General features: G+C 43.4%; 12 protein-coding genes and 2 long non-coding RNA genes across 27 annotated transcripts; 6 read left to right on the forward strand and 8 right to left on the reverse strand.

Moving 5' to 3' along the window:
• Positions 1-5463: 5463 nt before the first annotated feature.
• On the reverse strand, positions 5464-9076 carry LOC130522055 (uncharacterized). The gene is made up of 2 exons (XR_008949535.1): positions 8223-9076; positions 5464-8184 (listed from the first exon to the last, which is right to left on the reverse strand). It is a non-coding gene; the product is annotated as an uncharacterized LOC130522055 (long non-coding RNA).
• Positions 9077-10113: 1037 nt separating this feature from the next.
• Positions 10114-12990, forward strand: LOC130522054 (ras-related protein Rab-9A-like). The gene is made up of 3 exons (XM_057025995.1): positions 10114-10259; positions 11425-11510; positions 12094-12990. Exon 3 carries the CDS (start codon positions 12161-12163, stop codon positions 12764-12766), a length of 606 nt encoding a protein of 201 aa, XP_056881975.1. The 5' UTR covers positions 10114-10259; positions 11425-11510; positions 12094-12160; the 3' UTR covers positions 12767-12990.
• Positions 12991-13712: 722 nt separating this feature from the next.
• Positions 13713-37112, reverse strand: LOC130522049 (neuronal membrane glycoprotein M6-b-like). 3 transcript variants are annotated; one of them, XM_057025981.1, is made up of 7 exons: positions 36686-37112; positions 18127-18313; positions 17890-18049; positions 17442-17610; positions 16449-16522; positions 16297-16362; positions 13713-15934 (listed from the first exon to the last, which is right to left on the reverse strand). In XM_057025981.1, exons 1-7 carry the CDS (start codon positions 36687-36689, stop codon positions 15785-15787), a joined length of 810 nt encoding a protein of 269 aa, XP_056881961.1. In that variant the 5' UTR covers positions 36690-37112; the 3' UTR covers positions 13713-15784. The 3 variants fall into 3 exon arrangements, with proteins under 3 accessions (XP_056881961.1, XP_056881959.1, XP_056881960.1); XM_057025979.1 differs by lacking the exon at positions 36686-37112 and adding an exon at positions 28421-28643; XM_057025980.1 differs by lacking the exon at positions 36686-37112 and adding an exon at positions 26671-26938.
• Positions 31454-45240, forward strand: LOC130522050 (OX-2 membrane glycoprotein-like). Of its 6 annotated transcripts, none has more exons than XM_057025982.1 (10): positions 40049-40066; positions 40151-40243; positions 40479-40546; positions 40658-41688; positions 42526-42618; positions 42803-42892; positions 43279-43530; positions 43887-44216; positions 44590-44683; positions 44763-45240. In XM_057025982.1, exons 5-10 carry the CDS (start codon positions 42576-42578, stop codon positions 44797-44799), a joined length of 846 nt encoding a protein of 281 aa, XP_056881962.1. In that variant the 5' UTR covers positions 40049-40066; positions 40151-40243; positions 40479-40546; positions 40658-41688; positions 42526-42575; the 3' UTR covers positions 44800-45240. The 6 variants fall into 6 exon arrangements, with proteins under 6 accessions (XP_056881965.1, XP_056881962.1, XP_056881963.1 ...); XM_057025983.1 differs by having other exon boundaries at positions 40052-40066; positions 40644-41688; XM_057025985.1 differs by lacking the exons at positions 40479-40546; positions 40658-41688; positions 42526-42618 and adding an exon at positions 31454-31824 and having other exon boundaries at positions 40028-40066.
• On the reverse strand, positions 37318-39490 carry gemin8 (gem (nuclear organelle) associated protein 8). 3 transcript variants are annotated; one of them, XM_057025989.1, is made up of 4 exons: positions 39434-39490; positions 38694-38762; positions 38119-38455; positions 37318-38047 (listed from the first exon to the last, which is right to left on the reverse strand). In XM_057025989.1, exons 1-4 carry the CDS (start codon positions 39473-39475, stop codon positions 37788-37790), a joined length of 708 nt encoding a protein of 235 aa, XP_056881969.1. In that variant the 5' UTR covers positions 39476-39490; the 3' UTR covers positions 37318-37787. The 3 variants fall into 3 exon arrangements, with proteins under 3 accessions (XP_056881969.1, XP_056881970.1, XP_056881971.1); XM_057025990.1 differs by lacking the exon at positions 39434-39490 and adding an exon at positions 39000-39090; XM_057025991.1 differs by lacking the exon at positions 39434-39490 and adding an exon at positions 38872-38894.
• A 559-nt stretch (positions 45241-45799) lies between the features above and the next one.
• On the reverse strand, positions 45800-46512 carry LOC130522056 (uncharacterized). The gene is made up of 2 exons (XR_008949536.1): positions 46245-46512; positions 45800-46084 (listed from the first exon to the last, which is right to left on the reverse strand). It is a non-coding gene; the product is annotated as an uncharacterized LOC130522056 (long non-coding RNA).
• A 190-nt stretch (positions 46513-46702) lies between these two features.
• Positions 46703-53328, forward strand: LOC130522048 (OX-2 membrane glycoprotein-like). 2 transcript variants are annotated; one of them, XM_057025978.1, is made up of 7 exons: positions 46703-46874; positions 47785-47874; positions 48106-48429; positions 48826-49155; positions 49778-50062; positions 50153-50254; positions 52111-53328. In XM_057025978.1, the coding sequence occupies exons 2-7, from the start codon at positions 47820-47822 to the stop codon at positions 52113-52115; spliced, it is 1101 nt and encodes a 366-aa protein (XP_056881958.1). In that variant the 5' UTR covers positions 46703-46874; positions 47785-47819; the 3' UTR covers positions 52116-53328. The 2 variants fall into 2 exon arrangements, with proteins under 2 accessions (XP_056881958.1, XP_056881957.1); XM_057025977.1 differs by having other exon boundaries at positions 46705-46874; positions 47672-47874.
• Positions 53329-54675: 1347 nt separating this feature from the next.
• Positions 54676-58711, forward strand: LOC130522053 (splicing factor U2AF 35 kDa subunit). Of its 3 annotated transcripts, none has more exons than XM_057025992.1 (8): positions 54676-54825; positions 55648-55735; positions 56206-56272; positions 56977-57038; positions 57200-57298; positions 57418-57551; positions 58262-58354; positions 58423-58711. In XM_057025992.1, the coding sequence occupies exons 1-8, from the start codon at positions 54782-54784 to the stop codon at positions 58529-58531; spliced, it is 696 nt and encodes a 231-aa protein (XP_056881972.1). In that variant the 5' UTR covers positions 54676-54781; the 3' UTR covers positions 58532-58711. The 3 variants fall into 3 exon arrangements, with proteins under 3 accessions (XP_056881972.1, XP_056881973.1, XP_056881974.1); XM_057025993.1 differs by having other exon boundaries at positions 54677-54825; positions 56989-57038; XM_057025994.1 differs by lacking the exon at positions 55648-55735 and having other exon boundaries at positions 54801-54825; positions 56989-57038.
• A 555-nt stretch (positions 58712-59266) lies between these two features.
• cbsa (cystathionine beta-synthase a) lies at positions 59267-66975 on the forward strand. Its single transcript, XM_057027527.1, has 15 exons — positions 59267-59425; positions 61422-61683; positions 61795-61901; positions 61985-62119; positions 62199-62278; positions 62678-62882; positions 62950-63041; positions 63135-63260; positions 63333-63417; positions 63971-64076; positions 64341-64418; positions 64910-65044; positions 65121-65229; positions 65914-65998; positions 66280-66975. The coding sequence occupies exons 2-15, from the start codon at positions 61430-61432 to the stop codon at positions 66411-66413; spliced, it is 1731 nt and encodes a 576-aa protein (XP_056883507.1). The 5' UTR covers positions 59267-59425; positions 61422-61429; the 3' UTR covers positions 66414-66975.
• A 452-nt stretch (positions 66976-67427) lies between these two features.
• LOC130522793 (uncharacterized) lies at positions 67428-78157 on the forward strand. The gene is made up of 10 exons (XM_057027515.1): positions 67428-67587; positions 69359-69504; positions 69615-69696; positions 69845-69980; positions 70163-70365; positions 70447-70583; positions 70990-71131; positions 71210-71491; positions 72117-76893; positions 77008-78157. The coding sequence occupies exons 1-10, from the start codon at positions 67462-67464 to the stop codon at positions 77016-77018; spliced, it is 6042 nt and encodes a 2013-aa protein (XP_056883495.1). The 5' UTR covers positions 67428-67461; the 3' UTR covers positions 77019-78157.
• Positions 78158-78459: 302 nt separating this feature from the next.
• On the reverse strand, positions 78460-89444 carry LOC130522799 (vascular endothelial growth factor C-like). 2 transcript variants are annotated; one of them, XM_057027529.1, is made up of 8 exons: positions 88358-89444; positions 87115-87358; positions 86446-86636; positions 86045-86175; positions 85863-85960; positions 83913-84004; positions 83542-83743; positions 78460-79632 (listed from the first exon to the last, which is right to left on the reverse strand). In XM_057027529.1, the coding sequence occupies exons 1-8, from the start codon at positions 88457-88459 to the stop codon at positions 79538-79540; spliced, it is 1155 nt and encodes a 384-aa protein (XP_056883509.1). In that variant the 5' UTR covers positions 88460-89444; the 3' UTR covers positions 78460-79537. The 2 variants fall into 2 exon arrangements, with proteins under 2 accessions (XP_056883509.1, XP_056883508.1); XM_057027528.1 differs by having other exon boundaries at positions 83913-84047; positions 88358-89434.
• Positions 89445-94021: 4577 nt separating this feature from the next.
• Positions 94022-95008, reverse strand: LOC130522801 (trace amine-associated receptor 13c-like). Its single transcript, XM_057027531.1, has one exon. The coding sequence runs from the start codon at positions 95006-95008 to the stop codon at positions 94022-94024; it is 987 nt and encodes a 328-aa protein (XP_056883511.1).
• A 7934-nt stretch (positions 95009-102942) lies between these two features.
• On the reverse strand, positions 102943-103972 carry LOC130522803 (trace amine-associated receptor 13c-like). The gene has a single exon (XM_057027534.1). The coding sequence runs from the start codon at positions 103970-103972 to the stop codon at positions 102986-102988; it is 987 nt and encodes a 328-aa protein (XP_056883514.1). The 3' UTR covers positions 102943-102985.
• A 3040-nt stretch (positions 103973-107012) lies between these two features.
• Positions 107013-107999, reverse strand: LOC130522802 (trace amine-associated receptor 13c-like). The gene has a single exon (XM_057027533.1). The coding sequence runs from the start codon at positions 107997-107999 to the stop codon at positions 107013-107015; it is 987 nt and encodes a 328-aa protein (XP_056883513.1).
• Between the last annotated feature and the right edge of the window lie 2993 nt (positions 108000-110992).

Below are 110992 nucleotides of genomic sequence, written 5' to 3' on the forward strand. Positions count from 1 at the left end.
AGTACAGTTGTGTATGTAGTCTCATGAAGGAAGTGGGAGAGCTGACTTCCTGCTCCCTGCAGAGGTGGGCAAGGGGAAGGGTCAGCGGAGGTGCCTGTTGTAGCTTTCATCCTTACCCACAATGCACTGCGCCCATTTGAACAGCAAAAAGACAGGAAGTGTGACCCAGGCTTGATAACAGTGGGGGCGGCTATTTCTGAAAACAGTGAGCTGCGAGCAGACAAGGAGGTGTCTGTTCAGTTTCCTGTTGGTTGTTTTGTCAGATGTGGATGCATGAATGTGTCTTTATGTGTCAAAAATGAACAGTTTGCGCTGTCAACTTGCCACATTGAATCGGTGACAAAGAAACCTCCACATGAGCTGCGAGATGACTTTGAAAGTGTCTTTTTACGGATTGAAAACTCATTTCCTAAGTGATAAACTATCTTGGTTTACTACAAGGACAGACTTTTTGCTAATCTGACGGCCTACGAAATGCGTCATTCTGTTTTGGCAGCAGAAATACAAGATTTTCAGGTTGCCAATGCTGACTTCACGTTGGTTTAGTTTCCCTCTTCCCATTGCCAGCTTTATTTTTGTGGCTGTTGCTCATCCTTTTGGCATTTTCAAAGAAAATAAATGCAGTGTTTGTATGTTATTGCTGCTGACCGGATCATCTGTTAACCGGATGACATCATCCAGCTTATTCCATCTGCCCCCTTTTTTCCCTTTATCCAACCCTTTGGTTTTTTTCCCCATCTTCTCATTTTTCACACTTGCTGTTATGTAACCAAGTTGAGGCAATCAGGGTGAAACCGTGAACCTTTGCTCCACACAGAGAGGAGGAAAAAAATGATTTCCCCTTTCCAAACGCCAGCCACAGCTGCCATGTTTCACTCTCAGTATCTGAGTACACACATTCAACCCAAGCCTCACTGCGCTTCTGACGCTGGAATCAAAATAACCTAAAATGGACATTTCCTAATTGGCCCCAGCTGAAGAAACCACTGGCTTTTAAAATGGTTAAACCACCTGTATGTTTTACTTTTGATGCTTGAATGTGTTTGTACATTAGAAATTTATTAACCACACTTACACTCTTAAAATACAAGAACCATATCAACTTCTTTTGTTTAGCATTCATATATAAATCTATTCAGTGTTTTTTTATATATTCAAGTAAATATTTGAAAATGGTTATTCTTCTTTCTTGACCAACAGAGGACAACCAAAATACTGTCACCCATCCCCTATGTCATCCATCTTTACAGTCCTGTAGTTTCACCCAAAACTGTGTACTCTCAGAACCCATGTGAGGGGTGGAACTGAAACCCTTGGATACATCAGTGGATTCTACGTGTCAGGTATGGACTTTATACCCATGCGAAGAATGGCAAAACCCTGTTTTATTCAATGGATTTATGTAGAAACCGCACAGTGTACAGTGTAAAACCAGCCTTTTTACTGAGGACTTAAAGGCTTTCATAGTCTTCCCCATAAAAACTTTATTTTGCATTAAGGTAGTTTTGCAATAAACCCTTAAGCGACAAGCAAATGGGTTTAAATGGAAACCTCGGCCTTCAATGAGAAACCGTCTGGCAAACCCATTATAAAAAATGTGTTCTGAGCATAACCGTCTGTTCTATTCTGTTCCTCACATCAAACAAGATATAGTTGGTGTTAATTAAACTGCCCATCAAGCACCAGTGATTTATCAATAATTTCTGAGTATCCTGTTTGCAACTTCCTCTCAGCTGTGGACCATATGATTTTAACTTCAACTTCCTTTTAGTAATGAGACAAGTTCTTAATGTAAAGGAAATGGGAAGCAGGACAGTGCTGGTTCACTCCAAGCAACAAAAGACCTGCTTACAGATGTTAGGGCCATGAGTATGAAAGAGCGTGTGTGTGTGTGTGTGTGTGTGTGTGTGTGTGTGTGTGTGTGTGTGTGTGTGTGTGTGTGTGTGTGTGTGTGTGTGTGTGTGTTTGTGTCATTGTAAGAGCAATAGAGTCATAGCTGAAAGTGTTGAGTTACTGACCACCACACCACAGATTCCACATGTTCAGCCGATCTGAAATGAGCTGTTTTCTGAAGTAATATGACTGGAGGGGTTTGCAGATAAGCAGCCATCAGGCGTTCTGGCATGCTGAACCATGCACTCCACTGCTGTGCTTTCTGATTCTCATAAGATCACTGCTGTATAGAAATCACCCTTTACCAGCACCATGATTTAGTTTAGCAGAGAGTTATCAGGACAACAAATTAATCATTAATCAGCTGACATCAGCTAACACAAGGTTTTGGTTGTATCGGGCCGTGTTAGCATTTAGCACAGAAATCCAGATGGGAAAGGGTGTGCCCTGGTGCTTAATAACGTTTATCATTAACATTTTATTCGTAAGATCAGCATAGTGCTTTCTTTTATTACTCTCTTTGCTTTATATTAGCTTTGCGTAGCTAATGTAAAGATTCTCCCTTTTAAGATGGATACTTAAGCTCTGTGCGTGCGTGTGTGCCCACACGTTTTCTGCCATGAAAGTATTCAACATCCTGCTTCAATCTAGGGTCACGGTTTGAACTGAGGACATGTTAACACTGTGGCAGGAAATGTTTTGGTTTGGCAGAGGCTGTATTGAGTGAAGGATTGTGTGTTTTTTATTGATCACTCAGAGGGCCAGACGCACAGATGTGCCAATTTTCACTCCCACTTAATAACTCTGCCACATGACCAAGCTGGGGTTAGTGGGAGCCTGTGGGAGCATGACATGAACACACGCTTACAGTAAACACTAGGTTTAGCTTCATCATGTGATGGTGCTCCTCACCCAATGCGCTTCGTATTTCCCTACCATTCTCATTCCTCCTTTCTTACACCGTCACCGTTAAACAATCCCAAATGCCTATGCTGTGAATAGTGCAGCAACCAGATGCTCAAAGCCAGGTGCTAAGGGGAAAAACGGAGGATGCAGAAAGGAAGGAAGGTATTTGTCAGGCGAAGCAGGGTTCGAGCAGGAAATAAAGTAGAAAGAGAGGATGTATTTAGGGACAAGAAGTGCAGAATAAAAGGTGGAAGGGGTTAAGAAGAGTCCTATCCGTACACACCACAGGCTCAGGAATCTTAAACTGTGGGATATCTGGAATTCAGACTCAATCGCCCAACGGAAATTACCAGGGAGGAGTGGGAGGGGGTCTACCAATGTTAGGTCAGGACAGAGTGCAACTCCACTGCAGAAAGGGCAGAGAAATAAATCCTCTTTACTTTACTTTTTGCATTAATGGATGGCAGAGGAGTCCTGATCTCCTGCAGGGACATTCTCAGGTTGATGTGGACTTGATTCGCAATTTGATTAAAAATGCCACTCTTATTTTAGAAATTTAAGAACATTTAAGAAAAGCTTAACTTTTTTCAAACAAGCAGCAACATGATTGTGGTGACAGCAATCTTGGGAGGATCTGGATTTCCACGATGGAAAAATGAAAAAAGAGGAAGAAAATGGCCAATAATTAATAGTTGCAGTCCCCAGACTTCCATAGCTTTATGACCCAAGTCTTTTTGTATATACAGACCCAAAAAGTAAATAATCATGCTTAGAAGAAAGTGTTGGAAATTGTGGGGATATCTGGTAAGTTATAGGCTACTACACGTACATGTACATGTAGAAAATTGCAAAACAGCCTAATTTACCATTTTAACTAGGTGACAGGCTGTGCCTGTATGCAGAGGGAGGGATGTTGTTTGTGTTTACATGTGATGAGTGTAGGAGGAGATGGGAGAAAATTCAGGAAAAGAAAAGAACACAACTGCCCCTCTGGTCTCTTCTGTTATTTTTCTCCTGATACTGAAAACTAGGGGATGAGGAGAAGGGATCAGGCTGTAACTACTGTCCAAATGTCCGATTCTGTCACCTGTTCATTCTACCCTGAGCAGAAGGCTTTACATTAGTAACACATTACACATTAGTTACGGCATCTGAATTAGACATGAGACGTTTCCTCCAGTACCTTGAACGGACCCTATGCCAACACAACTTCAGATGGGCTGAAACCATCATGGAACTGATTGGAGGCACACAAAATTTTACCTGTCTTGGTCGATGGTATTGGGCCGACACGGTCGACAATGACCCATTTAAAAGGTGTCCCAAAGGCAGGTATGGTATGCAGGGGAGCCGGAGGAACTGATTTGGTTTTCTTAAAGTTTGGCATATGCAACCCTTTGCACAGAATACAAAATTCACCTTAAAATTAGGCGGGAAGAAGTGTTTCAGAATTCTGTCATGGGGTTCCCAGATGGCCTGATCAGACATTGTCATGTGCATTCGCTAAGACTTGTGTAATTGCACAGTCAGGATAACGATCTGGACATTGGCACTCCAGTCTTCACTTTTATGTTGTTTGGAGACCGATTTGTGCATGAGAACACCCTGGTCAAGCAGATATGATTGGTTCTCACCACACCCACCACCAGCAGCTGCCATAAAACATTTCTCCACAAATGAGTCACCATTTTTGGTCATCGATAGAAAATACAGGTCGATGTTTAACTACATATTTCACAGCTCATCAAGTCCGCACTGTCTAAATGAATGCATGTACGTGTGTGTGTGTGTGTGTGTGTGTGTGTGTGTGTGTGTGTGTGCGTGTGGTTAAACTATTGAATGTCAAATTGAAACCAATCAATAGGGAATAAAGTTTTCTTTAGTTCTATGTTTAATCAGGGAAACTACTAAAGCAATGTTCTTTGTTTCATTCTCTGTTGCCTGAACTTAAAAAAGCCATTTTGTTGCCCAAAGTCGGAGCGATTACGCAGAATAGTCACAGCATTTTTCTCTCATTTCCTGCTTGTTTTGGACCAGTTCGAGGGACTCAAATCTGCAAATCCAAATATTTGTATGACACAGACAAGGCATATTTTTAGAATGACACATTTTTGTAGTGTTTAAACGTAGCTTAGCTCTGTTCAAACCACACTTGATTTAACATTTTACAGGCTTTTGTTATGCTGCACAACCCTTTGTGCTAGCATTCCTTTGCATCATTCAAACATGCACAGCTGACCCACACACCTGTGCAGCATCTGGTTTAAGCATCCTGTGACCACATTCTCAATGTTAGCTCTATACTGCACAAATGTGAGCAATACAGGAAGATGCGGTTATTTGTAACTCAAAGCATGCTGGTGTTTGATTTCCCATAAGCCCGAGCATGTGTCCCAATAGTGTGTTCGTTGGAAGAGGTACAGGGGGTAGAGGGAATTATGGGAGAGCAAATGCTGTGTCTGAAATGTGCGCTGAAGGGAACATATGGTCATAATCACAGAGGATCAGTGCAGCATGTCCTCCAGAGCAAAGTCATATATTAAAATCATTTTACAGACTGTTTTTGTTTTTGCTACATAACAGCAGTGTCCACCATTGTTTTATGTCAGGCTATAATACAACTTTACCTTAGTCTGGTACAAAGAGGTGCTTCGCAAGACCAGCGAGGTTAGGAAATTCACTATTTTAATATAGCATTTTTGAGAGTTTTGAATCACAATGGCACAGTATTTAAAGAGCATGACAGCCGTATGTGTGGAGAATCTCACTTGAGCATTAAACAGGCCAAACACAGTGACACTTTGTCTAATCTATCAGCCCTAAAATAGAAACTCAAACAAAACATGCAGAGTATCAGTGAGAACAGAAGGAGAGGCTAAAAACAAACCCACTAAAACAAGAAAAGGAATGCAGTTCCAATATCCAGTCATCTCCGATCACCATCAAGACCATAGTGGGTGGGTGTGAGCTGTGGGCTGCCCTCCTGTCGAAGGCATTAAATTCAAATGGAGGGTTGACTCAAGAAATCCACAGTCTCAGAAGTGTGCGTGATACTCGAGTCAAGATGTTGAAGGAGATGAAATCAGCACAATTCCCATCAGCTAACCTAGAAAAATTGATGGCATTCATGTTTTTTTCAGATGCGACTGCCTGATAATGCTGATGTCACTATGACAACAGTGCTGCTTGGGACTTTCAGGCGGCGCACCGTAATTTGATAGGACAATTAAGTGTCAAAGATGCTGAAGGACGTGGTAGGTTTACTTGACTTTGGACACATTCCACCTGTATTCATCCTGGATGTTGTCTGTTCAAAGATGGTTCCCTGTCATTGATAAAACCTTGTAAAAACTGTTATGTTTCATCAGTACTAACTGGGCAGGAGTCCCTCCCAATCTACACAACTGAACCCAGTTGTGCAGTTAAATGTGTGTCTGTGCAGGGTGGGGGCCATATCGAGCCCCCACCCTTGCCACATGCACATTTTACACATTCTACCTTTCTGCAATGTAAGTGCTGGAAATGTGTGTGGGGGAGTTTGAAGTCTTTGAGGGGTGGTGGCGGGGTATTAACTGACCGCATTAACCAGAAAGATTGCCTCCTGCACGGGGTGGAGTGGTGTGTGCGTGCGTGTGTGTGTACACGTGTGTGTGTCATGCAATACATTCTGTTCAGAGGCGGAGACAAATACAGGATGTGATACAACCAGACTTCCACTTCCCCAGACATGCCCCCGTGGCTTCAGCACAGTGCAAAGAGCGCCTTCTATTGGTCACCAGGTGTCACAGCAGCGGTGTGCTGGTAAAATTCCATTGCCTCAGATAAGGGAAAGACTGGCCAGTGAAATTATTTTGATAAGAATCTATGGAATCTTGCATCTTCAGGAATCACAGTCATGTGTGGTTGGAAAAAGAAAAAAAAAAAGTCTGATAGAAGATTATTCTGCTCCTTTTCGCTCTTCCATGTGCTCCCTGAAGGCCCGGCCAGACCCCACCCATCTTAATGCACAGAGACCACGCAAAGCTTGAGGTGAGGTGGTCGGGGAATCCAGAAAGGAAAACTGCAACACGAACCTGATCCCTGACATTACACATTACCACAATGAGAATAAAATCGCCCCGTGCTAGCGTTTCAAAGGGTTGTTAAAGATTAACGCTGTTAAAAGCTTCGGCGCTCCAGCCTCCATTTGGGGATTTGAAAGTGCCGGAGGCTTTTATACAGAGACAGCATCCGGCTCCAATCTGGACCACCGCTGCCTGACACCTGAAAGGCAGATTTTAATACAAGGACATGACGTCATAGCTCACGTTATGCAAGGTTTGTGTGAGTAATAGCATGTGTAATTCTAAGGTGCCTAAACCCACTGCATTAGGCAGATGGTTTATAAAAACACATGAGCAGCCATCTTTCAATAAAAAGATTGTGTAATCTTGTGTAATTAAAGTAAGAGGGACTGTATGGAAATGTTTATAGTTCGTGAAGAGGAGGCAAAGAGAATAGAGAGCCCCATTTGCACAAAGACTGGCAACGATGGTTGATATCTGAGGTGTTTGTGGACAGTGTTGTTTTCTGCAACTATAAAATAATTGACTTAAATACTTGTTTTTGGTGGATTTAAGAAACAAGAGAAAACGTGTCTAGACAAAGCTCTTTTCAAACTGGGTCTGAACTCTAGTCTTTGTTCAGTGACACAACTTTTTAGGATTCACATCATGCTGAATAAATCAGAGTGAGACTTTTGAACCACCCAGTGATTATAAATTTGCATACGCAGAGGTCAGTCTCAAGCATATCATTATCACGTCAGATCCGAGGATATAATGACCACGGGCTTGAACCTGGCCTGTCTCCAGGCCTGGAGTTATCCTAAACACTTGTTTGTCTTCTGCCTAAAGAGCATTAAACTGGTCAACAGCTGTGTGGGGCTCGTCTCCTCACGTCATAGGCTTGTAGTCTCCCCTGGAGACCCCGGGACTGTGTATACAATGATTCACATGAGTGCCTGCCAATGTCACAGACGCAACAGGCCAGTCAGCCCTGATCATACAGATTAATCCATGAGCACTCTTGAAATCATTCCTTTACTGAAAGCTTTAATCCCACCTCAGTGTCACTGAGTATACATTCATCCGCTGCTCTTGTATACACATAAGTCCTTATAGGAAGATCTATTTTGCATAAATATTGTGCATAATTCAACAAGTTTATTGCTAACTTGCTTCTACTGAACATATCCCCCCGCCATGGGGTTGGAATGAAAGGCGAACAAAAACTCACTTTACTTGTGCCTTGATTTTCGAATCATCATAGCCAGGGATTCTTTGATCTCCAAGCTACCAGGCTGCTACGACCACTGTTTCTTTTTACCACTATGTGCAACTGAAACTTAAGTTCACCAAGCCTAGACATACAGTATCTTCTACAGCTATAGCATATGCTCTCACCTGTATGTGCGCAACGCTAGATAGCAACTCCAGGTTCATCACCTCTGCAACCTGTAGCACTTTATGCTTCTTACCCAATCTCAACTTGTGAGTAAAACAAAAAAACACAGCCAGATCCATCTGAACCTTTCTCCTGAAACTCCTTGATTTTGTTACTGGAATTATGGTCCATAATATATCGGCTCATTCAGCGAACACTCGAGTCTTACTCTCGAATATTGTTGTCATAAAATGACTTAACAAGATGAGATAGAAGTTAAATAAGGAATAGAAAGAGCTACCTTTTGTTTCGAAGTAAATGTTGGGCCTACAGCACCACCTAGAGGCAAATTCGAGCATTTATTTGACTGCATACAGTAAGTATGGCGGCTCCCATGTAGGCGTGTTGTAAATTATTGCAACTACGCAGGACCGTTTATATTAGCATATAAATATTCAAAATATTGCCAAGTACTGAATTTATTGGCAATTTAAGTTCCACCTCTTTCCAGCTGCCATGGATATTGTCTATTCTGTGCTGCAGCGAAAGAGAGCCTGCACAGAGAGGAATTATGGAAATATTCTGACTCTCCTTGGTGATCTTGATAAGGTTGCCATTACAGGGGAACAGCTGGATACGACAGAAGTGGTGTCCCGTACGGGATCCTGAAAACCTGCCCTCCAAAGAGGGCAGCAAAGGCCTTGTTGTCCTGATGGAAGAAACAGTCCTGCAAAGATAACCCAGCTAACCCCTTGGAAAATAATCTAGAGTGTGGAAGATCGAAGGGACTATAAAGACAGCTCAACTTCAAGGGTCAAACATGGCCTCCAGCGAGACAACTTCCCCAGGGTGGACAACGCTGACAAACAGGATTCATTGTAACCGCCCTCTTTGTTGCACTCCTTACTACATCAGTCGGAAGATTTCATGATGCTTTTTGGATACTATCAATGTCAGCTGAAGGATTTTCCTTCCTCTCATTTGTGTGGAAACAAAGGACAGAGGGTCTCGGCCCATTTTGGACTCAGAGCTTTCCCAGTCATTCAAATCCGAGTAGATAAAGTCAGGCTGAAACTGCAACTTTTCAAGAAGTGTCTGTAATCCTCCTGTTGGCTTATTTCCTGTGACCTCAACCCCAACGTTCCCCTTTTCATTCATGGCAAACCTTGTGAAACCATGACCTTTTCCTACACACCATTACATTCAAGAGGAGCAAGTGGTCTGCAGGGCACAGACATGTGAGCGTAGAGGGCTGAGCATGTGAGTCAGTGATCCACCCTCCCTCAGCCTGAGGCGAGGGTATCCCATGGTGCTTCACTGTGTCAACGTGGCTCCACTTCACGACAACATTGCGTCTGTGGGCCTTTGAGTGATGCATCTGGTCTTTGGTTTTTCAGGATTTTTCTTATTATTGTATAGATGTTATCCAAAGAAAGGTCATATTTTTTACCTGAAAAGCCTTTGCTGTTCTGCTCAGCCTCCCTTCTGAGGGGACGTGGAGCTTGTATCTTATCACCGTGCTTCTCTGTTTAACATCCATTCACAGATGCCTGACATGTTCCACTTTTAAAGGCAATGCTCATTATTCAGTAATACAAACAAGCTGGTGCAAACCTCCACAAAGCAGGTAATCCTATAATCCCATCGCAAAATAGATTACAGTCGATGCAGAACCATATGTATGAATGTAGTGGTGTAAAATAACAATTTTTTCTTATACAAGTACAATTCTTGTCGTACAAAGGAAGGAAAATAAATCTTCAAAAACACAATAAATCACGCACAACCACGCGATGCGTAACTTTAAAGCGTAAAGCTTAAAGATGTAGCGGAACCGTGTCAGGCAGCGGTGTGAGGGGAGCGCATGACGGGAGGGGGCGTGTCCTTCCCGGGTCATGTGAGCGTCATCAGCCGCCGGGGGCCGGACAGCTGCGGGCATCCCCGGCGCCATGTCAGCGGCCGACTGCGGCGCGTTCCTGCTCATGGATGCGGGGAGAGCCGCCACAGGAGCCGCGCCGTGACCACCGCACCCACAGGTAACCCCGCGGAGTTTAAAAGTCAGCACCTTTCCAGTGTCTGACCTTTTCTTTTCTCTCTCTCTCTTTTTTTTTAGTCGTTTTAAAGTCGTTTGAAGTTTTGTTCGCGTGCTCAGAGCCCCGTTTCAATTATCGGACAAGAATATTACGGAGGTTTTTATTTTCTTGAAAACAGCTCGTAACTTTCCCTCACTGCGTCCAAAACATGGTTTACTAATCTGAAGGGGAAACTAATTTTCGACTTAATTCGTCATATAAAAAAGTTATTAGCTAGCATATTGAAACTTTTATGCCCATCGACTTGATTTCATAGTTTGTGTCATGTCACAACAAGGGGAACCTGCATGTCTGTCTGTCTGCGTGTCTGTCTGTCTGTCTGTCTGCATGACTATCTGTCAGTATGCATGTCTCTCTGTCTGTCTGCATGTCTGTCTGTATGCATGTCTATCTGTCTGCATGTCTGTCTGTCTGTATGCATGTCTGTCTGTAGTGCTATCAGATGACATGTAAAGCAGCGGAGAAACATCTTACATCCACACCTGACAGTAAAATACAAATTAGGCAGCTGTTAACCTGACAATTCTGTTATTAATGCGTTATTACCATAGAGTGATAAGACTCACTTGACCAGGACCTGACTTGGCACTTTCTTTTTTTTAAAAAAATGTTATTTTAACTTTAAATAATGTTGAGAGCACTGTTCAAAATCAGCGTTGCACATGTATTGACATCAATAACAATAAAACAGCCGTTATATTAACGACCGTGATGAGTTATTGCCAATGCAGCAGTGTTATTGATGAGATTTGTGGATAATCACACCCCTCCATTTTTTAATAAAGCTGGCGTAAAACTAGTTTGTGGTCAGTGTGCCTGGAACACATTTATGTTTGTGTTTGTCTTTTAACTGTGACAATACACAAAGCTCCTCTTGGTTCAAACCACCCCTTTGGTGAGATTTGCTGCTTTCCCCTCGCAGATTTGCTCTGGTATGTGGGTGGAATGACTGTCATTTAGTCTAACCCGGTATGCTAAGCATGCGAGTGTGTGGTACGTGATTAGATTTCTGCCTAAATCCTTGGGTTTTTTGCAGCTGAGTCTGGGAGGGCGGCCTCCCGTGGCCGCTGATGCAAAGTTTAATACTTGCTGTCTCTTTGTCCTGCAGATTTGACAAAAATGGCAGCTGTGTACGCAGAACAGTGAGCTTGAGCTCTGGTTTGTTGGCTCTCACCGAGTTGGATCCAGTCCGAGGTTAGTTGACTCACCAGTCCTGTGATCAGGGTCCTCATGACCCACAGCAGCGGGGGTTATTCCACACATAAAACATGTAGGAAGTTTATTAATGAGCAGATTATTTAATAGGATTAGTGCAGCTACTGACTTCAATCAGCTCTGCTTTTAGTCTGAGGAAACAACAATGGCGCGAAGAGCTTACAGGAAGTTTAGGTGAACGCTTATAGGGAAGACTTTTCTACTTATCTCAACACGAGTCCAACTTTATCTGTTCAACATGTAAATTGTTAAATTATAGTTTGCCTTTCGGGGCTGTTCTGGTGAGAACAACTTCTCACAGCTGACAACCACAGTTGCCTGCAGCTGCTTCAACACAATTTAAAGGATCCTAAATCAACACTATTGCAGTTTCTACTTGGTCAAAGACACGTTTAAGATCTAAAGAACTCCAGCTCAACGCACGGATATTTCCTAGATTAACCCAACTCCAGAGACCAAAAGTAGTCCTTGTTTCAGTCGTCCTACACCTGCTTCGTATCATTAAATGTTATCCTTATTCCCCTGTTTTGTAATGCTAAGCTGACATTTTTGTGCTGCTCAGGTGAATCCGCATCCTGAAACATCCCGTCTCAGTAGCAAATTTTCCCCCGGCCTCGTTGACCGCAGCCATGATGTCCAAGTCTGCTCTGGTGAAGGTCATCCTTCTGGGCGACGGCGGCGTGGGCAAATCCTCCCTCATGAACCGCTATGTAACCAACAAGTTTGACTCGCACCTCTTCCACACCATTGGCGTGGAGTTCCTCAACAAGGAGCTGGAGGTGGACGGCCAGCAGGCCACGCTGCAGATTTGGGACACGGCGGGTCAGGAACGCTTCCGCAGCCTCCGCACACCGTTTTACCGCGGCTCCGACTGCTGCCTGCTCACCTTCAGCCTGGATGACGGACAGAGTTTTCGCAACCTGGCTAACTGGAAGAAAGAGTTCACATATTACGCTGACATCAAAGACCCTGACAATTTCCCGTTTGTCTTGCTGGGCAACAAAGTGGACGTGCCCGAGAGGCAGGTGACGGGGGAGGACGTGCAGAAGTGGTGCCGTGAGAATGGCGGGTGTCCGTACTTTGAGACTAGCGCTAAAGATGCTACAAATGTAGCATCCGCTTTCGAGGAAGCGGTACGTCGCATTCTGGCTCTGGATGACAGAGCGGATCACCTTATCCAGACAAACATGGTGGATCTGAAGAAGAAGGCGCACCAGAATACGAGCTGCTGCTGAGCCTTCAGGGTGATTCCAGCTCACACGCTGCCTTCACATCGACAGTAGTTACCGTATTCTCGGTTTGGTCCGGTTTAACATTTCTAAACAAATACAATCTTTTTATTCAGACTGTTATGTACCAACTATTGCCCCTCACACCACACAATATAAAACTACATAAAATGGGTTCATAAAATTCAAAGAACACACAAAAAAAACAATAAAATTGCTGTTCTCTCTTATGCACCATGTATTTGTTTCTGTTTTCAACAGTATTGATTTTGCCACAGTTCGGAGCACAGTTGCATGTTTGGACATCACTTATGCAGCAATTTTTTTCTGAAGCCACAAACGGAGTCATGATGTTATGTTCTGCCCCAAAAAGCAGAAGTTGCATCAAGCCGATGCTCCACAACTACTATTCCGTATAAATGGGATTCTGAGTTTGCACAAACCTTCTGTGAAGGTTGAGGAAAATACTAAACAATTGACTATACATTTCATAGAAATATTGAAAGAGCTATTCCGATAGGGATTTGGTATTTTTGGTGTTTAATGGAGTCTTGTGCAAGAAGGCGTCCTATCGTTTTTGTCCGCACGGGGGCGCCCACGTGCAGAGCTTTTATGAGTTACAGGTTGCAATAGATTCTACAGCCCTCTGCAGGTGTTGTCGGTAAATGACGTTGAACAGGTTGAGTTTGGAAAGTTCAGCCATAATGACGTGATTTCATAGGTAGACGGGTGTGATTATTACTTGCTGTTATTTTCATTCTGTCCAGTGAGGTCAAAAGATCAAAGCATCAGTTCTGTTTGAGCTGATTGAAAGAGAATCTTGAGTGACATTATTGCTAGTCCCTGTGTTCCTGTTACAAAATTAATTAATCTGCAAGGTTTTCTAACACAAACAGGATAAATGTGCAATACAGAGACCCAAACAAAAAGGACGAGGCGGGATGCAACAGTGTCACGATCATAAAAAATATCGGTTTTACTAGAGAAGGTTACAAAAATCATCACTATATAGGAGCAGTAGAACTACTTCCAACTTAAAAAATAAAACCATAATGAAAACAACTACAGGGACTACAATGCCATCAAAGTACAATGAAATTTTCTTTAGAAAAGGGGGGTGGAGGAGGGGGCAAACACCGCCTACCATAACTGTCAGTACAATTGACTACACATCACCTGAAAAAACTGACATATTCATGTCTCCTTCATGCAAATAACGAGGAAACAACAACACCCTGACAAGTATCGCCTTATAAGAAAGTTTGCCTTTACAGCAGCCTGTAGGCAAAGCACGTATATCTATCAACATAACACACATGGCAATATAGTCCTTTTTTATACAGAATAGACAGCTGCACACATGGACGATACTGACATGCTTTGTTTGGTTACAATTCAAAAGGGTTTTTTTGTCTTCAGTGTTTTTCCTCGTTTTTTTTTCTCTTTTTTTTAAGGTTAAAATAACCAGTGGCGGTCGATATAGGATATAGCTCATGATTATTAAAGAAGATCTGATTATAAAATCAATGTATGAAAATTCCTGACTTGTTTTATCCAGAGTGTAAACAGTCTCTGAGGCTCATCATGAGGCATCACAAGTGAAACAAAAACAGTGAGCTTTTTTTTGTCCTCGTCTCAGATGTGGACGAGTCGTTTGGCTGAAAAAAAAAAATGCACAAATGGGTTCAATAAATTCATCATTACGGAATCACAAGAAGAAAGAACTAAACTTAGCTGCTTAAAAGTAAAGAAACCACAATTCCAGCTTATTTTCTTCCACGTTTTAAAATGTATAATGTCACAAGCACCTCAAGCCATCAAATCATACCATGACTGCACTGCATCCCTCTCACAACATTGCAATTATTATATCAAATGCAGAACTAGTAATTGAGTGCTAAACACATATCTCAAAGGGTATAAGTACATCTATCTGGGGGGGCAAAATAAAATCAAAGCATGGCAACACAATGAGTGTTTTCTCCCTTTTCGGACGTTTGGGTCAATTTGGCTGATTCAGCTATTTACAGGTGAAACGCCAGCCCATCAAATGTGAGCTGGGGCTTTGGAAGAGTAGCTAAAATCAAGTTTTCACCGTGATATCTGCAGTGTGTCACTTTTTAGCGAATAAGCATGCTAGGGGTAAAAGGAATAAACCAAAACTGCAACTGCCTCCGGTTACACTAATTAAATGCTAAGCTAACGCCAGCAGCCCATCAGCTTTCAGTGCAGCGCCACTAATCTTGAAATGGATAAATAAATTCTAATCGTGTGAAAGCACAGAATTCTATGAGATACCACATTATTTGAGTCATATTAAGAAAAACTGGGCACGAGGAATTTTCATTCTCCCAACTTTGCTGCAGTGCAACCATAAATTGAGTATCAACAACAGAAAGTTTCAAATGGAGAACAAAGTTAAGGGGGGCGGGGATCCATGAGAGAAAATATAAGGAAGAAGAAAGATCAAAAGAGTTCCTGGCATACTTAAAAAAACATTTGTACACATTCGCACAATATATTCATGTTCATATATATATGCATATAAAACACCAAAAAACAGGGAAGTTGAGTCACTGCGGTTGTGGCTGACAGTGACAATTTGTATGTTTTGGATTTGTGTGTGTGTGTGTGTGCAGTTGTGTCGACAGGCTGTACTGGCTCAGGGCGCGAAGCCATCACAGCCGGGCCACGTTTCATGGGTCACCGCCCAACAGCACGTAGGAGGAGACACTTCCGAACCGCTGGGTCGTACCTGAGCTCGACCTGCGCGGGACGATCTCTCAGGTTCTGAAGCATCTGCCTCCGTTCGGGCCTGCCGCTTCTCCTCATCCTCTATTCTCTTCCCCGCAGCTCTTTGTGGACAGGAAGAGGATGGAGAATGGGGAAGCTGTGGGACTATCAAACATGACCGAGGTGGGGGGTTTTAACAGCAGGTGGGGGGGTGGGGGGGTTGCTTGGTGTCGGAAGGGATGGCGGCTGACGTGCGGAGGTGATGGGTGGTTGCAGAGGGGCAGTTTGTCCTTATGAGTAGGAGGAGTTCTGGCCCTCCTTGGACCGCGCCTCAGCCTCCAAATCCTGGTCGTCCTTGGTCTTGATGTCCTGGTAATCGTGCGTGGAGGCGGCACTCTTCAGGTAGGCCCAGTTGGCTGACAAGATCATCAGATAGTGGATCTGGAGAATGGAGATGCGAACAAGTTCCATTTCAGTTTCACATCATTTGACACCGCTCGATGTCGGTTCCTCCTATCTGTAGTAGTTGGCTGGAAACTGTGCGGTCATGTGACCCGGCACTACTCCTGCAGAAATGCTGAGTGCTGTTTTTAGAATCTCTGTGGACACACTGCGAATCAGTCCACCTACACAGCTGAGTAAAACACTGACCCTGTTCTGCACATACGCAGCAGCCTGCAGGCCCGCTCTCCAACCTGCCCGATGTAAGACCATCAGAGACGGGGTTGCTACGGCAACTGAAATAGTGCCATAGCAACGTGCATATGAGTAACTCATCATCAGCGGGATCGCCAGAAACTTACCAGGGCGATGACGGTGGCGCCGGCGCCAGCGAGCGCAACGATGTAGAGATGGTAGGACAGGTAGAACTGCGGATGAGAAGGGGGGATGTAAGCGAGGAGGCGCAGGCGGAGATTAAAGCAGATAGAAAAGGGTCGGGGCGGCGGGCTCTCACCTCGCTGGTGTTACAGATGTCTCCCAGTGTGGCCCCGCAAGCTTTGCCCGGTGTGGCATTCCAGGGAATAATACCTACAGGATCAGAGAGATGAAACATTACAGGGCTGCCACCCCTTTCTCATCGGAGACAAGAAGCTTTTTCCTCCCCCGAGACTGTATGATTGAAGGCATTATGAATTAGGCTCGGATAAAGATTAAAGGAAACGGGGCTGCTGCTGCTGCTGCTGCCTCTCCTATTGAAAAATATGGGTCATTTAAATTCATTTTACTACAAGAATGATTGTTTAAAACCACGCTTGCAAGAGCATCTCCCAATCTTAATTAATAGTATCATTGTAAATATGATTAGCATTAGCGGTTACTTGTCCTGAAATTCTGAGGATAATTTGATATGTGCCAGTAATTGGGGTTAATATTTCTGTGCGGTATAGCACAGCTGCCAAATGAAGCATTATGCGGTCCTCATCCTGCTTTGCTATCGGGCCAGCTGTTCCTCAAATGTGGGTCACATACTGTACATTAGGCCATCAAACAGATAACCAGATAAGCAATCACAATCGAGTGTTACTGCACTCTAATACTGCAGGAAGGTGGATTTTCACTGAGATTCAATCAGGATTTCAAGAATTCTTTTTTTAGATCCGTTTGCTGACGTTTGAAGGTGGTGTTCATATTTGAACAGCTTCGCCCAGATGATGTCAAATGATGTCGCCATGAAAAATAGTTGTGTACCAATTTTAATCATGTCAAAGCAAAAAGAAATGTTTTTGGATCACACCCTTGATAACATGAAAGCACAGCGTGCAGTCTGACCATTTTTGGTTCAACTTTAAGTTAAATTACCCTGGAAAAGGGGCCGGGGTGGCACGCTAATGTGTGAGCCGATTTGAAAGAATCGCTTCATTAGCAAAGATTAAAAAAAACAACGTTTCTGATATTTTTCTGGGTTAGTATGACATCATTGTTGCGGGAATGGACAGTGACAACTCACCGTACTGCCTGACGTCCACACAGATGGAGTCAGGAGAGGTGATGTTGGCGTCAGGGGATCTCATGGCTGCACAGGTGGTCCACATGTTGAAGAAGAGGAAAACGGGTACCGCTGTGAAGACGAAGATGGCGATGAAGGTGAGAGCGAGGATGTAGGTCAGGAACATGAACTGCAGGAGAGGACAAAGGTGACGGGAAAATGTTGAGAGTTTAGTGCTTCAATTAATGTTACTGGACATCTGCAGGGTAATCAGGCTGGAAAGGATGAACTGTGCCAGAGTTCCCCTCCAGGCTTCAGGCGAGATTATGAGTGTGTGTGTGTGTGTTTATCATCTCTCTGTATGTGCCAGTGGATGCGGTCACGAGAACTTACACCACTGACTTGGAAAGTTAACATTTTCCCTTCATTTAACATGAATCGGAGACTTTAGCCAGTTCTGTTCACGTACGAAAGCAGTGATGCAGCGTCCACAGACGGTGGTCTTGAAGTCACTCTGCAGCTCCTTCTTGATGGCGCTGGTGGTGTAAAAGCCCTCAGCCAGAAGGATGATGGCGTATACAAAGAAGAAGGAGGCGATGCCGTAGATGATGTACTGAAAGATCTGGATCCTGGACACAAGCAAACAAATCTGAATTGTCGTTTTCTTGGAGCTGTGTGTTACTCAGACCGTGTCCCTTGAACTTACACCAGGGCGAGGGTGGCGTGGTCACTGGTGACCCTGGAGAAGTGGTTCTCCAGCATCGTGAGGGTGCCGGTCAATGCCACATGGCCACAGCCGCAGAAAAGGGCCACACCCGAGAAGCAGAGGATGGTCGCCACCAGGGAAGCGTAGGGCACCCCGCCCAGACACTTGATGCAACACTCGAAACATCCTGCAGAGGAAGAGGACGAAGGTCGTACAGTTGCAGTCACCTTCAGTTCAACTGTTGCCATATTGTTTTACTGCTGTGGAAACCAATGACTCGCTCAGAAAAGAGTTTGCATTGGCAGAAATCAGTGGCAAAAGTCTGAAGAATCAGCACAAATCTTTATAGGGAGATTTGTTGCCATCTAGTGGTGAGGACACGGGCTTCCACACCTGTCAGTGGTGACCCAGAATAAAGTAGACTATTCCGAGATTGCATCCAAAAGTATTCAGAAATATGAAGTGGAATTTAAAGTTCTGCTTCACATCAATATTTATAGGCCGCTAAATCAACAAAAACCACAACAAATAACAGATAGAGTTGACTGCATTCTATAAAAAGCAATCATATAAATATTAGATTTTATGTTCCTGGATGCTAACATGCCTGAAGGGGACGAAAGTGGCTGCCGAGTGAATGTGGACCACAATTTTCCTTCCTTGGATCAGCTCTGGTGAAACTTCCAGGGCTCCCAGCCGCCTTTTGTCCACTGCCGTTTAACAGCGGAGGCTCGTGCGGACACCCTTGTCTGTTCGCCTCTACAAGATACGCGCTGGCCTGTCAGGCGTGTCGTGCACCTAATCAGAGCATCTTCCACAGTTGGCGTTCCTTCACTTTGAGCTCAGCTGGCGAGTGCTGAATATTACATGGAAACTGCACTGCACACCCATCACCCGCTCAAAAATATATTCCATCTCCCTTTTGTCCATTCACAAGCCTTTCTACTGGTTCCAGATGGAATAAATAACTTATGTCTTCACCCAGGCACCACAGAAGTAATATTTAAGTGATATATCTTATAAAATACTGAGACGTCTCTGGTGCTAGATGGTGCTGTGCAGCTTGGTTTATGCCCAAGATAAGGGCGATAATAGGGTCGCAGAATGGTGATCAATGTGCGTTCGTGCTGGTGGAATCTTGATAAATTAGCAAAATTTGTTGTCCATTGAAGGCGGCAAGCGAGTGAAGAGTGATTTGGGATTCGTGCGCTGCGCGGGATTGATTGTTGGTGCATGCTTTCTGCTGCCATCATGGTCAGGAGGATAAAGAGCGATGAGAAAGCCGAGGAAATAACACATTGTGTTGCACACAAGAGTCCCATCTTATATAACAGCCGGTAAAAATAGCTCCTCCAGCAAAGGGGAAACTTACTGTTGAAAAAAGGGACGATCTAAATGAACTGTCTTGTGTGCCACTTTTCTGTTTCCATGACAACATGCTCCAATTGGCAGCTGGGAAGTAAATTTATGACAGGTTGCATCTGCCAATTGGAGCATGTTCAGAATGTGTTGAATCTACACATTTCTGTTTGTAAAGGCTGAGCACACATCAGACCTGCGCTAACGGACGTCCACGCTCATTCTAATCGATCTCCTTGGTCAGATGAGAGAACCAGACTGAGACCTCAGACTGACGGATGGGGAATCCAAGCTAACGTCGCCCTCGGGAGAAACTGTTTGGCACCACTTAGAACTTTCACGAGCATCAGGTTTCAGTTCACTGAGGGAAAAAAAAACCTGCGATAATTTTACCAGCATGATGGGGACTTTTCTGGTCACGATGAGGGGGAAATACGGCCCAGGTCTCTGCTGTAGCTGCAGGTTTAGCCTTCATGGGCTCATTGTATTTCTTCTGGGGAGCTTTCTTCAGGGCTCACTGCTGCAAAGAGTCCTCGAGTTCTGAGACGAGCAGCAGGGAGGTGGGTAGAACTATGGGTGGGAGGATATTTGCATATTCAGAGATGCTCACACGGCTGCAAGGAGGAAGGTGAAGGGACGTTTCTAAAATGGTCTCCCGGTTGTTGAGGTTCACCTCAGGCTCAAGTGATATGTGACCATTTAGATCCACCACATGGAGAGTAAATGAACACCCCGAGCTTCAAATGTGAGCACCACTTCTCCAAAAGTGTGCCACTGCTACTGTGGAAGAATCTGTGTTGTGTAACCAAGTGGAGTCTCGTTGCATAATAGATCCAAATCCTATTAATGTTAATGAAGGAATCACATTGATGGAGTGGTGGAGCTGATAAGGCTCTAAAATCCTGAGCTGAATGTGAGGGCTGCAAACGGACTCATGGGCAACGCAGCAGCCGCTGCCAGGCCGTTTGGCCGGAGTGGCTCAAGCTCAACAGGTAATTTGGTGTCACGATCCGCCGCAATTTCTGTGATTTGAGATGGGAGAAAAAACTGTCGCGGAATTCATTTTCAATAGAAAATCAGGAGTCAGCTTTAACTCTCTGGAAGCCTATTTTTACTTCACACCTTTGAACCACAAACCTGCCTTAAAGTCTCTTCCTCTCAGCCCACACAGTGTCATAGAAGAATTAGCAGTTCAAAAAGAGGAAAAACAGCAAACAAGAAGCTTTGAGCAGCCTCTGGATGTGGCTGTTAGTTTGAAAGCGCACTAATGGGACCCAGGCAGTCGGAGTGACCAGTTTAAGCCAATCCAAACAGTAATCGATAAGCTGTTCATTAGAGTAGAGTTTAGGTGACACACAGGCCGGCCCCTCTCTTCTATAGCTCAATGCATTTCCCTCAGCCTTGTGTTGCCAGTATAACTTTTCATTTCTTTGAAATATGACTGCACGGGCCACACTGCGCCGTCAATGGTCCAGCTGGAGTTAAAGCACAATAAGCAACGCTCCAGTTCTAAGGTTCTTATTGTTATCTTAAGGATCTCGGATGATGTCGCATCAGGTTGGAGAGACTTTTTCCAAGCGGTGTGACAGATGAAAGCTTGTAATTAAGGTTTTAGGTTCCCCACTGTCAAAGCTTTGTTTTCTGCAGCAGCTTGAAGGAAGAATTCATTTGGTTCCTTTCAATTAGCGTCTGAGGGTGACAATCAAGCAAGACTGTGATTACAGATTCCTGATCTCGCTTTTTTCTGCAGAAATGAGGAACGAAGACCGGATGCATGAGATCGATATAGAGCGAGCAGAGGAACAAAGGGAGAACGAGAGAAGAGGGTGAAGAACAAGCGAGGAGGAACGGAGAGAGCGCGATTGATAAAGTGTAAGCAACAAGCAGTTCCTGGCCCGAGGGCCAGCAAACAGCAGTTGCTATGGCAACACGTTACCCACGACCCAATTCAGCGTTGCGCACACGTTCGCGTAGCTGTAGATGGACGTGAAGGGCTAAATGGTGATAAAGGTTGGGAAACTAGAGAGATGGAAGGATCTATATCTAAGTCACACAGATATATTCCGTTTTTGTTAGTACATCTAAACATCAATCTGTGGTTTTTGCATTAATTCTAAAGTCAGTTTCATGTTTTAGGTCTCGGCCGTACATTTAACCAGCCATCGATGCCGGACCCACCTGACGGTCGTCTGCAGCTGGGCTGCAGGAGACGCCACACGCCACAGAGCAGAGCCAGGCCACATCCCAGCATAGGTTTCAGAGCTGCGCTGTGCAGCAGCATCAATTGACCAGCATGTTTCATACATTCTCCCTGAATATCAACGCTTGCACGTATCTATTAGGAGCCCAACAACAGTGGCGCAGCGAGCTTATGGCCAACTGTTCATACATTCAGTTCATCTGCCAGGAATAGCAGCATTAATAAAGCTTTGTGAATATTTCAGCGACCGGCCTGGTCCCTGCCTACGGCCGTACTCTAATTTAGAAGTGCCGTATTCATTATGGGGCGAATTCCTTCCAATGCATTGTGGGTAGGTTTTCACAAGAGCTGGGGGAGAGGGTGAGGAAGGATGTGGGGAAATGAAGGAGAGAGCAAGGAGGGGAGGGGGGGTTAAAAAAGCAGTCCCGTCTGTTTGATGGCAGCAGACGGAAAGTCGTAACTTCGGCTTCATCCTGGGACGGTTCCGTCGTTTTACTCAAGCCAGAGGATAAAACGCTCCGCTGCGCTTTAATAGAAGTCATTTAAAGAACATTGGACCCACACTGAGGATGAGATCAGAACCGAGCCGCAGCATTTCCTGAAAGCGTAGTTACAACTGTCGCTAAAGGCTTGTACCAGGGAAGACAAATATCAAATCACAACGGCAGCTTCTCAGGGTGTTTTGGTTTGTGAGGTTCAGCACGTTAGCGTATCAGATGTTTTCAGTAAACGCCTCGTGTCCTGTCATTGATCGAGGGGCCTTGTTGTTTGCTAGGTAAGAGGATGACGCCTCTGCTGGCACTGTCTTCGATTCAGGAGTATTTTTCGACATAACTGACCCTAATCTGTTTGTGACAGACCCTGGGCAGCATGTGCTACTTTATAAACGCCACATCTGGCCGAGCATAATGGACCGTGACAGAGGCTAGAATCAATTTCTGGTCGATACTTTTATCCCGCCGGTTGCGCCTCTGTTTATGTGGTCGGTTCTGGGTTAAATTCCAACAGCAGCTCAGCCCAGACGCACCAATCACACCCGGCAGTGTGAGGCACCGCTCAGTCAGGCCAGGTTACAACCAATTACACTCCATCAAGCAAATAAATGACAAAAAGTACTGAGAAACAACTGCTTTTTAAAGAAATTCTTAAACTTTGACTACTGTATCTGGAAATTTGTTTTTCATATTCTATTATTCAGTATTTTTCTCATGGGGCAGTGGTACAATGTTATCACCTGCTATTATATAATTAGGTTTTTGCCCTCAAGGCTGTTTCCCACAACGAGTAAACTACCATTAATGGTGTTTATTAGCTGTGCTGCAGGGTGTTCGGCTTAAGCTAAACTAAAATGGCAGGCAGACTGCTCATTTCTTTTGTAGTGTGGAAACTGGCTAATACTTGAGGTAGGATCACCTGTCCTGAGCTGCCATCCTAAAAGTCACCTAAACATGGCCCTAGGCCTGTTGGATTGTGTAATGCCCCTATCGAGCCGAATATGCAACCAATTTGGCTGGTGCTACTTATTCTCGAGCTGTTAAAGCAAGATTAACCTCCTCCCCTCATGTGATTATGAAGTTTCATATTCTGGTGGCTTCAGGGGCTGATGAACCCAGTGCACACAAGGACTGACTTAATGTGCAGTCACAAATAAATGCTACTGCACACTGATGTGATCCCCCCCCCTTTAAACTGGCAGATTTACTTAAGCCAGGTGGTACAGTCAGGGATACAGTTTGGGTTAAACATTGGAGATAAATGTAGCTGCAAAAGGCGGGTAGATTATAAATCCACACATGGATGCATGAAATAAGAATCACTGGCAAAACAAGCATGCAAACTTTAGCGTCTAACCCTGAAGTGGGCAGTGAAATCATCAGTCAAAAGGGTGAAAAACTGGCTGGGAGCCAGCAACAGCACCTAGGTGGGCAGTAGCGGTCCCGGGGTGACCCACTCCTCACCCAGGCCCTGTCTTTTATTCATGTCAGCCATGGCTAATGATGACGAGTGCTAATCACCATCAGGGCTTTATGGGCTGTGGATGAGAGGAGCAGCTTGGACATCAGTGGGTGATGGAGGACGGCCAGGGGAGGCTGGCATCAGTCAGGAACAGGGCCTGCTGTGCCATCCTGCCACTTGCTGCTATTCATATTCTGCAGACTCATCTGTACATGACGGAGGTGAAAATCTCAAACTTCGGTGATAAAAAAAGCCTTTCATCTGATTGAAGGTCCAGTCCTTCAGTAAAGATTCTAAACAGGTCAATTAAAATGATGAACTAATTTCTGTTTTTTTACGCACTACTTGTGTCCTTTACATCACTGTGATAGGTGGATTGGCTGCCCCCTCCAGTTGTGTTCCCTTTGACCTGCCTTTCCTATAAGACTGTGGGTTCATTTAAATACCTCAGACCCAGATTGTTCTGACTGCTGTCTCCGTCAACATCCTCTAAAGTTCTCCAATTCATTTAACATCATTAATGTCAGGAAGACAAGCCTCTTGTCTGTGGGTAGATGTGCACGCCCCCCAGAGTGCTGCCTTAAATAGAGCTTTGAAAAGATGTGCTAGAGAGTGAAGAGATTTTTAATATAACCTAACCTGGCTTTCAGTATGGACCTGCATTTATCAACAAAGACAAGAACATGTCTGAGAGACATCTCTATCCAGTCTTGCTACCAGTACAGATGCACCTTTTCTTTAAAAGTGACTTGGACTGTCCGTATGTAACAGGTTCATGAAAAAATATTAGCACCAGAGGTGTGCAGCACAATGGTCGTTACAACAAAACAACAAATAAACCACCAACAACACGTGAGTTCCTGCTATCATCCTGTTACCATATCTGATAACGACCAGTTTGCCAAAGATGAAGCTTTGCATCGGCCCTAAATAAAGAAGCACATTTGAATTATAAATGTGACAACAGTGTCAGGGTCTGCAACTGTGCTTGGGTAAAAATAGCCCACATGCCTTTGGTGCAAGGAAAGCACCACCACAGACGTTTCCCTGAACCTCTCCTGGTCACTGACACGTAAACAAATAGGTGAGCACGCACCGACAAACAAACACACATATACATCCAGATGGAGGCTGACAGTGCGCCCTGTGTGATGGCTTTCACATGCTTCCACTACCTCACACACCTCCGGGGTGAGAGCGGAATAGGCCAAGTGTGTGCGCATATGTGTGCGGCTGAGAGGCAGATAAGCAAACGGGGGGGAGGTATGACGAGATGGAGAGGAGAAAACAGTATAAACAAAAGGCTTTTTTTTCTATTAATGTTACAATTCATCCGGTTAGTGGAACATAAGTATGTATTGCTGAATACAATCAAGTGTTTTCATGAATACTGCAGGTTCAGCAGTTCGACCAGGTGTCTCATATTGCAAAGGCTGTAGGTTTGAGTCCCTCTGGACCTGTGTGTATTTGTCCTGTGTCCGTGTGGGTTTCCCCCAGACCTGTGCAGGGTGTGTTCCTGATTCTCTCCCAGTGACTGATGGCATAAATCCCCACCATACCGATCAGGAAAGATCTTTGATATAAAGAGAACCCATCAACAAAGCAAACAAAGGCCTTTGTTTTTAAGGCACCGTTGCTATTAGCAACGCTATTTAAAATGATGTGGCTATTCCTTAAAATCCATCCATTTTCTGCTCTGAGAAAGCTAAAATGGTGGCAAAGAATCTTTTTAGGATTTAAAATTGAGTGTGTGTAATTTGGGTTGTAAAGTGGATTAAGTACAATAACACCGACAAGTTAATTCAGAAGCGGTGCGTGCCAGCCTTTTCCTAATATTTACAGTACAACAGTGATCCGTGAAGGATTAATTTGTTTTTATCTAAAGTGTGGCATATTGCGCATGACCGAAATGTTCAGTGTTTATTATCAACACAAACTGAATATCACCTTGAGCACGGGTAACAGTCCACCATCCCAGGAAAGAATAGCTAAGGCTTAATAATGATCATTTCAATCATTTGACCAGCTGTTTGTGCATGAAGAGGACACTTCTTTAAATTTGTCCCTTAGCTGAAACCACATTGCATTACCCTTCTGTCAACATCCTACATTGCTTAAGTCAAACACCACAGCAAAGTGGTGAATGTTTTGGAATTTTTTTACGCTTCATGGGCAGGAACAGGTCAAAACAACCTGCACTCTTACAGTGTATCACCCAACAGTGATATGCAACCATGATTCTGACCTGAGCATCCTAAGGGAAGGGCATGAGCCACCAGCAATTAATGCAAGACAGGGCACACATATACGGAAGGTGTGTAACTAATATTAACAACAGTGTGGATACAAGCCACCTCCAACAGAGGTTAGTAGTAGGATAGTAGGTGTAACTGCTCCTCAGATCGTAGCTGACACGTCTTTATCTTCATCCACTGTGACTCATCAGAGATGAGACAATTATGGGACAAAATCCGATGATCTGCCAAAAACCCACAAACACCAGCGGCATCATCTATACTACAGATAATAAAGCCCAAATTTCCCTTTGCAAAAATGATGGAAGTCCAGGACAATTGGCTTGACAGACATATGATGTATTTGCTGCTATCTGACCTGTTCTTCAAAGTGACACCTAAACATTTGATGCACATTATAAGACTTATAATGTGTTGCAGGGCTAGCTGATACAGCTTTGGAACACCTGTTGTCATGGCATGATATAGAGGACTTGTTTCAATAAATCAAGTGTTGAACGCTGGATCATCGAGTTATTCCTGTATTGCTACTTTCCCCTCATGGATTTTCTCTAATTATTCATCTCAGGGCTGCTTATATGGCCGTTTATACGATTTGCTAGGTTTAATAAACACAGATGAATCACAGCTGGAACATTTTGCCACATGTGCGTCGTGATGCAGCAGGAAACTATAATATTTATCCTCAAACTTCTTGTGCTCTGAGTCAGAAACATGCCTGTTTTTAAAGGAAGGGGAAACGCTGGCACACAATCTCCACACCAATCTCCTTACTTGACATCCGTTGCGCTTCTTGCTCTGACAGTAAATCTTCAGCTGCTTAAATGATGCTATAAGCTTGTGGGTAAATTCCAGATGTCAACGCCAATGATTGCAGCATCAAATAAGCCGTCCTTCGGTCCGGTTATTTTCAACACAGCGGTGTGGGTGGAAATGAGTTGCACAGTATCACACCTGGAGAACAGCACCCCAAACTGCTGATGGTGACCCGCAAATGCACCATGATAAAAAGTTAAATTAAAAAACAGATGGGTAATTGCGGGGAGTATAAATATTCCTTACGCCCTCATGCAGCCCGCAGCCTCGGTATCCCGAGGGGCGTAGAATATAGTGAAGTTGGAGCTCAAAGGCTCTGATTGGACAGCAGCCTGTGTGTGGCAGCATGCCCCATGAGAGGATGATGTCATGTCTTTTGAAAATATCACCAGTGAGGGACACCCCACTCTTCTGCGTGTTTACGTCAGCGACGTTGTGACCCAGGACTGTCGCAGCTGCGGGGTGCAAAGAAGCGTCTGCCTTTAAATGCTAACATCCTTGCTATTGCAGAGGGAGCCACAGTTTCTGCACAGGTGTGCACTGGTCGACTGTAACCTCATTTCTTATAGAGAGCCTTATATCTAACCTCAATAGATTAGACATTAGTGAGAATTTGCTCATTTTGGAGCTGCTGATATTTGTTTAAAGCACACGGACGCCTCTGACACCTCCACAGGTGACGCTCCAGAAAACCTGAGAAGAGGCAATGATGCTGGGTGTTGGTGTGAGGTGAGTAAAGCCCCTCCAGCTACCTCCTCTCTCTCTTTACACACACACACACACACACACACACACACACACACACACACACACATAAAAATCACCCCAAATCCATCAATGTAAGGCTCATCGTCCTGCTGTCATCTAACTCGGGTCAATTTCACTGTCAAACCACAATGGAAATAGTGGCCATAGTGCATGGCCGTCTTCCAACGCACAGTGACACGCCTACACTGCCTACACACGCACATATTCAGCTCGGAATCAACAGCTGGACTGGATGCAAACGCACCCGATTGATTTGCGTGCGCGTATGAACGGCGGCAGTGTATTTTCACGCAGGCTGCGTGAATTCTTCTGCATGCCTGAGCGCAAAGGTAGGGACAGACAGCCACGTCCATCCGCGCACCGTCGACTGTGGGTTTCTGCAGCAGACACAGCATCCGCGCACAAAACAACCCCCGTGCGTTGACTAATCGCTGACAGACAAGAGAGCGACGCTCCGGTGGGAGGATCGACGATAATCGAAGCGGCTGCGGCGGAGTGACAATCATGGAGCCGCCGCACCTGAGCCTGCAACCGCGGAGCCCGTGCGCGGCTCACGATGGCAGCGATAATGCTTCCGATGTAGACGCCAATGCACAATTAAAAGAAAGAAAAAAAAGGAAGAAAATTGGCATTCATCTGGTGGACAAACCACACGCCCGCCAACGCTGTCGCCTGCCTACAAACCCGTCTGAAGGCGCACAATACTGAATAAGCTGCACGCGGGATTGGCGCGATAATCTCTGGAGTCTGGAGCAGAGAGACGGAATTTGATTTTGTGTTTAATTTTAAAAACATCTTCAAATACATGAATCCAATTAAAATATGTTTATTACGCCGCTACGATGTCGCAGACAAAAGCCAAGTGAGGCGCTCGGGCTGGCGCAGACGCGCATGTCTCCCGAGAGGCGCAGAAATATACAAAAACGCGGTCTGGGCGTACCTTTGCTCTCCTGTCCTTCGTCTTGGTTCTCCTCTGCGTTGGAGTCCATGTTAGGCTTTGTCCCATCCATTATTTTAGGATTATATAGTCTCCCTGTGGCACTGGTACCTTATGGTCTTGACGGTGGAGCCTGTTCTGGTGACTTGATGCTCTCTCTCTCTCTCTCTCTCTCTCTCTCTCTCTCTCTCTCTCTCTCTCTCTCTCTTTCTCTCTTCATCCCTCCCTCCCACCTTTCACCCTTACTGTTCATGCTGAGTTCCGTCACCATTAAAGATAAGTTTCAAAATAGGAAAGCGATTTCACAGTAAAAGAAGATCAATTGTGTTTTTCTCTTCTATATATTATGTTGTCATTGTTGCACCCATCTGCAAATCCCTCTTTTATATTCTTTGAACAGGAGGGAAATACATTGTGAAATGATGGTAAATATATAGAATATGCAAACTCATGGGTAACCAACCATGAACACACACAGGCGCTCAGACGCACACACAACCACACCGCCCCCTCTCCATCTGGTGAATTAAAATCAGCGAGGAAAGGAAGAGTGAAGGGACAGAAATAAGAGGGGAAATGACTGATGTCACTTTTCAGATTCTGTTTCAATCATAAAGCAGAAATGTACTGATGCATGTACGTGCGCCTACACACATGGTACAAAAGAAATATCAAATTAGCACCAACACAGAAAGAATTTCCACTTCTTCAAAGAGCTGTTTGAACTTGGGAAACAGTGGGACAGAGAAGCTAAAGGGACTGGTTATAGTGGGACAGAGAAGCTAAAGGGACTGGTTATAGTGGGACAGAGAAGCTAAAGGGACTGGTTATAGTGGGACAGAGAAGCTAAAGGGACTGGTTATAGTGGGACAGAGAAGCTAAAGGGACTGGTTATAGTGGGACAGAGAAGCTAAAGGGACTGGTTACAGTGGGACAGAGAAGCTAAAGGGACTGGTTACAGTGGGACAGAGAAGCTAAAGGGACTGGTTACAGTGGGACAGAGAAGCTAAATGGACTGGTTACAGTGGGACAGAGAAGCTAAAGGGACTGGTTACAGTGGACAGAGAAGCTAAAGGGACTGGTTACAGTGGGACAGAGAAGCTAAATGGACTGGTTACAGTGGGACAGAGAAGCTAAAGGGACCTTTAGGGGTCTTTGCACCTCTAATCACTCTAACTGTATTCAGCAGACTGGAATATCGATGGTGTTCTTGCTGCCTCGTTTGCTTGATGCAGTTTCCTGGTTCTCACCAAATCAGCATCAGGCAGCATCAAATGAGTCACACATAAAATACAGTCCCAGTACAATTAAAAACCCAACAGCCAAGCTCCGTGAATATTCTCCTTCTCATTCTCTCATGAGAAGTCAAGACAGGTTCAGGAATTGAGGAGGACTGGCTGGCATAAGGGTGCTGGTGGTCCCCTTTATTCAGAGAAGAGACCACCAGGAGGACTTCTGCTGTGGTTCTGTGGATCCACGTATGAATGATAGACACATCCTGTAACAATGGCGGGCCATCTGTTGTGAATCCTCTTAAATAAGGTTTTAAATCGAGCACGCGCAGCCCCGATTGAGACAAAAGATCAACACAACAGTCCTGGACCACCCCACCCCCACCTTCCTCATAGACACGGTGCAGGCTGAGGTGACCCCCCCCCCCCCCCATTGTGTCCTCCAACAACGCAGCTAATGTGACAAACGCGACAGTTGGTGGACCCTTTTAGCCCGAAGGCTGAAACACACACCCGCAACACACCAGACCAGGGAATCAAAGCGGGTCGGCTTCAGCTCTGGAATTTTGAAAAACTAACAGCGAGACACCAGAAGGTCTGATCAAACCGCACGTAAAAAATGTTTCTCACTGCGATATCGGCCAAAACTCTGAGTCGAGCTGCCTGACATGAACGTGGGAGGAATTTATCGTTTTCTCATTTGAATTTTTGTGATCCTGTTCGATAATTGTACAGATCAAATAGGAAGTATTTAACACAAAGCCCTCCATTGTTGATGAAAGAATCCAACAAAGTGTGTCAGGTTTGAAGGGTGCATTTAAAGTCCCACTTTCCTCCTCCCAGAACCCCATAATCCCTCGCTGGGTCACACAGATTAAAGACTTGTCCAGAAGATGAGATACAGCATCCGCTGGCACTCCTCGCTCTTCACCATCAACCTCTCACACACAAACACACACAATGTGCACGTAACGTTCAGGCGCTTGGACGAATGCCCAAACCACCCACTGTGGTCCATAAACGCCAACATGTCCAACTTCAAATACGGCCAAACGTCTCTTAAAGTTTGGATTCCGGGAAGTGTTTTTCAGCCCACAGTTCCCCGGATTTGGTGACAGTCATCGCGTCGCTAAGCCGACATATTTGCCGTATCCGTGTGTGAAAAGACACAATTGTGGGACAGAGTTTAACTTTAATAACACTTTTTAAACCGTGTCTGTGAGCAGGCCTGAGGAACTTATGATGTCGGACATATGTCAGGTGTCAACCCCCCCAGAAATGCCACTGGTTCTGCAGAAACAGAGACCCACAGAGAAATGGAGAGGAAAATGGTCATTGCTGCTCCAATCAAAGGATTACAAAGTGGGTGTTTTGGGGGTGGGAGTAAATATATAATCCCCTTCATCCTCAGGAGAAACGAGAAACAATAAGCAAGGTTTAAAGTGGGTAAAACTGGGATAAATCCACCCTCACGGTCTGACAGGCAAACCTGTATCAACAGTAAAAGTCACACTTTGACATCTGATCTTCTCCCTCTGATCTTGTTCAATCACGGATCATCTTCAAAGATTTTGTGGGCTCCTGAAAGCATTTAAAAAAAAAAAAAAAATCTGCTTCCTGGATCCGTGAGCCTCACTGAATGCTTGACTTGCCTCATTGCAGTTAGTCAAATGAAGGAAACGGGCCGACTCAGAGTAATGAGGGCAAAATGTTCCCCTTCTTGCCGTCAGAAACAGGAAAAAAAGAGGAAACGGCAATCTCTGGGCACCTCTCAAGGCAGTCCTAACTGCCATTAAAATTGATTTTGAACTTCAGTACAAACAAAGGGAGACTGCTGCGGTCGTACTGACAGACATCACAGTGATCTCGAAGAGATATCGATTGCGCTGTTGCCATGGAGACTTGTAACTCTGCTTCAGATCTTTTCGACGATGCTATCAGCTCCAAGAGAACTTGTCATACGGCCTCGTAACGGCTTGAATCCAGGAAGCGCCAGTCACCAAATTTATAAGGCAGCCATGAAAAGGGATTGTATCAGGGAAGGATCAGTACAGCGATTTCTACTCCCACTGCTGAGCTGGAGGCTGGAGTCGCTGCCAACGTGTTCTAAGCCTTCAGTGTGAAAGCAGCGGGAGGAGAAGCATCACTTGAACAGTTAAAGTGGCCTGTAAATAAGTAAGTTGTCCTTTCGTAAGAGTGCGTTGTTCACAAACCATGCCTCCTGCTGTCACGTTGGTTTCATCGTAATTCTAGTTTCGCTGCATTTGCTTGCGTTCGGCTATGAATCGAGAAGTTTTGTCCAACGTGAACAGGCACATGTCTGGTAAAACCTCCCCAAAATGACAGGAAATTTGTCTGAGAGGGAGTGAGTTTTGGCCTCGAACCCTCTCTGAAAAAATGAGGGGGGAGGGGTTTGTATCCTATGCTGCAGTCTACCAACAGGGGGAGACTGAGAGCTTTTTCCTCGTGTATTTAGTCTTTTTGATCTATGGACGAACGGTGGATATACGACACTGAAGCGAGTGCCTCAGTGCCGTATATCCACTGCTCCCACATGTTGACCCTTCGTGACCCACATGCTGCTGACCCACTCCTCTGTCGGGCCTGTGCACTGTCAGACAGACAGACTGTGGTTTTCGCTTTATCAGTGTTGAGTTGGACATGATAAAATCTGTTGTGGCACTGGGTAGAAAAATGAATGAATAGTGTGTGATCGAATAGGCACGGAAACATACACATGTAATGTCTCAGCGCCGGCTTCATGAGCCTCCCGCTGTTGCTTTAGTTTAATCCTTGTTATTTTAATGGGCTCCTGGCTTCCTGTAAGGAACAACTTTGGCAGAGAGTGAGACTGAAGCTTAGCGCCACGCTTCATTCCTCACCTGAAGCTCCCTGTCGTCCTATCGTCCCATTCATTTGAGCTATTATGTAGCAGTGTGTTCTTTGGTGAACTTCGCGATCTGCGCCCTTAATCTGTGGTGGTGATGATGACCCAGTTTTACCCCCTACCCCCTCCTGCCTCCCAACCCGCCCTCCATTGTCAGTTGCTGAGAAGCTGCTTCCTTCTCTTCACCGAAAAGAACCGTCAGATGCTCACAAGAGCTGGATCAAACGCACAAGTCAGCTTTTTCTCATTTTTAAATGGTGCTTCAGTTTCTTTTATTTTGCTTTTATGGGGTTGAAATTCGAATGGTCACTTATGTACTTGTGCATTTTGAACCACTCCTTTAAATTGCACGTCGTTAAACTTATTTCTAAGCTGAAATTGAAATTGCGTCTCTTTTTTTAGGAATAAATTATGCTTTTCATTGCAAGTGAGGAAACATTCAATCACCAAAACCTTTTTAGTGCTGTTGGACTGTGGAGATCTGCCTTATATGAGCACTCCTGGTCAGATTTTAAAGAAATTGGATGCTATGTAAGACTGCTTTGCTTTTCATTACTGGCTGCAGCTATCGTGTACATCACTGTTCCCTATATGCTGCCACACAGTGCTCATTTGTGTGTTCATAGACCTTCTCAATGGCTGGCTTTTATCTATGAATCTATTACTGGACTTCTGCCCACATAATTGTGTTTACACCGATGATGCCCATGTTCTCAGGACATCATACAGATTCAGGTCCCGAGAGGCAGAACTGAACTGGGCAAAAGGGCCTTTAAATTTTCTTCCTGGACTACCTGGAACCATGTAAAAAGGGATTTCAGATTGACATATCTTGTGGAGAAATTTAATGCCATTATAAGGAGCAGCAAATTAAGCTCAATTAGATCTTCATTTGTGTTTTGTGTTTGCTGCAACCCTTCTGTCTTTTTGTTTGTTTCTTTTTTTCTGCTGTCAGGTCAAATTTTTAGAACCCCGTTAAATAGCAGATATTATATTGTATTAAACTATTATTGCCTGACTCACGTTGCACCTTTCTGCAGTCAGCAGATGAAACAGAACCATCACCATGGCTACTTTGATGCAAATTCATGCAAACTAGTCCTATTGAACCACGATCTCCATCTCTGTGTGCTTCGGGGATTTGGGTCAGCATTTTACCTTACTGGCACAAAAGGCTCCAAACCATCAATATATCTCACCTTTTTTCCAAGATCTGACTTCTGCCATCAGATGGCTCAACCTACACACACCTCCACCCACAGACGTCTAAGCGCCGCCCCCCCATGCCCACCGCCTCTTTCAGCATCCAGCAATTTATCTGACGAGCTGCTAATCCTGCTGGCCCAGATTTGGCCCACAGTCTGCTTTGCACACATAAAGTTGTGTCGTCATTCCAATCCCCCCTTCCACCCCCCACCCCCCCACCACACACACACACACACACACACACACACACAATCTGAAACACCACAACCGCCGCTGTTGCTCCCGCCCCAACTTTGCCCTCATGTGCTGGAGTCATGTGACTCAGGAGCTGTAACACCTGTGACCTACTGTAATGCCGGCAGCCATCCATCCACCGTATCTAAGCACGCGCATGAGTCACCGCATGGAGGAAATGCAAATGAGAGCAGGCTTGACTTCACCATCCTCATCATCATTACGACAGACAAGCTGTCTCTCCTGTGAATAAATGCAGGGCTTAATTTGTCATTTCCATCTTTTTTTCTGTGTGGGCTTGTGTGTTTCAGCGCTTCGTACTTGGGATAGTGCCCACCTCGGAGCTTTGTGCATCTCCACATCACCATAGCAACAGGTCTTCTCAACGACAACCTACTCTGACAAATCAGGGTAGCTGTTGACCTGCTGCTGAGCTCGAATACGCTCACATGGATGGAGAAAGGACAAGCAGAATGTGGCCTAAATATTGAGGTGAAGGAATGAGTGGGATGTAGAAATGATGGTTTTTATTTATAGTCTAGTAGTGGATGCCCTGTATGGTAGAGGTGGTCACAGTTTTAGAGATCCAGAGAAACAGTCAGACCTGCTGAAGAAGAACGCTACAGTAACCCAGGATTCACTTCTCTATGACTGTCTGTCTGTCAGGGTTCGTGGCAAAGCTGAGTCTTTTCCCTCCCGTCTCATCCTACCCTTTAGTTTGCTCCACTTTAAATGTATTTCCGTTTAAAATTGATTGTTATGGTAGTTAAAATAACCAAATCTGATGCGTTCAGCTTTCCTATTTTTATCAGTTTCATCAGCATTATATAAAGACTCTCAATTGTAATGTCTTCTGTCCAATTTAATTAACCTACAATAAAAAGCCCCCAGTCTAAAAATATCACATCTTAACAGTTTCATGAAATTAATTATAGCTTGTATTTGGGTGTTCCCAGGCCTCCATTGCTGCATTTGAAATGTGGATGTGACGCCATTCTAATCAGGTCAGAGGAATGCTCCAATTTCTCCTCTTTATTTTCATCATTTCTTCCTTTAGAGTAACAGGAACGGACACGATCCTTGTAAACCTGCAGCCTTTAACATGTTTGCTTGCTCTATTCTCCAAATCGGTGGGGCAAGAAATACACACGAGGACGCAAGAGGTACCTGAGATTTCAGATGAGGAAAAAGTCTGGCAAAGAGAGAGAGAGAGAAAGAGAGAGAGAGAGAGAGAGAGATCATAAAGACTGACTTCAGGGAGGCCAAACTTGGGGGGGAGGATGGGGATGGAAATGAAAATGATAAGGACAAAGAGGAGGCAGATGATGAGAGGCACAGATGAAAGATCAGATGATGATGATGATGATGAGACTAAAGTAGCAATACTAAGTTCGGAAAAGAAAGAGGTTTACGATGGCTGCTCCAGTTCCACTCGCAGTAAATCATGTCACTGGGCTACATCCTGCGTCTCAACTTCTCCACGTCCTGAAGGCGATAAACCTTATTGGAAGCAGATGTTGGGAATGGGAGAAGCAGAATGGCAGAGGAGGGTGAGGGTGGAAGTCTGTGTTTAAAAAGCAGCTTAAATACTAACAAGCCTCCATTTTGACTGGACCTGTGGCAACTGAATGATTTTTTTGTATATAGTCAGCAGTGTTGCTCTTGCTGATCGGCCTCAATATTATTTAAACCAGCAATGTCGACTACCTTTGTACATTCAATCCAGCTGCACCATAAAATGAGACAACGAGTGGTAATGTGACGAGATCTGAACAAGCAGTGAAAGCACCGACATCAACAAATATGATGTGCACCTCCAGCGGCGCACGTTTTCATCATAACATACAACGTCTTGTCATGTTCAGACCTCCCTCCCGTTTAATCCTTGGTGAGGAACAGGATCACTCCTTTAATCCAATAAAGTCTCACATGTGGAGTTGGCATGGGGAGGGTGACGCAAGTATGGCGCTGACCTGCATGTCAGGCGAGCTCACATTTCACCTCGCAACACACGACATCCGCCTCAAAATATTCCGAATTTGGAGCGCATTTGTTAATATAAGGAGTTTAGCAAGTTTGCTGTTTGTTTTGTTTGTTTGTTGGAACATTAAAGCGCTGCACATTTGTCCTACAGCTGTTGCATTTAATGGTATATATATGATTTTTGACAGAATAGTGCCAGAAAATCGAGTATTTACCTTTGCCTACGACATGCTGTGCTTTTGTTCTGTTTGCTGTCAAACATCAAATTGCTAGATTAATACTTCTTATTTTGAATTATCTGTATTCTGGTAGGCAAAAGTGCCAAATCTTTATACCCTGCATCTGCATTAATGTGCATGTTTCTGACAGTTTGCCCCATCAAACATGGGGAAAATAATTTTCAGCTTTTAGTTTATTGATTTTTTTTACAAGGTTTTATTATCAAACCATGAATTGCCGATAACAAAATCGCCTCGTCTCGTCTTCTTAACTGCTTTGTCCCTTTTGGGGTCGGTGGGGTACAGACCAAAACAATAACATACGAGGAGCGCTCCATTACGCTCGGTTTAGGTGGCACGAGTTAAAATAAAGCGCGCGCTCGTATGTTTAGGCCACGCGCTCCCTGCCGCTGCTGCAGAAGCAGCGCGTGCACAAAGCGGCATAACCCAAAAACTGACCGGATTAGTTGTGACGACAGTAAACATAAACAGGAAGTAGTTCGCTCACCCATTTTAGCGGCTCCTGCAGTAACGGACCGTGAGCAGACGGAGGAACCTGACAGATTATTGTGTATTTTTGGAAGGACGGGGGTGACTGTTTGAGTAACTGGACGTCCCGTTTTGGAATGGGGGCGTGCATGGTGGCGTGACGTCAGAGATTTGATTTATCTGAGGTCTAACTCGGGAGAGGAACGAGGCTTTGAATACATTCATTCATACTGATTATCTGCATACCAACAAAAATAAACTCTAAGGATTGAGGAGCATTTCTCTAACAAGTTTGAAAAAGAAAACGTGTAACAACAGTCTTTTTTCACCCCCGATGTAGAAATTACATCAACCTTTTAAACTTTCAGGTGGACATGAGCTCTGCTGCTGACATTTCTCCTCTAAAGGTCACATGTGGTTTTAGGTAAATTAAAGCATATTTTTTCCTAACGTGCCCTTTATGCAGGGAATACAGCAAAAAGATGCATACAGATAAACACAACAAGAGAATAACCTTATTAACAGAAATGAATGAAAATGACAAAGGGAAAGTTCACAAATTGTGAAGGCAAAAACTTTCTTTTAAATTATCTTCACTCCTGTTATCTTCCACAGCATATTGGGACAATATGAACATAATATGAACATATGTGCCAGACCAGGCCTTTTGGCAAAACTTTATTAACAAATTTAAGACATGTCCCTTAAAATGAGGGTCACATGAACAGTGCTGTACAACATAAAAAACAAAAACTCCCCAGGGAAGGCAGACTACTCTCAACGTGCAGCAAAGAGTTTAAAAGCAGCACTGCACTCTTTTTGTGAAAGTAAAAGTAAATATCAGAAGCAGCCATGGAGGGATGCTTCTCCATTTGAAGAGAGGAGGGGTATTTTTATGCTTAACGCAAGCTGACAGGCATAATCGGAGCCACTGCAGCATGTAATATCAACACGCCACAGGCTAAACAAACACAGATTAGGTGGAAACACATTGGGTGGATGCATTTACATAATAGACAGTCGCACGTTTACAGTAGCCCCACTTCTCTGTGCCAGCACCAGCTTGTTCACATGAAATTTAAAGACAAATTGACAGCAACAGTCTGATACCGAAAGCGGCCTCATAGTTTAAGTGGGATGACGGGCCAGTACTTGGGCTGTTTGAGGTCATGGTTCCGGTCAAAAGTCAGCTGCATTGCTGCCTCCATGGCCATGATTTTAGCTGCATCTTCACCATACAATTTCTTCATCTCTGCCTTGCGCCTCTCACCAGGCTTCTCGTGAGGAGGGGCTGTAGTGCCTCGCCAAGATGCGCGGTGAAGATCCTGGTCAGCTGGCACATAGCTTTCGTGTTGCTCGTCCTCCATTTGCTGCTGTATTCCTGCAAGCATAGAAAGTGAATTATTCTAATGTGGACTTCAGACTGGCACCCGACCACCAATGTGTACTCACTCAGCTCCTCTCTGTGCTTCTCTGTCTGGGCAAAATATTGCCGCAGCTCCTCGCTGATCTCCATGTTGCTGACGTCACACTCTATTTCACTATCTGAGCTGCTCTCCTTCTCATCCTTGTCCTCTTGGCCATCACTCTCTCTGGCCTCCCAGTCTGCATAACGGCAGTAGCTGCCAAAGTCCTGCTCAGGGCAGTGACCGGGGCCATAGGCAGCCTCCAGGGCCTTTCGGTAGGCACGCCTGTGTCTCTGGTGCCAGGCCATACCCTGCTGGTAGTGCTGCCAATAGCGCCTGTACACAGAGCTGGAGAACCAGGACATCACAGTGCTGACGTCGTCCTGTCAATGACAAATCAGAGCATCTACTAATTTAGTAGTCATTAATAGCTGCCTATACATCAGTTTAAATGTAGAGCAACTGATTTCACACATATGTAGATTTTTAAAGATATATTGCGTTAGCTGATCTGAAAAAGTCATGTTTTTTGCCATTTATTTAAGGATGAGCTCCCACAGCATCGCCTCCGTTCAGAGCTAACCAGCTAGCCGTTAGCACTGATCTGACATCGGGACATACCATGATGGACGATGTGATGATGGACAGTTCAGGGAATGTTCCTGTTATCTTGCCATCAACGAAACGCTTCTGGGGGAAACAGTTAATCAAAGAATAAGGAAAAGACCTAGATTGCGTGTGCAATACAGCGGTACCGTACTTTGGCTAAATGCAACATTAACAAAACATAGTGCAATACCAAAAATAGACGCGTCTTCTATGTAGGGATTTACATTTTTAAATAAGAGCATTAAACTTTAACACCAATTTTAAAACGAGTCTGTCGTTGAACCTATGTGTTGAGAGAACACGCTTAGAATTATTTACCTGCGTGGTTTCAGTAGTTTACGGCTCTGGAGGGAAAATTTCCCAGCATTCTTTGAGCGACCGATAAATGAACGCTGACTAAGTGGCGCCACCTGCTGGATACTGTTCGAGCGTGCAATATATGGACGTGCGCCTGTAGTTTTTAGAGAAGCATAAATAAAACCACGTAATGTGAATTAATTTTAACTTTGATGTTTGTTTGTTTGTTTTTTTTTAACTTGAAAACAAACTGGTGCTTTTTAGCAAATCTATCACGGTATACAAGTTTCATTTTCTTTAGTTCTTTAAATAGAATAGATATTTGTGTTTTTTCCCCCTCTTAGCTTACGACAGGAAACATGAATAAATAAGCTCATGAGCGGATGCAGTAAGACAGCAGTGAGGCTAAGCATCAGCTGTTTAGACATTGGTGTTGAATAGAGGTTAGTATTTACCCTTTCCTGATCCAAGGCTGTGACACAATGTGTCCTGCTCATTTTCTGTTTCTGTTACCTGCAGTACGAGGTATGATTGATCTACTGGATTGAACGATGATGCCGGGTCTCCAATAAATGACTTCAGCGTTACAGTGCCACTTTCATGTGGATTCAAGACTTTTCAGACTTGCAAAGGCAGATAGATGCCTTTTCCACACACAAACACACACACACTAAATCAGTTATCCTCTGACAGTGTTTGTGTCTTTAAGATTGGTTAGAAAACCATCAGTCGATTGTGAACTGCTGTTACACAAACTGAACTGCACAGCCAGAAGTTATGTGTCAAAAGAAAACTTGCAGCTTACTTGTGGTTGACACCCATGTTTATGATTTATTAGTGTTAATTGTAAATATTTAAAAAAAACAGTGTTTTGTGTGTGTGTGTGTGTGTGTGTGTGTGTGTGTGTGTGTGTGTGTGTGTGTGTGTGTGTGTGTGTGTGTGTGTGTGTGTGAGGGAGGGAGGGAGGAGGGTGAACACTGATTAGATCATTCAACACAGTGCAGACTAATCTGATGGCCTGTATCACAGTAACAAAGTCTATTTTGCAGGTGTTGGTGAAGCTCATTCATAGCAGAAACCAATCAGAGGTAGTTCACCAATGAGTTATTTTCCCAATGAGTATCCCAGACAGCCTTCATTTTAACTTTCGCTTTCATTTGTTGGATTTAAAGGGCAGCCGATCACGCAGAAGTGAAAGCGTTCTCTGATCGCCTCGAAAACGATGTGGGTTCAAATCCTTATATTTTCTGTTGTCCTACAGAAAGGTAGGTTTGCCAGACACGTCCTGTACTTTACCTGTTTTAAGCAACATCAAGTTGCCATTAGTATTTTTAACATTCTTAACATTATTGCTTAGGATAAAGTAAATCAGCCCAGTCAGTTTTTCTTTGGCTTTGGCTTTGGTTTCCCCACTTTCTAATGAAGTCAGCTCACATTTTCAGACTGATTCAGATGAACGTAATACTCACATAGTATCTCCTCATCATGGTTGCAAAACAGGAGAGCAGCGCCACCGCTGGAGTCCAGGCTTCACTCCAGTTCTGGGAGGACCTCAGAATGCAGCAGAGGTGAGCTTGGTGGAAACATTTCCATACGTCCTTTTCTTGTTGCTATTCTCTGTGCATGGAGAGGCCGCTGACACCCTCATTTGTTATATTAAAAAAGTTCTTCATTTTCAGACAGAGGTGTGAGGTGATGCAGGGAAACAGCAGCAGGAATGCACCTCACCCTAGTCACAGAGAGCTCCACAGGAAGGTTGCTACCAGCTCAGAGGCTGGGAATACAACCCAGCTTCCTTCATTGCTTCATCTGTTCGCACGTCTCAGGCGCTGACTCTGGCCAGCAGCAGTCGCCTGGAGCAGAAGTTAAATGACTGCCTTTGGGCCCAGGAGGGTTTCATCATCCTGGTGACCGGCTTGACGGCCTTGTGGAGCATCACTCCGTACATGTACTTTTCATCTAACTGCGTTCACTGGCGGAAAACTGAGAAACAAATGGAAACCAACAGGATCTTAACATTAAAAATGAATGATCTGCCAGGTTGTGTTCTCACTGTCAGGAACAACATCGATGGTCTAGAAATATTAGACAATCTGATTGGTGACAGAAGAGCAGAGTGAGAACCGCAGTCCAAAAACAGTGGCTGGTCGCTCTTCATCGCCTTGGTTCTGTTCTTATCACAGGAGGTAAAAACACAGCCAAAGAAAGCAGAGAAAACTGTCAAAAGTGTCAGAGGTAACCTCATAAAGAATCTTTATTCATTGGAACGTGAGATAAAAATATAGCATAAAGAGAAATTTTTGACCTTATGTTAGAGGACTGCAGGAAGAAACCTGAAAGTACACCTGAAATCAACAGCCAAACACCTCTGATAGCATCTTTGATAGCATCTTTGAATCTAAAACTGTTTGTGGCGACCGTTTTGCAGAGGAGGTTGTGAAAGTGAGATGTCCCTCCTGCATTTTCTGTGCACGGCTTTAGTCTCCTCCTTCCTGTAGCAAACACTTGCACTGGTAAGTCCGGGAAAGTCATTCAAGTTTGCCCGTCATGATGGCTGGAAGGATCATCAGGATAGAGGCAGTGCAGGGAGCAGTGCCTAACACTCTAAAGATGGCTTTGGAAACCAGTCTGACTGCAGGTTCACACGTGTGTCACAGGACAAGACTTTGTTCCTTTCACTTCTACTGTCTCCAGAAAGAACACAATGTTGGTAAGACTTTCATTTTCATTTTAAGGTCTCAGTTAGATGTCCACTTGTCCTCTTTCTTATCACCAATTTGCACCTCGGTGGGACCTTTGGTCCATCTCATGTTTGTGAGAATTAGTGTTGAAAAGTACATCAACTGTTGCTGGCAATAATTCATTTGTTGTGTCGATGAGGGAAACAGTCCGGCATAAGTGAGCTGCAATGTTTTGCACGTTGAAGTCTTGCGACCATATATTGAAATCGGACTTTGAATATATGCGTCATAATTCAACATAAAAGATGGACCTGGCTGTTGCTAGTCACCTGCTTCTGCAACACCTGAAATGTCCACACGGTGGCGGTTTTGGATCCAATTCAGAGGGAGAAGTCCCTATTCGCGTCATTCTCGCTCACGCGCAGGGAATTTGCGTTTCCCCAAAGGGCGTCTCTCTTATTAATTTCATATCCATTTGTGAAAATCCCGTGGTTTTGCTAAATGTCCCCTTGAGTCATCTGATCTATATGAAACACCACATGCAAATCCATACAAAGTACATGTATGATGGCTGAAAATCATCAGATCTCCGAGAGTCCAAACAACGAATGCTTAAACAACTTCCCTGAGAGGTTAAAGATGGGCGTGGCGGTTACAGGTATTGCTACCTGCCGGTTTTATCTGTGACGAGTATTTACATTTTCATCGTGTTATTGCGTTGAGGCATTACCTTGTGGAACTAGAGCTTTCTTGAGAAAGATTATATGACCAATAGGTGTTTTTTTTTTTTGTTGGATTGTTATTTTCCCAATGAGTATCCCAGACAGCCTACATTTAACTTTCGCTTTTATTTTTGGGATTTAAAGGGCAGCTGATCACCCAAAAGTGAAAGCATTCTCTGATCGCCTCGACAACGATGTTGGTTCAAATCCTTATATTTTCTGTTGTCCTACAGAAAGGTAGGTTTGCCAGACACGTCCTGTACTTTACCTGTTTTAAGCAACATCAAGTTGCCATCAGTCTTTTTAACATTCTTAACATTATTGCTTAGGATAAAGTAAATCAGCCCAGTCAGTTTTTCTTTGGCTTTGGTTTCCTGACTGGGAGACAGGTGGATATTTAAACATGTTTATGTCCTTTCAGCTGTGGAATCCCTGATCAGCGGGTTTGGGAACCGAACAGCTGGCTATGGCGGTGAGGCTTATTATGGATGCGCTGTCACCGACCTGCCAGGTTTGTAAAGGCTTTTAGAAGCCGCATGAACCTTTAATGGTGTATAATAACTTCACTAAAGCCAAAATAACACACTACTCATAATAATAATAATAATATAATAATAATAATAATAATAATAATAATAATAATAATGATAATAATAATAATATAACTTGCTACGGGTCTCCTCCAATCGTATTTCTACAGTGGCCAATAATACAAAAACTGACTGTTCATTATTTACATTTACTAATTTTAGTCTGTATGTTTCACCATTAGGTGACACTAACTTAGACTTTGAACCAGTTTGCTGCCACAGAACTGAAATAACGTCGAGGTTCAAGTATGAACCTGGATGAAATGGATAAGAATCATAGTAAATGCTTCTTTTTTTTAATTTTTAGGTGTCTTGCAGGTCACCTGGCAGAGGCTGGCTAAAGACGAGCGCGTTGAGAACTTGGCGACATACAGCAAACGATTTGGGCAGCAAGTGAATGAGCCTTATCAGGAGAAAATGGTCTTCACAGAAGCTTCCCTCAGCTCCACGGTAATCAAGGTGAAGAATGTGACCTGGGAAGATGAGAGCTGTTACATTTGCTCCTTTAACGCCTACCCCGATGGATCCAAACGGAGGCAGAGCTGCCTCAAAGTGAAGGGTAATTTCTTATTCATATAGTCTGACCTTTGAATTGGTTGAACGCTTGATTGACAAAAGAAAATGTGCCCTAACTTAGGCAGTTTAAGCATGGGCTCTGAAGCTTGGGAAATCTGAGCTAAGAACAAAGTTTCCAATCATGTCACAAGATCAGTTTCACTTTTAGTATCTTTTTTGTTGGTGTTGTTTTAAACTTCAGTTGATACGAATCAGAAGGTCGGGTTTTCCAGAACCATTTGCGATTACTAACGTATCCCTGGATGTTCTCCTGTTTGATTTTTTGATGATTTTGGGGCGTTTCAAACAAGAAATGAACCCAGTAAAATGCCACGCGTGACATTTCCACCGTTTCTCCAGGGATCTCTGAGGTGACAACGGCTGTGCACACTTCCAACACTGAACACGAGGAAGAAGCTGTGGAGGTCACCTTTACCTGCTCCGCTACAGGTAAACCACCACCTACCATTCAGTGGGACCTCTCCAGCCGGGACCTCAACGACAGCCAGGCACAAACCACCACATTAACGAACAGCGACTCCACCTTTACCAGCAGTGGCAACATCTCCCTGCGAGTGCCCTCAGGCTGGAAGGGATATGTGGATTGTCTGGTGAACAGCGGAATGGTGGGCGAAAGGCGGGAGAGGATACCGTTAGCTTTAGATCCTAGGAGGAAGAAAAAAGACCACGGTACGTATGTATGGATGTGTATTATTCGGGGGTTGCTAACTCAGGTGTGTCTGCCATGATCGCTTTAGAGATATGCTACATTTGGGTGATCAGAGCAGAGTTTTAGTAAAATTGTGAAGGACTCATCACTGACAGGTGGTAATAAACCTGTTTACATAATTACATTAAATGGTTATTACAGAGATTAGCTCACTGGGGAAGTTCCCAGTGATTCTTTGGTAATTCTGGTGTATGGCCCTGACCTTTGGCTTTGCGTGCATGCTAACAGTTTCATTTCACATGAATCAGATAGTTTTACACTGAGTCACAGAGTCAAAATACACAAAATATTCCCAGGAATTGTCTGAAGATCTTTGTTTACTTTCTTTTCCAGCTGATTCATTTCCAAAACACCTTTTCATCCTGGTGATTGCTGTTGTGTTCATTTCCTTCATCCTGGTTGTCGCAGTCACACTATGGAAGAAGAGGTGAGTATTCATTCAATGTTGATAGTAACAAGAGGGAAATGCTCAGCCGAGTAAGACTCCTTTTCTTTCCTCCCACCAGGTTGAAAAAATTCAGACGACCTGAGATCATTTTATGATTTCCACATTTGCAGCCACCTCGAGATGTGAAGTGACCTGAAATACGTAATCAAACAATGAATGTAGCTCTAATCTTCTTTTTTAATTTATTCAGCAAATCTAAATGCACTTTAATTGTATGCATGTGGTTCTGAGAGGAAGAGAAACAGAAAGTTCAGGAAAAATGAGCTGGATGCATAAACAAACAAGAAACAAACAGAAAGCACACTGTATGTAGTCACAAGATACCTGTGGAAAAAGGAACTTAATTGATCTTCTGATGTGTGAGGTTGTTGGTCATCCCCTTAAATGTGTGATCCTCAGTTCTGTTTTTATTTATTTATGAAATTCTATATATTGAGTAACATTCAACATTTTACTCTAATCTTGTCTGTTTGCATTATATTCTCAGCGTAATAAAAGTGGCACTAAATAAATAATAAAATCTGCTGTATAATGTGTGTGGGTGTGGGTGCGGGTGTGTGTGGGTGTGGGTGTGTGTCTAAATAAGCAGTCCTCACATGCTCTTGTCTAGTATGGCACAGGGCTTTGGTTCTTTCATTCAGTTCCATGGCAAATGCATCTATTAAATAGCTAAATAGCTCCTGCACTTATAGTCTAAGGCATTTAATGTAAACACCATCTGTAAAATATGTTTATAGCACAACCTGGTAAACGACTGTAAAAATAACCGCACATACTGTATTTATTAAGTTATTATCCTCACTTGCTGCTTCTTTTGCACTTCTGGTTAGATGCTAAACTGCATTTTGTTGCTCTGTACCTGTACATGTGCAATAACAATAAAGTTGAATCTAATCTAATCTAATCTAATCTAATCTAAATTCTCTCTCTATCTCTATCTTTCTATCACTTTCTATTCATTCTTTTCCTACTCACCTGTTAGGTTCAAACGACCATGAAACAAATGAGGCAAAGACAACAGTTTTGAATTTTACTTGCAAGGAGAACGGAGAGATGTGCTCAGTTCCAGATCTCCAACACGTTTTGACGCACAAGTTCTGCCTTCCTTCTTTTATTGAAATTAGGAGGTCCCTAGTTACACAGAATTCACATGTGTCTAAGGGAGGGGGAAAACACAAGATAGCAGGTCCCAAACAAAGCAAAAGACTGTAAATCATAATGGTGAGATTATACGTAGGTCTTCACTGATTTGACTATCTTAGCTCGCACACAGCACATTCTTCCATATCAGACAGATTAAAAGAACACCTCCTGGGTCAGGCCCTGCAGCTCTATCTCCGGTCAATGTCACTTCCCCACAGCAGCTGTATTTCTGTCGCCCTTGACCAGAGAAGTTCGAGTTCACACATCAAGCATCATGAACATTAAGCATTAACAAATAATAAGAAACATTAAATAATGAGAAACAATATAACAAGACTAAAGAATATAACAAGGTAAAAGCAAATAAATAACTTTAATATAATGGACATAACATCACCTTTTCAGCAGAGGTCTCTCTCCTCTCATTCTTTGTGCTCCTTTGCCCTATAGGGTGGTGGAGAGATTAATAATATAATAATAATATTATTATTATTATCATCCGCTGATGATACTTGTAGCTCAGTTCTGTCACCTTACATATTATATGGGGTCAAGAGAACGCACCTATCTCAAGACACCAGGACCTTCACACAATATTTCAGTATCTCAGTAGCAGCGTTCCTTTACAGCTGGAATGTAACTTTTGGCCGTAAAAGAAAAAAGTGAAGACTTTTGCAGAGATGGTCGACAGTGTGTAAGCCAGGTTTTTATCTGTCAAGAACGGAGCATTTGATTTATTAATTACATGGTAGTTTCTGCTGTTAGCTGGGGGCTGGACCTGACCTCAATTGAAGTTTAATTGCTTTAATCTATCCACCAGAGGGCGCCGTTTTTCCCCTTTTTTCCCCTCAGATGAAGGGTTTATTTTGAGGAGTTCGGTCAGAAGCGGAGCATCGAGCTGCACTTCATCGGCAACGAAATCAAACAAATCTGGATTATTTCACCAGTTATTATTTCATTGTCTTCCCAAATCGTTTGCTGTATGTCGCCAAAGAACTGACCGCTGTGACCCACATCCCGAGAGACGGTGAGTAAGCTCTTTGTAATTCGATAAAAGGATTAAGTCTCAAATTTGTTTGGAATATAGTGTCAAACAGCTAAATTAGTTCATCTTGGAAGTGGACATTTCAGAACCCTCCATGCATAGCATAAACACTTATTGTTTGGTGTAGTATGTTCAGCAACAGCACTGCCAACGTTCATGATTACAAATATCAATGCAACAGTTCATTTTTATTCGGATTTAGCTCCGTTAGTTTGCAAATCACATAATAAATGGAATAAACAAATCAGAATGTGGAGTTTATCCTCTGAGTTCAAGTTGATATGGTCAAATGGAATATTTTAATAGTTGTTGGCAGACATGAGGAGGGTTTTTAATCGTGGAAAAGTGATTTAAGTGCTGCCACACGGGAGCAGCTGCGAATCTGAATGCAGATGCCTGGCACCATAAACCTTGAAACAGCGCCTGTAAATCCGGACCTGCTCTATCATGTGGTTCAGACAGGTTTCTGCTTCCCATCAAATCCACTTGTGGAGTCTGAAACCTGCTGTTTGCAGCTTTTCTCCCCCAGCATTACACCTCGTTGCCCTGTTGCACTGAAATCTTTCTGCGCTGATGTGGTCACCTTCATGGCACACCTCTTTTCATCTCGTATTACCTTGTGATTAAAATTGATGTCATAATCTCTGCTTGGTGTGGTGTAACCCCTCCACTGCACCCACTTCTGAGCATTGCTCTATTGGAGCATTGTAATAGAAATGACTCAGAGTTTGCAGTAAATATTTGTCAGTGCTAATATCATATCATTTTGCTATTTACAGCACTCTGACTCTTGCCAGTAAGATGTGGCTACAGGTCTACAGCTATTAACAGAAGCTTTCCAGAGACTGGATACACTGGAGAGTGACCGGAACACTCCTTTTTACCCTGTTAGGATCTGCGCTGGAAATCCCACCAGTGGGAGTGAGGATGTGTGAAGTGCTGCTCTGCCTGCTGCTCTGGGTGGCTGTTTCCAGAACACAAGGTAACTTCTTTCACCCGACACTAATATAATGTTTTTAAGCCAAAATTGAAAATGTTGGAAGACCCCAAAAGGCAAGGGAGAAGTTACCAATCAATTAAATGCAACGTTTATTGTTGAGGGTTTCAGATATTAATGGATTTTGTGATGACAGATTTGACTGAAACTGTTGCCTGATTAGAAATGAGGAGATGCGCAAGACTGGTGACACAGTCGTGTGATTTCTGAGAACAGGTGAAGTCAGGGCGGCCCCCACTGTCACAGCTGAGGTGGCTCAACCCCTGCTGCTCAGCTGCAACATCGCCATAGCAACAGACCACATCATCCGTCAAGTGCGTTGGTACGACCAACACGACACGCTGCTGCTGGCGTATGAGCAGAGCAACCCTGTGGCGATCAGCCACCAAGACCCCGGCGTGCACCTCAGCCCTTCGCCAAGCAACCGCAGCCACATCACCATCAAGAAGGTGCGTCCCGATGATGAGGGCTGCTACCGCTGCGTATTTGATGTGTTTCCCATGGGAAAGCAGGAAGCCGTGACGTGTGTCAGCGTGACTGGTTAGTTGATTGTGATATTTTTAGTCTTACAATGTGCATTTATGATGCTGAACAGCTCTTGTGCTTTCATCAGCTGCTGGTTTCTCTTGGTTCCATGCGGCAGCTAACACCTAGCATTTTGAACTTTTTCCATAATTTCAGGTAACTTTGTTTTTTTTCTCCAATTTGAGGAGGCTGAAAGTTCTCAGCAAAGGTTTGAACTTTCATACTACTGTAGCCAGGAAGAAAGCCACCCAATGGTGAAGGGTCCACATACGCATTTTGATTACTTCCAGATTCTTGTTACCCAGACAACACGCACACAGGCTGCAGTCCTCACAGCTGAGCTAGATTCAGCCCGAAAACACGTGCACACGTTCCTTTCCTAATCTAACCACAATAATTCCTGTGTGTCAGGTAAAGCTCACGTAGAGGGAAATGAGACGGTAGTGAGCGGGCAGTCGGCCACCCTCTCCTGCTGGTACAGCCTCCCCAAGAAGGTGCAACAGGTGCTGTGGATGAAGACAGCCGAACAAGGTGACACCACCACCGTGGCCTCCTACGGGAGGCACGGCCAACTCAGTATAGCAGATCAGTTCATCCGGCGGATCAGCTTGAGCCGTAGCCTTGGCGACACTCAGCTGACCATCAAGGATGTCAGGACAGAAGATGAAGCGTGCTACACCTGTGAGTTCCACACGTATCCGGATGGCTCCAAAAGAACCACATCCTGCCTTTCCGTTCATGGTGAGCACCTATAGAAATGTATTCAGACCATTGATTGGTGACAGCGTTGACTGTGATTGATGGGAGTGACCCAGGAAAAAAAAAGAATAGAAGAAGACTGATGGCTGATATATTTGTTAATTTTGGTAAGTAACCTTTGATTTAGGCTGAGAGGAATTAAACCGCACAGGAACAAGAGTGAAGTGCTTTGTTTCCAGAAACCGACCACAAGTCATTAACCTGCTTCATTATCAGCTTTTGGAGCCCCCTGCCAACAGTCTTAAATCTGCTGTGCTGTTGGAAAGTGTGTAGTCTCTTCCTGACCTTCAGAAGAGTGTGAGTCTGTCCTAGAATGTGTGTTTGTGCAGTGAAAAGGGTGTCACTTAGGTGAAAGAGGTGATTAATTTGGGAGAGAGCCCAGTGCCAGAGGAACTCACTGTTCAGCACAAAAACCTCTTCTGTGTGTGTGTGTGTGTGTGTGTGTGTGTGTGTGTGTGTGTGGGTCTGGAAAGTTGCTTGGTGTCTGTTTTCATTGTTTTGTGCTGTCTGGGCACACTGACGGGCCTTGTTCTGTGGACAAATCTCTGCTGTCTGTTTGTAAAATGTAAAATGCTAACAATCAACAAACAATGCCTTGCACCAGTTTTACCAAAACCAGAGGTGAAATACGAGACCTCGGCGTCTGGAGAAACGGAGGCCAACTGTACCGCCCGGTCCCGTCCTGCAGCTCACATCACCTGGGACGTCGGCGGGGACAACCGGACGCTCGGTCCACCTGTTACATCAGCCGACAGCCAGGGTGACGGCACAACCATAGTGAGGAGCACGCTGCTCTTCCATTCCGGGTTGCTCAAGGACGTGTCCGTCAAGTGTATCATCCACCACCAGGGTCTGAAGCACCCTCTGACCGTGTCTCTCAACACGAATGGTGAGAAGATTGCAACTCCTCATGTGACCAATTGTTGGCCTCGCCGCCTGGTTTTCATTTTTAATTTGAGTTTGTGCGTTTGTGCGGCAGTGGGTCCGGCCACAGTCATCCTCCTGTCCGTGTGTGGCGTGGTTTCCGTCCTCTTCTTGAGTCTGTGCATTGTTTTCTGCAAGTGCTTCGTCTGCACGAATGGTGAGTCCGGAAGCACTTTGATTCTGAAATATCGGAAAATCTGTTTTCCAAGTCGTTTGAAGTCATTTAATTGTAGGCTGGTCTCATCTTCTGGGAGTCTGTAGGTGGCTTTAAACTAAAGTCTGCTATCGAAGCCCTTTAATCTGTGAAAAACACTACTCGGGATTATTTAGAGTTCCAAAACCAACAACCTTATGGACTGCATAAACCCCCGCCCCCAGTTGCAGAGAATTCCAGCCGCTCTAACTTTTCCAGGACATCCTTGACATTCTCAGGGGCTATTTTTGGTTTGAGCATTTGTGCTGCTCTCACTCTTTCTCGTGGGTCTGTGGTCAGTGTGGCAGCTTTCTCAAGAATCCTGCTGAACCCCCAAATTTAAAAAGAAATTTGCAAAGATTTCCGTAAGACTCTCCTGATTTCCGAACGTCTTTCCAACTCTGTGGACCCTGAGCAGAATAACAAGTGGCTGAATAATAAGTGGCAAGGCCGATTGTCTTGAGCTAGGATCCAGAAGAAAAGAGCCTTTTTTCTTCATTTAATCCTTTGGATCTTGGAAAATCATGGACATTGTGGAGGATCTGAAAGCTTGCCAGGCTGATAACAACATCCCTTCTTCCGTTCAACTGGAGACAGACAGTCTGTATTTCTGTCTTGCTCTGTCTGACATGTCAAAGAACACAATCTTTCACTGTGGCGGGGGCAGATTGCTGTTTACATGTTGGCTCTAATCCCAATTGTAACTGCTGTATGTCATCACACCACTGAAACCGACATCTAGTTTCTAAATCACGACGTAAATGAGCACTTTAAGCACAAGAAGGTCATTTGGTCAGTTGTCCAGTTGTGAAGAGCATCAATGAAATGTAGAGAAATATTTTATACCTGGGAGATGAAGCTTCAGGGAATCCTCCACCCATCCACCCAGGGAGAGGTTCACCACAAGCTACTCGTGGAATTTTATGGCCTCCTTCGAATTTGTTGAAAGAACTCAGCCACTGGCTGTGTGGGTGAGTGTGGGAAGGAAGGCCGAGACCTTCCTGGAAGCGCCAGCTGCTTTATTTGTGCCTACATTTCCTGACTTTGCTTTGGTGTGTATGGCTGGAGGCAGGACAGGTTTTCTTAGTAACATTTACCGAGAACAGGAAGTTTACCACAGATGTAACTATTTTCCCTCAGGCACCAGCAGCATGTGGTATCATACTGTAGTTTGTGTCGTGACGAGGACACGTGTTGTGTCTAGAAGCGTGGAGGCTTATTTTCTTCAAATGAGTCACCTGCTGGAATTCTGTTGGAGGGATTTGTGTGATCCCTGTTTAGCTTTGGGCGATTATAACTTGCAAATATGGACTTTTGTGTTTATTGTTTTATTCTTACGTGTCCGCCCTTTTTTGGAATTGAAAAATGAGTCTAAAATGTTTGGATATGTGGGCACTGTTTCTGTTTCTGCCCACGCACGTCTAACCAGGACTATATGAGGAAACAATTCATTTTCTGACATTACTATTAGCCCCAGTACGTTTTTGTTGTGTGATATTTGACAAGTATTGACATGCTAAAATGCTGCATATGTTTCTGATGACTAGTTCGTAACATTAATTACATTCAGATGATTTTTTGAAACATTTAAAAAAAGATCTTACCACTGTGCGTAATGTACAATATTGAAACAATTTGGCAACCGCTGTGCTAATTAGAACCTGTCTTTTCCATAGAGGCTTTAACGAGGCAAAGGCACCATGGTTAATGATGCTTAATCATCGTCCATATTTGAGCGCACTCTGCGATAGTACGCACATAGTCTGCATGATTAATGGAATTCTCCCACTAATTTTTCCATCCTGTTTCTTTGTTCTCAGACTGATTCGGATGACAGCATCATGCTGCTTTGATGATGGTCCAGTGACGCTCTGAGCGCGGCCTCGCTGCTCGGGAACCAGCGCTTTGTTTTACAGACGGAGGGAATTAACCTGTGCCGGTCTGCTCCCATGAGCTGGGATGATGCTGCTAGTTTTGACACAAATCTTTCTTTTATTATTTACGGAATCAGCAGAACTAAAACTGTTTTATTTAAAAGACTCTACTGTTGTTATAGAAATGTCTCTGTATTATAACATCTCATTAGCAATATTATATTTTACACGAGTTACCCGGCAGCCAGCAGTTGAGAAGAGCTGCTGAAATTCCTCATCTGTGTTTTAAAGAAGTTGTAGAAGCCCGTCAATTTCAGCAGACAAATGCGAGTTAGAGAAATGATAAAAGAGTGGTGAGACTGAGGTGTGTAGTAAACCAGCCATGAAGGACTTTCCACCCAAACCTTTCCTGTATGACTGATTAGGATGTGAATCAGCAATGAGGTGGTGTGTATGTTTTCCACATACCTTCCACATTCTTTTCTTTTTTTAAAAAATGCATTTATTTCTTTTTTAACAAAAAAGACGTGTTTGTGTTGTGTAGTATTGGGACTGTATGGGAGCACCTGTGTGGGGTTTGTTTAAATTCTCCTGATAAAAACTGCTCTTTGATACCCTGAAGCTCAACTTTAACAACGGAACTGTCTTTACCTAACGATAACCTTGAGTTTAGCATTAAACATCAGACGTACAGTGTATTGTTTACCTGAGTTTGTTAAAGTCAATATTTATTAGAAATCACTCGTTTTTTCTGCTGATGCTGACAAGGACGGACAGATCTGCAACATTTATCATCTGTTGTTCTGCTCTGGGTTTCTTTATATTGTGTTCTTGTGGGACAATGTTTGGGCCCTTTGGTCCCAAACTGCAGTCTTCCAAATAGCTAAAATAATTTTTGACATTGTTGTTGCGAACTTTGCATAACAGGGAGCTTGTGTCCTCCACACGCTACTCCAGTCATTTTGCTCCTCTCATTGATCTTAAGATCATCTTTGTTTATGACTGTTTTTAAAATAAAAAAAAACCCCGTAGCTCTATGTCTTATGATTGACTCTTGTTTTGATCTTATCATCCTGGTAACTTGGCATGCTGTATTTTTTCCACATGGGAACATTTATTAGCATAATAAAAATGTTTTCATTTCATTTTCCACAAACGCACAAAGACGGGAAAAGGGTAAGTACTTCCTCTGGTGTTGATGTAATGTTTTGGGCGTATCAGCAATGCTTTTCCAACAAGACTAACGGCTAATATCCAGGACCAAATCAGCTACATCCTTTGTAGATTTGTCCAGAAGAAAATGTGGTCTTGATTTCTTTTTGGGACTTTAAACATTTTAAAAGTTCAGTTTGTCTTATTGAAATTTGTGATTAAACAGCAGTAAACTGAAGTTTAGTTTACACATGTATGCCACATGAAAAACACACTTTAGATTTGTTTATAAAACCATAAGTGGCAAAAAAAAGTTCATCAGAGAATTATGGGCTCCTGGTTCCAAGTTTAAAACAGAATTAAGGAACACTGAGTGGGTCACCGAAGTGAGCTGTTATTGCATCTGAAACAGCAAGTGTCGAATGTTCAATGTGAGTTTTGAACTAATTTAATAATTTTAATTTAAAAAAACTTAATCTGAGCGACAGATTTGCAAAATGATGATTAATCTAAGGTTATTTAGGGTGTGAAAAGTTGAATATCATTGGACTTGAACAATAAACCATTTCTGTAAAGAGGGAAAATTTGTTTATGAGAGGCTGAAACCTGTTGCCTGTCCCCGCCTCTGTAGTAAACAGAGCGGGCACAAATTAATGTTTGGTAAATGATGCGATTTCTCACTGTTACATTGTCAGCATTAGGATAAAAAAAAAGATTCAAAGAAGATTTTAACACTCGAGAAAGACTGTGTCTGGTGGAAAATAGAGGCGAAAGTCCTGTTTGTCTGTCTTATGCACGTGAGCTTTCTGAAAACAAGAAAAAATCTCACAACACACCCAAACAAACAAAAAAGGTTGTAATGAGCCCCTAAAGGATGGAACTTGACAGCAGATCTTTCTAAATGTAATAAAAATCAGTATTTACATTGAATGTAATGAATGAATTCAGCTTTTACCAAATATGGGAAGATCTTTTGGTCTAATCTTGCATGAGCTACAGAGGAGAAAGTTATGAACACATAAACACTGAGAAAGAAACTCTCTTAACTGTCAGCATTGAAGGTAAGGGTTACTATTTTCCAAATGGATACATGTACAATGATCCAGCACCAGTGGGAGGACTTCATCATTCATCATGCTGCTGTCATCCTCCAGCCTCAGTCACTCTGTTTGAAAATAATAGTCTTTACTCATATTCTGCAGTAATATAGCAAAATAAATAAATAAGAATAAAAATTCAGAACGTAGAAATGCACAAAAACAGTTCAAATGTAGGCTTATCATGTTCTGTCATACTGCTCATGACATGATTATACCCCATCACCTGTTTTGATATGTTTAACAACAGCGCCGTTGCCTGGCGACCGGTGCTATGGCAGGTCAGCTGATTGTCGCTCCGACTGCGCAGACGCGCCCCGTTCCGCTTACGCGGTGACGTTCTTCTCGACGTCGTCGACAAGCCGATAATGGCGGAGTACCTGGCATCCATTTTCGGCACAGAGAAAGACAAGTAAGTTTTTTAGAGTCATTGCATGCATTTGCATCCTATACTGTGGGTTTAGCACCGGGAACACGGCCCCAGTGGGCCCCCATCACCAGCGCGTCCTGGCGCAGTCGCCGCACTTCTGAATACCTTCTGTTCATGCCATTAGCGGCGTGACGCTAACCTTACGCTAACACTTTGAATGAAATCGTGGAATGCATCTTTGCTACCTTGCAGCAGTTCAGTGCTGCTTGTGCAAAGTGCTCCGTCCTCTTGCAGAATATACTCGGGAGAGTGATGGTGCACACGAAGAAAGTGGCATTGTGCATCCTTGGCTGTCAAGTGGCCAACTGAAGCGCAGCCTTGTCCATTAATGGACCTGGTAGCATGCTAGTTGTTTTGTTCTGTTTCACCGATGGAGTGCAGTAAGAGCATTTACTATGCACCTGTGACACATGCTTCATGTGACACATGGTCTTCTTGTTTGAGCAAGGACTTAAAAGGAGCAAAATAAACAGTAACTCCCTGAGATTTCTTCCCCCATTAGCATTAAAATGATTTAGGGGGGAAATGCACGAAGTTGTCTTCATCATTGCTATTTTTTCTTTTAGAGACAACGTTATGTCGACAGATTTAACAAAAACAATCAATCACCTTTTTGTTTAAATTGTTTTGTATTTGCTTTTATCATCACTCCTTGTTCGCTGTTTTGGTTCAGTGTCACTGCCCATCCAGAACACTGTAGTTATATTTTGTTTCTTTTTAACTGATTTGTTTGCTAATGGGTTTTTTTCTTTAATGAATCCGTGGATAGTCTAACTGACAGAACCTTTAATTCGTTTTATACAGGGTCAATTGTTCCTTCTATTTTAAAATTGGAGCTTGCAGACATGGAGACCGCTGCTCAAGATTGCACAACAAACCCACTTTCAGCCAGGTAAAAAAAATCCTGTCAGCACACAAATGACGCCACCAGACAGGAGAACTATGAAATGAGGTAGTTGCATTTGTAGTTTAAAGGAAGATTGCTTTAGGTTCCGACTTGCAGTGGCTTTTCCAATCATTGAATAAAGTATATACACACACAACTCAGATATATTTTGGCCACGGTGTTGTACTGATTGGGCTTACAGCTTTTACATGTTTGAACATATTAACTGTGCATCTGTGAATGCTGGTGTCTGCACGAAAAGAAAGCAGAAACTAATTTCTGTTTCCTAATGTGTTAATAATCTATTTGTTAAATGTGTACCAAGTATTTTTATTTTTAAGAATAGGCGTAAAAATGTGGTGAAAACGTCCGTTTCGCTCTTTGTCAGAAAGGAAAAGCACAAAAGTAAATGAAACACTGGTGACATTCCTGGGTTGATAAGTGACAATGCTGCGTCATGCTTTTCGTCCTTGCAGACTATCCTGATTCAGAACATCTACCGTAATCCCCAGAACAGTGCACAAACAGCTGACGCCTCGCGATGTGAGTATAAACAATTTTAAATGTGTAAATATGGCAATATCACCATATTCTGATTATAGTGCATTATCCATGTTTTTAGCAATGTTTACAAGTGTTGTTCTGAGTCACAACTGTCTGTAAGAGCCTAGAGGCAAAACAAGCAAATTCCAAACAGAAAAGGTTTTTCAGAACAGTGGTTCTTGGGACAGAACTTTGGAACTATCTTTTCCTACACGTATTTGTGTCATTTGTCAAGTTCTAGTTATGTAGAGTTTGACGGCGACTGTATTCTGTTCAACTGGTTGTAAATAAAGATGTGGGGAAAAGACATTCCAAAACCCAAGATGAAATTAATGATTTTCCCACTGACATCACAATGTTTGTGCAGTGACAAACATATTGTAATTAAGTAAAGGGTCAACCTATAATCCAGTTCACCAAATACATTCAGTTAAATAAGCTCTTATGTAAGCGAGGCAAATGTTGACCAAGTCAAACTAAACAACATTATCGATAAAATAGAATTAAAGTCTGTAAAATGGCTGAGACTGCAGCAAGTCAACACAGATGCTGTGGAGGTGTGTGTGTGTAGCCGGGTGTTTGTGTTTGGGTGTTGTGATATTAGATTCTGTGTGTGAAGAACATCAGTATCAGTGTTTAACACGCTCCATTTGTACTCCCATCTTTTACAACCAGACTCCATCTGGCTTTACCTTCTATTATTGGTGGTTTTGTAGGTGCTGTGAGTGATGTGGAAATGCAGGAGCACTATGATGAGTTCTTTGAGGTGAGTGAACATCGTGTTTTTGGCCCTGTTGAAGGAGAGATGCTTTTCTTTACGCTTTTGTCTTGTATAAACAGGAAGGTAACAATGAACCTGTCAAACTTGCCAGCGTGAGATGTGAATACAGGCTGGACAGGTGAATGGTTGTTGTTATCTCCCCACAGGAAGTGTTCACAGAGATGGAGGAGAAATATGGCGAGGTTGAGGAGATGAACGTGTGTGACAACTTGGGTGACCACCTTGTGGGCAATGTTTATGTCAAGGTTGGGTTTGGTTATCTGTGCCGATACACCCACATGCTCCGGACGTTATTTTGATGCAGGAAAATGAATGTTTAGCTCCAGTTTTCTTGGCCTGACATACCTTTTTATATAACACGTAGTTCCGTCGAGAGGAGGACGCTGAGAAGGCAGTCATGGACCTCAACAACCGTTGGTTCAACGGGCAACCCATTCACGCAGAGCTCTCCCCCGTGACCGACTTCAGGGAAGCTTGTTGTCGCCAGTATGAGATGGGGTGAGTCTCTGTTGTGATGTGCTGGTAATTGTGCTATTCCTCTTTTACATGTGTGTGTTTAATGCACCTAAACAGAATTATTGACTTGTTGAATATGGAGGAAATAAATTCGGCGCCTTTGATTTCTTTGACACTTTATAGCAGCACATTAATACTCAGGCAGGCTTTTCCCTAATTATCTCTAAAAGCAGTCAATATTTTACTTGCTTTGACTGTTAAAATAATTGCCGTGTTGACAGACTGACGTGGCCACTGAGTCACGTGTTGTAGTTATCAAAGAAACTGACTTTGGTCAAGGCTGCTCGAAACAAAAAATTAGCTATTGGATTAAGGGGTGAATTTGCAATGGAAGATTAATAATCAGAGTGATTTTAGACTGATGGTCTGACCCTCGGTTTGTATTAGTCATACTTTTATCTGGTGACCTTCCCAGGTTCTGCACTCCATGCCAGATATTAGGTAACAGCTTCATGTTGCACGTGGACCTCTGTTCGTTCCTCGGGCACTCAGATAAAATCCATTTTCCCTTGAAAATACAGGGATTAACTTTGAAGCGTGAATAAGCTGCTTTAGAATCTTTTGTTGTGAGAAGCAGACATGTTGCTTCATGAATTTTGTATCCGTCTTTGTAATGACTCACTTGGATACACCTGTTTCACCATCCAGCACCCTTGATGTGTTTTAAGTCGTTACTTTTGGTGTTTCGACAGAGAGTGTACTCGAGGCGGTTTCTGCAACTTCATGCACTTGAAGCCCATATCGAGGGAACTTCGACGGGAGTTGTACGGCCGCCGCAGGAAAAGGTTCAAAAATCATTTTAAGAGCAAAATATTAGCCAGAGTGGTGTCTCAAATAAGAATGTTCCCATCAGGCACCGATCTCGCTCACGCTCCCGAGAACGGCGTTCCCGCTCCAGGGACCGACGACGGGATCGTGAAAGACGAAGGTCGCGGGATCGAGAGCGCTATGGAAGGTTCTAAGCAAGCCCCAAGTGATCCCGGTGTCCCACCACGACCCTCACCATTTCCCCCCAGCTGTGATGACAAATTTATTTTTCTTTCTTCTTTTTTTGTCAAATTGTTGCAAGTGTTTTCCTTTATTTTCTTTTTTAAGACAAGCATCTGTTTCTTTCTCAATAAAACTAAATTTGTAATTCTTGATTCAAGAAATTTTATTTTTCAATTGCAAATGAGCAGTTTGAGACCCACTGGTCATCTCTTCTCATTCGTTGGTTTATAATGAACAAAGCAGAATTTCCTCCAAATTGGGAAAAGTAAGATTTGGCTACAAACCAACAATCTGAATAGTTGTTGTTTGTTTTTGAGGTATGATTGGGATGCAATAATACATTTATATAATAAAATGTAGTCTTTAGCTGACAGGAAACACCCCCTGTCTTAACTTTGTCCACCATAAGAACAGAATCATGAGGATTAAGCAAACATTTCTAGTCCCTTTGACTGCTTTGACATCCTGGCCAGTCATGTGGCTATTTAGGCTTGTCTTGAACTGGTCATGAGAACTTCTCAAGCTGCCACATGAGCCAAAGTCCGTGTATGGCGTGTTGGCTCGGTAAGGGACCACAGGTGGCCAGACTATTTGGTCACTCCGGGTTCCCTAACACCCATATTGAGAAACCAAGGCCCTGATTGGTGGGCTGCGCCACACAAACGCCCCCGCCGCAGCCAATCAGAGGGAGCCTTAAATCTTGGCCCACATCACCTCAATCGGCGCACGTGTTTCGTCACTACAGTGGTGCTCTTTAACGGAAGTTGTTCAGGCGGAGCTGTTGTTCTGGACCATCCTGGTGGGAGCGATCGCGTCTCTGGGTTTTGTTTACGTACACGTTTTTCGGGCTCCTAGTCACTTAACAGGTGAGTGAGACTCGACAGATGCGATGTAAAAAAATGGGATGTGAAAATGTTAAAAGAGCCACGTGTTTTAAACAGGTAAATGTGGTAGTTTATGATGCGCACACAACTGTGGCGCTTTTGGCTGGGTCACGTTTTGGTTCGTTGTTGCCGATGCATGTAATAGGATCGCCAGTCGTGGTTTTCGGGGGGGAAGGGAATGTCGGAGCATGGTTAGTTAAAGGGGGCATTATTTTGATAATGTTGGCAGTGACGATCAAGTGTGCGGAGATTGCGTCATTTATTTTGTCGATGGGTGACTAATTGAAATCCCCTGAAATGGAAAACGGAGAGGAAAGAACAGATTATTCTATATATCCGGAAAAATCTACCACGCTGAAATAATTACAGTAGTCATTATTTTTTGCCGCCTCTGAAATCTTGGGTTTTGTTTTGTTTTTTTAAATTAAATATCTCCAGAGCGTTCGTTGACCTTGGGGCGACAAGACTCAAATGCGTACGTGTCTGCGGCTCCACACTGTTTATTTGCAACATTCCTGCTTTTCATTGGAGGTCATATATTTGGTTTGGGTCAGCGACTGTCTATTGGCCTGGTGAGCAACCGATACTGTGGTCGTTGCTGGTAGGCTGATTGTTTGATCAACACCATAGCACAGAATTGGTGGCGCTTTTAAAGCTACAGAAGAAGATTAGAAATGCAACATTACTTTTTGGTGGTGGTTATTGTTTTCCTGATCTAGTTAGAGGGTTAAATATGCTATTGCATGAGTTTTCTGCCTTGCAGTGTTGGCTCTGGCACAGAGGATCATAGTGCTTCCATAAGCTCAAATTTGAGCCTCCTACTCTTTCCCACAGTTAGAAATTCAGGTAAACCAGATGTAAAAAATGAGAGTAAACAAGAAAAACAAGAGTAAACTAAATGGGAGAAGAGCTATGTCACCTAATAAAGTGCCCCATCTCTACTTACTGTCTCATCATAATATATGAAAAGATAAAGAGAACCAGTCAGGAAAACAAAAGAATACTTCACTTTTTAAAATTAAAGAGGAGCTAAGAACATAGGGCTGCAATTTTCTGCAAGGCTGAATGATTGTGGTTATTCCAGTGAGGCACCTGATCATAGGTGGAGTTTGTGCACACACATCGGTGTCCAGGAAATGACTTGGGAAAAAAGAATGTCAGACTTTCAAAGCATTCTCTCTTGAATCGGATGTCTGACAAACTACTTTCGATGTTCTGTTAGAACAGAAACCGAACAGTTATTACTATTAAATATCAGCTATGCTAGGAGTTTAAAGGCTAACATTTCAACTTCAGGTCTGCTGGCTTGTCGGGTGCCAGTCTGCTTTATTACTCTGCGTCATATCATGTTATCTTACATAATTAACAGCGTCATTTATCAATATTATGTCCATCTGATATTCAGTTAATACTACCTCTCACAGAGAATGGAAGCAGAAAACATCTGATTGGTTCTGGACAATGTTTAACAAAGACTGATAAGTTAGGGATTCTCAGGATGTGTTATTACTGCTAATAATTAATTCCCCTTGTTTGAAAACATACATAATCTTTATGAATATGGACAACACATGCAAATATGTTTTTTCCACCCACATTATCTTGAGCGTCTGAGCGTTTCCCACAGCTTAAACTTGAGTCACTCTAGCTCCTAGAATATGTTAGTAACTGTCAGCTGACTGTATAAATGGGAAAGAGCTTTGTTAAAGGAGCAGCAACCACATGCCGGTTTTTCACGTTGACTCCCTCTTAATGGGACGTGTGAAGAACGCTGTGTCAGTTGTTGACCCGCATGAGTTGCTGAAGCGCTGCCTCAGATCGTTTGGATCTCTCAAGGAAAACATTTATTTGAGGAGCATCAAATTTAAAAGTTGGCATTTATTAATGTATTTGCTGGCATGCTAGAAAACAAAAACTGCTGATGTCATTGTTACTCATGAAAAGAAATGTTCCACTATAATTGCATTCTTTTCTCCAGGGTAAGCCATGCCATCAGTTCCCTCAGCCAAAGAGAACCCAGTGAATGGCCCTGTGTGCCCTCATGCCAGCAAGCTGCCCCACTCCAACGGGGTCGACAAGGTGACCCCGACGGCCAATTCAGAGGATGCGGACAAAGCCATTCAGCTGAGCACAAAGAATGCTGCTGCAGAGAGAAAATGGATCCGCCCCGACCTTCCCAGCCGCTGCAAATGGAGTCTGGGAGCCTCAAAAATTGATTCCCCGCACTTTCAAGCTCCAAAGTAAGACACTGCTTTCAGGTTTTATCCGTGCTCTTGCAAAATGAGGAACAGAAATGATGATGTGGATGAGTAAGAACAAATAATCATCTTTAGCCCAACTCCTCTTTTTAGAGCCAGCTCTCCGCCCATTCTTCCAAACATCCTGCACAAGATCGGGGACACTCCGATGGTGCGCATCAACAAGATCCCCAAAGCGTTTGGACTCAAATGTGAAATATGTAAGCTTCCTTGATGCATCTCTACCTCTGTTTGCAACCCAAACGTTGGTCATTGAAGCCTTCTGTCTGTGATGTATTTGAAGTTGCCAAGTGTGAGTTCTTCAATGCTGGCGGCAGCGTGAAGGACCGGATCAGTCTGCGGATGATTGAGGATGCCGAGCGGGATGGCACCCTCAAACCTGGAGACACCATCATAGAGCCCACCTCTGGAAACACCGGTAGGTGTCCTCGCTGCATTTCAACAAGATTCCGGTTGCCGCAGCTTAGGAAACTTGTGACTTCTTTCCTGTTTTTCAGGTATTGGCCTGGCTTTGGCTGCAGCTGTCAAAGGGTATCGCTGCATTATTGTCATGCCTGAAAAAATGAGCATGGAGAAGGTGGGGCCTGGTTTTTGTCTTTTTAAACACAATTAATCAATTCTGGCTAAAGGAAAAATACCGTAATATAATATTGAAAAGCATGCAAGGGAGCACTTTACAGCAAACTAGCCATTGGTGACATGAGTGTAACATAAAAAACTTGATAAACTTAATAAAAAGTGCATCCGACCTCAAAAATATTGACTGTTGTAAATGAGAGAAGTCGAATCTCTGAAACTCGCAAAGCCAAAATGAAGGAAAACTATGTGCTTCACCTAAACACGACGCGCGACTGCACACTTGGGAAATCTTTGCCCCTGATAATGAAGGACTTGTAATAATGACAGAACACAGTTTTATTTATCTTCTATTAGTCTGTTATTAGACTTCATATTTTTTCTGTTTTTTTGAATACAGGTGGACGTATTGAGAGCACTTGGAGCTGAGATTGTCCGTACACCTACCAGCGCTCGCTTCGACTCACCAGAGTCTCATGTTGGCGTGGCTTGGCGCCTTAAAAATGAGATCCCCAACTCCCACATCCTGGACCAGTACCGTAACCCGAGCAACCCTCTGGCTCACTATGACACCACAGCCGAGGAGATCCTGGAGCAGTGTGATGGTAGGCAGACAGCATTGCCTAATCCAAAATATCCTGTCTGGATCTTTGACTGACCTTTTGCCATCAGGTAAAGTGGACATGCTGGTGGCAGGAGCTGGCACGGGTGGGACCATCACAGGCATCGCCCGCAAACTCAAAGAAAAATGCCCCAACATCAAAGTAAATCATCAAATTGTAGAACAAGTTTAAGTTACATTAGATACCCTTTGTCAGTGTACTAGGATTAACCCATGAATGGTGTGTTGTGTGTAGATTGTTGGTGTTGACCCTGAAGGCTCCATCCTGGCTGAGCCTGAGGAGCTCAACAAGACTGACAAGACCCAGTATGAGGTGGAGGGCATTGGGTACGACTTCATCCCGACCGTCCTTGACAGATCAGTGAGTTCCACATCTTGTGTTTTTGTTTCCCTAAAATATATCCTCTCACTGTCACATGACTTTTTTCGTCAGGTAATTGACACATGGTACAAATCAAATGACGAAGAATCTTTTAACATGTCTCGCATGCTGATCAGAGAGGAGGGCCTGCTGTGCGGTAAGGACAAATAAATACTGACTTGGTCAAGTATTTTCACTTAAAAATAAATGGAACTCTCCTGAATTAAATGATGGTTAAAGTGGCAAATGATTGTCATCGTCTCATCTTCTTGACCACTTTATCTCTTTCGGGGGTCACAGGGAGGGTGCAGATATGGGTGAAGGCAGGGTCCGCCCCTGGATATGTGTGCGTTTGTGGGTTCAGTACCTTGCTATAGGGTACCCTGGCAGTGCTCTGAAGGTGTTCTGGCACCTTCCTCTACTATGAGAACACCTACCGTGTTTTGTCCACACCTGGGCTTGAACCCAGAACCCTCCACTTCTCAGCCCAGCCCAGTTATAAGATAACATTTTTGTTGTTTTCAGTATTTTTGTTCGGAAAATGAGTCATTAATTGCCACGTAGCTCACTGGAAAGATTCAAGCAAGTCAATTCTCCAAACATTTGCATATAATACTTCAGGACGTTCTTTAACTGCTAATAACATAGGTAGAAAATGCTTCCTTTATGTTTTATTTACGCTGAATAGTTTTTCCTCTTTGCTCTAAAAGGCGGCAGCTCCGGGACGGCCATGGCAGCAGCCGTCAACGCTGCCAAAGACCTAAAGGAGGGTCAGCGCTGCGTAGTCATCCTGCCAGACTCCATCCGCAACTATATGTAAGAATTCCTATTGAGTGAATTTCAGGATCATATTTTTCCATCCTTCTTGTATTACATAATCATTTTTTCCCCACACTTGTTTAGAAATATAACATTAGTTTTATGAAGAGTATTTTTTTTTATGTTGACTGTGTTTTATTTTCCTTTTTATATGAGAGTAATTTGTATTGGTTAACAGGTCCATAGATCAATCAAGTGTGACTTATTTGATACACTGGTGCTGAACAGTTTACTTCATGTTGATTTATTTTGATTTGTAAGGTCTAAGTTCCTGAATGACAAGTGGATGGTCCAGAAGGGCTTCCTGAGGGAAGAGGACATTATGGTGAACAAACCATGGTATGTGCATTACCAAATCACTTGTGTTATTGTGGAAATCTCCTGTTTCTGGATATCACTCACTCACTTTCTACCGCTTGTTCCTCCACTGAGGGTCGCGGGGGGACTGGAGCCTATTCCAGCACAATGGGCGGAGGCAGGGTACACCCTGAACTGGACGCCAGTCAATTGCAGGGCTAACACATATAGACAAACAACCATTCTCTCTCACACTCACACCTACGGGCAATTTAGAGTTTCCAATTAGCCTAATCCCCAATCATGCATGTCTTTGGACTGTGGGAGGAAGCCGGAGTACCCGGAGAGAACCCACGCAGGCACAGGGAGAACATGCAAACTCCACACAGAAAGTCCCCCAGCCTCAGTCCCAACCAGGGATCGAACCCGGGGCCTTCTTGCTGTGAGGCAACAGTGCTAACCACCACACCACCGTGCCGCCCTCGGCCCTGTTTCTGGATATTTTGTGAAATTTGCTCCTCTGCTTCTCTCAGGTGGTGGAACTTGAAGGTGCAGGGTCTGAACCTTTCGGCCCCACTGACTGTCCTTCCCACCGTCACCTGTCAAAAGACCATCAAAATCCTTAAAGAGAAAGGCTTTGACCAGGCCCCTGTGGTGGATGAGTCAGGGTGAGTGTCCAGCTGGTCACTGGATCCCTTTACGGTGCCATCAGAGCTGATGTCTGTAGTATGTCTCTGTGTCCAGATTGGTCCTGGGTATGGTGACTTTGGGAAACATGTTGGCCTGTATTCTGGCAGGAAAAATCCGGCTGTCTGACCCAGTCAGCAAAGTTCTCTACAAACAGTTCAAACAGGTCAGTGCCAAGTCAAACTCCTCCTTTGTGTAGTTTAACCTTCATTAGTTAGTTTGTGCTCATTGCAATTACTAATATTTTTCAGTACAGTGTTGCAGTGTTTCAATTGGGATGCATACGGCGAACATTTCAGGGGGGAAAACGTAATTAATTTCTATAATTGCCAACAACTCTACCACAAAGTACTGTAAAGTTGTGCTGGAAGAGGGCACATCATCAAAACCATATACCCGTAAAATCTTTACAGTCTCGCGTCATTATTCTTTGAAAAGACGGAAGATAACGTTCTTTTACCATTCTGAAACTGCAACAATTATTAACCTCTTGTCATTTCACCATTTCTATTTATTCAACAGCTTTATTGCATGTTTTTCTGATGTTGCGCAATTCTTATTGTAATAATTTATGGCAACTGTTCCTTTGGGTTATTTGAGTGCATATCTGAACTTAATGGGTTTTATTACCATGATTTGTCTGTAATCTGTGGCTTCCCAGTCCTGTTTCAGTTGCTGACTTTGTAGTGTTTCAGAACATGTCTATTTTTTGGAATATACTGGAACTGATTATCAACTATTTTAGCTCAATGTAATATAATTCTGTCACATGGATCTGCTGCTCTGTAAGCCATAAAAAGTGACGTTGATTGCTTCATTTACAAAATTATTGCTTTGTTTTCATTTAAAGATTCGCCTGAATGATAATTTGGGAAAGCTGTCTCGCATCCTGGAGACTGACCATTTTGCCCTCGTGGTACACGAACAGATTCAGTGTAAGTACAATATTATCACAAACATGCTGTCATTGTCAAGAAAAGCATGTACCTGTAGGCTTTCAAGGACGTAGTGCAAACGTGATGCAGCCCCACACATTTTAATAGGTTTTCTTCAAGGCCCCCTCAAATGTATCTTAAATGTATATTTGTCTCTTGGTATTTTTATTTTGATCTTGTATACATTTTGCCGTCATATGGAACTTTATATTACAACTTTATATTGTAGATTGACATTTGGAACTGCCTTGATGACTTTTCTTTCACTGTTCATTCTCCAGACTTGACTGACGGTTCTGCAAGTCTGAAGCAGATGGTGTTTGGGGTGGTGACGGCCGTTGACCTGCTCAACTTTGTCACTGGACGGGAAAGGAGGGAGCGATCCATGTCTGAATCCACCGACGAGCTGAACTGAAACTGTGATAAACATTGCCAAGAGAGAGAATTTGCTTTTACCAACTCTTCTAAAAATACAATTATAAACATTTTGTTTTGTGCATGTAAGTCTTAAGAAATAATCAGCCAAAAAATTCAGAGTGTTTACCATCTGTGACACTAGATTACGTTTTTTTGCTTTTAGGCCTGAGTGGGTATTTCAAAGTATGCTGGGTTTTTGTACTTTTTTCCTTGTAAGTCTTGAATAGAAGCCTCTGTGTTTCTACTTTGTCTTGGACATTCACAACTGTGGCTTTTTGTTATAATTGAACATGTAAAGCATTTGATAAGAGTAGACAGACAGTTACTGTACAAAAACACATTCGTAAACAGTACTGCTTATTTTCTGCTGCTTTTTCATTTCAGCTTGTTTACACATTAACAAACTACAGGCAGAATGCCATATGTAATTTGTCAGTGCTATGTCTGTACTCTGTAAAGTGGTCTTGAGTATTTAAGCAGTTTTTGAGAAATATTTTCTATTCTCATTTTTTTTCTTCTTCAATGATTGTGTATGATTACATTAAAAGAAGTAAGACTTTTGTCTTGTCTGCCATCACTAGAGGTGACATGGCCCCTAGCAGATATTCCTTTTAAACAGCAAAAACAATTTGATTACGGTAGTCACATGATATAGAATTGCGAAAAAGACGTGACAATAATATCTAAATACTGTAAAAGGACAATGCGATAACGAAAGCAGATCATATTAATCGTTGTTTGTAATATTGGGGGGGGGGGGCGAGATAAAGCGAATTCTTTGACCGAATTTCATTTTTCTCGATTTTACGCGACGAAATCTGAGCGTAAAAGCCGCGGGCGGTGTTTGTGTTTACCAAGTGAACTCTTGCCATCTAATTAGGCTTGATTATATGCAGTCTAAATAAAGACCGCCACGCTTGCCTCGCTACGGGGCACGCTGTACAGAAAATGAAGCGAACCCCGCGGTGTCGTCCAATCAGCGACGTCAATGCAAGCGTATGTATGTGTTGTGTTGTCGCTGCTACGAGGAAGGCTCGACAGGCAGTATGGCGGAGGGAGATGGTGTGTACGAGTTAGAGGAGCTTGAAAATCACTTACAGACTTTGTTGAGCCGCTATTCCAGCGATGACTTGCGAGTGGATTGTCGGCCGTTCTGCTCCGACTTTTGCAAGGTAAGGGCCTGAACCTGGAGTTGGTGACAAGTTTTTTTTTGTCGAAGATAAGAGCAAATGCTGTATGTTAGCCTACTCCCCTCCCCCAGAATTGGCCGATACGCTGTTAGCATTAGCTGTTGCCTCGGTAGCGTTTGACGTTTAAGTCTTTGTCGCTGCAAAAACAAATTGCATCCGCTAACGCATGTGAAATAACGCATTTTATATGACATTTTCGCTTTTAGTCGGCCCTTTTGAAGTCCCCAGGTGTCATATTTGTGATACTTTGTTACTGTGACTGTATACTTAATAAGCTAACTTGGCTATTCCATCCGATAGCTGCCCAGTTAGCCTCAAATTTACCCACAATTTAGCCAGAATGACGGACTAAGAACTTTCTGCCCGCTTTTCAACGGTTTTGGCAGTCAATAGACGTGTATTAAGTTGCACCCATAAACTGCAGTGCAATTTGTATGTTTAGTAACCAAGTAACAACTTTTATATGCGGATAGCTGATAACATTTTGATTCCCGAGTCGCGACCTTTAACTCGGACTCGGCTGCTGTAACATTAAATTGTCAGTTGCATAAAATAATTAAAACGCACCACAGCGTGCATTGAGTCATAATATCGGTTTCCTGGAGCTGCATGGTTTACTTCTGCAGGATTATTGGCTGTATTCGGCAGCTAACCCATCTGAAACATTTCAGCCAAGCTTGAACTTTCTGTTTGTACTGTGTGAGATGATTAGATCTACGGCTAAGGCGCCTCGTCGGTGTTTTGAATTAAATGACAAGAATAAATAACTTGTGAGGCTTCTGGACTTGTTGAAGTTCTACTTTAAATGGTTGCACTGATTGGACCACACGGTAATGACATCATCATTGTTGACGGTACCGTTCCATAGGGGCTCGGTGGCGTGGATCTGCACCGTTAAAGGGCATTATTCCTCCCCCTGTCTTTGGGTCTGGGTAATATCTCATTACTTTGGATCTCTTCCATATGTTTGCCATACGTTTACATGGATGCTTCCATGCTACACATACAGCTTAAGTGATTTCGCCATAACTTATGATCTACCTATTTATGTAAGATTTTTCAATTTTATGGAAATCAGGTTCGTCGTACTAAATATTCCCAAAATGATCATAAAATATTTATTGAGACCTCGGAAATGAGTTCATTAAAAGGAGAACCCAAAAATATGGAGAGGCAGACGGGGCCGATTTGACCCAAGAGGACAACGAGTCGAGATAAAAGTTGAACACGAGGCTAATTGTTATTTTGAAAAATTGTTTTAAAATCTGTTCGTTAAAATGCGATCTTTTTTCTGACTTGCCACTGAATGCCCAAATTTCAGAGCAATGGGATCAGAAGATCATTTGGGTGTCCAACTTCAAATTGTAACCTATGCATCTTGTTTTCAAAAACATATGGTATGATATGACTGTCAGTTTGTTCAGGAATGCAGTTCTTGTAGAGATATTGATGCAGGCCTTTGTCCATATTTTGATTAGCAAGATTATAACATGACTCAGTATATAACTTGGCAACAAATGTATAAATAAAACTCCATATATCAATATATCTGCACTAATAAATGTCTAGCCTCGAAATAATTGCCAAAGAAGGCATTGAAATAATGATTTCTCATCATGAGATTCCAACACTAACTTAAAACAAATGAACTTAAACTGGCTTTAAACCTGTTATTATATTAATGAGGATTATAATATAATCTCTACCTTCAGGCTTGTCTTTGACTTTATTAATCCCCCTATTCTTCGTGCAGGTGGTGGAGGAGTTTGCTGCTCGCTGGCAAGTCCCGTTGCCTCAGCTCAGGATCTTGAAAATAGCCCTGTGCTTTTTTGCACAGGCTTCCCCTGCATTTACATTAAACTGTGACATTGTACATCAAACAATTAGCAGTCTGGCCTTGTAAGTATATCGATGATGATACTTTCCTTTTCATAAGAAATATGACTTTAAAGGTAAAATCATGCTGCATTTTAAAGACGGAACACAAATGGTTTTCAATGTTTCCACAGGAGTGTTTTTGAATTGCTGCTGTTCTTTGACCAGAAGGACTTGCATCAGGAACCACTTAAACAATTTACTGTTGCATTCCAGGTGAGAGTGAAGTGCAGTTCATCGTCCTGGTAGACGAGTGTACAGATATTTCTTCAATACCTAAATAAACTACACCTGTATATGTACAATAACAAATACAATATAATGGAGCCATTTCTCTGATATAACAGGCTTTGTCCTCTTTCAGGAATGTAATCTGGCCCTTGCGAGGCATCAGAATGTTCATTTGCTTCAGGTGGAACGTTTAATATGCGAGGGCGGCCCTTGGGCCTGCCCACTCTTAAAGGCAATCTTGAGTGATTCCAGTTTACCTCAGAATGAAGGTTGGTATTATTCAAGGCATAATACTCATGTCTTTTCCATTTATCATGTCACTGTTTTGTCGTCTTCAACTAATTGTTCATATTTTTAAGTAGAAAAAAACATTTTGTTTTCAGCCTCTGTGGTAACAAGTTAAATTGAAAAATGCCTTTTCCCCCTCCTTTCCTTGCACCATATTCCCTAGTGGATGGCTTCATTAGCTCTGAGCTGCCTGTCTTATTTGAGCTTCGGGTGCGGTACCTCTTATCCTGTGAGCGGGTCAGTGAGGCTATGGCCCTGGCCAAGTGTTGTGCTTGGCATCCCACAGCAGGACAACATTTGTTCTTCCTCCAGGTCTACCTCTCATGGCTTTTAAAAACATCACAGCATGACATCCTGCACAAGGAAGTAGGTCTTCTGTTATTTTGTTTCTGTCAAAAACCCCAAATTATCTTTGTTTTCTGGATAACTAACTGGTTGCGTTTCTAGGTGGCTGGCTTGGATGGTAAAGATGCTGTTTACATCATCTGTAGTTTGGAATATGAGGAGCAGGATGAGTTGCTCTTGGCCCTCAGTCGAGTCTTCCTCTCCCAGCAGCTCTGCAGGGGTGACATGCACTGTTTGTGGTAAGCAAATCTAAATTCAGAGGGAGGGTTTTCACCTACAACGCATTTTGGCCTGTAACCCAGATGCAGAGCCATATTGGAGGTACTCGGAGGTAAACACTGTGCTGGATATATGTCCTGAATTACTGAAAAGCTCCTCAAAATGCATTGTCAATGCAAATGCTTACGGTGAAGGACTCAGTCAGCAGGGAACTGCACAAATTTTGGAAAAGTTATATTTTATTGCTGTGCGTCATCATGCAATACTCGAATCTACTTCAGGACGTCTGCCTTGTTTACCTTTCCGAGTATCTTCAGTATGGCATCTGCTGGACTGAAGGGCTGATAAAAACCCTCTGAGTAGTCATTATCTGTTGTCTATTCAGTTGTTCATCATTCACTGAGGATGCTCGTTTTTATGTTTCAGTGATCTTGTTTTAATTTGGAGTACGTTTCATCATCGATTGAAAACACCCAAGAAAGTTCTTCTGGATGAGATTCACCTGCTGATGCAGTCTGCCACCAATGTCAACTCAATATTCCCCTTCATTAAAGCCGTTCTGCAAGAAGTGAGGCAGAAATCTAAACTAGAATTTTTTTTTTTTACTCTTTTGGATGTTCTAAATATTTTATTTTGCTTTATTCAGGCTGGTGATGATGGAATCCAGTTTTGTGTGGAGCTTTGTGCTAATGGCCTACAGTCTTGCCTGCCTTGTGACATTATCACCAAGTCCCTCATCTACAAAACTATTGCTAGCCTGCTACCAAATGACCTGGAGGTCTGCCGGGCATGTGCTCTTCTCGTCTTCTTCCTGGAACGCACCGTTGAAGCCTACAAGACCGCATACCTTCTTTACATGCACCCAGATCAAGATTACCATGTGGACCACAGCCCTATTAGAAACCACATTCGCTTTGAAATGCTACAGGTAGAGAACATTTTAAACTGATGTTAAAACTGGTCATGCACCAAGAATTAAGCCACTAAAATGTTTCTGCTGAAAAACACTTTTATCGCCAAAACAACAGGCAGACAGGATGTTGTGAGGGTGCAGCCAGCGCGCCGTCACAAATATATTTTTTGGTTTTAGGACAACCAGGTCGTACTCATTTTTCAGCACATTCTCATTGTCGTTACACCTACGGTGGCACTATATATCATAAATGCACTTTTTACGGTATAAATATGTCTGAAAACAAGTCCAGAAGTGGTCTGAACAACTTTAAGTTATGTCATATTAACCTGTCTCGATATTAAAGTAGCTGGAAGTGCAGCTGGTTGGTTTCTTAGCCTAAGAGCTAACAATTTAAGCTAATGCTGGCTGTATGTGTGCCCGCTCACCTTTTCCCTGGCAATCTACAACCAACAACCTATTCCGGTTCTGTGGGAAACACTGAATCAGAATGATATTTCCTTTCGTTGTTTCAATTTCGGTTTTCGGCCTTGATTTCTTCCATTTCAGTTTCGGCCAAGAATCTTTTGATGTATCCCTAATTAGAACTGATTAGGTGTATGAGCTTCTGATACCAACATTTTTCTTGGTCTCTGCGCAGGTCTTGAAGAAGGACCTGCATTTTGATCCAGAGTTTTGGAATCTAATTGCGTTGAGGACCAACTGTTTAAAGCTGTTGAGTGAAAAAGTGGTGAGTTCTGCCCTCGAGGAAATCATGGAGGACAAATGGATCCTTAACTACTGCAGCAAGGAAACGGCTCCAGCATCGAGCAAACCAAGATGTCAAAAAGGAAACAGAGGGGCTCGCTCGACACAGAGACGCTATCGCACAGGGGACAGGCTGAAAGAGGATCTTGCTATTCCATCCAAACGATTAAGGTTGGGTCCAGGGAAAACACTGTTTAATGTGGACCGTACTGTGAAAAGGAAAAACACCCAAGCATCAAGAACTGTAAAGGGTAGAACAGCCGAACCGCTTAGGCGTTCATTTTGGCAGCTCGACGGATTAAAGGACAGCAGGGGTTATGAAGATCGACGCATCACACGACTCTCGGAGAAGAACCCACCAAAACGAAGGATTAGAACACCCAAGTGGCTTCTGGAAGACTCAGGGACTCTTGAAAAGAATAAGTCTAGAAAAAAGATCAAGAAACATGGATTGAAACATCAAAAGAACCTCGAGGTCTCTACAGAGAAGAGTTCTGAAGCCATTCAGATAAAAAACAATGCAAAACACAAACCTAACACGAACTGTGAGTCACTGACGAGGGAAGCAAGCGGTAAACACCAGAAGGGATCATCTGCGGACAGCCTTAGGCCAGCTTCTCCACAAGTGATTCTTGAGCTCTCCCTACCAGACAATGAACTCTTTGGCACATTTAGTGAGGACACTTGCAACAGACAGAGAGGGCTTCCCCAAGTTCTGTTTTACAAGCCCACGATGAAGCGTCCGACCACATCACAACCTGTCAAGACGGTTCACCGCAAAGAAGTTATCCTTAGAACAAGGGACCTGACTATGTTTGTGCAACAGCTCCATTGTTACACTCGACGGCTGAAAGGAAAAGGCACTGGAACAAGTGTGCAGGGGTCTGTATCTAAAATCACACGCTCCTCTGTGCAAGGCATGCCTTCCAAGGGGACTGAGAAAAACGGGAGTAGTGATGCTACCCTAGAAGATAAGGATGTGTTTGTTTCCCCCCCACCCAAAGCAGAAGAGGCTGAGGAATGTTCAGTTTTAGAAAAAGCACAAACTATAGAGGCAGGTTCTCCAAAGAGCGGTACAGAGCCTTTCAAGAACAGAGGAGCTGATGATTTGCAGTCAGAATCTCAAGTTTTAGATGTCAGCACAGACCACATTTTGCAAACCAATACAAGCAAGCACAGAGAGTTTGCCACCCAGTTGAAAGTGGCCAGTGCACTGCAGAGGGCAGCAGAAGACAAGCTAACAGAAGCCCCGGCGTTGGAGAAGGGCAGACACGGTCAAACAAAAGAGCCTTGCGACGTGTCGGCAGTTGAGATGAAAGTCACCTTTGCTTCGCAGACGCCAACCGCAGGCAAGTTGTTGGAATCCTCCGTTTTAGACAAGGTCTCGAAAATCCCACCTTCGGCTGATGTTTCTGCTGTAGGCCGGAGTCCAGTTGAGGACAACCCTGTGATCAGCAGCACTGCAGGTGCTATTTCCATGCATGCGCTCACTCAAAGTTCTGTCCTTAAAAATGAGCGACGGCCTGAACCAAGCCCTCTGCCCTCTCAGATTAGCCTTGGTTGTCCAGAGACGGCCACCAAGGTCAACAACAGTATTTCTTCAACTGTCACTTCAGCCAAACTCTCAGATGGACAAAGCGCATCTACAACGGATGCAAGTGCACCAGACAAAGGTTCCACTGTAACCCCTCCAGGTTCAGACAGTATAAATGACATGTCTGATTTTACAGAAATGGTTTCAAAGCAGCCACCGCCAGATATTTCAGGGGACTTCATACATGAAAAAAGACCTAATTTTCTCCACAAATCCCACAATTCCTTCAGCTGTTCTTTTCCTGAACAGAGAATTTCTGCAGTTGATGATACTCAGGAGAAAAATGAAGACTCTGATGATTTCGATGCAGAATCGTCTATGAACACGGAACCAGTTGAATCAGAGGAATCCAGGTTGGAATTCTGTTGTACCTTCTGCAAGAAGGTCTTCAATGGAAGTCGAGTTGTAGCACATGCAATGTTCCATTTTCGTAAGGATGAGTGCATGTTCTGTGGGACAATGTTTAAAGACGACCTGCTGGCCATGATGCACCTGTCTGACCATATAGAGAAACTTAAGAAAAGCAAAGAATTTGCTGGGAATAAAGTTCAAGAAAAACAGCTTTGTGACACCAAAGATGATCCTACGTCAAACTCCCCTGCCAAAGCCAATACCAACAGTTCTGGAAGTCGTTGCCGTGGGAGACCAAGAAAATGTGCTATTGGTCCTAAACAAATGAGCCTCAGAGAGTCAGGCACCCAAGGAACCAGGAAGTTGAGATCCAGTATTGAGACACCGGTTGCTCCATGTGGACAGGGAAAGCAAGCAAATGAATTAAAGAATCTTAATATGAGGACTCCTGGTCCCAAGATTAATGGGAATGTTGCCAAAAATACAGTGCTGGAGAGGCTGAAAATGGTCATCCTTAATTCTAAAGCTAAGCAGCCACGTTCTCAGAAAGGTGAGGGAGCAAAGAAACAACAGGGAAGCCTATCTTCTGATCAACAAACGGTGATGGAAATGCAGCATGTCCCAAAGACGACCTCAAAACACAACAGTAGAGTTGTTCAGGACAAAAACGTGGCGCCACAGCAGAAAGTTTTCTGCCCAGTGGAAGGATGCACTTGGGCTTTGGTCCTGTCAAAGAACAGAGTTGCTCTCTTGTATCACGCTCTTGAAGAGCACTGTGGGGACATTAGACCATTGAAACTAGCTTTTCGCATCGGAAATGGGAAATGTAGTATTTGCATGAGGGTTTTGTGGAGTTTTGAACACTTTCAACACCACGTTGAAAGACACAGACTCACTCCACGACACCCTTGTCTTCATCAAGGTTGTACTGAAAGATTCAAAACAGGAATGGAAATGAGACGCCACACCAGAAAACACAGTCCACTGCAGGCAGTGTGCTGCCTCCCTGGTTGCTCTAAACTATTTATTTGTCTCTGGGCATTAAATCTTCATGAAAGAGAACACTATTCTTCAAAATCTGTAAAACCAGACAAGAATTCAAATAAGCAAACAAGTGAAAAATCTAACATCCCATCTGAAAAGACTCAACGGGATCCTTGTAACGGATCTGATGCTGTGGATGAGGCCGTCTGCGTGCCTCGGCATTCCAGAGGAGAACCCGTGTGCAGTTTATCAACAGAAAAGCATAAACTGGGAGAGGCTTTGCCAAAGCGCGATGTCTTAAAGAATCTTAGTAACAAGGAAACCTCTGAACAGCCTGCAGGCCCCAATCTGAGATTAAGACGAGACTCTAACATTCATATTGCATCTCAGAAATACAGAGCATTACTCAAGAACAAATTTTCTTCATCATTTTTTAAACGCAAAATGAAGGAGAGGCAAAGGTTGAAGAGGCGGCTGAAAATTAATAAAACTCTCCAAAAAAGAGGACGGCCCACAAAGTTAATGCAAGTTGGGAGGACAATGAAGGACAAAACTACAGAAACTTCAAAAGAGCGTTCTGAGCCGAAGAAATCCGCGAACAAAAAGTTTAAGAAGAATCCTATCAAACAAAATGGAGTTCCACAGAACACTTCGGCATCATTAGAAAAGAGATACCTCAGTTCATCTTCACGGTTGAGCAAATCAAAGAGGCCGACTGTTGAGTCTACTCACCTGAATTTAGTAGCAGCCCAGATGGCAGAAGAAGGAAATGTGAAAGATGTGGATGAACAGGCAGAAAACAAAGATTCTACACACAAACTCTGCCATGAGTTGCTGTTAAATGATGCCTCAGGAGAGCAAACTGAGAAGATCACAGGAGAAAAGTCCCAAAAATTACGTTTTACAAAAAAAAGGAGCAACAAAAACAAGCAAACTGTTTCAGAGTCCAAGAAAAATAACGAGCGAAAAACACATTCTCATCTAAGCAACCCAAAAACAAAGCTTGGAAGCAAAGCTTGTTCAAAGTCAGTCAAAAGTTCAGGAGTTCACCATGATGAAGATAAAGCAGAGGAGGAAGATGGCACCAAACCAGCAGCATTTAACCCTGGGTCAGACAGCTGCGGTACCTCTCTCACTGCTCTCCCAGCTAACAGTTTAAATGAAGGGGTTCCTCTGGCTCCAGCCAGAGACGAGAACAGGAAGGAAGAAACAACGTTGGAAACATCTGAATCTTGTGTCAAAACATCCGACTCAACCGATGTTGGTGAAAAGCACAATGTACCTGATGGGGGTGGGGCACAAGCTGCCACGGACACAGCCCACGGTGCTCAGGAAATGGTGTCGGAGCGCTCCCAGGTAGAGGGGGGAACACTTTCATCCCCAGTTTTGGAGTCTGGAGCCAAGTCCCGCAGTTACTCTGTGAAAATAAATGGACAAGTGGCGCCCGGAAACTCTTCAGTGTGTATAGAAACTCTAGCCGAGTATGGTAAGAAACCATACAAGCGTTTGCCACCGACAGCTTACCTGGATGAGAGATACACCACCATGCCAAAACGAAGAAAGGAAATGACGTTTTCCCCCTCATCAGAGAGAATTCCGGTGAAGGAGGAGGTGGGAGCACCTCTGCAGAGACAGCGCTGTGCCAATTGTTTTGTTACTTTCAGCAGTACAGATGAACTGCAGGCCCATCTCCAGCTGCAGAAGTGCTCAAATCTCTTTGGATTTGACTCTGATGATGAGGGTGAGTCATGATTTTTCAACAATGCATTTTCCAACGGTATCTTTCACGAGTTGATTTGTGCCTGTGTCCTCCAGTTTGAACTACAATGGGCCTGTACTGGCTGTTCTCTTTCAGGCAACAGTTGAATTATTGGCATCAAGTCCGACTGACATGAACTTTTGGACTGACAGACAGGACCGTGAACCTGGATGGATCGTACCTGAACAGGTTGGCAGTGTCTGGATATCTTCTTCACTGCTGTGCACTGTGGAGAAGCTGAAAGTGAACCTATAAAAAGGGGCTCGAGTAGACCAGTGACCTAAATACCAGTGGTTCACAGCTTGTACTGAAGTGCCTGTGCTGGAAACTTTGTGTTGCTTCCAGGTTTGATGATAAGACATTGTGGTTTAAGGCTGGACTCCTGAAAGCTGTGAAGGGGAAAATGGTATATTCGATGAAAAGGCTCCTCTATCGTAAACAATGATACATATTTTTCACAGCAGTAAGCCATACAATGCCATTGTTTGCTTTTTGCACTGAGACATTTCCATTTTCTTTTCGCTCGTACTCGAAAGGGATGAGATTGTATAATGGAAAGGAGTCATTTTCATCTGTTTGTTGTATGTTAACATTGTAATATTATTTTTAATTTAGACCAAGTCTAACATTTGAACTGTAAGTTGGCTGTATCACCTTTAGAAATTTCTAAAATTGTAATTCTTCTTTAAAGACTAATTGCATTTCCGCAGATCTCTGGGGGCTCGAGTGCTCCGTGCTTGTTGTAATGATGTATAACCAGTAGGGGTCAGTGTGAACCACATGATTTTGCAGGCACCGCTTTTCTACAAACAAAGCTCCACTTTAATTTTTGTCTCCATGGGCTAAAATGGCTTCTCTTCCAGCCTCGTCCCTTAGTTCCCTTTGGCAGTATCAGTCACAGGATGTTAATGATGATCATTTATCCATTTGTTGCCTCAGGAGCAGCTGACATTCTTTTAGTCAGATTTTATCTGTTGTATTACCTTAGAGACATTGTGATTTCTATTTTGAAGGTGTTTTTCGATATCATATTTTAAGCATCGGAATTCTCACTGAATCTACTACAGCAAATAAGTGTTATGCGAAGGACACACCGGTCTCTTTCTCTCAAGCAGCAGGTTATATTTATTTATGTTTTATTTTCTATCTTTTGTAAATATTTGAAGAAACTAATGGCTTATTATATAAGGGTGCGTTGGAGGTGGGTTTATATTTTATTCCTGAAAATAAAACATTTCCATTGGCATTTATTTTGACATTTTACTGAAAATAGTTCTCTTTTTTTTCCCCTTTTATGCTCGTTTTAAATCTGTTTTGCTAACAATATGTAAATATCACGGTTATCTTGAAATGAGTGAGGGATGGGGACGACTGTCACACCACGCCACACATACCAAAATAGTCAGGTTGGTGGTGTCGGTGGTATCGTGTGAGTCGATGTGGGCCGGTACTGGCAGGATTATGAAGCCATTAATGAATGAAATGACTTAATCGTGCGGATTGATCAGCCAGACATGTTGAGGCTGTTCAAAAGAGACCAGACACAAGCAACCATCTTTGTTTTTAATTTATCTTAGTCAGGCGGACGGCAGGCTCATTTGGTGTCAATCAGGTACAGTGAACTAAACATTCTGAAAAATATTTATTTTATCAAAACTTCAGAATTATATATCAACAAAGGAATTCTTTATCGATGCCACAGTCGGTCATTTGCAGACTCGTTGATAAAATGAGTTTATAAAGTAAATTATTTCCACTGCAGAGGCAACACATGATTTCAGCTCCCCGTAATTACGCCGCCATCACTGTTTAGCCACCATTTTGTCTTATATACATTATCTTACATCTGCACAATGATTCTGTATTACAATTGAAATACAATTAAAATCCATAAGGTTAAATTAAGTAGAGATTGCATAAGTGTATGCGCATGTTACTGAACATCAGTTGCAGTTGAATTCAGTCATGTGGAAGTAGAATTTTTTTTTTTTTTAAACGGAGCGTATAATAACAGTTTTGGAATCTTAATTTTTTGTCACACTGTTGAACTCTTTTTTTAAAATTATGATTATAAATTTGAAACTAAGCAACCACGGTCTGTTTCATCCTACACTTCACGGGCACATTACTCATTTCTGTAAAAGGTCTTCACCCCATTGCTTTTATCACAAAAGGCAAACGGGGCGTCTGTTTTTATTTTATTCCTCCTTCCGTCTTGGACATGCGGTGTTGCCTGCGGCAACCTGACAGAACGGCGCTGTGTTTCAACATGTTGTGGCAGAGATGAATGCCGCCTCATCCGTCCCACCTCGCTGTCATGCCTTATAGTTTCCAGCTATGAGTGAGTACTCCTGGGATCCCACACAAGTCTCTCTGTTTCTGTTTTTGGGGTTTTTGGGGTTTTTTTGCTCCATGCGTGTCACTTGTCTGGTGTGGCTGGTGTCAGAGCGAATACAGCACTAATAAAACCCCCTCAGCTTGCTGTAATCCATGACATGTACTCCTTTTCAGTTTTGTTCTCCTCCCTTGTTTTTAGCTCTGTGAGATCACGTTGAATGGTCATAAATTATGTCCTGGTTTTTCTTTTTTCTGTATATGCTGATGACGAGTTAATTCCACCCAGGCCTCATGTAGTTGGGGATGCACTGGCAGACTTGGGGGCTGTAGTAAAAATCAGTCTGGCACACTGGCCTGGGGTTCCTGCAAGGCAGTTTGTAGCAGCTAAACATGGAGGGAAGGAAGGAGGAGAGACACAGGATAGATTAGATTCTATACAGTCATTGACATAACATTTTTTACTTTGGGTTGTGGGTATTAAAAATGGTTTCTCTGTGTGCGGAAAAAAGACAAATGATCAGATCCAGAGGAAGAAAATGGCTAAAGTAACTCTGGAATTTCTCCTTCAAAAATCAAAAAGTGATGTGTGGTCTTTCTCATACCACCTCCTGTGACCAAATGTTGAAACAGATATAAAACAAATATACATAATAGACAAAAGAGCACAAGCGTGCATAGTTGAATGAGAAAGTGCTGAAATGCTTTATCTTTTATGGATGAGCTGGAACTGTCTGCTGCATCGTGAATCCATTTAAAAAATGCTAGATCCTTTTGCTTTCTTATCCCAGTTTGACGTGAAACTAGGATTTAAAAGCTTGCAACATGGAAAGGTTTAATCTTTTAGCTCATTAAAACATCAAATAATAGGAGTCTAAAAGCTTTTACAGTTGTCAAGGTAAAGCTATGTATTCCCACACTGGCTGTAGACTCTGCAACAGAGAACTGGGTAAATTGTCAATGTTTTGTTCATTTGATGGCTCTTTATCAAAGGAAGATGGAGTCTGAAAAATATTTTGGCAACATATCTATCTGGATTCAGACTTGAAATGGAAACCTCTTCCAGTTCCATTTAACAATCCAGTTGATGCTTCATTAGACCTTGATGGATTACAATGACCTGGTGAATGAGAAGATCATTGAGACCGAGATTGTTTTGAGAGGCTTCAGAAAGTGAATAACCTCCTGCCTGCCGCCCTCACCTGTCCTCGTAATGAGGACAAAAATACTTGAATATTCTTACTTTATTGTCTGATAGAGGGGAACGGGTTGAATGTCCCATTGCCAGATTATATACTTCTATTTATGTTATATTCTCAAACCCTTGATTCTCGAGGGGATGCAGGTGACTGATATAACAATCATCAGTTGTCGTTTTTGTGGTAGAACACAGTTAGTTGTTGTTCCAAACATTAATTTGCTAGAATTTGTGAATTGATGAAACATTTTAGAGAAATTAGGGGTAGGGTTCTCTGCAGACTCGGAGGCAGCAGTTTCAGGACACGTCTCGGGCCCTCTGGTTTTCCCATCGGCCCCTTTGTGAATCGACGACACCCTGCATACGGTCCTGCTGGGACTTTGTTGAACAAGTGCAATATCAAAAACGTGAGTACTCGTGTTATTTGAAAGCAACAGCATGCTGTCTGTACTCGGTGACCATGATGAATGTAGCCTGCAGGACAAACAGATAACGCGCGGTTTTGCATGTTTAAGAGTTTTACTGAGGGCCTCTCCTCAGACAATGGTTGGTGACAGTCGCCCACTCATAGTCCTGGGAACCTAATTGTTATTTAACATTTAAAGATCTATAAGAAGGCATTTGTTCAGATTCTGGGTAAGAGGGAAATCAGTAAAATAGTGCAAAACTGCCACATCCCTGAACCACAACTTCATCAAAAGTCTCAAGTGTCCAGTTTTAACAATCATACTACTTTTTTTTTTTCTCTTTTAAACATGCATACAACAGGACATAAAGACAACTCTGAGCAAGATTAGAGCTCATTTGGACTTGTATTTCAACAGGGCAGTCTTCCTTGCAGGTAAATATCAAAAACATTGACTTTTATGTTATTTCAATGTTTCTGTGCATTAAGAGCCTGAATGAAATCATCACTTCCACTGGAACAATCAACATCTGCAAATAAAACTGATAAAGACGTGAACTGATAAGCTGTAAAGCCCACTGTCTTCTTTTTGACTACAGGTGCAGTCTGAAAACCAGTCCCCTGGGAGTGCTAGGACCTTGTTGGTTAATCTGGCACCTCAAGCTCCTTTAAGACTGATGCTGCAATGCCGTCCACAGCTTTAAGCGTGAGGAGCAGTAACTTAAATTCAGCTCTAATGTGAACTGAGAGACAAATTCTTCTTAGGCAGACCTGACAGAATTTTTTTTTAGAGCAATCCAGTCTAGAAATCACAAAAGAATGGACAAGAACTTTAGCAACCTTAAATGTAATACTGAGCACTCCACATTTTAAAAATGTGTGGCAGCAATATTCTTCCATAAAGTAAAACCTTTAATAATGAATCACAGTTCTGCAGTATGTATGCAGACCAGGAAGCAGGCTGTCTTTCCAGGTGGCGCTGTTGTGAAAATCAGAGGGGACTAGAACTCATTAAACTGTGGTCCCGAGCTGCTGATGTCCAGGTCTGCAGACAGATACTTTTGGGAAATTCGCAAATCTAAAGAGACTGGTGCTGCCCAGTGGGGTCAGTGGTCAGTGGTCAGGTGGTCACAACCACTGCGGGTGCTGAAGAAACTGGTCATGACTGATGGTCCTGGCCAACTGCCTGTTGTCTGAACAGTTTCTTAATAGTCTTGGCAGTAATTACTGGTCTGTGCCACGGAGCACCTGGTCATGACCACTGAAATCTGGTCAGGACTACTGTGACACTAGTCAGGAGCCTGCATAATCAATACAGAAACTTTTTTTTTTCTGAACCACCTTCTTTTGTTTCATGGGGAAGGTGCTGAACGTCCAGCTGCATATGGGCGTAGGTAGGGTACACCCCTGGATGAGTTACCAGCGCATCCCAAGGCCCTATGTGAGCATTTGGGCGTTCAGTACCTTGCTCAAGGGTACCTCAGCAGTGATCTGAAGGTGTTCTGGCTCATTCCTCTACTATCAGAGCACCTCCCGTGTTTTGTCTACACTTCCCAAACCTCCCACATGAATGCTAGCTTGTGTTGACACGGCCTCGAGGCCAGAACAGCTGATCAGCAAGGCCGATTTCTCTGGATGGGCTGAATCCTTTTAATCAAACCATCCTCTCTTGCACAAGTTGTGTAATACCTCATCGAGGGAGAAGAACATCTTCACCGGCAGTGAAATATTTTACTCATTTGGATACCGGAGAGCAAGAGTGCTTTTTAAATAGATGAATAAAATAGACATTCATAGACAAAAGATGATGATTTCACATTCATTTATCTTACATTGTTGTCAACACAGTGACAAAGGGTAACAGCATGTTTAGAATATAAATTACTACAAAGACCACTAGACTGTCCACAATAATCACTCGGCAAGGACCACAGGACGGACCACTGTATTAGCACCCCTGGTGGCACTGACCACTGGTCCGTGCCACCGTGCCATTGGCCAGTACCAGTCTCTTCAAGGCCTCTAATGGTTGTGACGGCTGATCAGTGCCAGACCTCCAACCCCCTCTCAACAACACACAGATAAAGTCTGCCTTTGTGTTTGTTTTTTGGCCTGTCACTCTGTCTTTTTCAGCTTGCTGTCATCAAGCCCCACCCCCCAAAAAACAAACAAAAAAATAAAACGCCCCTTTCTGTGGAAGACCTCACAGGTCAGAGAGAGTTGGGTCTCTTGTATCCTGGCTGTGGGAACCACCAGACATGCAAAAAGCAAACATGCAGCTGAGACTGTGAACAAATATTTGTGAACCCTGCATCCTAAAAAGGTCATGTGGAAAAATGTTCACGAAAGGAAATGTTTTTGGGGGGTTTGGAATGTTTGACATGGCCATTAAGTTCATTTGCTTTCTTCCATGTTCTTAACCCCATACTGAAAAGTTTGAACTGCCCCCTTGACAAAGTCTACCTTACCAGTGATCTGTCATGCTGCAACTATAAAGTTTAGTTTTGGAATGAACCAACTAGCAAAACTATATCCCAAATAAAATAAGAAATAAAAGCAAAGTTTTTTAAGGGACTTACTAGACTTACTTTGAAATTTAGTTTTACTACAACGATTCATAAATGGAATGACAACAACGTGGCTTTAGTCATGAATCATCTCGCAAGTCCATAGTATGACAAACTGCATCTACCTGCAAGTGTTGGGGTTGAACTTCTTGCCCTGCCGCAGACACGACTGAAAACTCTCTCTACACTGACACGTGCAGGTGTCGGGGTTGAGGGGTTGATTCCGCAGACACTGTACAGCACATACACAGCCGCACAGCTCCTCATCCCATCGCTGGCCTGTGGGACACAACCTACCCTCACCTTGACCTTCACACTGGCATTCACCTAATTAAAACAGAGAGAGAGAATCAGATATTCTCATTCACATGCTTCCTTTCTTATTGTACTAAATGTCTGACGTGTTGCTCACATAGTTGCACACACTCCCCCAGTATGAGATCAAATCTTTATCAATTTAAATAAGATTTTTTTAAATATCTGAAGTCTTTCTTACAGGTTGTGTGGTCCAGTTTCCAGCCTGGGCCACAGCTGTCTTCGGTGAGTCCGTTTCGACAGACACACTCGCAAGTGGTTTCATCCATAACCCTGTTGGGACCACAGAGAGCCAGAAGACCTGAGTCCAGCACATCTGGATGCAACATGAAAGGAGAGCAAAATTGGTAAATAGTGGTCAATTTGGACTTTTGTTTTGGCTTTCATGTCATATTGGGCAATGCCATGGCAATCATCTCTGCAGTTTTCCAACATTAAGTCTTTTTGTAGGTAATTCTTGGGTTGCCTCATCTACTATGACTTTTCCCAGAACTGCTTATGGTTTTAATTTGATGGTGATAAGAAAACGTACTGATCGTACGTGAATTTCCATTGTATCAATTTGTTAAAACAGAATGATGAGTGATTTCTTGGTTTGTAATGATAAAAGGTAGGGACGAATGCAGAGCACAAATCACTGCATGAATCTACAAGTAGAACGCTTCAAAAATGGTTAGACTTGCCTCTCTTTGCTTGAATAAACATGTCCGGGGGGGGGGGGTACACATCTACTTTCATTTTGGCACCCAGTTATCTTTATATCTTCATGTGGATTTTCAAGGGAACTATTGACAACTAACTCGTTGAAGCCAAACTAGAATTTAGCTGCCATCACAAAACCACTGTTAAGGTGTTGCCACATTTTTTCATGACATTGCATTTAAGGTCACAGTGCCGAGATTTCACAGCAAAAATGTATCCGCCTAAAAAAGAAAAACCAGCCCAGTTTATTTATTTATTTTAACATTTGCTGGTTACAACATGTTTTGGGTTGGTGTTCACTTGATTGCAGTAGCATTATACCACATAAAAGCAATCATCTTTTAGATCTGCCTGATGTTGCATCATTTTCTGTTCTCTGATCCATCTAAACTATCCCTGATGGAGGGTTTGGGCTGAAGGAACTCACACGGTAATTACTTTTCTTCATGGATGGACTTTTTATTTGCTGCAATTTATTTTTATGGTTTTTTTTTAGTACACTTGCCATTGAGACAGCTGGGGAAAAACACGGAGAAGTCATTTTCAAAGATTTAAATGGGAAATTTAAATACCGTAAGTGGACTTATACAAATTCCTGGTTATGTCTCAGGCCTATAGAGGAAATCCACAGACTATCAGAATGTGTAAATTTTTGTAATGTAGAGAATTTGTGAATGGACAAATGATAAGGAAATTAAGAAGGCTATGTTGAGATTATCATATAGACAACACGTGCCTGGCTATTTTGGAAGGACTGTTGATGTCACATGGTTAAGTTACATGAAAACACGCAATGGTCAGCATGAGCTTGGAGCATGTGAAGACATCTGAAAATGGAAACTAGATGTTTGGCAGCTGGACAGGAATAGTTCTCCAATCAGGCTGGGAATGTCACCTTTTTAGGAAGGCTCACTGTAGTATATGTGCTGTCTGAATTTTTCCCTTCAGAGATGCACTTTTCTGATGTACACTTGTACTGGAGTTTTGCTGTCTCCAGATTGCACAATATAAACGTACTTCCCGATCAGTTTTCCATGTCAAAATGTATTCAGAGGGGATTTTTGGACAAAATCTTCCATGACACGAATGAATAAAATCTCATTCTGGATTGCAATTGTGAAAACTGCTTAAGATGGACATTGACGTAATGAGCTGCTTTAATCATTCAGCTGTGGTTTTAGCCTTAAAAATACCACAAAAAAAATCCACCTTGCACTTTTCAATATATTTTTTTTGTCTCTGAAATACATCTTTAACATGTTCAAATTCACATTTGCTAATCATTTAATGCAGACCATAAAGGAAATCAAATTTCAGATGTCCTATTATTATTAGCAAAGATCTTCACACAGTTTAGAAACATTTGGAGCTTCTAGTATCCAGTAGGACAACCATGAAAAGTTCAGATGTGCATTTTCTACAGACTTACCAGTTTGAGAGTAGTTTATGGCATCTGTCGAGACACACCCACAGTTTATTGGATCCCACAATGACCCAGAGGCACAGGGAAATTCAGGTTGGGAACACCTATGCAAATATTTGACGTCATTAGGTTAGAAATAATTGTATTAAAGCACACACATGTTACATGACGTCACTCTTTCCTCTCACATGTGATCTGTTGCGGCTCTTCTTATGATGGAGTGCAGCGGCCGCTTGGAGATGCATTCACATGAAGTGTGATTGATGAAGGTTACCATGACTGCTTGCCGGTCCATCCTAGGTGGGGACAGCTCCATCAGCTGATGGACATACAGATAAACATTAGCAGGATGTGTCTGTGTATGTGCTTAGCAGAACAGAGTTTGTTGGCTGTGATCCATCTATAGATTTGCTCTGTATATTTGAGTCGGTGTGGGAAATCTGATCCCGTTGATGAAATATTACAAAACTTTGGATGCATTTCCTATGTCCAGTTGCAGCCAAAGGGCGTCCCCCTTCTACAGGGTGTGTTGGGGTACAAAAGAGTGTGTTGCATAACTATGTTTTAAGCATACAGCTGCATGACTTACTGTCTTGTTGACAAGTGCGTAACTTGTATTTGTGCAGTAAAAGGCCTCACTGGTGCAGCATCCTCCGCAACGATGCAGGGATACACAGCGGGGGATGTAGAAATGACTGGTGGATTCTCGGTACTCTTTGGTAACCTCGACACACACTTCTCTGGGCTGGCAGGATGTCCGTTTCATCTCCTCTAGAATGACTAGAAACAAAGAGCTGGATAAGTAAAACTGTGGCTCCAGCTTTAGTTGTAATCTGAGCCTAAGGGAGCGCTTCAGTTTGAATTCATGCTAAAATGTTTTCTTTTGAATCAAATATTGGAAGCAAGAATCTTAATCAGGAAAGATGAACATCACTCCACTTTTAAGTTAAAATCACAACAAGGTTTATCATAGAAATGTCAGTATGATAAGAATTGTGTAGATGTAATGCCTTTTTTATTGTGTGGTTGAATGTTTATTCATGTATGAGCATTTATTTTGGCTCAGGTTCTAAGGAAACAATGTTTAGGGTGGACCGTGAGGAGATATGAATGAGACATTTCTTATATGATAAAGTGTGATAGTGATCTGGTTCTCTTTATACATTAGGCAAATACTTTTATTCGACCATCTTCAGATCAAAATCAACCGGTTCTAACATACTGTTTCTGACTGTGTGGGAAACATGTCATAATTTACCTTCCAAAGTCTCATCCATCTTATGAAGCGCCTCTTCCCTTGGCTGACCCCACAGATCATCATCAGTAGAATGGAAAGCATTTGCAGCAGAGTCAGGAAAAGGAGGGAAAGCTGAGGACATGCGCCATGATTTCTTCCTCAAGCAGTGCTGAAGCAAGCTGTATTCAGGGTAGAGAAGTTGTAACAGCTGATCTACGCTTGTCACTGTTTCCAAAATAGGCTGGTCATCAGACAACTCTGGAGTCTGGAAGATAGAAACATTTGAAGAAACATAAATGACTAATTTCAGGCTTGTAACTAGATCCATCCATCCATCCATCCATCCATCCATCCATCCATCCATCCATCCATCCATCATCCATCCATCCATCCATCCATCCATCATCCATCCATCCATTCATCTCTCTCTCTCTATATATATAGATATATATATCATATATATATATCTATATATAGATATAGATATATACATACGCATACACACACACACACACACACACACCTTTTATATATACCTTTTATTTCACTTTTTTCATAATGAGAGCCATTTTTAAACTATTCACAGTACTTTTACATGGAGGAAGTTTCAGATTATTATAAATGTTACTTAAGACGCACCCCTCTCTGATTCAGCCTTGTCATGGTTTTCTGGCTTCACAATAAAGGTTCAGGACTGCCTTGGGGAAATGCACTGGATAAACGAAGAATCAATTGTGTCACAAAGGCGCCTGTATGCCAGCTGGAAGTTGAGCCTGACATGAATTCCTTGGATTTGGGTGATTGTTAAGCTTCCCAACAAACTCAGTTGTACAGTTGGTATTACCTCAATAGAAACCAAAACTCTTTTAACGCCTCATTTATCTTCTTCTGATTCACTGGCTGGTTTCCCCACATAAGACATTACCTAGATTGGAGTCATTTTTATTTTTCATTTGTAGTGTCTTTTCTCACAGAACAACAGATCTGTTGTAAATTCCCATAAAACTTTAATTTCACAAAGTGTGAATCTTATAGTATTGAATTTTGTACTTGAAATCACACCAGCAGCTCCATGAAGAGGCACATTGTTTGTTTCTTTGTTTTACGAGGACCATCAGATATATACAAATGTGTTCCACAAGGACCAGTATTTGCCCCCCTGCATGTTAATCCAAGTCCAAGAGGATTGATGATGGAATGTTCCCGTTTTCATGTATTTATTGTATAGTCAGAATTCCAAGTACTCTGAAAAACAATATCTTACCTCAGTGACCATGTCCCCAGCGTGGTAAAAGTCGATGAAGTCTTGTCCTGAACACAGTCTGCTAATGTTAAGAATCCATAGGAGCAAAGCTGGTATCCACATAGTGAGGATGTAGTCGGGGTATAAGGGTAGAAAAGAGGGGACCGTAGATTTGAACCTGAATGTAAAGTGAAAGAAGAGGAGGATGAGAGGCAGGTGGAAGAGTCTGAAATGAGAGGGTATCAGCAGGTATTTTGGCAGGTCGGCAGGTATTCCTTTGCTCCTTTCTTCATTTTATCCTGGGACAAAGTTGCTCTTCTGACGTAGGTTGTTTGAATTTTGGGAACCAGTTGTTAAAACCATGATGAAGAAATAGTCTCGTCTTTTCTGTGTCAGAGACCGTTCCTTCGTTATTTTCCATCCGCAGTCATTAGCGGTCCGTATCCCTGCCTTGTTCCATTCTCTCGCTTGCTTAATTTGTTGTCAGGTGCCTTTGAAATCACCGATTGTCTTTGGATTTGATCTCTTCCAGTTTTTCTTCTCTGTGCCTTTGTTGACCTTCAACTGGAATATTCTTCAACATCTCCCATTTATGTCCTGTCTTCTTACCAGCCTCGAGTTGTCCTCGTCGGTCTGTTCTCGCCCTTCACACTTGCTCCTCCACTCGCTTATTTTATCTATATTTTCTCTTCTTTTTACAGAACAGCTGTGCTCTTCCCTCCCACTGTCTGCCTCTCTCCCAGATTATTGCTGCCTTGTTATCTTTTTCCCGTTTCTTTGTCAAAAACCTCTGGGCAAATCTCTGTCTGCTTCTCTTCGGAGAACTTTTTCTAAGGCTGCCTCATTCCAAGTGGCTGACTCCAAGTTCTTTTCCAAAGAGTTTTATTTGTTTTGTGAGAAAAAGAAAAGAAGCTTTATAAAAGTGTCCAGCTTTTCGTGTTAAGTTCTTTTCCAGAGTGAATTTGCGTGCTGCTCTGAGGGATCCTGGTGGAGTGAATGAGCAAAAAGAATGAAAGGGTTGTTTCGTGTGGGTGGAGTGGGGATTTGAAAGAGAAGATTTGTGCTTTATAGCTGATTATACTGCCACTTTTTTCCTCAGAAATTGCAGGCTACACAGATCCTACTGAGTCTGGCACCATTTCAACACCGACACTGTTTAATTTCCTCTTTTTATGGGATTTAGAATATCTGCAGAGGTTTTTGCTTTAGTATGTTCTGAACTTTCTTGTCCCCGGGCACAACAATCAGATAATTCTCACATTTTCCCTTGTCCCTCCCACCTTTCTCGCACGTTTTTCTTATCCTTCTATCTTTGTAATTCCTCCATGCAAAAGCAGCTTGCCAGCGAGTCGTTAAAGCCACATGTTCAGTAGCAGCCTGCAGTGATGCATGTGCACGTTGCTTAACTTTATTACCCAAGTGTCTATGAGCTTAATGCCTTCATTGTCTCACTCTTACTTGCCCCAGTGTTTGTGCTTATGCCAGCTGCTCCAGTTCCTCCTCAGTAAGCACCACTCTTGATTTCTCCATGTGTATATGGGAGAAATACTCAACAGAAACCACAAATTATCATACCTGGACCGAGCATCGTTGGTTTCATCTGTCTTACTTCTTTTTCTGTATGACTTGGCCATTTAAGGTTCTAAAAATGGCAAAGTTTGCATACCTCTTTAATTATAGTGCCCTAAGGCTGTAGGTATGTGTGTCTGTTACGATGAGGAGAGGAAGGGAGGGTAAGAAGAGGTGAATATCTACCGCTACTTATATATTTGTCTGAATTCTGTGTTTTGTTTTGTTTTTTGCATCTATTTTCTTCTAGACCAAACCAATTTGTGACACATTTACATTGAATCATTGAGGATAGTCCGTCAGAGGAGGAATGGGGAAACGGCAGGCCAATAATTGGCAAAAGAGGTGTGTCTTGGAAACACTCGAATGAGAAAACATCCGATTTTTGAACCAGCCTTCTTAAAGATTAAAGACACACCCCCGCAGAGCTGCATGTGTCTGCTTGTCGTGTGCTTATGTGTTGAAATTCGTGCAACCAAATTCCACATTCCAGTCATGGCTTTCTCCATTTCATCATGTGAGCTTGAAACATACAATAGGATTATAGATGATAGAAATGCTTGCACTCAGTTTAAAATACACGACCTCACATCAGCATACGATTTGTCTTTGATGACAAATCTCTAACCAAAGCTATTTATTTGGGCTGCAGTCAATATCTTTAACCTTACAAATGAAGTAACAAACAAAACCAAAAAACTAAAAGATGTTTGTGGATTTGGAAATCTATCTCAAAATCCACTGCAGTTACAATGATTATAAGAAGATTGTAACTGAATGGATGAGTTTCATTTGGATGAACCACCAGTTAAAACATCGAATTCTGAGTTTGTGATGTTTTCTCTTCAGTATCATTTAGTGGAGAGCTTACAAAAATCTATCATAAAGTCAGATTTTCACTCAAAGCCTAAATAGATGAACTTATTATATAAATGTGATTATTACCTTTAATAACTAGAACCATATTATGAAAGATTGTAGCCATAAAAAGTTGCTTTTTAATATTTTAGCCTTCTGCATCCATTCTGCAGTCAGACTTGGGATTTTCAATCTTGAAAATGTAGGTATGGTTTGAGCTTTGGTTGCCTTATTGACATAAAGAAATTAAATGATTGTATTATTTACATCCTAAAAGATTGCTCAACTTTCCCTGTAGTCCCACAGAAGAACTTACACTCAAAGAATCACCATCCCTTATACCTGCAGATCACCTAAAAATGTACACACAACACAGATGAAACACCATAGCTGTAATTTCTGCTGTAGTATATCACGACTCAGCTCTGCTCTAGTTTAGAGCAACAATTATGTCCACTGCTGCTGAGCAGATGTTGACAGGCCTGGAAGCTGCCACTATGACGCTTTTAATACCATCGTGTTTTCAGTGTGTCTCAGTTTTTTGAACTTTTAATGATTTCTTCACTTTTAATGATGAAGACAAACTCCTCCGCAAGTCTGGGGCAAGGCTGATAACAAGGGATGAAGAGCTTCTGTCCGATATTCTCTTCTGTCTATAGTTATATAGTATATAGTTTATTGAGGATATGCATTGAGGATCTATGTGCATCTAGGTCTTGAAAAGAGCTACAGCTCAATCAACAGCAGCAATGGACGAGTTTATCTGTCAATACTTGGCATACTTTTTGTTTGTATGTTCTGCATTTGGAGCACCTAAGTGAATCCTTTATTTCAATGGGCTCGTCGAGCATATGGCCAGTTGCTTTACAACGTTTTAAAATAAATACACATTTTCGGTTTTGCGCCCATTCAGGAAGTTTAAAATATTAAGTTTTTACAGATACATTAGCATCGCGGAGATCTCCTCCTTGTTCCAATAATAATTGGCCATACTAGATCACCAGTTACTGTTTGTAAAGCTTCGGCTTCCAGGTCAGTGAAATATGACATACAGCCCATGCACAGCTCGCCGTCCACACGCTCTCGCCAGCCGATTCAAAACCGAGCTGTCTCTGGGTGGAAAGTCTGGCTACAATAGAACTACTATGGGGCCATTGAAGTCGCGCTACGGCGACCACGTGCTTTTTGTGTACTCAAGCCACGACAGGAATTCGGTTTCCTTGAGTGAAATGAACTGATTGTGAGTGACAAGTCACTCAAAGAAGTTGAATGTCTCTAGTTTTACTTTACACTTCCCGAGGCCCCATTTACACGATAACATTTTCAGAATTCGTTGGAAGACGAGAGTTGCAGAGGCCCCGTGTCCAGTCATGAAAAGTATCTCCTTGTCCAGGCCACCAATACCATGTATTAGACATACCAGGCCAGTAGATGGCGATAATGAGCCGGACAAACATGCTCTTCAAAAGAAGCGAGTGATCACAGAAGTGAAAATTTTCAAAACAACAGCGATTATCATGGCGACACCAACGTGGGCCGATGGCGGGATGGTGTTGCTTCTAAGAGCAACCCTCATCGTTAAAGTTAGTAAACCTGTGGAGGACGTAAATTGAGAGTCGCTCCGTTCTTCTTCTGCTCGCAAACTTGTTCTACGTCACGTGTAGCGTAGCCGCGCGGGCTCAGTACCCTGCAGCTGTAGTGCGCATGCCCGAAATCGCTGCAAACTTTCCGCTCTGCGTTGACGCAACAGCTGCGGCAGCTTTTGCGAAACCCTCCACTCTGCAGCACTTTGCTCCGGTTTGAGGGGTTCTGGTACAACGGGCAGCCCAAACGGAACTAAAGCGTCGTTGTTTTAACAGGGGCTACCAAAACACAGCACGGAATTTACAGTAACTCCAAATGATCTGTTTTAAATTTATTGAATAGTCGATATCACTTTTGAAACTATAATAACTTTTAGATTTTTTTCCCCTCACCCTTTTTCGTGATAGAGTTGTCAGTAACTACGTTTGTCTGAGTTGCGTGGATCTTGTAAAACAGTCAGGCACATAATTAAATCCTTTGTAGATTTCGTGCAATGCGTGATTGCATGATTCATGCAAGTCACTGATTCAATGGGAAAATCCCAGTTAAACCCGTTCTCTCATCCTCCGAAAAGCACAGAGCTGGCTGGTGTGTGTGTGTGTGTGTGTGTATGCAGAAACCTCGAACCATCAGGGTAATATTAGAGGGGTTTGGCTGATTTCCATGGCTGCATCAGTATCCCTCTGAACCCCAGTCTGATTTTTCCTTCCATGCTTTGTCACCATATATAGCACATAAGGGACCAATGAGCCATCACAGTACTTCACAGTGTATGGACACGCTTAAAAGCTGCCATTTGAAGATATTCCATACCTTTTGATTATGTTTGATTGAGAGGCTGGTACATTTTCACCTGAATAAATCCCTCAAAGTTATTAGTGAAGAAGTAGTAGTACAGGGGTTCTTACTCTGATTGTTTGACCTGGTTTGGATTTCCTCAGAACACATATTAGATCCTCCAAAACAAGTGAATGTAGTTCATTTCATCAACAAGGAAAATACCTGGCGCCATCTGCTGGACAAACTCGAAGCACCACGCTGTCGTCAAGCAGCAACATGAGGAAAAAAATATAAGATTTATATAGATTTGTATTTTGCCAGTAGAGAAATATGTGACACTTACTATCTTTTGGATCTATTTATTAGTATCTTAACATTTCTGAAAAGGTTATGGATGAAACCAGCAATCACAAGGAAATATTACAGGGATATGTTTAAAAATGTAAATAACATCAAGACAGAGAAATAATTAACATTTTAAAATAAATGACAAAAAAGTATTACTGTGCAGATGCTTTGTGCTGAATACGTAACGAGTTTATGTATAATACGACAGTACCACAGACCACTTTTTTGAAGCCTTGTTGAAACCTTTAAACCAAGACGGCTGATTTGCTTGGACACGAGGCTAAGAAAAAAGTCCAAATACGTAGTTATGTTTTTTGGTTTTGTGTTCTTAGTGCAGAGAACAAGTAGTTAACATCACAATTTCCACATTTATTAATCAAACATCATAAGATAGACATCTTATGCTGTCAATGAGGAAAATATTCACTTAAATTCAATTATATTTAAAGCTAATCGTACAATGAATAACTGAGGAGCATTTGTCAGAGTTGGTACGAGGGCAGAAAATGAAAAAAACATAAATATGTGAAAATATATCAATGCTGTCTAAAGTAGCTTGATGTCATTCGAGTACAAACGCAGTATTTTAAATGTGACGATGAGTTTGATAGACCTCCTAAACCAGGGATAGAAGAGAGCATAAATCAAAGGGTTCACACAAGAGTTGATCATCATTATCCAAGACAAAACAGCAAAGTAAGATAAGTTATTTGAGGTGTCTCCACCTGCGAGAGCTGGATAGTAATAGGGACAAAAACACAAGAGAAACACAGTGATCACAATCCCCAGAGTTCTGGCTGCTTTCCACTCTGATTTTGTCACTCTGGGAGCTGCATTCACAGCGAGGGCAACATTCTGAATACGAATGACCCGCATTTGGGCCACAGCAGCTATAAACACTCTCATGTACATTACAACCATGACAGTACAGGGTAAAACAAAGGTGATAAATAGATCAACAGATCCAGAAATGTGGCTGATGACAACCACACACTCTCCATGGCAGGAATTGTACCTTTCTGGCTGCTGGAGGTGGCCCATCAAAATACTTCCGTTATACAGTAGAGAACAGGCCCAACATAGGCAGATTGCAATTTTAGCTCTTGTCAGGGTTACCTTGGTGGTATAGAGCAGAGGGTCACAAATAGCCAGATAACGGTCAATAGAAATGAGCACCATGTTGCCCACAGATGCAGAAAGTACACAGTAGGACACATAAGGAGTCAGAGCACACATCAAACTCCCGAGCCACCAGCACATTTCCACATAACGCAGGCCCTCGATCGGCATCACCAGCAGCCCCACCACCAGATCAGAGACAGCAAGAGAGAGGAGCAGGGTGTTGGTGGGTGTGTGAAGCTGCCTAAAGTGAGAGATAGAGATGATGACAAGAAGATTAAAAGTCACAGTGAGCAGAGAGAGTGAGGCCAGCAGGCTGATGAACACTGCAGTTTCAGAGAAGGTTTGGTTGAGCCTCTTGCAGGAGGAGTTAAGCTTAGCAAAGCAGGGCAAAGGTTCCCCAGTGCTCTCCATGAGACAGGAGAAGAAAAGGTGCAACTCCCCCATCAGAAGCTAATTTATCCTCTTCACGTTAGCCTTATTTCCCTCTGATCACCTCACCACTGATGCAACTTAATTTTCCCTCCCTTCAAATCAAATGTCAGTCATTGTTGTATTCGGTCCTCGTAGATCCCTTGTGTAAACCTGAATTCTCTTCTTCCTGCCCTAGTTGGAACTTGCCATTGATAAAAAACATAAAAGTGAATTTATACAGTCTTTAAATTAAATGATATTAGTAGTTTGAGTCTTCACTGAAATAGTCAACTACTGCGTCAAAGACTGTTCCAATTGTATTTGTGAAAATAAATTCCCCATAGATTCAACTGTGGGTACTCAGGAAGAGAAAGACACTCTAAGGTGTTCAATAAATGTGAATACTTCTGTACTGAGTGTACACAGAATATAGTTCTCTTGCACTGCTAATGAAATCTGATTTATTATATAATGTGCATAGATATATTTTATTTTTTCTCTTGATGGTGTTTTCCCTTTTGAGGCCGCGGGCAGGGTGCAGGAGCCTTTCCCTGCTGCGTGCAGCTCAAGGCCGTCCACCCCTGGATGACTTGGCAGCTCATCCCAGTGCCCTATGGGAGCATTTTGCTGTTGGGTATATTGCTCAAGAGTTCCTCGACAGTGCTCCGAATGGGTCCTGGCACCTCCCCCCTGCTGTCAGAACACCTTGTGGATTTTGTCTGCACCGGGTCTTGAACCCAGAACCCTCTGGGTTGTTGGTGTGCTGGTAATGCACTAAAACGGTTGACTCCCTCGATCTGCCTGAGGGCCCCTGATGTCGCAGCCATCCAGCCTGGCTGCCATGGTGCTTGTTCAGAGGCCAGATTTGTGTGCCAATAGAGGACTGATATGACAAAGATGCTGGAGACTGAAACTTGGGTCTACTGGAGACATGTTGGTGTCACCAGGGAGGTGTCCACATGGAGTGCATGATGGTGACTGCAGGAGTTGTGCATCAGTCTACGTCTGGTTTTAGGTCTCCTGTGTTGGAAACTGCAGAGTCAAGACGTTTGAATGTAGAGTGGGGGTGAGTCAAATGTCCATATTAAGAGTTCAGCAGCTTTTATTCAGCCTGGTGGTCAATCAATCTTTATCAATTATTATTTCTTTATAGAGCATCTGTTACAATCAAAATGGTCACTAGGTGCTTTACAGAATCTCCAGGCCTGATCCAACGGGCAACAGTGCCAAGGAGAAACTCACCTTTACCAGGACTTTACTTAAACTCCCCTCTCTTTGCCTCCGGTGCCGGATTGTTGTTTCGCCGCTAGCTCCCACCCTCTGTGATCTCCAGTTTTTTGCCTCCTGTTTTCCGTGTTTACTTCCAGCGTGTGAGTTTGTTCCAGTGCCTCGTCACTGCGTTTTCGTTTGTACTTTTTCTCGACGGTTTTTTCCCTTTATGGTGATTTTTAGTTCGTAGATTTTCTGTTGTTACTTTGCTAGAGTTGTTTCCGTTGCTACTTTGATTGATTCCTTCGTCTTGCACCTTTTTGTTATCAATAAAAAGCCGTATCTTCTACTCTGCATCTGGGTCCTGGCCTCCTTTCCATAACAGAACAATCCGGCCACTATGGACCCAGCAAAGTCAGATCTGCTGAAGCAGACGCTTTCCGTGCAAGCAGAGCGGGTCCACCAGGTGGAGTCGGCTCTGCGCCAAATGTCAGAGCACATGCAGCGCATCACGGCCGGCGTCTCTCAACTCAGTGGTCAGCTGGTGGCCCTGGACGAACGGCTTCCTCGCGTACAGGACATCGCCGCGTCAGTCCCAGTCGACAGCCCGCCGACCAACCCTGCTACACAGCCACGTGAGCCTTATATCCCCATCCCAGGAAGGTATTCAGGAGACTTGGGGACATGCTCCCAGTTTTTGCACCAGTGCCAGTTGGTTTTTACCCAGCAACCCCTCACCTACTCCACCCCGCAAGCCAAGACTGCCTTTGTCATGAGTTTGCTCACCGGACAAGCCGCTGCCTGGTCCGTAGCTGTCGCCCCACAGCGACAGGAGTTGATGGGCGATTACACCGGGTTCGTGGGGGAGATGAAGCCAATTGCTAGACCTCCGACAGGGTAGCTCCTCTGCTTCTGACTACGCTGTAAACTTTCGCATTCTAGCGGCAGAGAGTGGGTGGGGGGATTCAGCCTTGCAAGCCATATTCCTCAAGGGGCTAGCAGGAGAGCTGAAGGACGAATTAGCTGTTCGTGATGAGTGCCACTCCCTCAACTCCCTTATTGATTTAACCATCCACATTGACAATAGGATCAGGGAGAGAGCCAGGGAGCGGCAGGGGATGCAGAGGGGACAGTTCCGCACCTGCACCCAGTTTTACTCACCTGACTCCTTCCCGAGATCTCCTGCCGCCTCCCACTACGCCCAGGAGCAACCGCCGCAGCCCGCAGAGGAGCCCATGCAGTTAGGAAGGACACGCCTCACGGCAGCAGAGAGACAACGCCACATGCAGCACCAGCTCTGCCTCTACTGCGCGCAGCAGGGACACTATGTTTCCCGATGTCCTGAGGTGCCAAGGGGACGGGGTTCACCTATAAGCCGAGGGACCGAGCTGAGTCGTATCTCTTCCTCCTCCACGTCAAGGATCCAAGTCCAAGGTACGATCCATCTCCCTGAACACTCCGTCCCTACTAAAGTGTTAGTGGATTCCGGCGCAGATGAAAGTTTCATCGACTCAGACTTTGTTAACACTCATGGCATCCCCACTTATGACTTGTCGGTCCCGAAAGAGGTGCACTCAGTAGATGGTAAACTTCTAACGTTAGTAACGCGCAAAACGCAACCCCTGAAATTGAATCTCTCCAGCAACCACCACGAGTTCATAGAGATGTTTGTTATCTGCACTCCTCTGAATTCCATCATCCTGGGCATCCCCTGGCTGAAGCTTCACAACCCCCACATCGATTGGTCTACTGCCACCATCCGCAACTGGAGTAACCATTGCCACGCCCACTGCCTTAAATCCGCTCTGCCAACCAGGCCCACGAACCCATCTCCAGCACCCGAGGAGATCAATTTAACCAATGTTCCTTCCGACTACCACGACCTGCAGCAGGTTTTCAGCAAAGCATCTGCCTCCTCGTTACCCCCCCATAGACCTTACGACTGCGCCATAGACTTGCTCCCCGGCGCCACTCTTCCCACCAAGAGACTTTTTCACCTGGCCAAGCCAGAGCGGGAGGCGATGGAGAAGTACATTACGGAGTCAGTGGCAGCCGGTCTCATTCGTCCCTCCTCGTCTCCCGTGGGGGCGGGGTTCTTCTTCGTAGAAAAGAAAGATAAATCCTTACGCCCCTGTATTGACTACACCGGACTAAATGACATCACTGTGAAGAACAAGTACCCCCTCCCTCTGATTGACTCAGCTTTCAGCCCCCTACACACAGCTACGGTGTTTACTAAATTAGATTTGAGAAACGCTTATCACCTCATCAGAATCAGGGAGGGGGACGAGTGGAAAACGGCTTTCAACACCCCGCTAGGTCACTTCGAATACTTGGTGATGCCCTTTGGACTAACTAATGCCCCTGCCGTATTTCAATGTCTAGTCAACGACGTGCAGCGGGATCTGCTGAATAAGTCGGTGTTCGTTTACCTGGATGACATACTGATCTTTTCCAGGTCGTTGGAGGAGCATGTTGGACACGTGCGGGAAGTGTTGAAGAGACTATTGGAAAATAAGCTGTACGCCAAAGCGGAAAAGTGTGAATTCCATGTATCCTCTGTAAGTTTCCTAGGCTTTGTGATTGAGAAGGGACAGCTTCGCGCAGATCCTTCCAAGGTGGCAGCAGTCAAGGACTGGCCCATGCCCACTACTCGTAAGCAGCTTCAGCGTTTCTTAGGCTTTGCCAATTTCTATCGACGTTTCATACGAAACTACAGCCGCCTGGCAGCACCACTCACGCGTCTCACGTCCCCCAAGCTCACTTTCGTCTGGTCTCCAGATGAACAGCAGGCCTTCGAAAAACTAAAAAACATGTTTATTAATACCCCTGTCCTTACGCACCCAGATCCGGAGCGACAGTTCGTGGTTGAAGTTGATGCCTCAGACTCCGGTGTAGGGGCCATCCTCTCTCAGCGTCATGCCACTGATAACAAGCTTCACCCCTGCGCCTTTTTTTCACGCCGTCTCTCCCCAGCAGAAGCCAATTATGATGTAGGTAACCGGGAACTCCTGCCGGTGGTCCTGGCTCTGCAGGAGTGGAGGCACTGGCTGGAGGGAGGGACACAGCCTTTCATCGTGTGGACGGACCACAAAAATCTCGCCTACCTGCGCACCGCTCGCCGCCTGAACTCACGACAGGCCCGCGGGGCCTTGTTCCTCGGCAGGTTCCGCTTCACGATCACGTATCGCCCCGGCTCGCGGAACACAAAGCCTGATGCACTCTCCCCCCAGTTTTCCTCGGAGGAGAGGGAGCCCTCCAGGGAGACCGTCTTGGACCCGGAGTGTGTGCTGGGCAAGGTCCACTGGCCAGTCGAGGCGGAGGTTCGGGAAGCGCTCCAGGGACAGTTGGTCCCAGACGGATGCCCGGTCATCGGTACTCTCATGGGGACACACCTCCCGAATAGCCTGCCACCCAGGAGTCCATCGCACTTTAGCCCTCATCCGACAGCGCTTCTGGTGGCCATCCATGGCGGCGGACGTCCGGACCTTTGTTGCGGCGTGCACCATGTGTATACACAGCAAATCTTCACACAGGGCCCCCGCAGGACTTCTGCAGCCGCTACCCATTCCCCCTCGTCCCTGGTCCCACATCGCTGTGGACTTCGTTACCGGGCTGCCCCCCCTGAAGGTAACACTACTATCTTAACAGTGGTCGATTGTTTCTCCAAGGCGGTACATTTTGTTCCCCTTCCTAAACTCCCCACCGCCTTGGAGACGGCAAACCTCCTGATTCAACATGTTTTTAGACTTCATGGAATCCCGCAGGACATCCTGTCAGACCGCGCACCTCAATTCACCTCTCAGGTGTGGAAGGCGTTCTGCCGGGCCCTGGGAACCACCTCCAGCCTCACCTTGGGTTACCACCCCCAGTCCAACGGGCAGACAGAACGAGCTAACCAGAGTTTGGAGGCATCCCTGAGTTGTGTGGTCTCCCGCCTCCCGTCCTCCTGGGCCTCACATCTACCCTGGGTGGAGTACGCCCACAACTCTCTCGTCAGTGCAGCAACTGGTCTGTCTCCCTTTATGGTCAACCACGGCTACCAACCTCCTCTGTTCCCCAGCCAAGAGTCCGACGCGGCGGTACCCTCGGTCCGAGCCCAGTTCCGCCGGATCAGACGGGTGTGGCGGGAGACTCGAGCCGCACTGGACAGGACAGCGGAGCGTAACAGACGCCTGGCGGACCGCCACCGAGCACCGGCGCCTAATTACCAAGTGGGTCAGCAAGTGTGGCTCTCCTCCCGCGATCTCCCCCTCCAGACTGATTCCAGAAAACTCGCCCCCAGGTACATCGGCCCTTACCCCTTGGACAAAATCATCAACCCTTGTGCAGTCCGTCTCCGCCTCCCAGCTTCCCTGAACATCCACCCAGTGTTTCATGTCTCCCTCCTCAAGCCCCCACCAACCTCCTGCGCCACCACCGCCCCCCCGCACCTTGTCAAAGGCCATCCGGCCTACACGGTCAACAAGATTTTGGATGTACGCAGGCGGGGAAGGGGATTCCAGTATTTGGTCGACTGGGAGGGGTACGGCCCGGAGGAGCGCTCCTGGATTGGGCGCTCCCTCATTTTAGACCTGCAACTGTTGAGGGATTTTTATCTCAGGTTCCCAGACAAGCCAGGTAGGCGTCCATTGGGGGGGGGGGGGGGGGTACTGTTATGGCTCGGGTTTCTCGCCTGCTCCCCCACCTGCAGGATCGGCAGGCAGGGGCGGGCCGAACTCTGATGAGCGCTGAGCCTCTGGCGCACCTGCAGCGCATTACCTTAATTCGGCGGCTACTTAAACTCCCCTCTCTTTGCCTCCGGTGCCGGATTGTTGTTTCGCCGCTAGCTCCCACCCTCTGTGATCTCCAGTTTTTTGCCTCCTGTTTTCCGTGTTTACTTCCAGCGTGTGAGTTTGTTCCAGTGCCTCGTCACTGCGTTTTCGTTTGTACTTTTTCTCGACGGTTTTTTCCCTTTATGGTGATTTTTAATTCGTAGATTTTCTGTTGTTACTTTGCTAGAGTTGTTTCCGTTGCTACTTTGATTGATTCCTTCGTCTTGCACCTTTTTGTGATCAATAAAGAGCCGTATCTTCTACTCTGCATCTGGGTCCAGGCCTCCTTGACTTTCCATAACACCATGAGGGACAACAGTCTCTGGTGGGGGTGTGACAGATTAATGATGATGTTCCTTCTCAGGACATGCAGTGCTTCAGTGCAGTGTCCTCAGTGGAGGGAAGAAAGTCCCACTCTCCTCACAGTCTTGCAGACAGAGGGGCTGGATTCTCCACACTTCATAGAGATGCAGTTGGTCAGAACCTAAGGATGGGTGTGGGGGCAAATGGGTTCCCCTCATCTTACCCAGGAAGTAGATATTCAGCTGACACAGTCACAGAGCAGGTGAGGGAGTCTGTGAGGTGCTCCCTCAGGTGCTTAGTGCTGCTGACCACGTGCACAGCTGTGTTATTGATGAGGAGCCTTATGCTTTTACATCATGTGTAACTATATCTAGTTATTCCGGGCTGGATAATTTTGTGGTGCCAATCAGTTTTTAAAAATAGCTGTTTACAACCAGTTGAATTTGACCGGGTTTAATACTGACCCTTAAAATATTGGCCCGCTCGTCATCTTTTATTTTAACTGTCAGTTTGAAGTATGGTTAAATCTAAAATGAAAAGGTTTGAATGCATTGTGAAAGAGTTAAGTAACATCTTTCAGTCAATAAACAGGATCTACTGTACGTATCGGTGTTAATGTGTGTATATAGGGTGGCTATAGAGATGATAAGTTGACAACTCTGAATAATATTCACTGCACCTTAAGGCACATTCATTTCACTGTGTTTATCAGTAAAACAGGCAGTTGTTTGGCCCCTTGTTAACATCAGTTTCTCTCCTCATTCTGAGACGAACATTAAACCTCATCTTGATGTTTGTTTGATCTGAAGATGGAGGCATTAATTTATTAAAACTGATCATGTGGAGTATGTTGTCATGGGCTTATTGATTTATCATATGTTATCATGTACATCACGTTATCATGAGTTTTTTTGGTGGGGGGGGTTCGCAAATTTTATGTTTATCTTTGTGATTTTATAGGATAAAAATGAGTGGGGTTGCAATTTGATTTTTAAGTATAACATCACAAAGAAGCAAGTCTAAATATAGGTTATTTTGCCTTTTGTAATTTTTGATTTCACATTTTTTCTACAAATACAAACAGAACATAACAATAAAGGCAGTCAAATGATAGAAGCAACTGTGAGCAAGAAACAAAAATGGGAAAAAAGTAACACAAATAAGGATAACAATAAAAATAACGGCAATATTTGAAAGCAAACACATTTTTTCATATTCAGTGTAAAAAGTTATCTCAAGGAGTCTTTCTCCTATAAATCCACCTTGGCATGAAAAAATAGCTCTAGTTAAGTGTTAAAGTTATTTGCTGGAGGTTGATTTTTACACAAAAGGCTTTGCAGATATTGTCAAAGACACATAATGAATGTACAAAACTGTTGGCTATAATAGAGTCATGTATGCATATTTTTTTTTGAGTGAAGAAGACTGTCGTCAAGAGTAAAAGCACGGTTTACACCTCAGGTGATCTTGAACAGAAGTTAGAAGCTAGAAGTCAGATGAAGAAGTTAAAACAGGCCAAACCCCTTTTCTACACACACTTTATCGTGTTGCAATATGAATGCTGTCCTCTTCGCGTAAAAAATCAATTTGACATCTTTTTAAAAAAAAACCAAAGGTTTATCATTGGAAATAAAAAATATGTTACCCGTGTTTAAAGGAGCTTGAGCTCATTCGAGTATGAATGCAGTATTCTTAATGTGACGATGAGTTTGATAGACCTCCTAAACCAGGGATAGAAGAGAGCATAAATCAAAGGGTTTATACAAGAGTTGATCATCAAAATCCAAAACAAAACAGCAAAGTAAGATAAGTTGTTGACAGTGTCTGCACCTGCGAGAGCTGGATAGTAATAGGGACCAAAACACAAGAGAAACACAGTGATCACAATCCCCAGAGTTCTGGCTGCTTTCCACTCTGATTTTGTCACTCTGGGAGCTGCGTTCACAGCGAGGGCAACATTCTGAATACGAATGACCCGCATTTGGGCCACAGCAGCTATAAACACTCTCATGTACATTACAACCATGACAGTACAGGGTAAAAAAAGGGTTATAAATAGATCAACAGATCCAGAAATGTGGCTGATGACAACCACACACTCTCCGTGGCAGGAATTGTACCTTTCTGGCTGCTGGAGGTGGCCCATCAAAATACTTCCATTATACAGTAGAGAACAGGCCCAACATAGGCAGATTGCAATTTTAGCTTTTCTCAGGGTTACCTTGGTGGTATAGAGCAGAGGGTCACAAATAGCCAGATAACGGTCAATAGAAATGAGCACCATGTTGCCCACAGATGCAGAAAGTACACAGAAAGTAACATAAGGAGTCAGAGCACACATCAGCTTTCCTAAGCGCCAGCACATTTCCACATAACGCAGGCCCTCGATCGGCATCACCAGCAGCCCCACCACCAGATCAGAGACAGCAAGAGAGAGGAGCAGGGTGTTGGTGGGTGTGTGAAGCTGCCTAAAGTGAGAGATAGAGATGATGACAAGAAGATTAAGAGTCACAGTGAGCAGAGAGAGTGAGGCCAGCAGGCTGCTGAACACTGCAGTTTCAGAGAAGGTTTGGTTGAGCCTCTTGCAGGAGGAGTTAAGCTTAGCAAAGCAGGGCAAAGGTTCCCCAGTGCTCTCCATGAGACAGGAGAAGAAAAGGTGCAACTCCCCCATCAGAAGCTAATTTATCCTCTTCAGGTTGGCCTTATTTCCCTCTGATCACCTCACCACTGATGCAACATAATTTTCCCTCCCTTCAAATCAAATGTCAGTCATTGTTGTATTCGGTCCTCATAGATCCCTTGTGTAAACCTGAATTCTCTTCTTCCTGTCCTAGTTGGAACTTGCCATTGATAAAAAACATAAAAGTGAATTTATACAGTCTTTAAATTAAATGATATTAGTAGTTTGAGTCTTCACTGAAATAGTCAACTACTGCGTCAAAGACTGTTCCAATTGTATTTGTGAAAATAAATTCCCCATAGATTCAACTGTGGGTACTCAGGAAGAGAAAGACACTCTAAGGTGTTCAATAAATGTGAATACTTCTGTACTGAGTGTACACAGAATATAGTTCTCTTGCACTGCTAATGAAATCTGATTTATTATATAATGTGCATAGATATATTTTATTTTTTCTCTTGATGGTGTTTTCCCTTTTGAGGCCGCGGGGAGGGTGCAGGAGCCTTTCCCTGCTGCGTGCAGCTCAAGGCCGTCCACCCCTGGATGACTTGGCAGCTCATCCCAGTGCCCTATGGGAGCATTTTGCTGTTGGGTATATTGCTCAAGAGTTCCTCGACAGTGCTCCGAATGGGTCCTGGCACCTCCCCCCTGCTGTCAGAACACCTTGTGGATTTTGTCTGCACCAGGTCTTGAACCCAGAACCCTCTGGGTTGTTGGTGCGCTGGTAATGCACTAAAACGGTTGACTCCCTCGATCTGCCTGAGGGCCCCTGATGTCGCAGCCATCCAGCCTGGCTGCCATGGTGCTTGTTCAGAGGCCAGATTTGTGTGCCAATAGAGGACTGATATGACAAAGATGCTGGAGACTGAAACTTGGGTCTACTGGAGACATGTTGGTGTCACCAGGGAGGTGTCCACATGGAGTGCATGATGGTGACTGCAGGAGTTGTGCATCAGTCTACGTCTGGTTTTAGGTCTCCTGTGTTGGAAACTGCAGAGTCAAGACGTTTGAATGTAGAGTGGGGGTGAGTCAAATGTCCATATTAAGAGTTCAGCAGCTTTTATTCAGCCTGGTGGTCAATCAATCTTTATCAATTATTATTTCTTTATAGAGCATCTGTTACAATCAAAATGGTCACTAGGTGCTTTACAGAATCTCCGGGCCTGATCCAACGAGCAACAGTGCCAAGGAGAAACTCACCTTTACCAGGAAGAAATCTTGAGCAGGACCAGGCTCATATGGGAGTACCCTCCTGCTGATGGCCGACTGGGCAGAGAGGGGTGAGGAGTTGTGGGGAGGTCAGATAGAAGAGAGAATAGGCATAGATCATGCACTAGTGCTGCAGACCCTTTTTTCAAGGACCATGAGGGACAACAGTCTCTGGTGGGGGTGTGACAGATTAATGATGATGTTCCTTCTCAGGACATGCAGTGCTTCAGTGCAGTGTCCTCAGTGGAGGGAAGAAAGTCCCACTCTCCTCACAGTCTTGCAGACAGAGGGGCTGGATTCTCCACACTTCATAGAGATGCAGTTGGTCAGAACCTAAGGATGGGTGTGGGGGCAAATGGGTTCCCCTCATCTTACCCAGGAAGTAGATATTCAGCTGACACAGTCACAGAGCAGGTGAGGGAGTCTGTGAGGTGCTCCCTCAGGTGCTTAGTGCTGCTGACCACGTGCACAGCTGTGTTATTGATGAGGAGCCTTATGCTTTTACATCATGTGTAACTATATCTAGTTATTCCGGGCTGGATAATTTTGTGGTGCCAATCAGTTTTAATAGCTGTTTACAACCAGTTATATTTGACCGGGTTTAATACTGACCCTTAAAATATTGGCCCACTCGTCATCTTTTATTTTAACTGTCAGTTTGAAGTATGGTTAAATCTAAAATGAAAAGGTTTGAATGCATTGTGAAAGAGTTAAGTAAACATCTTTCGGTCAATAAACAGGATCTACTGTACGTATCGGTGTTAATGTGTGTATATAGGGTGGCTATAGAGGAGATGATAAGTTGACAACTCTGAATAATATTCACTGCACCTTAAGGCACATTCATTTCACTGTGTTTATCAGTAAAACAGGCAGTTGTTTGGCCCCTTGTTAACATCAGTTTCTCTCCTCATTCTGAGACGAACATTAAACCTCATCTTGATGTTTGTTTGATCTGAAGATGGAGGCATTCATTTATTATAACTGATCATGTGGAGTATGTTGTCATGGGCTTATTGATTTATCATACGTTATCATGTACATCACGTTATCATGAGGTTTTTTTGGGGGGGGGTTCGCAAATGTTATGTTTGTCTTTTTGATTTTATAGAATAAAATGAGTGGGGTTCCAATTTGATTTTTAAGTATAACATCACAAAGAAGCAAGTCAAAATATAGGTTATTTTGCCTTTTGTAATTTTTGATTTCACATTTTTTCTACAAATACAAACAGAACATAACAATAAAGGCAGTCAAATGATAGAAGCAACTGTGAGCAAGAAACAAAAATGGGAAAAAAGTAACACTAATAAGGATAACAATAAAAATAACAGCAATATTTTAAAGCAACCACATTTTTCATATTCAGTGTAAAAATTTGTCTCAAGGAGTCTTTCTCCTATAAATCCACCTTGGCATGAAAAATAGCTCTAGTTAAGTGTTAAAGTTATTTGCTGGAGGTTGATTTTTACTCAAAAGGCTTTGCAGATATTGTCAAAGACACATGGTGAATATACAGTTGGCCTTTATAGTGTAACTTTTTTCCGTGGTGAAGAAGACTGTCGATCAAGAGTAAAAGCACAGTTTACACCTCAGGTGATCTTGAACAGAAGTTAGAAGCTAGAATTCAGATGAATAAATTAAAACTTTCTTAAATCACAAACATCTTTTCTCCACACACTTTGTTGTGTTGCAATATGAATGCTGCCCTCTGAGAGTAAAATGGAGTTTGACAGCATTGTTAAATAAATGGTTATAAGATAGCAGTCATAAAAAATGTTACCCCTATCTAAAGGAGTTTGATATCATTCGAGTATGAACGCAGTATTCTTAATGTGACGATGAGTTTGATAGCCCTCCTAAACCAGGGATAGAAGAGAGCATAAATCAAAGGGTTCATACAAGAGTTGATCATCATAATCCAAGACGAAACAGCAAAGTAAGATACGTTGTTGACAGTGTCTCCACCTGCGAGAGCTGGATAGTAATAGGGACCAAAACACAAGAGAAACACAGTGATCACAATCCCCAGAGTTCTGGCTGCTTTCCACTCTGATTTTGTCACTCTGGAAGCTGCATTCACAGCGAGGGCAACATTCTGAATACGAATGACCCGCATTTGGGCCACAGCAGCTATAAACACTCTCATGTACATAACAACCATGACAGTACAGGGTAAAACAAAGGTGATAAATAAGTCAACAGTTCCAGAAATGTGGCTGATGACAACCACACACTCTCCGTGGCAGGAATTGTACCTTTCTGGCTGCTGGAGGTGGCCCATCAAAATATATCCATTGAAGAGTAGAGAACAGGCCCAACATAGGCAGATTGCAATTTTAGCTCTTGTCAGGGTTACCTTGGTGGTATAGAGCAGAGGGTCACAAATAGCCAGATAACGGTCAATAGAAATGAGCACCATGTTGCCCACAGATGCAGAAAGTACACAGTAGGACACATAAGGAGTCAGAGCACACATCAGCTTTCCTAAGCGCCAGCACATTTCCACATAACGCAGGCCCTCGATCGGCATCACCAGCAGCCCCACCACCAGATCAGAGACAGCAAGAGAGAGGAGCAGGGTGTTGGTGGGTGTGTGAAGCTGCCTAAAGTGAGAGATAGAGATGATGACAAGAAGGTTAAGAGTCACAGTGAGCAGAGAGACTGAGGCCAGCAGGCTGCTGAACACTGCAGTTTCAGAGAAGGTTTGGTTGAGCCTCTTGCAGGAGGAGTTAAGCTTAGCAAAGCAGGGCAAAGGTTCCCCAGTGCTCTCCATGAGACAGGAGAAGAAAAGGTGCAACTCCCCCATCAGAAGCTAATTTATCCTCTTCAGGTTGGCCTTATTTCCCTCTGATCACCTCACCACTGATGCAACATAATTTTCCCTCCCTTCAAATCAAATGTCAGTCATTGTTGGATTCGGTCCTCATGGATCCCTTGTGTAAACCTGAATTCTCTTCTTCCTGCCCTAGTTGGAACTTGGTGTTTGTACCTTGTGAGTGATGCAGTCATCTATATTTACCTCTATCAAGGAGGGTTGTTTGACAGTCTGCATTTCTTTCTTGGTGGTCCGTGATTTACGAGTGCTTTTCTAGGTATTGATGTGAATCCACACATAAGACCTCATAATCTCAATGTTTCCTAGATGCGCTGGTCAGAAGGCCTGTCTGCTGGAACAGTACATAAAATCTTGAATGTGTCCTATAAAGTCTCTGTCATCCCCATTGGTGATGAGGGAAACAATGGCTGTCATCTGGAAATATTCTTGAGCTTATCAATTGTTGAACTGAGTGCAGATTCTGCGTTGTAAAGGCTGAACAAGAAAGGAACTCGGACCGGAGGCTCAAGTGTCTTTATTAAATTAGATGTGCTGCTGAAGCTGCTGAGGTCCTTGAGTTGAGGAGTATTCAGCACCTGAATGATACAGGATGTCTTCCACAGCTGTGACACTGTCCCCAAGGGCTGACTTCTTTCTAAAGCTGTTTTTGTCCTGTTTGATCCTTCTATTTCGTTCATATCTCCCATATTTGGTTGTTCCTTATTCTGCAGACACAAAAGGTCTATTTTTTTCCACAGTGTGTGGTTCTGGTGGGTTCAGATTTCTCCATACAAGAGTTTCCGTCATAGGCCAGGCACTTTGTTAGTTTGTCCTTCCCATGTGTGCCAATTGAATCTTCCCACAATCTTCATCAGGGTCTAGACTAGAGGAGAGTCAAATGGAATGTTGAAATAAAACTGGAAGACATTTTATCTCTCATTCGAGTGGTTCCTTCAGTACTGACTAATTATACGTTGGGTCTTTCAAGGCCTCATCTGCTTCTCCAGATGTTGTTTCTGTGGTACCCTTCCTTCATGATATGCTCAGGATTACATCATCAACAGTCCCAGCCCGCCATCCTTTCTTTTACCACTCTTCTTTTGTCTGCATGTAAAAGTTGACAACCATCCAATTTGTGTGGTGAAGCCCAGTTCGACATATCTCTGCAAATCACTTTCTATGACAATGGGTCGGCGCTGCTAGGTCATTCATCTTGTTGGGGAGAGATTTTGCACTTCACATGAAGCTGGAGGGGAGGACACGTTAAATCTTCTCTCCTATCTCATTGCTTAGTTCCAGGCGAGCATTCTTCCCCTCTCTTCAGGCAGCACTGCCATGGTACAGAATGCTAAGAGTTGATCCCTTATGTCAAGTGTCGATGATCTCTGGACACAGTCATCAATTGCAAGTGAAAGAGCCACCAGTACAAATGTTACCAGTTTCTCCTACATTGAACTCAAGTTAAAATAGAAAAGTAGATGAAAGGAGCAAAAGCAAATGAAAACCTGACTTGAAAGCAGGAGCTGCTACAGGTCACCCCGTCTGTTGTGTAGGAAAGGATAAGTGTTTTCCCAAAACATCAGATTAAAATAGAATAGGGACATTTGACCCAGGACTGTGCAGAATTGGAAGATATAATTTAATCATTGTTTTGGGATGTAGTGCAATCCTCGCTCAGTTGGTGTGGAATCTGTGACTATTTAATTCAGCTTAGAAAGTGCCTGAGAAAGTCTTCTGTTGCCTGGTGCAGGACAGCATCTATGGTGGAGAGGGGCTTTGCATTGACCTGTCATTTGGAGATCACGGGAAAGGGAATGTAGGACACCACCTGATGACCTCTCCTCTTGGAAAAGTCTATTGTATGTCAAAAACCCTGTTTTAGATACGGTGGCTGAGAAGTGCAATACAAAATGACATTTGTGAAACACTTTTTTTTTTACATTTACAAAACAAAATAATAATTTAAAAAAATGTGAATTAAAAAAAAATCACAAACCAGAATAAACTTTTATAAATGACACAAATTTACAAGTGGAGAAATACTTTCACCAACTCTAAAACAAATTCACAAATCGGACAAATTCGTCTGTGTGTGTCTGTGTGTCATCGCAAAAAAGAAAAGATCCTGAAAGCAGATGTATGCCAACCCATCTGCACACCATTTTTACAACTTAGACAGGGAGCTTTTGCCAATATGGCATTCGTATTTTTACTTACGTGTGTGTTCATTCATGAAAAGTGGGATGGAGGTCATATGTGAGATCTTACTTTTCCTTGGGTTGAAATCGTACACTAAAACACATTTGACTTGACGAGTTGTTGTGATAGTTTGTTTTTCTCGCACCTCTGACTGGTCAAATACCTCAGAGGTTCAGAGGTGTCAAGCTTTGAATTTACAGACTCCTAATGAGACATGGGTGTTTATGTTTGGGTGAGAAGCTGACCTCCTGGGCATGGGATTGTTTTGTGTGACTTCAGTGGTTGCCTGTTTTTATTTCCAGAAATTATACTATGTATATATTTTCCAAGGATGCAGCATAGCCATGTTTCTGAATAACAGTTACAAATTGGTCAAATTGGGCATGTTGGCATTAATTATAAACAAACTTGAAAATGAAGTAGGGATCTGTATCCATCATTAAAAAGAATAGACATTGAATTAAAGGAGAAAATGGATTCTTTAATAGTTGAGAAATTATTATGGTGTTGGACAATTCATACCTTATGTTATAGGCCCAGTCAGTGTACCTCAATGCTTAGTTCCATGTTCTAATGATTAGTGCTCCATTTTTGCTGATGATTTGGTTCTTTTTTGGTTTATCTTTTCTTTCCTCACTAATCAGCAAAGTTGCATCACATAAACCATGTTCCCGCTAGTTAAAAGTTGCTTTGTACATCATTACCATTTGCTTTAGCAGTTTGGATGTGTTACTTTATTCACGTGGGACAAA

The sequence above is a fragment of the Takifugu flavidus genome, chromosome 3 (assembly GCF_003711565.1).
Source record: "Takifugu flavidus isolate HTHZ2018 chromosome 3, ASM371156v2, whole genome shotgun sequence".
Classification (NCBI taxonomy): domain Eukaryota; kingdom Metazoa; phylum Chordata; class Actinopteri; order Tetraodontiformes; family Tetraodontidae; genus Takifugu; species Takifugu flavidus.

What these genes read in the sequence shown, in the direction of transcription:
- LOC130522054 (XM_057025995.1), top strand. Translation starts at nt 12,161, where the DNA reads ATGATGTCCAAGTCTGCTCTGGTGAAGGTCATCCTTCTGGGCGACGGC.
- LOC130522049 (XM_057025979.1), bottom strand. Translation starts at nt 28,490, where the DNA reads ATGGATGGGACAAAGCCTAACATGGACTCCAACGCAGAGGAGAACCAA. An exon ending in GACGCTGCATCACTGCTTTC is followed by an intron (nt 17,611 to 17,889) that starts GTACGTGAACAG and finishes CCTCTCCTGCAG; the next exon opens with TTCATGTTCCTGACCTACAT. An exon ending in ACATCTGTAACACCAGCGAG is followed by an intron (nt 16,363 to 16,448) that starts GTGAGAGCCCGC and finishes TCTCATCCGCAG; the next exon opens with TTCTACCTGTCCTACCATCT.
- gemin8 (XM_057025989.1), bottom strand. Translation starts at nt 39,475, where the DNA reads ATGAGCAGGACACATTGTGTCACAGCCTTGGATCAGGAAAGG. An exon ending in CAGCCTTGGATCAGGAAAGG is followed by an intron (nt 38,763 to 39,433) that starts GTAAATACTAAC and finishes TGTTTCCCCCAG; the next exon opens with AAGCGTTTCGTTGATGGCAA. An exon ending in TCATCACATCGTCCATCATG is followed by an intron (nt 38,456 to 38,693) that starts GTATGTCCCGAT and finishes TGTCATTGACAG; the next exon opens with GACGACGTCAGCACTGTGAT.
- LOC130522050 (XM_057025985.1), top strand. Translation starts at nt 40,201, where the DNA reads ATGTGGGTTCAAATCCTTATATTTTCTGTTGTCCTACAGAAAG. An exon ending in TTCTGTTGTCCTACAGAAAG is followed by an intron (nt 40,244 to 42,802) that starts GTAGGTTTGCCA and finishes ATGTCCTTTCAG; the next exon opens with CTGTGGAATCCCTGATCAGC. An exon ending in GAGGAAGAAAAAAGACCACG is followed by an intron (nt 44,217 to 44,589) that starts GTACGTATGTAT and finishes TTTCTTTTCCAG; the next exon opens with CTGATTCATTTCCAAAACAC.
- LOC130522048 (XM_057025978.1), top strand. Translation starts at nt 47,820, where the DNA reads ATGTGTGAAGTGCTGCTCTGCCTGCTGCTCTGGGTGGCTGTTTCCAGA. An exon ending in ATCCTGCCTTTCCGTTCATG is followed by an intron (nt 49,156 to 49,777) that starts GTGAGCACCTAT and finishes GCCTTGCACCAG; the next exon opens with TTTTACCAAAACCAGAGGTG. An exon ending in CGTGTCTCTCAACACGAATG is followed by an intron (nt 50,063 to 50,152) that starts GTGAGAAGATTG and finishes TTTGTGCGGCAG; the next exon opens with TGGGTCCGGCCACAGTCATC.
- LOC130522053 (XM_057025992.1), top strand. Translation starts at nt 54,782, where the DNA reads ATGGCGGAGTACCTGGCATCCATTTTCGGCACAGAGAAAGACAA. An exon ending in ACAAACCCACTTTCAGCCAG is followed by an intron (nt 55,736 to 56,205) that starts GTAAAAAAAATC and finishes TCGTCCTTGCAG; the next exon opens with ACTATCCTGATTCAGAACAT. An exon ending in TGGGCAATGTTTATGTCAAG is followed by an intron (nt 57,299 to 57,417) that starts GTTGGGTTTGGT and finishes TATAACACGTAG; the next exon opens with TTCCGTCGAGAGGAGGACGC.
- cbsa (XM_057027527.1), top strand. Translation starts at nt 61,430, where the DNA reads ATGCCATCAGTTCCCTCAGCCAAAGAGAACCCAGTGAATGGCCCTGTG. An exon ending in AGAGGAGGGCCTGCTGTGCG is followed by an intron (nt 63,418 to 63,970) that starts GTAAGGACAAAT and finishes TTGCTCTAAAAG; the next exon opens with GCGGCAGCTCCGGGACGGCC. An exon ending in GACTCCATCCGCAACTATAT is followed by an intron (nt 64,077 to 64,340) that starts GTAAGAATTCCT and finishes TTGATTTGTAAG; the next exon opens with GTCTAAGTTCCTGAATGACA.
- LOC130522793 (XM_057027515.1), top strand. Translation starts at nt 67,462, where the DNA reads ATGGCGGAGGGAGATGGTGTGTACGAGTTAGAGGAGCTTGAAAATCAC. An exon ending in AATTTACTGTTGCATTCCAG is followed by an intron (nt 69,697 to 69,844) that starts GTGAGAGTGAAG and finishes GTCCTCTTTCAG; the next exon opens with GAATGTAATCTGGCCCTTGC. An exon ending in CAGTTTACCTCAGAATGAAG is followed by an intron (nt 69,981 to 70,162) that starts GTTGGTATTATT and finishes CATATTCCCTAG; the next exon opens with TGGATGGCTTCATTAGCTCT.
- LOC130522799 (XM_057027528.1), bottom strand. Translation starts at nt 88,459, where the DNA reads ATGTGGATACCAGCTTTGCTCCTATGGATTCTTAACATTAGCAGACTG. An exon ending in ACGCACTTGTCAACAAGACA is followed by an intron (nt 86,176 to 86,445) that starts GTAAGTCATGCA and finishes TATGTCCATCAG; the next exon opens with CTGATGGAGCTGTCCCCACC. An exon ending in AGAGCCGCAACAGATCACAT is followed by an intron (nt 85,961 to 86,044) that starts GTGAGAGGAAAG and finishes ATATTTGCATAG; the next exon opens with GTGTTCCCAACCTGAATTTC.
- LOC130522801 (XM_057027531.1), bottom strand. Translation starts at nt 95,008, where the DNA reads ATGGAGAGCACTGGGGAACCTTTGCCCTGCTTTGCTAAGCTTAACTCC.
- LOC130522803 (XM_057027534.1), bottom strand. Translation starts at nt 103,972, where the DNA reads ATGGAGAGCACTGGGGAACCTTTGCCCTGCTTTGCTAAGCTTAACTCC.
- LOC130522802 (XM_057027533.1), bottom strand. Translation starts at nt 107,999, where the DNA reads ATGGAGAGCACTGGGGAACCTTTGCCCTGCTTTGCTAAGCTTAACTCC.